The sequence below is a fragment of the Oncorhynchus keta genome, chromosome 12 (assembly GCF_023373465.1).
Source record: "Oncorhynchus keta strain PuntledgeMale-10-30-2019 chromosome 12, Oket_V2, whole genome shotgun sequence".
Classification (NCBI taxonomy): Eukaryota; Metazoa; Chordata; class Actinopteri; order Salmoniformes; family Salmonidae; genus Oncorhynchus; species Oncorhynchus keta.
Window position 1 is genome coordinate 26,668,986 of NC_068432.1, and position 144,179 is coordinate 26,813,164.

Below are 144,179 nucleotides of genomic sequence, written 5' to 3' on the forward strand. Positions count from 1 at the left end.
AAAAAAGGTGTCCAGAGCAGTCCTCTGCAGATCATACTCGCGATGTCTGTGATGTCTCAACACCTACTGCTGTATGAAACACTCCACCTGCATTTGGGCATCGTGACATCATGTCTGAGGAAAATGCTTCAGGTCAATGTGAAAAGATGTTTGAATTTGCTCTCAAAATGAAAGATTCCATGCCATCTGTTGTGAGTCGGGACAAGCAGTCTGTCTCACAAAACTGGTCTTGATTGTGGTTTTGAGCCTCAACAACTGAAAGAGGTACATTGTGTCACTTAAACAAAAAAGTAATCCTCTCACTTTGCTAGCTACTTGTTTTAGCAACTTACATGTAGAAATCCCAATGTTCACGACATCAACCTGTCACAGAGCATTTTGAGAGTTTTGGGGGCTGTGTCAATGTGTCTCACCTCTTTCTTCAAGACTCTACTCATGACATTGGTCAATAAGTCTGCCCAGTCTCCTGTCAGGAATGTGATTATGGGACTCTCAGTTTGGTAGCTTTGAAGGTACCAAACTGGTTGCTGGGAGAAGTTGGTCTGCTATTGCTTCTTTTACAGCTGTGAATGTAATGCATGTCGGTGTTCTGTAGGATTTATCGCTTTCGACCATTTGTACAATTGTTACTGGGTTTGGAAAATCCTCTAAGGCTCTAGTTGCAACTTCTGTTTTCTACCCAGCAATGTCAACAAAACTTTAGGGAAAACTGAGGAACCTGAGATTGTCATAATATCATCCCGTCTTGATGGAACGTCATGCATCATCAGTCTATAGAAAGTATTTAAAGTGCCCTTTACACCCCAGTTTATGAAGTCAAATGCATTTCGAAATGCTTTATGGACACTGCAAGGAACATGTTCCAGTGTCAATTAGCTCTAAATCTGTGGCTTCTGCAAGGACAGATGTGAATTCTCGTAAAACTTGTGATTAACATTTGGTCCATCAATCAAATTTGTAGAGTATGGGACATGTTAAGTTTCTCTCTCAACTCTGTGAAGTGAGAAAGACAGTCCTTAGCTTTGCCATTGTCCCATGAAGGGTGAGTCCAGATAGTACATGGTAACCGTGTTGGTTGTGGGGTCAAAAAATCTTATGTGGACATCCATTTGTTTGAGCTGATGTGGTTTGTTGAGCGATTCGTCAAAAAGTAGCATATAACTTTCATTCTTCTGCAACTTGTCCAGGAGGTGGTGCCGAAAGTAATGTACAATACCATGACTGATCATGTAGGCTGTCTTCTCCCACAGGCATATGACTTGGATATAGCACTGTCCGGAAACATCCAGGTGAAAATTGTGGCGTTGTCCTCCGCACTTTTGCAGGAATAGTGGGAGAAGACACTTCATTGCCCATAGGATCTCTGCACGCTATGAATCATTGTTTCGGACCCATGAAGAGAAGTTTGAAGAGGACTCAGGTTGAGGATTCTGCAAGCAAGAAAACAAATAACAATTATTAACTTGTCAGTATTACCGTACTTACATATTGCAAGTATTTTAATATTCCCTTCAAACCCATGCCTGTAGCTTTATAATCACTGAACAGACATAATAAACATACATACCATATTATAGACATTAAACAAACAAATAGAACAATGGCAATTAAAACTATGGTTTCACAAGAAATGTATTAGATGCCTAACGTTATTGCTTGCCATAAAGAGCAGATGTAGAAACTACTTTCAACAATGGTGCTGAATGATGCCTAGTTCCTAACTTAGAAGATCTTCACTGGCTTTAATGAAAAAATGTAACATCAGTGTTCTGTATACAGAAATTAACAGTGCTAGCTAACTAGCCAAATGTTAGCTAACTAACATTGTAGTGGCTTGCTATCTATTTTAGCCAAGTTGGCTAACGTTTGCTGGCTAGCATAATTTCGCCCAACTCACTCACTGTCCCATATAAACTTCCTTGAAGGAGGCATAGATAAAGTGCTATAGTTATCTATAAATAGTTAAATACTTCAGCTTCAGTTCCTTGGCTAAGAAAACTAGCTCGCTAATTGGCTAGCTTAAGCTAGCTGGTAAACTCTGGCTTGCTAACAGGCTAGCTAGCTCTATTCATCATTCAAAATGTAGCTTGTTTGAAATGTTTATTTGCCTGTTGGTCTGGTTGTGCTGCTGGTTGTTTTGTTGCTGCTGAAGCTCTGGAGGTTACTGCAGAGAAAAAGTCATGCAATGTAGAACCTGCACTAGCCCCTGCTGCAACTTTGTCTCTCCCCCTTCGTGCGGCTCTTCAGGGCTGATTCACCCAAGCTCACAATGTCAGTATTTTACGCATTTTTTGCACTTTGGGGGTTGGTTGGGTCTGGTAAAACCCATTCATAAACATTAATATCCTGCCAGGCAGGCTTAAATCTACATTTGCAGGGCATTTTTGCTATCGATGTGATATTAGGCAGTGACTCAGTCAGTTCTGTACAAGCCTGGCTGAATTCAAGTGTGGGTGGAATGAGCGTGCTCGCCTTACAACCAGAGCTCCAAACACTTGAGGGGGAAAAAAAACACTTTCGGTAGTCAGCCTGGAAATTCTTTCGCAAGACCAATATATTTACATATTAACATTACATATGAAATATTAACATTTTATCATTCTGTTCTCCTCTCATTTAAATTCCGATACTTTCAAAGTAGGCTACCTATTTAAGAAAATATAGGATTTAAGATCAAGATATTTAAGATATTCCAGTAATTTCAGTTTGCCACATTCAACTACTTCAAGCAACATGTGCAAACCCTGTTATGAAAACCAGACTAAATTTAAAGAAAGCCCCCAGAAGGGATTACAAATCAATTATTCACCGAATGAAGAGAATGATGCTTCTGTTGACCTAATCAAATCAAATCAAATCAAATCAAATTTTATTTGTCACATACACATGGTTAGCAGATGTAAAAATGCGAGTGTAGCGAAATGCTTGTGCTTCTAGTTCCGACAATGCAGTGATAACCAACAAGTAATCTAACTAACAATTCCAAAACTACTGTCTTATACACAGTGTAAGGGGATAAGGAACATGTACATAAGGATATATGAATGAGTGATGGTACAGAGCAGCATACAGTAGATGGTATCGAGTACAGTATATACATATGAGATGAGTGTGTAGACAAAGTAAACAAAGTGGCATAGTTAAAGTGGCTAGTGATACATGTGTTACATAAGGATGCAGTCGATGATGTAGAGTACAGTATATACATATGCATATGAGATGAATAATGTAGGGTAAGTAACATTATATAAGGTAGCATTGTTTAAAGTGGCTAGTGATATATTTACATAATTCCCATCAATTCCCATTATTAAAATGGCTGGAGTTGGGTCAGTGTCAATGACAGTGTGTTGGCAGCAGCCACTCACTGTTAGTGGTGGCTGTTTAACAGTCTGATGGCCTTGAGATAGAAGCTGTTTTTCAGTCTCTCGGTCCCAGCTTTGATGCACCTGTACTGACCTCGCCTTCTGGATGATAGCGGGGTGAACAGGCAGTGGTTCGGGTGGTTGATGTCCTTGATGATCTTTATGGCCTTCCTGTAACAACGGGTGGTGTAGGTGTCCTGGAGGGCAGGTAGTTTGCCCCCGGTGATGCGTTGTGCAGTCCTCACTACCCTCTGGAGAGCCTTACGGTTGAGGGCGGAGCAGTTGCCGTACCAGGCGGTGATACAGCCCGCCAGGATGCTCTCGATTGTGCATCTGTAGAAGTTTGTGAGTGCTTTTGGTGACAAGCCGAATTTCTTCAGCCTCCTGAGGTTGAATAGGCGCTGCTGCGCCTTCTTCACGACGCTGTCAGTGTGAGTGGACCAATTCAGTTTGTCTGTGATGTGTATGCCGAGGAACTTAAAACTAGCTACCCTCTCCACTACTGTTCCATCGATGTGGATAGGGGGTGTTCCCTCTGCTGTTTCCTGAAGTCCACAATCATCTCCTTAGTTTTGTTGACGTTGAGTGTGAGGTTATTTTCCTGACACCACACTCCGAGGGCCCTCACCTCCTCCCTGTAGGCCGTCTCGTCGTTGTTGGTAATCAAGCCTACCACTGTTGTGTCGTCCGCAAACTTGATGATTGAGTTGGAGCGTGCGTGGCCACGCAGTCGTGGGTGAACAGGGAGTACAGGAGAGGGCTCAGAACGCATCCTTGTGGGGCCCCCGTGTTGAGGATCAGCGGGGGAGGAGATGTTGTTGCCTACCCTCACCACCTGGGGGCGGCCCGTCAGGAAGTCCAGTACCCAGTTGCACAGGGCGGGGTCGAGACCCAGGGTCTCGAGCTTGATGACGAGCTTGGAGGGTACTATGGTGTTGAATGCCGAGCTGTAGTCGATGAACAGCATTCTCACATAGGTATTCCTCTTGTCCAGGTGGGTTAGGGCAGTGTGCAGTGTGGTTGAGATTGCATCGTCTGTGGACCTATTTGGGCGGTAAGCAAATTGGAGTGGGTCTAGGGTGTCAGGTAGGGTGGAGGTGATATGGTCCTTGACTAGTCTCTCAAAGCACTTCATGATGACGGAAGTGAGTGCTACGGGGCGGTAGTCGTTTAGCTCAGTTACCTTAGCTTTCTTGGGAACAGGAACAATGGTGGCCCTCTTGAAGCATGTGGGAACAGCAGACTGGTATAGGGATTGATTGAATATGTCCGTAAACACACCGGCCAGCTGGTCTGCGCATGCTCTGAGGGCGCGGCTGGGGATGCCGTCTGGGCCTGCAGCCTTGCGAGGGTTAACACGTTTAAATGTCTTACTCACCTCGGCTGCAGTGAAGGAGAGACCGCATGTTTCCGTTGCAGGCCGTGTCAGTGGCACTGTATTGTCCTCAAAGCGGGCAAAAAAGTTATTTAGTCTGCCTGGGAGCAAGACATCCTGGTCCGTGACTGGGCTGGATTTCATCTTGTAGTCCGTGATTGACTGTAGACCCTGCCACATGCCTCTTGTGTCTGAGCCGTTGAATTGAGATTCCACTTTGTCTCTGTATTGACGCTTAGCTTGTTTAATAGCCTTGCGGAGGGAATAGCTGCACTGTTTGTATTCGGTCATGTTACCAGACACCTTGCCCTGATTAAAAGCAGTGGTTCGCGCTTTCAGTTTCACGCGAATGCTGCCATCAATCCACGGTTTCTGGTTAGGGAATGTTTTTATCGTTGCTATGGGAACGACATCTTCGACGCACGTTCTAATGAACTCGCACACCGAATCAGCGTATTCGTCAATATTCCCATCTGACGCAATACGAAACATGTCCCAGTCCACGTGATGGAAGCAGTCTTGGAGTGTAGAGTCAGCTTGGTCTGACCAGCGTTGGACAGACCTCAGCGTGGGAGCCTCTTGTTTTAATTTCTGCCTGTAGGCAGGGATCAGCAAAATGGAGTCGTGGTCAGCTTTTCCGAAAGGGGCGGGGCAGGGCCTTATATGCGTCGCGGAAGTTAGAGTAACAATGATCCAAGGTTTTACCACCCCTGGTTGCGCAATCGATATGCTGATAAAATTTAGGGAGTCTTGTTTTCAGATTGGCTTTGTTAAAATCCCCAGCTACAATGAATGCAGCCTCCGGATAAATGTTTTCCAGTTTGCAAAGAGTTAAATAAAGTTCGTTCAGAGCCATCGATGTGTCTGCTTGGGGGGGATATATACGGCTGTGATTATAATCGAAGAGAATTCTCTTGGAAGATAATGCGGTCTACATTTGATTGTGAGGAATTCTAAATCAGGTGAACAGAAGGATTTGAGTTCCTGTATGTTTCCTTCATCACACCATGTCCCGTTAGTCATGAGGCATACGCCCCCGCCACTCTTCTTACCAGAGAGATGTTTGTTTCTGTCCGCGCGATGCGTGGAGAAACCCGTTGGCTGCACCGCCCTGGATAACGTCTTCCCAGTAAGCCATGTTTCCGTAAAGCAAAGAACGTTACAGTCTCTGATGTCCCTCTGGAATGCCACCCTTGCTCGGATTTCATCAACCTTGTTGTCGAGAGACTGGACATTGGCAAGAAGAATACTGGGAAGTGGTGCGCGATGTGCCCTTTTTCGGAGTCTGACCAGAACACCGCCGCGTTTCCCTCTTTTTCGTAGTCGTTTCCTTGGGTCGCTGCAAGCGATCCATTCCGTTGTCCTGTTTGTAAGGCAGAACACAGGATCCGCGTCGCGGAAAACATATTCTTGGTCGTACTGATGGTGAGTTGACGCTGATCTTATATTCAGTAGTTCTTCTCGACTGTATGTAATGAAACCTAAGATGACCTGTGGTACTAATGTAAGAAATAACACGTAAAAAAACAAAAAACTGCATAGTTTCCTAGGAACGCGAAGCGAGGCGGCCATCTCAGTCGGCGCCGGAAGATGAAAGATAGAGATTTGGCAAGGTTAGCCTTTCAGGATTATTTATGCCTATAGTTTAACTAACTATAGCCATCTGAGTAGATGTTTAGGAGTCTTATGGCTTGGGGGTAGCAGCCGTTTAGAAGCCTCTTGGACCTAGACTTTGTGCTCCGGTACCGCTTGCCGTGCAGTAGCAGAAAGTACAGTATATGACTAGAGTGGCTTTAGTCTTTGACAATTTTTAGGGCCTTCCTCTGACACCGCCTGGTATAGACGTCCTGGATGGCAGGAAGCTTGGCCCCAGTGATGTTCTGGGCAGTACGCACTACCCTCTGTATTGCCTTGCGGTCGGGGGCCCGAGCAGTTGCCATACCAGTCACTGATGGAACACGTCAGCTATAGAACCTTTTGAGGATCTGAGGACCCATGATAAATCTTTTCAGTCTCCTGAGGGGTAATAGGTTTTGTCGTTCCCTCTTCACGACTGTCTTGGTGTGCTTGGACCATGTTAGTTTGTTGGTGATGTGGACACCAAGGAACTTGAAGCTCTCAACCTGCTCCACTACAGCCCCGTCGGTGAGAATGGGGGCGTGCTCCGCCCATCAGGAAGTCCAGGATCCAGTTGCAGAGGGAAGTGTTTAGTCCCAGGGTCTAGCTTAGTGATGAGCTGTGAAAGGGCAGAGTGGAGTGCAATAGAGATTGCATCATCTGTGGATATGTTGGGGCGGTATGCAAATTGGAGTGGGTCTAGGGTTTCTGGGACAATGGCGTTGATGTGAGCCGTGAACAGCCTTTCAAAGCACTTTGTGGCTACAGACATGAGTGCTACGGGTCAGTAGTCATTAAGGCAGGTTACCTTAGTGTTCTTGGGCACAGGGACTATGGTGGTCTGCTTGAAACATGTTGGTATTACAGACTCAGACAGGGAGAGGTTGAAAATGTCAGTGAAGACACTTGCCAGCTGGTCCGCGCATGCTCAGAGTACACGTCCTGGTAAACCGTCTGGCCCTGCGGCCTTGTGAATGTTGACCTGTTTAAAGGTCTTGCTCACATTGGCTGCCGAGAGCGTGATCACACAGCCATCCGGAACAGCTGATGCTCTCATGCATGTTTCTGTGTTACTTGCCTCGAAGCGAGCATAAAGGTAATTTAGCTCATCTGGTAGGCTCGTGTCACAGGGCAGCTCTCAGCTGTGCTTCCCTTTGTTTATTTTTTAATTTTTTATTTCACCTTTATTTAACCAGGTAGGCTAGTTGAGAACAAGTTCTCATTTGCAACTGCGACCTGGCCAAGATAAAGCATAGCAGTGTGAACAGACAACACAGAGTTACACATGGAGTAAACAATTAACAAGTCAATAACACAGTAGAAAAAATGGGCAGTCTATATACAATGTGTGCAAAAGGCATGAGGAGGTAGGCGAATAATACAATTTTGCAGATTAACACTGGAGTGATAAATGATCAGATGGTCATGTACAGGTAGGGATATTGGTGTGCAAAAGAGCAGAAAAGTAAATAAATAAAAACAGTATAAAAACAGTATGGGAATGAGGTAGGTGAAAATGGGTGGGCTATTTACCTATAGACTATGTACAGCTGCAGCGATCGGTTAGCTGCTCGGATAGCTGATGTTTGAAGTTGGTGAGGGAGATAAAAGTCTCCAACTTCAGCGATTTTTGCAGTTCGTTCCAGTCACAGGCAGCAGAGTACTGGAACGAAAGGCGGCCAAATGAGGTGTTGGCTTTAGGGATGATCAGTGAGATACACCTGCGGGAGCGTGTGCTACGGATGGGAGTTGCCATCGTGACCAGTGAACTGAGATAAGGCGGAGCTTTACCTAGCATGGACTTGTAGATGACCTGGAGCCAGTGGGTCTGGCGACGAATATGTAGTGAGGGCCAGCCGACTAGAGCATACAAGTCGTAGTGGTGGGTGGTATAAGGTGCTTTAGTGACAAAACGGATGGCACTGTGATAGACTGCATCCAGTTTGCTGAGTAGAGTGTTGGAAGCCATTTTGTAGATGACATCGCCGAAGTCGAGGATCGGTAGGATAGTCAGTTTTACTAGGGTAAGCTTGGCAGCGTGAGTGAAGGAGGCTTTGTTGCGGAATAGAAAGCCGACTCTTGATTTTATTTTCGATTGGAGATGTTTGATGTGAGTCTGGAAGGAGAGTTTGCAGTCTAGCCAGACACCTAGGTACTTATAGATGTCCACATATTCAAGGTCGGAACCATCCAGGGTGGTGATGCTAGTCGGGCATGCGGGTGCAGGCAGCGATCGGTTGAAAAGCATGCATTTGGTTTTACTCACGTTTAAGAGCAGTTGGAGGCCACGGAAGGAGTGCTGTATGGCATTGAAGCTCGTTTGGAGGTTAGATAGCACAGTGTCCAATGACGGGCCGAAAGTATATAGAATGGTGTCGTCTGCGTAGAGGTGGATCAGGGAATCGCCCGCAGCAAGAGCAACATCATTGATATATACAGAGAAAAGAGTCGGCCCGAGAATTGAACCCTGTGGCACCCCCATAGAGACTGCCAGAGGACCGGACAGCATGCCCTCCGATTTGACACACTGAACTCTGTCTGCAAAGTAATTGGTGAACCAGGCAAGGCAGTCATCCGAAAAACCGAGGCTGTTGAGTCTGCCGATAAGAATATGGTGATTGACAGAGTCGAAAGCCTTGGCGAGGTCGATGAAGACGGCTGCACAGTACTGTCTTTTATCGATGGCGGTTATGATATCGTTTAGTACCTTGAGTGTGGCTGAGGTGGACCCGTGACCGGCTCGGAAACCAGATTGCACAGCGGAGAAGGTACGGTGGGATTCGAGATGGTCAGTGACCTGTTTGTTGACTTGGCTTTCGAAGACCTTAGATAGGCAGGGCAGGATGGATATAGGTCTATAACAGTTTGGGTCCAGGGTGTCTCCCCCTTTGAAGAGTGGGATGACTGCGGCAGCTTTCCAATCCTTGGGGATCTCAGACGATATGAAAGAGAGGTTGAACAGGCTGGTAATAGGGGTTGCGACAATGGCGGCAGATAGTTTCAGAAATAGCGGGTCCAGATTGTCAAGCCCAGCTGATTTGTATGGGTCCAGGTTTGGCAGCTCCTTCAGAACATCTGCTATCTGGATTTGGGTAAAGGAGAACCTGGAGAGGCTTGGGTGAGGAGCTACGGGGGGCGGAGCTGTTGGCCGAGGTTGGAGTAGCCAGGCGGAAGGCATGGCCAGCCGTTGAGAAGTGCTTATTGAAGTTTTCGATAATCATGGATTTATCGGTGGAGACCGTGTTTCCTAGCCTCAGTGCAGCCTCTGCCTGAAGAAGCTGGCCTTAGCTTTCCTGACTGACTGCGTGTATTGGTTCCTGACTTCCCTGAACAGTTGCATATCACGGGGGCTATTCGATGCTATTGCAGTCCGCCACAGGATGTTTTTGTGCTGGTCGAGGGCAGTCAGGTCTGGAGTGAAACAAGGGCTGTATCTGTTCTTGGTTCTGCATTTTTTGAAAAGGAGCATGCTTATCTAAAATGGTGAGGAAGTTACTTTTAAAGAATGACCATGCATCCTCAACTGACGGGATGAGGTCGATGTCCTTCCAGGATACCCGGGCCAGGTTGATTAGAAAGGCCTGCTCACAGAAGTGTTTTAGGGAGCGTTTGACAGTGATGAGGGGTGGTCGTTTGACTGCGGCTCCGTGGCGGATACAGGCAATGAGGCAGTGATCGCTGAGATCCTGGTTGAAGACAGCGGAGGTATATTTGGAGGGCCAGTTGGTCAGGATGACGTCTATGAGGGTGCCCTTGTTTACAGAGTTAGGGTTGTACCTGGTGGGTTCCTTGATGATTTGAGTGAGATTGAGGGCATCTAGCTTAGATTGTAGGACTGCCGGGGTGTTAAGCATATCCCAGTTTAGGTCACCTAACAGAACAAACTCTGAAGCTAGATGGGGGGCGATCAATTCACAAATGGTGTCCAGGGCACAGCTGGGAGCTGAGGGTGGTCGGTAGCAGGCGGCAACAGTGAGAGACTTGTTTCTGGAGAGAGTAATTTTCAAAATTAGTAGTTCAAACTGTTTGGGTATGGACCTGGAAAGTATGACATTACTTTGCAGGCTATCTCTGCAGTAGACTGCGACTCCGCCTCCTTTGGCAGTTCTATCTTGACGGAAGATGTTATAGTTGGGTATGGAAATCTATGAATTTTTGGTGGCCTTCCTGAGCCAGGATTCAGACACGGCAAGGACATCAGGGTTAGCAGAGTGTGCTAAAGCAGTGAGTAAAACAAACTTAGGGAGGAGGCTTCTGATGTTGACATGCATAAAACCAAGGCTTTTTCGATCACAGAAGTCAACAAATGAGGGTACCTGGGGAGATGCAGGGCCTGGGTTTACCTCCACATCACCCGCGGAACAGAGAAGGAGTAGTATGAGGGTGCGGCTAAAGGCTATCAAAACTGGTCGCCTAGAGCGTTGGGGGCAGAGGATAAGAGGAGCAGGTTTCTGGGCATGGTAGAATATATTCAGGGCATAATGCGCAGACAGGGGTATGGTGGGGTGCGGGTACAGCGGAGGTAAGCCCAGGCACTGGGTGATGATGAGAGAGGTTGTATCTCTGGACATGCTGGTTGTAATGGGTGAGGTCACCGCATGTGTGGGAGGTGGGACAAAGGAGGTAACAGGGGTATGCAGAGTGGATCTAGGGGCTCCATTGTGAACTAAAACAATGATAACTAACCTGAACAACAGTATACAAGGCATATTGACATTTGAGAGAGACATACAGCGAGGCATACAGTAATCACAGGTGTTGAATTGGGAAAGCTAGCTAAAAACAGTAGGCGAGGCTAATCAGCTAGCACAACAAACAGCAGGTAAAATGGCGTTGACTAGGCAACTGGGCCGACAGATAAACAAACAAGCAGAATGGAGTACCGTGATTAATGGACAGTCCAGCGTGCGTCAGCTATGTAGCCAAGAGATCAGTGTCCAGGGGGCAGCGGTGGATGGGCAGGGAAGCTGGGCTGGCGAGTGTTATCCAGGTTTTAAAAAAACGAACAATGACTAAATAGCTTGTAGCTTGTTAGCTGGTTAGCGTCTGGAGGTTCTTGAGTGTGTCATAAAAATAAAATAAAAATTAAAAGTAACAGCGATTCCGTATCACAGTGGGTGAGGCAGGTTTCCGGAAGGTATAAACAAAATAAAAATAAAAAAGAGATAGAAAGTAAATGGGTTCAGAGTCTTTGGGATGCGGTGATTCAGATGGTTAGCAGGCCTGTGCTAACAAGCTAACAGTTCGTAGGCCCGGGCTAGACAAGCTAGCCGTTAGCAGGCCGAATTAGCAAGCAGGGAGATAGCGAGGGCTAGAGAGTTAACCTTTGGGGGACGTCGCGATGGGGTGAGTCTGTTTATTCCTCTTCATGCGGTGACATCGACAGACCGGTCGTGGGCCCGGGTAATTGTAGCCCAGGAGTATGCTACAGGTGCTCTAGTACGCTAGGTGAGCTGGAGACACAGAGACACACAAGAGAGAGAGAGAAAAAGCACATATAGAGATAAAATGAATCACTAACCTTTGATAATCTTCATCAGATGACACTCATGGGACTTCATGTTACACAATGCATGCATGTTTTGTTTGATAAAGTTCATATTTATATCAGAAAATCTGAATTTACATTGGCATATTAGATTCACTAGATCCAAAAACATCCAGTGATTTTGCATAGCCACATCATTCAACAGAAATACTCATCATAAATGTAGATGATAGTACAAGTTATTTACATGGAATTATATTATACCTCTCCTTAATGCAACCGCTGTGTCAGATGTAAAAAAGAAAAAACGGAAAAAGAAACGGATGCAATAATCTGAGATGGCGCTCAAAACTAAAAACACCACAGCCGCAAAGATGGCGTCAACATAAACAAGAAATTACATGATAAATATTCCCTTACCTTTGATGATCTACATCAGAAAGCACTCCAGGAATCCCATGTCCACAATAAATGTTTGTTTTGTTCGAAAATGTCCGTTATTCATGTCCAAATACCTTCTTTTGTTAGCTCGTTTGGTATACATATCCAAACGCTAATTCTGGTCAGCGTTATATCGGACGAAAACTTCAAAAAGTGATATTATCGGTCGAAGAAACATTTCAAACTAAGTACAGAATCAATCATTAGGATGTTTTTAACATATAGCTTCAATAAAGTTCCAACCGGAGTACTCCTTCTTGTCTTCGTGAGCAATGGAACGCAAGTGACTACCACGAGGAATAAATATGATCAGAAAATGGCTGACTGCCAGACACCTGACTGATTCTGCTATCATTCACTCCCACAACATCATAGAAGTCTCATTATAATTTCTATTGATGGTTGACATCTAGTGGAACCCCTAGGCAGTGTAACATAATTCATATCTCAAGGGGATTTCATTGGTGAATACATACAAAGCTCAGATTTCTGACTTCCTGTTTTGATTTCAACTCAGGATTTTGCCTGCCAATATGAGTTCTGTTATACTCTCATTCAAACAGTTTTAGAAACTTTGGAGTGTTTTCTATCCAATACGAATAATAAAGTGCATATATTAGAAACAGAGACTGAGGAGCAGGCCGTTTACTTTAGGCACCTTATTTATCCAAGCTACTCAATACTACCCAGTCATTTATCCAAGCTACCCAGTCATAAAAAAGTTAAGGTCCCGTTGGTAGGATATACGTGCTTTTAGTTTTTTCCAATTTATTATCCAGAGACTGTATGTTGGCCTATTGGACCGATGGCAAAGGCAGATTAGCCACTCGGATTCTCACAAGGTACCGCTGTCTCCTTCTGCGATACCTCTTCCGTCCTTTTCTCCGGCAAATGACGGGGATGAGGGCCTGTTCGGGTGTCTGGAGTAAATCCCTCTCGTCCGACTCATTAAAGGTGAGTAATCGTTGTCCTGATGTCCGGAAGATCTTTTCGGTCATACGAGATGGTAGCAGCAACATTATGTACAAAGTAAGTTGTTACAAACAATGCAAAAAAATAAAAGAAATAGCACGGTTGGTTAAGAGCCAATAATATGGCACACCTGTATTTGGGGAGTTTTTCCCATTCTTCTCTGCAGATTCTCTCAAGCTCTGTCAGGTTGGATGGGGAATGTCATTGCACAGCTATTTTCAGGTCTCTCCAGAGATGTTAGATCGGATTCAAGTCACTCAGAGACTTGTCCCGAAGCCACTCCTATGCAGATGTCACAACACAATGCCACAAATGTCTCAAGTTGAGGGAGCTTGCAATTGGCATTCTGACTGCAGGAATATCCACCATAGCTGTTGCTAGAGAATTTAATGTTAATTCCTCTACCATAAGCCTCAGCTGTTGAAACTGTTGGTTTGCACAACCAAAGAATTTATCCACAAACTGTTTGAAACCGTCTCAGGGAAGCTCCGCTGAGTGCTCATCGTCTTCACCAGGGTCTTAACCTGACAGCAGTTCGGTGTCGTAACCGACTTCAGTGGGCAAAGGCTCACCTTTGATAGCCACTGGAAAGCTGGAGAAGTGTGCTCTTCACGGATGAATACTGGTTTCAACTGTACTGGGTTGATGTACGTGTAGGTGAGCGGTTTGCTGGTGTCAACGTTGTGAACAGAGTGCCCCATGGTGGCGGGGGGTTATGGTATGGGCAAGCATAAGCTATGGACCATGAACACAATTGCATTTTATTGATGCAAATTTGAATGCACAGAGATATCGTTACGAGATCCTGAGGCCCATTGTCGTGCCATTCATCCGCTGCATCACCTCATGTTTCATCATGATAATACATGGCCCCATGTCGCAAGGATCTGAACACAATTCCTGGAAGCGTGTACCACTTCCCGCCAATATCCAGCAACTTCACACAGCCATTGAAGAGTGGGACAACATTCCACAAGCCACAGTCAACAGCCTGATTAGGTCTATGAGAAGGAGATGTGTTGCACTACATGAGGCAAATGGTGGTCACACCAAACACTGATTGGTTTTCTGATCCACTCCCCTACTAGATGCATAGCTGTACTCCCAGTCATGTGAAATCCATATAGTTGGGCCTAATTTATTGATTTAAATTGACTGATTTCCTTATATGTGCTGTAACTCAGTACAATCTTTTAAATCGTGTTTATATTTGTGTTCAGGGTAGTTGCCTACCCGTGACAAAGAGTATCCAAAAAGCAAATCAGAGATACAGGTAGCTGCCTAAATAATGGACACATTTGAGTAAATGAGGGACACAAAGTATATTGTAAGCAGGTGCTTCCACACAGGTGTGGCTCCTGAATTAATTAAGCAATTAACATCCCATCATGCTTAGGGTCATGTATAAAAACGCCAAGTTACACATTATTTTGGATACGATGGCTGGAAGAAGAAATCTCAGTGACTTTGAAAGTTTCAAGATGTAATAGTGGTACTTATGGGATAGCCATCCAACGAAATGCTTACTTGGAGGATCCTTCTCAACAATGCAATAACAGTAAGAAATAATAAAAGATAATAATACGAACATAAAGTAACTGGCTCAGTAGAATAGAATAAATATTTTAGCATAAATATAATACAGGAAGGCACAATTGGGTAGCCTAGTGGTTAGAGCGTTGAACTAATAACCAAATGGTTGCAAGTTCATATCCCTGAGCTGACAAGGTACACTGTTCCTAGGCTGTTCCTAGGCCGTCATTGAAAATAAGAATTTGTTCTTAACTGACTTGCCTAGTTAAATAAAGGTAAAATAAATAATCCAATATTTACATGTGTTTTGTGGGAGTGTTTAAATTGTGCAGTATTTAGCATCATAATAAGAGTCTGGTAGTAGCAGTTGTGATGCGTGTGTGAAGCCATAGCCGCGGGAAGTAGGGGTGCAGCACCCCCTAAAGAAAATCCTCCAAAAGTAGTGCACTGGTCCTTTACTAGTCCTGTAAACCAATATAGCCTTCTATAGTGAGGACAAAACATATTTTCTTGTCTCTGAGCCTGATGGTATCGGACCTCATGCTCCGATACTGTCTGCCCGACAGTAAGGGAGTGAACAGCTCGTAGCTTGGGTGTGTAGTAGAGGTCGACCAATTATGATTTTTCAACGTCGATACCTATTATTGGAGGACCAAAAAAAAAGACCATACAGATTAATCGGACTATTTTTATATATATTTGTAATAATAACAATTACAACAATACTGAATGAACTTATTTTAACTTAAAATAATAAATTTAGTCTCAAATAATTAAATATGTTCAATTTGGTTTAAATAATGCAAAAACAGTGTTGGAGAAGAAAGTAAAAGTGCAATATGTGCCATGTAAAAAAGCTAACGTTTAAGTTCCTTGCTCAGAACATGAGAACATGAGAACATTTGAAAGCTGGTGGTTCAATAGTCCCAGTTATTCAATATTCCCAGTTAAGAAGTTTTAGGTTGCAGGTATTATAGGACTATTTCTCTCTATACAATTTGTATTTCATATACCTTTGACTATTGGATGTTCTTATAGGCACTATAGTATTGCCAGCCTAGTCTCGGGAGTGGATAGGCTTGAAGTCATAAACAGTGCTGTGCTTCAAGCACAGAGCTGCTGGCAAACGCAGGAAAGTGCTGTTTGAATGAATGCTTATGAGCCTGCTGCTGCCTACCACCGCTCAGTCAGACTGCTCTATCAAATCATAGACTTAATTATAATATAATAAACACACAAACTATTATTTCGAAAACAAAATGTTTATTCTTTCAGGGAAATACGGAACTGTTCCGTATTTAATCGAACGGGTGGCATCCCTAAGGCTAAATATTGTTGTTACATTGCACAACCTTCAATTTTATGTAATAATTATGTAAAATTCTGGCAAATGAATTACGGTCTTTGTTAGGAAGAAATGGTCTTCACACAGTTCGCAACGAGCCAAGCGGCCCAAACTGTTGCATATACCCTGACTCTGCTTGCACAGAATGCAAGAGAAGTGACACAATTTCCCTTGTTAATATTGCCTGCTAATGTGAATTTATTTTAACTAAATATGCAGGTTTAAAAGAAAACAACTTATGTATTGATTTTAAGAAAGGCATTGATGTTTATGGTTAGGTACATTGGTGTAAAGACAGTGCTTTTTTCACGAATGTGCTTGTTAAATCCCCCATTTGATGAAGTAGGCTGTGATTTGATGATAAATTAACAGGCACTGCATATATTATTTGCAATGCAGGACAAGCTAGTTAAACTAGTAATATCATCAACCATAGTGATTATGTTAAGATTGATTGTTTTTTATAAGATACGTTTAATGCTAGCTAGCAACTTACCTTGGCCCATTGCTGCACTCGCGTAACAGGTGGTAACAGGTGTTCAGCCTGCCACGCAGTCTAGTCTCCTCGTGGAGATCAATGTAATCTGTGTCCAAAAATGCCGAGTACCGATTGTTATGAAAACTTGAATAATCGGGCGACCTCTAGTGTGTGGGGTCCTTGATGCGGCTGGCCTTCCTCAGGCACCGTTTTGAGTAGATGTCCTGGATGGGTGGGAGAGCGGTGTCCCAAAGGCTGCGTTTAGACAGGCAGACTAATTGTGATCTTGAAAAAATATCAGAATTGGGCTGCTTGTCTAATTCTTGCCAAAGCAGCATACTGGTTAAAAGGGTGTGTGTGTCTGTCACCAAATCGCTACCTAATTGAACACTTATAGGAGATTCCGTAGCAGCATGGTGTTTTCCACCACCATCAACAAAACACAAAAAGTTGAGGAGACTAAATTACTTGGCATCCCCTTAATTGTAAACTGTCATGGTCAAAACATATAGATTCAATGGTTATAAAGATGGGGAGAGGTCTGTCCGTAATAAAGAGATGCTCTGCTTTTTTGACACCACACTCCAAAAAGCAAGTTCTGCAGGCTCTAGTTTTGTGTGATCTCGATTAATGACCAGTCGTGGTCAAGTGCTGCAAGGAAAGACCTAGTTAAGCTGGCCCAGAACAGAGTGGCACGTCTTGCTCTTCATTGTAATCAGAGGGCTGATATACAGTGTATTCAGAAAGTATTCAGACCCCTTGACCTTTTCCAAATTTTGATACAGGTTTGTTCTAAAATGAATTAAAACATGTTTTCCCCCTCAATCTAAACACAGTACCCCATGACAAAGCAAAAACAGGTTTATAGACAACAACCACAAATGAAATCACATTTACATAAGTATTCAGACCCTTTACTCAGTACTTTATTGAAGCACCTTTGGCAGCATTTGTTTGTGAGGGGGCTTGCCTGTTTTGCTTGTTATTTTGACATTAATACGTGTCACATATTAGTTTGCAAACAATGTAATTGAGTTAATAACGCCGCATACAAACATGGTCTCTTTTCTGCTTTCTTGAGAAAGGCAGCTCCAAAATGCAGGTGTTTCAGCCTATCTCAGTGATTTGTGGTGGGGCTAGCGAGCAGAAAATACAGCTTGACAATTTAGCGAGCAGAAAATACAGCTTGACAATTTTAGCCCCTTGGGTTCTGCCATAGAGTTATATTAGAAGTGCCCATTCCAAGAAGGTCATTGGCCACAGATAACGTGATTTGATGTCATTCTATCTACAGTAGCTTTGATTGGAATGATCATGTCACCATCATACTTTCAAAATCTTAGCTAGCAGTCGTCACCATGAATCAAGTCGACAATCAAATCCTTTTCTATCCTTGCCATATGAAGAGAAATTAGAGATAAAACGTATCGGTGCTCATCGGACATAAACATTATACAAGTTGGAAATCGCAAATTCAACAATGAGCGGTTTGGGAAGGAATTAGTGGCTAACTGAGTTCAAGACAACTGAGAACTCGGGAAAAACGAGCTACGGCTGGGAAAATAAGTTTTGAACAGTCATTCAACTCGGAATTGTAAAACCGGCATCTTTCTCTTTGATGACGACATTTCCCGACGAAGGACCGCTGCACCACTTTCCTGTTCAAGCACATCACAAAAATGTCTTAGGTTGCTTCATAAATTATATAGGATGCCAGAGAGATATGTATACTGTAGCTAAAGTAATACTAAATTGTATGTTGTGTAGTAAGCTGTTAGTAGCCCATGTAATAATAATTTGGTCTATTTTCACCAACACGGTATTGTAAACATTCTTCATGGCCGGTGTGTGCTTGTTTGCAACTTTTTTTTGTACAGCTTTGACAGTGCTACTGATAGTAGTGGAGGCGCTTGACTTGCATGTGCAAATTCAGCACACACAACATTCTATAATAGAATTACGTTATTTTATGTCAAATTAAAAGCTAATTTAACACGTCAAATAGTGTTATGACGTGTATCTTTTTTGACATGCAAAGACCCAAACGGCGTTCAATGTTTAGAGAAATTGAATCATTGAATATTGTAAGAGCTTTCTACTGTTACCTATTGTTCACCTAATACATTTTTTGCACTATTGGTTAGCGTCTGTAAGTAAGCATTTCACTGTAAGGTCTAAACCTGTTGCATTCGGCGCACTTTACAAATAAACTTTGATTTGATTTGTCTGTTTATATGTAAGAACAGTCCATGTTCTTAATTTTGTCACTGTACATTTCAACAGTTATAGTGGTTACATCCGTCGTCTCTTGCTCATAGTCGTAATCGAAATGACGGATTGCCTCTTATCCGCTTGTCGTCCCCTTATGCCATAGCTTGTACATCTCAATTGTCAGTAGAAACCACATTTGTTTTAACAAGTCAGCCATATCAACTGTTTTTTTTAAAGGCAGTAAATGAGGCTGAATGAACTGTAGCAGTGGTAAGGTGTTGGGACAGCTTTATATAGGCCCTGTGTCTGACCTTACCAGTTTGTGGGCACCATTTGTCACTGTTATAGTGCAATTAATTAATTATTGTGTGTAGATTGATGAGGAAAACATTTATTTGAAATCTATTTTAGAATAAGGCTGTAACTTAACAAAATGTGGCAAAAGGGAAGGGGTCTGAATACCTTCCGAATGCACCGTTAATACGACGCATGCCAGTCTCTCTTGGCTAAGAGTTGAAGAGACGATCTGCATCCCTTATTATTATAAGAAACATTGTGTTGAAAATCCCAAATAGTTTGCATAGTTAATTTACACACACGCCAGCAGATGTCTTTTCACAGTCCCCAAATTCAAGTACAGTATTATATAGAGCCATTAATGCATGGAACTCCATCTCATATTGCTCAAATAAACACCAAACCTGATTTTTAAAAACAAACAGATAAAGCAACACCTCACAGTACAACTACTCTCCCTTATTTGACCTAGATAGCTTGTGTGTTTGTATTGATATGATACGTGTGCCTTTAAAAAAAACATGTATGTAGTCTTGTCCTTGAGCTATTCTTGTCTATTAATATTCTGTGATATTCCATGTCTCATGTTTTGTGTGGACCCCAGGAAGAGTAGCTGCTGCTTTTGCAACAGCTAATGGAGATCCTAATAAAATACCAAAATGACACTTGTAGAATCAACGCCAAGGCGCATTGAAGCTGTTCAGCCGGCCCAACACCCTATTAAAAGGTCCAGTGCAGTCAAAAACTTCACTTTGCTGTGTCTTATATTTAAAATATAATTGTATTTGTCACATGCACCGAATACAACAGGTATTACCATGATATGCTTACTTATAAGCCCTTAACCAACAATGCAGTTAAGAAAATAGAGTTAAGAAAATATTTTCTTAATACCCCCCCCCCAAAATTACAATAATGAGGCTATATAGAGGGGGTACCTGTACCGAGTCAATGTGCAAAGGCACAGGTTAGACAAGGTAATTTGTACATGTAGGTAGGGTTAATAAAGTGACTATGCATAGATAATAAATAGCGAGTAACAGCAGGGTGGGGGGGTGTGACAATGCAAATAGTCCAGGTGGCCATTTGATGAATTGTTTAGCAGTCTTATGACTTGGGGGTAGAAGCTGTTAAGGAGCCTTTTGGACATAGAATTGGTGCTCCGGTACCGCTTGCCGTGCGGTAGCAGAGAGAACAGTCAGATGCCGAGCAGTTGCTATACCAGGCGGTGATGGAACCGTTCAGGATGCTCTCGTGCTTCTACACCTGCATTGCTTGCTGTTTGGGGTTTTAGGCTGGGTTTCTGTACAGCACTTTGAGATATCAGCTGATGTACGAAGGGCTATATAAATACATTTGATTTGATTTGATGGTGCAGCTGTAGAACTTGAGGATCTGGGGTCCCATGCCAAATCTTTTCAGTCTCCTGAGGGGAAAAAGGCATTGTCGTGATCTCCTCACAACTTTGACAGTTTGTTGGTGATGTGGACACAAAGGAACTTGAAGCTCTCTACCTGCTCCACTACAGCCCTGTCGATGTAAATGGGGGGCGTGTTCGAACCTTCTTTTCCTTTAGTCCACAATCATCTTCGTCTTGGTCACGTTGAGGGAGAGGTTGTTGTCCTGGCACCACACTGCTAGGTCTCTGACCTCCTCCCTATAGGCTGTTTCATCGTTGATCAGGCCTTACAAAGTTGTCGCCAGCAAACTTAAATGGTGTTGTGCTTGGGTGGACAGGAAGTACAGGAGGGGACTAAGCACACACCCCCGAGGGGCCCGTGTTGAGGATCAGCGTGGCAAGTGTTTTTGCCTACCCTTACCACCTGGGAGCAGCCCATCAGGAAGTCCAGGATCTAGATGCAGAGGGAGGTGTTTAGTCTCGTAGTCCTTAGGTTAATGATGAGCTTTGTGTGCCCTATGGTGTAGAACGTTGAGCTGTAGTCAATGAACATCATTCTCACATAGGTGTTCCTTTTGTCCAGGTGGGAAAGGGCAGTGTGGAGTGCGATTGAGATAGCGTCATCTGTGGATCTGTTGGGGCGGTATGCGTATTGGGGTGGGTCTAGGGTTTCCGGGATGAAGGTGTTGATGTGAGCGATGACCAGCCTTTCAAAGCACTCATGGCTACCGACCTGAGTGCTACGAGTCATTTAGGCAGGTTACCTTCGCTTCCTTGGGCACAGGGACTATGGTGGTCTGCTTGAAACATGCAGATATTAGACTCGTCCGAGTACACATCCTTGTAATCCGTCTGGCCCCACGGCCTTGTGAATGTTGACCTGTTTAAAAAAGGTCTTGCTCACATCGGCTATGGAGAGCGTGATCACACAAGTTTTGGCATGCCTGGTGATACCAGGCGGTAAATTAGGTAACAGACCCATAGGAAAGAAAGATCCAAACATCTCTGCCAATAACAGGTACAGCTGAAGTCGGAAGTTTACATAAACTGAGTTTAAAGTATTTAGCTACGGTGTTTCACAATTCCTGACATTTAATCCTAGTTCTGCCCACAAATTTTCTATAGGATTGAGGTCAGGGCTTTGTGATGGCCACTCCAATACCTTGACTTTGTTGTCCTTAAGCTATTTTGCCACAACTTTGGAAGTATGCTTTGGGTCACTGTCCACGTGGAAGACCCATTTGCGACCAAGCTTTAACTTCCTGACTGATGTCTTGAGATGTTGCGTCAATATATCCACATAATTTCTCCGCCTCATGATGCCATCTATTTTGTGAAGTCCACCAGTCCCTCCTGCAGCAAAGCACCCCCACAACATGATGCTGCCACCCCTGTGCTTCACGGTTGGGACAGTGTTCTTCGGCTTGCAAGCCTCCCCCTTTTACCTCCAAACACAACGATCGTCATTAGGGCCAAACAGTTCTATTTTTGTTTCATCAGATTAGAGGACATTTCTCCAAAAAGTACAATCTTTGTCCCCACGTGCAGTTGCAAACCTTTGTCTGGCTTTTTTATGGCAGTTTTGGAGCAGTGGCTTCTTCCTTGCTGAGCAGCGTTTCAGGTTATGTCGATATAGGACTCGTTTTACTGTGGATATAGATACTTTTGTACCCTTTTTCTCCAGCATCTTCACAAGGTCTTTTGCTGTTGTTCTGGGATTGATTTGCACTTTTCACATCAAAGTATGTTAATCTCTAGAAAACAGAATGCTTCCTTCCTGAGCGGTGTGATGGATGCGTGGTCCCATGGTGTTTATACGTGCCTGCTATGGTTTGTACAGATGAACGTGGTACCTTCAGGCATTTGGAAATTGCCCCCAAGGATGAACAAGACTTGTGGAGATCTACAATTTTTTGTTGTTGAGGTCTTGGCTGATTTATCCTGACCCCTCCTGTCTCAGCCTCCAGTATTTATGCTGCAGTAGTTTGTGTCGGGGGGCTAGGGTCAGTTTGTTATATCTGGAGTACTTCTCCTGTCCTATTCGGTGTCCTGTGTGAATCTAAGTGTGCGTTCTCTAATTCTCTCGTTCTTTCTTTCTCTCTCTCGGAGGACCTGAGCCCAAGGACCATCTGACATGATGACTCCTTGCTGTCCCCAGTCCACCTGGCCATGCTGCTGCTCCAGTTTCAACTGACCTGAGCCCTAGGACCATGCCCCAGGACTACCTGACATGATGACTCCTTGCTGTCCCCAGTCCACCTGGCCATGCTGCTGCTCCAGTTTAAACTGTTCTGCCTTACTATTATTTGACCATGCTGGTCATTTATGAACATTTGAACATCTTAGCCATGTTCTGTTATAATCTCCACCCGGCACAGCCAGAAGAGGACTGGCCACCCCACATATGCTCTCTCTAATTCTCTCTTTCTTTCTCTCTCTCGGGAGGACCTGAGCCCAAGGACCGTGCCCCAGGACGACCTGACATGATGACTCCTTGCTGTCCCCAGTCCACCTGACTGTGCTGCTGCTCCAGTTTCAACTGTTCTGCCTTATTATTATTCGACCATGCTGGTCATTTATGAACATTTGAACATCTTGGCCATGTTCTGTTATAATCTCCACCCGACACAGCCAGAAGAGGACTGGCCACCCCACATATGCTCTCTCTAATTCTCTCCTTCTTTCTCTCTCTCGGGAGGACCTGAGCCCAAGGACCGTGCCCCAGGACGACCTGACATGATGACTCCTTGCTGTCCCCAGTCCACCTGACTGTGCTGCTGCTCCAGTTTCAACTGTTCTGCCTTATTATTATTCGACCATGCTGGTCATTTATGAACATTTGAACATCTTGGCCATGTTCTGTTATAATCTCCACCCGGCACAGCCAGAAGAGGACTGGCCACCCCACATAGCCTGGTTCCTCTCTAGGTTTCTTCCTAGGTTTTGGCCTTTCTAGGGAGTTTTTCCTAGCCACTGTGCTTCTACACCTGCATTGCTTGCTGTTTGGGGTTTTAGGCTGGGTTTCTGTACAGCACTTTGAGATATCAGCTGATGTACGAAGGGCTATATAAATAACTTTGATTTGATTTATTTCAATTTTCCCACGATGTCACAATAAGAGGCAATGAGTTTGAAGGTAGGCCTGGAAATACACACAGGAACAGCTCCAATTGACTCAGATTACGTCAATTAGCCTATCAGAAACTTCTAAAGCCATGACATCATTTTCTGGAATTTTCCAAGTCAACTTAGGGTACAGTCATGGCTAAAAGTTTTGAGAATGACAAAATAATTTCCACAAAGTTTGCTGCTTCAGTGTCTTTAGATATTTTTGTCAGCTGTTACTATGGAATACTGAATTATAATTACAAGCATTTCATAAGTGTCAAAGGCTTTTATTGACAATTACATGAAGTTGATGCAAAGAGTCAATATTTGCAGTGTTGACCCTTCTTTTTCAAGACCTCTGCAATCCACCCTGGCATGCTGTCAATTAACTTCTGGGCCACATCCTGACTGATGGCAGCCCATTTTTGCATAATCATTGGTGGCAGAGCACCCCCTCTTCTTCTGCAGAGAAGGCTTGCTTCAAGAAAGAGGCGGGTGGGGGTGGGAGGGGACATAAACTGAACAACAACAAAAAATTTTGCAGTTGGTCAGAATGTGTGTGTTTTTGTTTGTCCACCCAACTCTTAGATTGACCACAAGTTCTCAATGGGATTAAAGTCTGAGGAGTTTCCTGGCCATGGATCCAAAATATCAATGTTTTGTTCCCCGAGCCACTTAGTTATCACGTTTGCCTTATGGCAAGGTGCTCCATCATGCTGGAAAAGGCATTGTTCGTCACCAAACTGTTCTTGGATGGCTGTGTTGTAAGGGAAAAAGATGAGTGAGCCCACTCCCTTGGCTGAGAAGCAACCCCACACATGAATAGTCTCAGGATGCTTTATTGTTGGCATGACACAGGACTGATGGTAGCACTTACCTTGTCTTCTCCGGACAAGCTTCTTTCTGGATACCCCAAACAATCGGAAAGGGGATTCATCAGTGAAAATGACTTTAGCCCTGTCCTCAGCAGTCCAATCCCTGTACTTTTTGCAGAATATCAGTCTGTCCCTGATGTTTTTCCTGGAGAGAATTCTTTGCTGCCCTTCTTGACACCAAGCCACCCTCCAAAAGTCTTCACCTCACTGTGCGTGCAGATGCACTCACACCTGCCTGCTGCCATTCCTGAACAAGCTCTGTACTGGTGGTGCCCCGATCCCGCAGCTGAATCAACATTAGGAGACAGTCCTGGCGCTTGCTGAACTTTCTTGGGCGCCCTGAAGCCTTCTTTACAACAATTGAACCGATCTCCTTGAAGTTCTTGATGATCCGATAAATGGTTGATTTAGGTGCAATCTCAATGGCAGCAATGCTTGCCTGTGAAGTGCTTTTTTTGCAAAGCAATGATGACGGCACGTGTTTCCTTGCAGGTAACCATGGATGACAGAGGAAGAACAATGACTCCAAGCACCACCCTCCTCTTGAAGCTACCAGTCTGTTATTAGATCTCAATCATCATGACAGGGTGATCTCCAGCCTGGTCCTCGTCAACACACACACACCTGTGTTAACGAGAGAATCACTGACATGTCAGCCGAAACACAACCCTTTTGTGGCAGGGCTGAAATGCAGTGGAAATGTTTTTTTGGCAAGATTCAGTTCATTTGCACGGCAAAGGGGGACTTTGCAATTGATCTGATCACTCTTCATAACACTCTAGAGTATAGGCAAATTGCCATCATACAAACTGAGGCAGCAGACTTTGTAAAAATTAATATTTGTCATGCTCAACTTTTGGCCACGACTGTATGTAAACTTCTGACCCACTGGAATTGTAAGTGAAATAATATGTCTGTAAACAATTTCTGGAAAAATGACTTACGTTATGTACAAAGTAGACGGCCTAACCGACTTGCCAAAACTATAGATTGTTAACAAGAAATTTGTGGTGGTTGAAAAACAAGTTTTAATGACTCCAACCTAAGTGTATGTAAACTGACTTCAACTGTCGTTCAGTTTTCCCCTCCACACTCAGTCCACTCCCAGACAGTCCTAGCTAAATTCTTGCTTGAGAAATTGCTCTTTTCTGAAAAGCTATGGTTTATTTTGACCATTTTATTAGAAAAAAATAATCACAGCAACTTACTTGTTACCCAGAAATGATTTGATATTGAGATAGAAATGGCTGAATTGGACCTGTAAGACACTTTATTTAGGTGTTTCCTTTATTTTGGCAGTTACCTCTACATTCACACAGTTAACAGGCGTGTAATACATGATTGTATTATATCAGTGTTAGTGCAGAAATAAAGACATGGGACATCAGACAAAGGAACGATGTATTTGGCCTAAAAGGGCCATAAATAAAATTTTATTATCTTGATTTATTAACAAGCCACAGAGTGTCCATGGCTGTCTACCACAGCACTTAAAACTTCTCATTCTGGTGCAGTCCAGAGTTCACAGACCCACTTGAGATACTTAAAGCCGCTGATAAAATCTCAAGGTTCTCATTTTGTCGCTTCCTTGAGAAAAATAAAACAAAAACGTGATAATACTGTACCAAACTGGTGGCAGAGCACCCATTCTTCTGCAGAGAAGGGGTGCTTTAAGAAAGAGGCGAGTGGGAGGGGACATAAACTGAACAAAAAAAACACCCCACCTCATTTAAAGCTTGGAGCAGCATGCACTGGCTTTCAATCACTGCAAGAGCGCCATTTCCACTACCCCTGCTCTTCCTTTTCCAACTGTCTGTTCATTAATTTCGGTTGCGTTTTACTTAAATTGGATTGAAATAATAATTATTATAATGACAAAACCTATAGCAGCAAAAGAGATAGAGGAGTAACAGCTATAGCGAGCGACCCCTGGTTTATAAGGAAGGCATGGGTTAAAAGAGTTCCATTGGTGAGTGGCCTGGGTGCTGAAGGGGGCCGTGGGACTGTGATGGGGGCTGCTGCCCCCTCAGCTCATCTCCCGTCCGCAGGCACCCAGCTCAAGGAGGCCATGACACGGCCGTAGCGCTCAACCAGCTCCAGAGTGGAGTAGGTGGGCAGCTTTGGAGGGTCGTGGAAGCTTTTTATCTCTGTCGAGCAGTCAAGTAACTTGGGTAGGAAGTCAGTCAGCTTCTCCTGCAGGTTGGCTGCAGCAGGAGAACAATAACGGAGAGGGCAGAGAGAAAAAGAAAGAGTTGGAGAGAGTGATTATTTCAAAGTCCTTGCTTGCGTCACTCTTCAGAGTCACATCCAGTTACCAAACAGATAAATCATAAGCTAAATATTTTCAGTGTGATAGCACAAGCTCTTTGTAAGCATGCTCCTCTAGGAAAACACAGATTGAGAAAACAAGATGAGGCGCCCAGGGTTGGCTGTAGTTCTAAGAAGATGCTGCTGGGTCACTTTTCTGAAAACCAATCAAACTTTTTCTTGGAGTAGAGGCTAGAACTCAACTGAACCACGTTCTCTGAACTAACAATTTGGGTCACATTCTGCCAACACAAAGTGGGTATATCCCTGGTTGTTCTGGCTGCTAATATCAACTAATTTGACCGTGTCCCTGACCATGTTCCATGTAACTCCCAAATTAAAATACAGCAGAAAAATAACCAATCATCCAACAGATCTCTAGTACCAAAAATCAAACCCCTCTAGGCTCTTGTACTCTTTTCAGATTATTGCACTCGCCCAAACCGTACTGTGTTGCCTCAGATATGTTATCGTTGGTTCCAGCAACTACCGAGGGTGCCTAATAGGGTAAAACGATATTACAATAGCATAGTCTATCGACGATGATTGACAGCCATTGTCGATGGTGATAACATCGTGATGTGACAGATTATGGTTTAGCCTATTTGAACTTGACTGGAGCCTGGCAATAAAAATAAAAAACAGTCCCGCAGCACACAGCAGGGCATTACACAGTAAGTAAGTGACATTGAGTCATTTTCCTATTTCTATAGGCTATTTCAATAAATATGTTATATAGCCTACAGAACACAAGAGAGGAGTAATTTGGGGAGTTTTTCCTAGCCACCGTGCTTCTACACCTGCATTGCTTGCTGTTTGGGGTTTTAGGCTGGGTTTCTGTATAGCACTTTGCGATATCAGCTGATGTAAGAAGGGCTTTATGAATTTGATTTGAAATTTGATTTGAATGTAGGCCAGACCGAGCAGAGAATTCCACCAAAGCGGCGCAAAATGCCCAGTCAGAAATGATCGTTTCTCTCTCTCTGTCAGATGCATGGGCTATAGCCTAAACCTATACTTTTTAAAATAATGGACACTCGAAGTGAAACTGACAGCATTTTAGCTACTTTGCAGATATGAAACAGACAATCATAATATATCAGTCAAAAACATACAATTCCCAGTTTATGCTGCAAAACCAACTTTATAAGAAGTTTTCAAAATAGGTTATATTTGACTCAACATTCCATGACATCCACTAAGGCATTGTTGGCAGAATAGAGCAATGTAGTTCAATTCATGATTAATATAATTCACCAATACATTTCTTGGTAGTCCAAAAACTACTGCTATAAGGTTTCAAATCACAGCTGACCTGGTACATTGTTTGCTGCCTCCATTCAGTTCCACTGTCAGTTCCAATGACTAAATAGTTTTGACAGAAACAGAAATGTAACTAAGGCTGGGAAAGTCAATACAATGATCACAAGTCAATCATAACGTGGTTAATATGCTAGCGTATCCATTTATCTAGCTAGGAGGTCATGTCATTGGAGAATTATATTAATCGTGCTTCTACACCTGCATTGCTTGCTGTTTGGGGTTTTAGGGCTGGGTTTCTGTACAGCACTTTGAGATATCAGCTGATGTACGAAGGGCTATATAAATAAATTGAATTTGATTTGAGAGGGTGAGTGACTGACTTATCTCCTCGTATAATTTTTCAGTGTCTACACAGCTAAAGATGCACGTGTCATTTGGTTAGCTAGCAAGAAATGTGAATCACTTTACTAGCAGCTATTCTGAACGACTGTTATGCAGATAGCATGAATTCTTTTAAAAGTATGACCCACTGAATATGATCCGTGTCAGTAAACGTAGGCAAAAAAACCACTAGTTCGTCAGGAACGCTCTATATAACACGTAAACAGCTCTGTTAAGGCGAGTAAAATGCTCAGTGACGTGCTCTCTCATTTGTGTCTGGAAGTAGCTAGCTACCTTAGCCAGTTAGCTTGGGTGCTTGGTTGGGACAATGCATGTATTGGCAGGCAAGTTGCAGAAGGACGAGCAGGCTATTTATTCCCCATCGTTTATCCGTGCAATTTTGACAGCCAACCAGCTGAAAAAGTTTGAGGGTTTATCTAATGATCCTTCTTCAGATTTTAGCTCATCTTGCTCTGGCTAGCATTAGTTGATGTGCATATAGTAAAATATAACCTACCTTTTTAATGATTGTTTGATCAATAGGACTGTAAAGTTCACAAATGTAAGAGGACTTCCATGGCATTTCGCTACATATTTGCAGAAATCCATTCAAGTGTATTTTGTGGCTTTTGCAGAACGCGTTCTAATGATCCAAATTTACACTGTTACCTATAAACACACAGCCCAGTTCAAAGTGAATTATGGCAGGCCCTTGTAGCAAATGGTTTGTTTGCATGAACACCTACTGTAGCTCTCTGATTGGCAACGGTGCACTCGGTCTGCATAGACTCCTACCGTGTCTATTAATCTATTAACGCACGGTCGCTTTCCCACTCTATATTGCTATAGAATATTCACAAATGCCTTAGTAATTACCAAACATTCTAATAATTTTTGAAAACGTGACAATTACCATATCGAAGTGCTCGCTTATTATTATTTTAACTATCTTGTGTTTAAAAAAAAACCACAGCCTATATTGCCTTCTCTCTTCATGACGGAAGGCTATGCTTCATTGTTCTGTGCATGGCTTTCTCCTGATCAAACTATGAATGTAACGGAGTTCCATCTCAAAACGTTATTTGAATACCTTAAAAGTGTAAGGTAGCTAGGGGACTAATAATGAGAAGGAACAAACAATATCAATAGCCAATAGAAAAATCGAATGACAAGTTGAAATTAGTTTAAGCTTTTTAAGAAAAAAATCCCGGGTGGCACAGTGGTCTAGGGCACTGCATCACAGCTGGCTGGCTTCCGGGTTGGATGGCACAGTGGTCTAGGGCACTGCATCGCAGCTGGCTGGCTTCCGGGTTGGATGGCACAGTGGTCTAGGGCACTGCATCGCAGCTGGCTGGCTTCCGGGTTGGATGGCACAGTGGTCTAGGGCACTGCATCGCAGCTGGCTGGCTTCCGGGTTGGATGGCACAGTGGTCTAGGGCACTGCATCGCAGCTGGCTGGCTTCCGGGTTGGATGCGCGCTGTGTTAAGAAACAGTGCGGCTTGGTTGGGTTGTGTTTCGGAGGACGCATGGCTTTCGACCTTCGTCTCTCCCGAGCCCGTACGGGAGTTGTAGCGATGAGACAAGATAGTAACTACTAACTATTGGATATCACGGAATTGGGGAGAAAAGGGGGTAAAATATTAAACAAAAACAAAAAATGGCCAATAACCTATCCTCCTACTAGGCCGATCATAAAAGCTTTAACACAATAGGGCGATAGCATCGTATATTACAATGTTTTATGGGTACATACAGCACAGTACAGTACAGCTGGGTCAGTAGTGTGAAAATGCTCTGTGGTCCCTCTGCCCTATGACTTTTTAGACTCTTGGTAGATTAGTCCCCTAATCTTCAAATTTGGGTTAAAAATAATCCAAAACAAACAAAAACTCACGCTCCATCTCCTGCCCCAGGTAGGAGCACCAGCGGTTCCTCATGTCCTCCACAGCCAGCAGGTCCTTCTCTGTGTCGTGGACAAGCAGTAGGGGGATACACGGCACCACCAGCTCATTCATGATGCTCAGCCCATTGCAAACCTCTGGCTCCTCACCAGACTCAAACATCCCCGCTGCATTCTCGTTCAGTTTCTATGGGCAAAGCACATGCATATAGATCGATGAATTCTGGATTTGCTTCATATGCTAGGGATTAGCTTGAAGTGGTATGCTAACAAATTTACCAGTATTAGCTACTCTGTCAAAACAGATTTACAGGACAGCCAGGTATTACATGTTCCTATGTTATTAATGTATATGTATTTTACATTAGAGACCACCTCTGTGTGAGGGGCTGCAGCCCAGGTAAGACACAGACCATTTGCATTGCTGGGGGCGGCAGATAACCTTGTAGTTAGAGCATTGGTCCAGTAACCAAAAGGTTACTAGATCGAATCCCCGAGCTAACAAAGTAAAAATCTGTCGTTCTGTCCCTGAACAAGGCAGTTAACCCACTGTTCCTAGGCCGTCATTGTAAATAGGAATTTGTTCTGCAGAGGCAGTATTGAGTAGCTTGGATGAAAAGGTGCCCATTGTAATATGCATATTATTAGTATTGGATAGAAAACACTCTAAAGTTTCCAAAACTGTCAAAATATTGTCTGTGAGTATAACAGAACTGATATTGCAGAAGAAACCCTGAGGAAAAACAAAACAGGAAGTGGCTTCTATTTTGAAAACTCCATGTTCCATAGCCTCCCTTTGCTGGATTTAAAGGGATATGAACTTTTCCTATCGCTTCCTCAAGGTGTCAGTCTTCAGACAGTTTCAGGCTTTTATTTTGAAAAATGAGCCAGAACGATAACATTGAGTCAAGTGGTCACATGAGTTTGGCTTGCGCAACAGAATTTGGACAGCCATTTCCTTTCCGTCTCCTACTGTGAAAGACATTTGCGGTTGATATACAATGCTCCAAAAAATAAAGGGAACACTAAAATAACACATCCTAGATCTGAATGAATGAAATATTCTTATTAAATACATTTTTCTTTACATAGTTGAATGTGCTGACAACAAAATCACACAAAAATGATCAATCAAATTTATCAACCCATGGAGGTCTGGATTTGGAGTCACACTCAAAATTAAAGTGGAAAACCACACTACACTGATCCAACTTTGATGTAATGTCCTTAAAACAAGTCAAAATGAGGCTCAGTAGTGTGTGTGGCCTCCACATGCCTGTATGACCTCCCTACAATGCCTGGGCATGCTCCTGATGAGGTGGCGGATGGTCTCCTGAGGTATCTCCTCCCAGACCTGGACTAAAGCATCCGCCAACTCCTGGACAGTCTGTGGTGGATGGAGCGAGACATGATGTCCCAGATGTGCTCAATTGGATTCAGGTCTGGGGAACGGGCGGGCCAGTCCATAGCATCAATGCCTTCCTCTTGCAGGAACTGCTGACACACTCCAGCCACATGAGGTCTAGCATTGTCTTGCATTAGGAGGAACCCAGGGCCAATCGCACCAGCATATGGTCTCACAAGGGGTCTGAGGATCTCATCTCGGTACCTAATGGCAGTCAGGCTACCTCTGGCGAGCACATGGAGGGCTGTGCGGCCCCCCAAAGAAATGCCACCCCACACCATGACTCACCCACCGCCAAACCGGTCATGCTGGAGGATGTTGCAGGCAGCAGAACGTTCTCCACGGCGTCTCCAGACTCTGTCACATCTGTCACGTGCTCAGTGTGAACCTGATTTAATCCGTGAAGAGCACAGGGCGCCAGTGGCGAATTTGCCAATCTTGGTGTTCTCTGGCAAATGCCAAATGTCCTGCACGGTGTTGGGCTGTAAGCACAACCCCCACCTGCGGACGTCGGGCCCTCATACCACACTCATGGAGTCTGTTTCTGACCGTTTGAGCAGACACATGCACATTTGTGGTCTGCTGGAGGTCATTTGGCAGTGCTCCTCCTCCTGTGGTACTGACGTGGGCAGTGACATACTACATGATGCACACAGACACTTTGCTATGTTCGCCTTAGCTAAGCCTTGCAATGCTGTTGACACAGAAACTCCCTGACCTCAGCTCTGGGGTACCTTACACAGATGCAGACGGCCATTCCTGAACCAGAGAGACTTGGTGGGGGTTCACAATGTGTCAATGTCAGCAGTGTTTTCAATTAAAACAGAGAAGGAGGTAAACAGCGGGGCTGGAGGGAGCAGGGCTGGAGGGGGCTGGAGTGGGAGCCAGGGGTTCATTCTGGCCGGAGATCTGAGATGGTGGCTAACTCTAGCAGAGCCCTGAAGGAGCAGAGCCAAGGTTAGCTCAGGACACAGCCATGTCTCCTGGTAATGTGTTTACACTTGCTGGGCCTACTGCTTCCTATTCCCACTCGGATGATTACATTAGGAGCACAATGCCGGTGTAGGGTTACTGAGTGCAGGAGCAGCAACAGGGCCAACCGAGGAGAATCAGGGTTACCCCTCTTTCTCTCCCGGTTCAGACCAGACCAGTCACAGCTTGATCTGACCAACCAGGGAATCATTCCATCTAAGCCCTAACAAATACTTTGGAGATAGGATATGAAAAACAAAAGTGAAGCTGTAGTCTGATCAGAATATTGAAAAGATTAGGATCTTTCCCCCACACTAAGAGCATTTGCTGAGAAAAGTTCTGTGGGAATCTTTATGGGCAATAAAAAAGACGATGTAATATCTCAGCGAGAACAGGAACAAGCCTTGCATCAATCCTAGAGATTATTGGGTGGAGGGATCATCTTGGTCGACATCACAGTTTGGCTGAGTCAACGTGACTCAAGGGAAGGCAAGGATGAGTTAGGAGGTCAGAGACAGACAGCCTTGCTGATAAGACGATAGCGGTATTCATTTTCAAAGAGAATAACTTAACTACTTCCACGGTGACCTATTGTTTTGACTGGAAACTTGTGATGATCTTTAAAACACTATGGATAAACTCCGACCACTTCCTCTCATTTAGGCTGCAACTTTGTCTCTTTAAAAAGTTTCTGTACCAAATGCTAAACCTGCTAGCATCAGAAAATCCTACATGAACTTACTAACTAAATAAAATCAACTACTGACAGAGATTTGTAATAGTGAAGTGGTTCAGTTGTATGATTGTGAGTGATAGAGGTTTGTCTCACCAGCAGGCACTCTCTGCGGTAGTGACCTATGAGCTCATCGTTGTGACCTCTGTACAGCCCTTTGACCAACAGCTCTCTGTTGTACTGGTACGAGTAGATCAGGTACATCAAGGCCTCCACAAAGCTGCAGAAAAGCAGACACACAGCAGAGTAAGATACATTATAGAAGCATCAGGGTGGTACAAACTTAACCACAAGGAGAGGCAGCAGAGAACATATCAGGTTTAGCTGTGTCTACAAAAGGAAACTAGAGAAGGAACTATCAGGCTTTTTTCATAGAGGATTTAAAAACGGATGTACTGGAGGGAGAATTAACAGAAGAAATAACCAAATACATGAACAACCATCTTGATCAATGCCAGACTGAGCTCTATGCTCCAGAAGGATCTGCTGGGATCTGCTGCCCTCTGCAGGTGACTTTAGGAAGTTCAGGTCCTACCATTAATAATGCAATCATCTACAGAGAGTATTTCAATCTCTATTTTCAAAACACTATATTCAATACAGAAATGGTTCAAGAATATCAGTTCACGCTTAAAGTAAGAAAAGGACACGAGTTAGAAGCTCTGCATCGTGGAGAGCAGAATGTAATAACAGTCCTGCCAATTAGCAGAGTCTCACCATTTCTTCTGGAACAGCTCTAAGCCAATCATCAGAAAGATTGTTGTCTCGCGGAAATTCCTGTAGTCCTGATGCCACATCTGGGAAAAATGTAGGGGCCAAAGGTTCATAAATGAGCTCTAAAGGATTTTAAGGACGGATCTGGAGCATTTGGATCTAACATTGAAGATTAACATCACATCCGTGTTTTTTTCCCATTGGATAGAAGGGTTAGTGGTATCAGTTCAAATGTAGAGATTATAATCATTTAAACCTTTTACTTTAATGCTAAATATTGTGCACACGCTCATCTCATGTCATTTGGGCTCCAGAGTTGCGCAGTGGTCTAAAGCACTGCATCTCAGTGCGTGAGGTGTCACTACAGACCCTGGTTCGATTCCAGGCTATATCACAACTGGACGTGATTAGGAGTCCCATAGGGCGGCGCACAATTGGCCCAGCATCGTCCCGGTTAGGGTTTGGCCAGGGTAGGCCGTCATTGTAAGTAAGAATTTGTTCTTAACTGACTTAACTGGACACACCTACTCATTGAAAGGTCTTTATTTTTACTATGTTCTACATTGTAGAATAATAGTGAAGACATCAAATTATGAAATAACACATATGGAATCATGTAGTAACCCAATTTCTTTTAAACAAATCTAAATATATTTTAGATTCTTCAAAGTAGATACCCTTTGCCTTGATGACAGCTTTGTACACTCTTGGCATTCTCAACCAGCTTAACCTGGAATGCTTTCCAAACAAGGAGTTCCCACATATGCTGAGCACTTGTTGGCTGCTTTTCCTTTACTCTGCAGTCCAACGCATCCCAAATCATCTCAATTGGGTTGAGGTCAGGTGATTGTGGAGGCCAGGTAATCTAATGCAGCACTCTCATTCTTGGTCAAATAGCCCTCACACAGCCTGGGGGAATGTTGGGTCATTGCCCTGTTGAAAAACAAATGATAGTGGGACTAAGCGCAAAACAGGTGGGACAGTGTATCGCTGCAGAATGTTCTGGTAGCGATGCTGGTTAAGGGTGCCTTAACTTAACTTAATTGGTTAAGGGTGCCTTTCTAAATAAATCACCGACAGCGTCACCAGCAAAGCACCCCCCACACCACCTCCTCCATGCTTCACGGTGGGAACCACACATGCAGTGACTGACTGTCTCCTCATATCATTTTTCAGTGGCTACACAGCTAGAGATGCATGTGTCATTTGGTTAGCTAGCAAGAAATGTGAATCACTATACGAGCTAGCTATTTTGAACGACTGTTATGCAGTAAGACCCGCTGAATATGACCGGTGTCAGTAAACGTAGGCAAAAAAAGCACTAGTTCCTCACGAACGTCTATATAACATGTAAACAGCTCTGTTAAGGCGAGTAAAATGCTCAGTGACGTGCTCTCTCATTTGTGTCTGGAAGTAGCTAGCTACCTTAGCCAGTTAGCTTAGGTGCTTGGTTGGGATGACGCATGTATCGGCAGGCAAGTTGCAGAAGGAAGAGCAGGCTATTCCCCATCGTTTATCAGTGCAATTTTGACAGCCAACTAGCTGAACAAGTTTGAGGTTTTATCTAATGATCCTTCTTTAGATTTTAGCTCATCTTGCTCTGCCTAGCATTAGTGGTTGATCTTGTTGATGTGCATATAGTAAAAGATAACCATAAAAAAGGTAGGTTGTTTGGTCAATAGGACCGTAAAGTTCACAAATGTAAGAGGCCTTACAATTCAAGTGTATTTTGTGGCTTTTGCAGAATGTGTTCTAATGATTCAAATTTGCGCTGTTGCAACTGCCTGTAAACACACAGTCCAGATCAAAGTGAATGATGGCAGGCCCTTGTAGCAAATGGTTTGTTTGCATGTAGACCTAATGTAGCTCTCTGATTGGCAATGGTGCACTCGGTCTACATAGACTCTACTCCCGGACAAGACAGATGTTTTTATTTTGGTTTTATTTACGGCAGCACGGCCGCTTTCCCACTCTATAATTGCTATAGAATATTCACAAATCCCTTAGACACGGCGGTTGGAACCAACATTCTCAAATTTTCCTCCAGACCAAAGGACAGATTGCTCCATTGCACATTTCTTGGCCCAAGCAAGTCTCTTATTATTAGTGTCCTTTATTAGTGGTTTCTTTGCAGAAATTCAACCATGAAGGCCTGATGAAGGTCTCCTCTGAACAGTTGAGATGTGTCTGTTACTTGAACTCCGAAGCAAACTAATGAACTTATCCTCTGCAGCAGAGGTAATTCTGGATCTTCCTTTTCCCATGGCGGTCCTCATGAGAGCCAGTTCCATCATAGCATTTGATGGTTTTTGCGATTGCACTTGAAGAAACTTTCAAAGTTCTTGAAATTTTCCATGATTGACTGACCTTCATGTCTTAAAGTCATGGACTATTTCTCTTTGCTTATTTGAGCTGTTCTTGCCATAATATGGACTTGGTCTTTTACCAAATAGGGCTATCTTCTGTATACCCCCCTACCTTGTCACAACTGATTGGTTCAAACGAATAAAGGAAAGAAATTCCACAAATTAACTTTTACCAAGGCACACCTGTTAATTGAAATGCATTCCAGGTGACAATCTCATGAAGCAGGTTGAGAGAATGCCAAGAATGTGCAAACCTGTCATCAAGGCAAAGGGTGGCTACTTTGAGGAATTTGTTTGACACTTTTTTGGTTACTACATGATTCCATGTGTTTTTTCATAGTTTTGATGTCTTCACTATTATTCTATAATGTAGAAAATAGTAAAAATAAAGAAAAACCCTGGGATGAGTAGGTGTGTCCAAACTTTTGACTGGTACTGTATGTACCAGACCAAACATTTGAAACCAGTCAAAACCAGAGTGTTGCAGAACGCTGACCTCATACTCCTCCATGTTGACCTCTTCTGGCTTAACAAGGTCTAGTTTGGCACGGGCCACCTTCATAATGCTCTTACACCTGAGAGAGAGAAGGGGGGGAATGGAGAGAAAGGGAAAGAGGAAAGCGGAGAGAAAGGGAGAGTGATGTTACAGCAGCTTGGCAGTGGTACGATGAGTACTGGTGAAGTACTAGCTACTCCAGGAGACTAAATATTACACGTGGTCTCGCGGCCGTGAAACACAGGCCCAAAGAATCACCCCTTACTACTTAACCAGACGTTCCTCCTTTCCAGAGGTTCTTATTGAGACCACATAATTATACCGCTCAGAAGAGGAGAGTTGAATCAATGAATTCAAGAATATGGATTACCACAAACATCTCAGTGCGTGTGCGAGAACTTTGAGACATTAGAAGAGATGTGATTTATCCAGAGAAATGTGATTTTCTTCTTTAGTCCTCAAAAAGGGCAAAGTTATAAAGTAGCTGGATATATGGTAGGGTAGGATGTTTTACACTGGTGCAAAATATAAAAGATTTTCAACTCTATAAAAGTTCTGTAAGGCTGTCCTACTGGAATAAATCTAATAGATATTATCAAGTTATTGTTGACTTCATAAACCACTTCCGGTCATTTCAGATCATAAAATATTCAAAGGCTTTGCTTTTTGCTACCCTCTGCAGGTGAATTTGGGAAGTTCAGCAGTAATAATCTGGTGTCGTCTTTGTTTTATCTTATTTAATGTTTTTTTATTTAACTAGGCAAGTCAGTTAATAACAAATTCTTATTGACAATGACGGCCTAGGAACAGTGGGTTAATTGTCTTGTTCAGGGGCAGAACGACAGATTTTTATCTTGTCAGCTCGGGGATTCGATCTAGCAACCTTTCAACTCTAACCACTATTTTAATAAAGATAAGACGGTCATGGTGGTGTAACCCATACAGACCGTTCATCAAAGCTTAGGTTGCGGTCTGCGAACTGCATGAGGAGGGTTCTCTCCAGGATCTTCTTGGGGGCCTGGTTATGGATGAAGTAGACGATGACGTGCTGCAGACGGTAGTCATTCTCCGGGTCAGTGTCCTCCTGGGCAAACCTCAGCAGACGGGTGTACTCCACCTTAATGGCCTGAAAAACAAAAAGCATTGGGTGAATGGACATGGTAGGCCCAGAACTTCAGAGTGTAGGCCTATATTACAACACTGACAAACATCTACAGCAGCAGGAGACAAAACTAGTGTCTTCCGCGTAAGAGTTGTCAAGATCATCATCATCATTATCCTTCTCATCCAAAACTCAAAGATTGGTTTCAAGTTTGCTTTCTTCAAATTAATCTCAAATCCCACTTCTGGAAGATGCTTTTGAATAGAACAACTAACTCAAAAAGATCAGATGGAGAAATGCCAGGTAAAAAGGGATGAGAGTATGGTTGTGGAGAGGCATGCAGTGAAATAGTGAGTGAATAAATAAAGGAGTGAAAGAGAAAAGAGAAATGGGATCTGGATGTATGTACCTTGAAGAAGGCGGCTTCAGGCCCAAGCTTTTCAAACACACTCCTGGCCTTGCCAATGGACATTATAATACCCTGCATGTTTGGAGTCATCATGGCCTGCAGTAGCCAAGGAGGGGAAGCATGTTACAACAGTAGAAAATAGATCCCTTGGACCCCTCGGAGAGAGCCCCCAAAATAATACACCTTTTTGGCACAGCACTATTTGAGCTGCCCTGGGCCATGCAACTCTGTCACGACAAGCATACCGTACATCACTCAGCAGTCCATGCATATGTTAATAGTTATTCTACTACTGTGAGGTACACACACAGCCCCTGTCATGTGAGGGACGAAGTACATGCTTAAATTGTCTTATGAAGGAGAGTCTCTGTCTATGAAGTAGGGCCTCTGAAAGGCAGCCCTGTGAAGATCAAGGTCCCTATGGTACAGACAGTCCCTACAGACAGTCCCTACAGACAGTCATACTGTGGTACAGACAGCAGACAGCCTATGGTCCATCTGAGGGGGTTTGAAACTAAACAACATTGATTCTACTGCAGCACTTTGACAACATTATTCGCCACACACTACTATAAAATGCCAAACCAAGCAAAACCAAATAATTTATTGTTAGGAACAGTGAGACGATGCACTTACATTATTCAATTTGTACTTTTTTTCCCCCCTCAAGAGTTTAGTATGTATCAAAAATTATGTTGGCAATAGTAATAAACTGTGCAAATCACATTTACTTTTCACATTTGCTGCAGAGATGCAGTTAAAAATAAAACTCTCCAGAGAATTGAGTCGATGTTTAGGTGAAATTTATGTCCATATATCTCTGATGAGAACAGAAGGCTTCTGTTTTGTATAGAAGAGAGTGCTTCTGTTGCTAGATGCAGGTAGGCTTGACAGGGATAGGCTTTTCACAGAATATCGTTTTAAAGCTAGCCCAAGGCTAGTTTCATCTTCTAGGATAGTACACTGGCTGTAGTCTAATATAGCAGTGCTATCTTGATCTGCCAAGAAGTTTGGTGAAAATGCCAACTGTGAGAAACTTGCCCTGAGCTAAGTGTGAAAACCCTATAAAAAGAGCCAAGAGGAGAACATGTCCTCATTCTAATCACCAAACAGGCAGAGAGACTTTTCAGCACAACAAAGAAGAGTCAGCTGGGTGAGCTGAGTGTCGAGCGCTACCTCATCATCGTACCCCCCCTCCTCTGACTCGATGACAAAGGTTCCCACCTGGGGAATGGCAACCTCTACCGTACGCTGGAAAAGGGGCTCATCCTCCATGGGGGGGTCAGAGGGAGGGGTGAGGGAAGGATCCACAGGCTGAGGGTCAGAGGGAGGGGCGAGGGGGGTTTCAGTGTTCACCTGGACATCGGACTGGGGTTTGGGGGGAAGGGGTGGGGAGAGACTCCCTCCACTGGACTGTGGAGAGAGTGAGAGAACAAACAAGAAAGAGCGAGAGGCATGGTGGGCAACGTTAAACAGAAAGAGAAAGTAAGAAAAAGGGGGAAATGAAGAACTTTAACTGGGGTTGTGGGGTAGGCCTACGTGGTTCAGTAACAGAAGCGTAGAAGGAGTAGTGGTTAATGTGGTTAAGAGGTGTATGTGTCCGAGCGCGTGTGTGTGTGTGAGACGTAGAAGTCAGTCACTGGCCGCGGGCAGCATTTGGTTCTTTAACGCACGCATACATTCATCACTCCTCCCTGTTTTGTTGTAAGATAACAATGTGGGTCGACACACAAATTAACTTCGGTCTTAGTACATACATTTCACACTTGTGATCCCCAAGCAGTAATGAGGCCAGCCCCAGCACCAGAAGACTAGTCCAGCAATGTTCATTTGTAATATAAGTAATATGTATTATACTTATCTATGTTGTGGATGAGCGCGTTGTTTGTTTTTGTTCCTCTCTCTAGCTTCCGGGTATGCTGGATAAGGACCCGAGCTAAGGGAATTGGGCTGACTTTGTTAGGCCTGTCCCAAATGGCTCATTAATGTAAATGGCCATATCAAAAGACACTGTCAGTAGCAATGTAATTTTGTAAATGTTATGTGGTGATATTGTTTAAAAAACGTGTTGCAATGTATATCCTTTAGTATGTTTAGTTAATGGAAAATGAAGGTTTGACTAGGTAATTGCTTAATTAATTAGGGTTAATTGTTCTGAGGGGAGGGGCTAGCCCTACAAAACGGAGCCTCTCTTTCAGTTCATGGGGAGGCATTTTGGATTGAGCTGTGGATGGGGTAGCATTGTTTTTAGCTGGCATATAAGGTATATGTTTGATGGCAGTACAGTTGTTTTTGTTCCGGAATCACTTTGTAAATAAATACCCTTGCAGAGAAGAACTTTTGCAGCTCCAGCATCTTTTTTTATTTTGATAGAGGTTAGGTTTTCCAGTATAGCCTTCTGGCCTACTCTACGTGACATATGGTGGGATGGCACACTGCAAATCAGTGAGTTCCAAGAAGAGAGGTAAAGGAATGCGTACAGGATTGCGTTCTCAGCAGCAGCATCAACTGTCAGAAACGGTACCTAAAGTTGAACCGGGGTGGAATACCATGGAATCGTCTGGTGAAGAAGAGGTCAAGTATGAGAAACTAGGAGCCCAACCAAGGGGCAAAACACAACCAGAACCGTTTGAGCTACCGGTTGAACCAGCAGATACAGCCATAAAAGACCAGCTGACTGAAGGAACAGTTGGAGGACCAGAACCACACCCAACAATGGTAACCCTTTTCCAGCAACTGTTCACCTGCCTTGAGAGGAGGGACGAAGACCTCAAGCAGGAGTTCCAGGGTCTATGCCAATCTATCCTCACAGGTCCTCACCAAGCAGAACTCGTCAGTGAGAGCCAAAGATTGGGTCTGCCAACCCCATGACGACAAAGGCTCAACGCAGCAGGGACTTCAACTCCACAGCAGGATCCCCAAGCAGTAATGAGGCCAGCCCCAGCACCAGAAGACTAGTCCAGCAGTGTTTAACATCCATCTTCCAGCATTCCTGAGGAAGGAGCCAAAGATGCCCTCATACCAGCAGGGGGAGGACATTGAAAACTACCGGCTGAGGTTTGAGCGCATGGCCAAGACGTGGCATTGGCCAGAGGTAGAGTGGGCCTGCAGGCTTGTCCCATTGCTCATTGGTAAGGCCTTAGATGCTTACACAGCATTGGATGAGGGGCTGTCCAATGTCTACAAGGGCTTGAAGGAAGCGCTGCTGGTGAAGTTCGACATCTACCCAGAGACCTACCGCCAACGCTTCAGAGCTGCATCGACGCCATCCGGTGAGTCGTCGACAGAGACGTACCACCGCCTTAAGGGTCTCTACCGACAATGGGTTCGACAAAGGAGAAAACACAGGACAAAATCGGTGAGGTCATAATCCTCGAGCAACTTCTACAAGTTCTACCACACGACATTCGAACCTGGGTCCGAGAGCACGAGCCCAAAGACTGGCTTATGGCGGCCAAGCTTGCACTGCAGTACCTTGATGCACATAAAGGGGGCCCACCACGACCTGCAGCACCCGCTCCAAGGAGACATAGAAGTCCGTCACTGGTCGCGGGCGGCATTTGGTTCTTTAACGCACGTACACATTCATCACTCCTCCGTTATAAGATAAGTTAACAATGTGGGTCGACACACATTAACTTCTGTCATAGTACATACATTTCACACTTGTCAGTGTTCATTTGTAATATAAGTAATATGTATTATACTTATCTATGTTGTGGATGAGCGCTTTGTTTGTTTTTGTACCTCTCTCTAGCTTCCGGGTATGCTGGATAAGGACCCGAGCTAAGGGAATTGGGCTGACTTTCTAGTGCCTGTCCCAAATGGCTCATTAATGTAAATGGGCATATTAAAAAAGACACCGTCAGTAGTGATGTAATTTTGTAAATGTTATGTGGTGATATTGTTTACAAAACATGTTGCAATGTATATCCTTTAGTATGTTTAGTTAATGGAAAATGTAGGTTTGACTAGGTAATTGCTTAATTAATTAGGGTTGATTGTTCTGAGGGGAGGTGCTAGCCCTATAAAAGGAGCTTCTCTTTCAGTTCATGGGGAGGCATTTTGGATTGAGCTGTGGGTGGGGTAGCATTGTTTTTAGCTGGCCCATAAGGTATATGTTTGATGGCAGTACTGTTGTTTATGTTCCGGAATCACTATGTAAATAAACACCCTTACACAGAATAACTTTTGCGGCTCCGCCATCTTTTTATTTTGATAGAGGTTAGATTTTCCAGTATAGCCTTCTGGCCTACTCTACGTGACAGTGTGTGTGAGAGATGTTTGGTCTTACTGCAGTAAGCAGTCCCTCAGGGCTCCTCTCCTCCTGCTTCTCGGCTGCAGCCTTGGAGATGGCCCTCTCTGTGTCCTCCTGCAGGTGCTTGGAGTCATCTGTGGGGGACGGCTGCTCCATGTACTCTGGGTCCTGCTGAGGGCCTGGAGGAACCACACACGGACACAAACACATAACCCAACACTGCAATGGAAGTACAAGTCTCAGACTCATGACATTTTTCAATCTGCCTAATATAATTTACACACTATTGTGCTGGCCTGGAAATGTTATTTTCACACGTCCAGAAACTTTGGTCAAGGCGTAACCAGACCAGCTCAGTAGTGTTTAATTGTTGTAGAGAAGACTCCTCACCCCAGCTGTCTGGTGGACTGGGCTCTGTGCTCATAGGTTGAGGGGATGTTGTTGTTTCTGCTGCTGCAGTAGCTGCGGCCAGGGCCAGCTTCTCCTGCTGGGCCTTGCGTGCCTGCAGGGTGTCCCACTCCTCGATCTCCTTGTCAAACAGGCCATTGTCCTCCTTCACGTAGGTCTTCAGGTCCGAAGGGAGCTTATCAAGACCACTCAGCATCTGACCCGTCTCCTTATCAAACTCCTCTGCAGAGACACAAACACAACCAGGCAGTCAGCTACAGTCACCAGGTGTATATGTTAAGGGATTTTTATGAATAATGACTAAATTATAAATGTATACATATCGGAACTATGACTAAACAGAATACTACTATTTTACTGTATGGATGTATGAATCATAATACTGAATGTAATGTGTGTAGTTTTCATCCAGAATTAGAAGGACTGTCTGTTCCTTGTTAGAAACTAATGGAGCTGTGTTCCTTACAGGACATCCTGTCTCTACCCAGGGAGGGGAGAGACCTTGGGCTTGTAGTAGATTGTTTAACAGGTGGCAGACAATGTGGGAAGGCTTGTGAACTATATTGCCATTGTATCAGAGAGAAGGAGGAGCAGCATTCAAAATGCTATGACGAAATGAGATATAAACCAATGTACGTTGTATTATGATCAGTACTCTCGAGAATAAATGCTATTGATAGATTTTGAGACTTAGCTCTGTCCATTTTATGCAAATAAGTTTCTTAGAAATGGGCAGAGTGTTTTAATTGGTTGATGAACATATAGGAATTAAATTCCTTTAACAGTATATTATAAACATGCTCAGAAATGGAAAGGCATGTGCACGTACAGCATAAACAGCCCTAAGAATAACCAACAAGCTTGCCCATGTCCTAATTACATACTCAAAGGATAGTGATTAGAGCTGCAATTACTGCTTTTTAACACAAGAACAAAGAAAATACAGTATACCATAACAAGAAAGGCAAAAGCCAAATAAACATATTTATCTACAGTGAGCGGTAGCTACCTTCTATGAGGAAAGGCTTCTTGTCGTTGATGTACATGAGGCAGTAGGCGCTGGCGTTACGGTAGCCTCCGAACGAGTCCCTGACCAGCTCCTCCCAGGAGGATTTGGTGACCGAGATGTCATTGTACTTCATCCAGCGCTGCTGGTGGGGGTCGTAGATGTAGGCCCAGTAATGGCCAGCGTTAGCCTGGCCCTCGTGCACCAGCACCGCATGCAGCCGGAACGGAACCTGGTAGCCAGCAGGGGGGGGGGGGTGACCAGAAACCCAATGCAATCACCTGACTTGTGTTAACTCAATGTGTGTTAAATGTGAGTGCTCTCAAATAAAGACAATAACACCTCCATTTGGTGTTTAAGTATTATAGCCAGTGAAAAATGTTTTTCTTTTTTTGAAGGTGGTTCCTCAGGTTTGGGCAGGGCATCTCTTACCTGCATCATGGACTTGTCAGAATACATCAGCTCGATGGTTCTGTGGATTCTGGATATGCTGCCCTGAAGATCTGGAGAAGCAAAATCAACCCATCATTAGAATGAATATATTTGTGTGCTTGAGAGCATATGAGACAGATAGAGGTAAACAAGACCTCGTACCATGGGTGTCGTTCTCCACCTCACTCCTCCAGCGGTGCAGGCAGCCCTCCAGCACCCGGAGCTCCTCCTCAGTGATGTGGCGTGGGGCTGGGTGCATGGGCAGGTCAGGGGGCAGTCGGGACTGGGTGAAGGGCTTGTGGATGGGCACCCTCTGCTGGGTGGAGGGAGCTTGGGTGGGGGCGGGGGACAAACCCTCTGGAAGAGTGCAGGAGGGACCCTGTTCGGCTGTGCTGTAATGTCAGGTGCAGACGAGTGTGAAGTTAAAACCACAACTCTGTACTTCTGAATCCCACTTATTTAACAGTTCAATCAGACAGAATTACTGGGGGAAAAAAGGTATCAGAAACATGTACACTTTATTCCTAACACAAGGAGCGGTTGTAGCTGCATGGTGTTGCATGACTTGCCTTAGAGCAGGCAGCAGCTGCCCCGTTGTGCCACCGGGTGGTGCTGACGTGTCGATGTCCTCCAAGGGAGAGGTGCAGACTGGCTTACTGGAGGCAAACTCCATGGCGTACTGCAGGACATCTGCCAGAGGAAACCTCTTGGGACCAGAGCCATAGCTCAGATACCTGGGAGAGAGAGAGAGTGAGGGAAGAGAGAGGATGAAAGACTAAAGTGAAAGAGCCTCTACAAACACCATAACAGCATTATAAAATGTTAAATGCATTACAAAAGTATGAAATTCTGAACAGAATGTGACTGCTGGGGACATGTTGTACATACCAACAATGCCAGAAATAGAAATCAGCTGTTAATGATTACACTGTTCTGTTTTGTCTCCAGGAGTGGGTATTGTATTGTTGCTATGACTGTTGCTAGGGAATGACCAGTCATTTTGATAGTTTATCAACGTAAGAAAGTAAAGAGGTGTGTGTGTAGGTGTATACGTGTTAGGGCTGGGCGATAGGATCAAAATATCTAATATTTTTGATGGTATATAATGTCTCTGAATAACATTTCTAAATATGCTGTATGGGTAGTGGTTTTAATAGGCTTTCTCCATACTGCTCAACCAAACTTTCACAAAAAATAATAGGAGGACAAAACTGACCGTCTTATTCATAGAACATTACATAGGAATCAAAATCTGGTACTCAACCAATGGTTACCATTTACAGTTATTTGTTCCATTCAATAATTTTTATAAAACTTCTTAATGTCCTTCATCATGCACACTAATAGTTTGATATTAAAACGGATTATGACAGTAGGAGGACACTGGGCCAATTGTACGCCACCCTATAGGACTCCCGATCACAGCCGGTTGTGAAACAGCCCGGAATTGAACCCGGGTCTGTAGTGACATCTTAGACCACTGTGGCACTCGGGAGGCCCAAAATCATATTAACATTTTAAACAAACTATATTAAATCTGACTATCCACAATAATTGCATTAGTGTGTGCATGTAACCGTACACAGTGTCACGTTTTATTTCGTCTTAGTATGCCTCCATTTCATTTTTAAAAAACATTACATTTATGGAGAATAATTATTCTGCTCTATATTTTTGGCTTCAATTGCAGTTCTTACTTTTGTCGCTAGAGGTAGTTGGACGATTTCTAGGGATCTATTTGACAAGCTTGCCCTCCTGAACTTGTTGACTTGTTGTGCTAGAAAGTTAGCTAGCAGTTTTCTTACTATAAAAATGGTTGAGCGCCATTGTTGTCAGTAAGGAATTATTTTAATGTAAGAAATCAAACATTAAAATACCCTTGTAGAAGGTAAAGTGAAAACCCAAACCGGTCTGTCAATAAATAGTTATATAATTATTAATGGTTTACACCCCCCCCCCTATGTGTGTGTGTGTGACAGCATAGCTCAGTTTACTGTACCTCTCCAGACGCTGTTGAAGTAAAGTCAGTTGCTCTTTCAGTCTCCTGATCTCCTCTCGTTTAATCCTGGTGATCTCTCGGTTCCTGTCCATATACCTGACGAAATACAACAGAAATCATACAAGTTTATAAATTCCTCTCCTGAACTGAAATACCTTCTCAATAGAGAATCTCCATTGAATGTGTTTTTTAGGCCAGGAATATACTTAATCTGGGTCAGAGAAAAAGGCCCTAAACACACAAAAACATTTTTTGATATGCAAGTTGAATGACATTTTCCTTACCTGTCCATGTACAGCATGGAGGGGAACTCCAGCTTGTTGTGGATCTTCTCAGGTCGACCCAGGGCTTGGTTGAACTCAAATCTCGACAGTTCAAAGGTCAAGACAGGAGGAAGTTCGGTAAACCAGTGCTGATGGGGAAATACCAAATATGTCATTATAATTTAGTTCCCGTTTTCTAAAATAGGTCATATGAGTCATTGGTTTTCCATAAACACCACATTTTAGAATGTTTTAATTGGACCCTTCTTAATGATTAGTCTTGAGTAGCGTGTTTAGAAATCATTCCTACATGACTCGCCTGTCCCACTAATATTGTTGTGTCTCCAGTCTATTATTTATGTCCAAGCAGACATAAATAATGGTATATACACTGTGTACAAAACATTAGGAACACTTGCTCTTTCCATGACAGACTGACCAGGTGAAAGCTATGATCCCTTACACCTGTTAAGTCCACTTCAATCATTGTAGATGAAGGGGAGGAGACGGCTTAAAAGATTTTTAAGCCTCGAGACAATTGAGAAAACGGGCTGCGGTCCAAACACATTTTTACCCCCTCAGCCCTTACGCTATCCACTTTCCCTCGGGGGAATCCCCATCGAAACCAGATACAGTTTGACTGCCATCTTAAGAGGTCCAATTCACTAACTTTGCCCCCTCGGCCATCAATTTAGCTCGAGGAAGCAAGTGAACAACTTTTCACTTGCAGGGTTGATATGACTCACAATTCAATGCAAACTGTAGTCACATGTCAAACTCAGGTGGCCGTGAAGTTTCGGCATGTCATAAAAAAGTATGAAGCTAGCTTGCTAAAACATATACACTAGTGATGCACTGAAATTTCATTTTTGGCCGAGAGCGATATCTGATATTTTCCTTGCCAAAAAAATGATACCCGATATTTAAACTTTTAGGGGCCTTTTAAGCATTAACACACACACACAGCGGTCTACGGCACTGCATCTCAGTGCAAGAGGAGTCACTACAGTCCCTGGTTCGAATCCAGGCTGTATCACATCCAGCCATGATTGGGAGTCTCATAGGGCAGCGTAAAATTGGCCCAGCGTCGTCCGGGTCGTCATTGTAAATAAGAATTTGTTCTTAACCGACTTGCCTAGTTAAATAAAGGTTACACACACACACACAAAAGTTATTTTGCTGACATTTACATATGTCCCCATTACCAGTAAAACATAATCAAAACCCATTTCCTTCACTTATTTACTGTGCTGTTTCGTTGTTCATTTGTTCAGTCGGATTTCTATGGAACGCTATTTGGGTCTTTGCATGTCAAAAAAAGATGCACGTCAAACAACACTATTTGTTTGACGTGTCAAATAAGCTTGTTGACCACTCAGGACCTAAATATAACTGTACTTCAAATAATAATTTAATGCGTTGATACATTTTTTACGTAGTTATTACACAATCACTCGTATTTCATATGTCACAACGATTCATCGATACGTATGCTATGATGCTGGTAAAGTTGTTTAGCGCACCTACAGTGCTGGTCATATAAAAAGCTAGGTAGCTCATGGATGCAAACTAGTTCTTCACCAAAAACATAGCAAAACGACAAAGTTTCAGTAGTTATAGTTAGCTAGCTAACTATATTGCTAGGTGTCACCTAAAATAACCCTAATTTATAAGACAGTTCTTATTTGATTAATGGTGGTCAGACCCATCTATGTGAAGCTAGCCACAATAAGGATTAGCCATAGTAGTTGGCTTTGCGCTTAGCCTTCAAAATTAAAGTACTACTATTTGTATTCATTTGCATCACTGTCAATTACCTACTTTTATTTTGAAGGCAAACTGCAAATTCCACTATTGTGCCTAATCCTTATAATCCGGGCTGGTCGAGCTTCACTAGCCAGATGAAGCTAGTTGGCTGCTTATAACGTTAAGTTTGGGCAACAGGGTTAAGTAGCTGGCTAGCTATTTATTTTCATGAACTGAAATTCAATAGGTGCACAACAAGTGGCTACCTAGCTAATACTTACAAGGATTCCTAAATCATTGCTAAGAATAATGAAAATGACTGCAGTTTTTACTGGTCATTGTTTTCAGGCTGGTTGTATTGGTGCTAGCTAGGTAGCAAGTTAAAGCTAGCTACCCCTGAAGTTGGGGATTGAACAAATTATGCTTTTTACCAACGCGCTATTGTAAACACATTGTTCGTGGCTGGTGTTTGCAGACTTTTTTGTACAGCTTTGACAGTGCTACTGTATCTTTTCTGACACACAAAAAAAGAACCAAACGGAGTTCCATAGTATGTATGTCATGAAGCTAATGGCAGTGACGCTATTACTGTGTAACTCCGGTAGGGCAACATCATCGGAAAAATACACTTGGTAGTGTGTACCAGTGCTCGATCAGTCGGCGAAAGCCAACATCACCCAGGACAGAGAACGATTGATTGTCAAGGGCAATGAATTCCATTATCTTGGCTTTAATGGATTTCGACTTTGAGTTGTCAAAGGACTGCTCAACTTGTTGACTGCTCAATCCACACAGCAGACATTGTGGGCTAGGTTAGAATGCTGTGTTGCACATGTAGCGCAACATTTTACGTGGCGTCTTTACATCCTGTACCTACATCATATAGGTATGCACGGTGGCTTTGACATCGGCGTTAAACTAGACATCGGGCCGATAGCGATGTTGGCATTTTTACCTAATATCGTCCGATTCCGATATGTTCACCGATATATCGTGCATCCCTAACACACACAATTACTTGTTGGTACACTTACAGCTCATTGAAACAATTCCTTCTGAAAAGCGATGGAATTAAAAGCTATTTTGTCATGTATACTTGCATGCCTTTGGTATGTCAAAAAATAAAGCAAAGAAGCTGTGAAAAGAGATTAATTATTGCTTATTGCTTATTTTACAAAGATATTCGAAAATGGCCTGGACACATTTGTTGGTACCCCTTAGAAAAGATAATAAATAATTGGAATAGTGATATTTCAAACTAATACATTTTCTTTAATTAGTATCACACGTCTCCAATCTTGTAATCAGTCATTCAGCCTATTTAAATGGAGTAAAGTAGTCACTGTGCTGTTTGGTATCATTGTGTGCACCACACTGAACATGGACAAGAGTAAAGTAGTCACTGTGCTGTTTGGTATCATTGTGTGCACCACACTGAACATGGACCAGAGTAAAGTAGTCACTGTGCTGTTTGGTATCATTGTGTGCACCACACTGAACATGGACCAGAGAAAGCTAAGGAGAGATTTGTCTGAGGAGATCAGAAAGACAATAATAGACAAGCATGGTAAAGATAAAGGCTACAAGACCATCTCCAAGCAGCTTGATGTTCCTGTGACAACAGTTGCAAATATTATTAAGAAGTTTAAGGTCCATGGAACTGTAGCCAACCTCCCTGGGTGTAGCAACAAGAGGCAAATCGACCCCAGATTGAACAGAAGGATAGTGCAAATGGTAGAAAAAGAACTAAGCATAACTGCCAATGAGATACAAACTGAACTCCAAGGTGAAGGTTTGTCAGTCTCTGATCGCATAATCTGTCACTTTGAGCAAAAGTGGGCTCCATGGAAGAAGACCCAGGAGGAAAAACATAAAAAAAGCCAGACTGGAATTTACTAAAATCCATATTGACAAGCCACAATCCTTCTGGGAGAATGTCCTTTGGACAGATGAGTTAAAACTGGATCTTTTTGGCAAGTCACATTCAGCTCTATGTTCACAGACGAAAAAAATTAAGATTCCCAAAAAAGAACACCATACCCACAGTGAAACATGGAGGAGGCTCAGTTATGTTTTGGGGCCGCTTTGCTGCACCTGGCACAGGGTGCCATGAATCTTTGCAGGGCACAATGAAATCTCAAAACTACCAAGGCATTCTGGAGCGAAATGTACTGCCCAGTGTCAGAAAGCTCTGGCTCAGTAGCAGGTCATGGGTCCTCCAACAGGATAATGACGCAAAACGCACCCAAGAATGGATGAGAACAAAATATTGGACTATTCTGAAGTGGCCTTCTATGAGTCCCGGTCTGCATCCTATCGAACATCTATGGAAAGAGCTGAAACTTGCAGTCTGGAGAAGGCACCCATCAAACTTGAGACAGCCGGGGCAGTTTTCTCAGGAAGAGTGGGCCAAACTATCTGTTAACAGGTGCAGAACAGAAAATGTTTGAGGTGATTGCCTCGAAATGTGGTGCAACAAAATATTAGGTTAAGGGTCCCATTATTTTTGTCCATGCCATTTTAATTTGTTTCTTTATTTACAACATTATGTTGACTAAAAAAAAATCTTAGTCTGATTTCTATTACAATCTGTAATAAACAATTTAAATTGTACATTCTTTGTTTTTTGTGGAGGGGTACCAACAAATTTGAGCGTCCGTCCATATATAAACTCAGCAAAAAAAAGAAACGTCCTTTTCAGGACCCTGTCTTTCAAAGATGGATTTTTACTTCACAGATCTGTATGGTAAAGGGTTTAAAGACTGTTTCCCATATTTGTTCAATGAACCATAAAACAATTAATGAGCATGCACCTGTGGAACAGTCGTTAAGAGACTAACAGCTTACAGACGGTAGGCAGTTAAGGTTACAGTTATGAAAACTATGGACACTAGAGGCCTTTCTACAGACTCTGAAAAACACCAAAAGAAAGATGCCCAGGGTCCCTGGTCATCTGCGTGAATGTGCCTTAGGCATGCTGCAAGGAGGCATGAGGACTGCACATGTGGCCAGAGCAATAACTTGCAATGTCCGTACTGTGAGACAGCTAAGACAGTGCTACAGGGAGACAGGACGGACAGCTGACCGTCCTCGCAGTGGCAGACCACGTGTAACAACACCTGCACAGGATCGGTACATCCGAACATCACACCTGCGGGACAAATACAGTATGGCAACAACAACTGCTCGAGTTACACCAGGAACACACAATCCCTCCATCAGTGCTCAGACTGTCTTCGATAGGCTGAGAGAGGCTGGACTGAGGGCTTGTAGGCCTGTTGTAAGGCAGGTCCTCACCAGACATCACCGGCAACAACGTCACCTATGGGCACAAACCCGTCGCTGGACCAGACAGGAGTGGCAAATAGTGCTCTTCACTTCTGTGCGTGATTTCCTGCATGACAGGAATGTCAGTGTTCTTTCAGGGCCAGCAAAGAGCCCGGATCTCAGTCCCATTGAGCACATCTGGGACCTGTTGGATCAGAGGGCTTGGGCCATTCCCCCCAGAAATGTCTTGGAAATTGCAGGTGCCTTGGTGGAACATCTCACAGCAAGAACTGACAAACCTGGTGAGCAGTCCATGAGGAGGAAATGCACTGCAGTACTTAATGCAGCTGGTGGCCACACCAGATACTGACTGTTTCTTTTTATTTTGACCCCCCCCTTCATTCAGGGACACATTATTACATTTCTGTTAGTCACGTCTGTGGAACTTGTTCAGTTTATGTCTCAGTTGTTGAATCTTATGTTCATACAAATATTTTACACTTTAAGTTTGCTGAAAACAAACGCAGTTGACAGTGAGATGTGTCACGCCTTGGTCATTGTATTTTGTGTTTTCGTTATATATTTGTTCAGGCCAGGGTGTGACATGGGTTTATTGTGTTGTCGTATTGGGGTTTTTGTAGGCATTGGGATTGTGGTTGATTAGGGGTGTGTCTAGTTTAGGCTTGGCTGCCTGAGGCGGTTCTCAATCAGAGTCAGGTGATTCTTGTTGTCTCTGATGGGGAACCGTATTTAGGTAGCCTGGGTTTCACTGTGTATTTCGTGGGTGATTGTTCCTGTCTCTGTGTAGTGTTCACCAGATCGGCTGTAATAGGTTTTCACGTTCCGTTTGTTGTTTTTGTATTTATTAAGTTATTTCATGTATCGTCATTTGTTTCATTAAAGACATGAGTAACCACCACACTGCATTTCGGTCCGACTCTCTTTCGACAAACAAACGCCGTTACAAGATGTTTCTTTTTTTGCTGAGTTTATATATTATTTATTTGGCAAATTGGCTTAGTCTCATAGTGAAGAGTCTATAAAACATTGCTAGATTCATAAGCATTTTTTGCAATTCTGAAATGTATTGGAATAAATATTACTAAACTATAAAGCTAGCTGGCCAGCTATGGTTAACTGTAGCTAGCTACCTGACAGGGGGGCTACCTAGCTATGTTAGCTTGCTAGGTATATTAATAGCTTTAGGTTGGTTGTTTTTAAGCTCAACTACAATATTTCCACCAAGGACCTTGCCTCTCTGATCATCACTCTCTCTCGTTTGGGCAAGGGACATTTAAAGGTACACTCGGACGTGACGATGTAAAACAACATTCAAGGGCTGAGGGTTTACGGCAGAGGGCTGTCTACTTTGAATTTGAAAGACAGCCATGGATTGTGTGTGTGTGCCATTCAGAGTGTGAATGGACAAGATTTAAGTGCCTTTGAACTTGGTATGGTAGTATATGCCAGGCGCACCGATTTGAGTGTGTCAAGAACTGCAACACTGCTGGGTTTTTCACACTCGTGTATCAACAATGGTCCACCATCCAAAAGAAAGCCAGTCAATATTGAAGTCGGAAGTTTACATACATCTTAGCCAAATACATTTAAACTCAACTCAATTATTGACATTTAATCCGAGTAAAAATTCCCAGTCTTAGGATCACCACGTTATTTAAAGAATGTGGATCACCACGTTATTTAAAGAATGTGAAATGTCAGAATAATAGTAGAGAGAATAATTTAATTCAGATTTTATTTATTTTATCACATTCCCAGTGGGACAGAAGTTTACATGCGCTCAATTAGTATTTGGTAGCATTGCCTTTAAATTGTTTAACTTGGGTCAAACATTTAAGGGTAGCTTTCCACAAGCTTCCCACAATAAATTGAGTGAATTTTGGCACATTCCTCCTGACAGAGCTGGTGTAACTGAGCCAGGTTTGTCGGCCTCCTTGCTCGCACATGCATTTTCAGTTCTGCCCACACATTTTCTATGGGATTGAGCTCAGGGCTTTGTGCTGGCCACTCCAATACCTTGACTTTGTTGTCCTTAAGCCATTTTGCCACAACTTTGGAAGTATGCTTGGGGTCATTGTCCATTTGGAAGACCCATTTGCGACAAGGTTTAACTTCCTGACTGATGTCTTGAGATGTTGCTTCAATATATCAACATAATATATCAACATAATTTTCTTACCTCGTGATGCCATGTATTTTGTGAAGTGCACCAGTCCTTCCTGCAGCAAAGCACCACCACAACATGATGCTGCCACCTCCATGCTTCACGGTTGGGATGGTGTTCTTCGGCTTGCCAGCCTCCCCCTTTTTCCTCCGAACATAACGATGGTCATTATGGCCAAACAGTTCTGTTTTTGTTTCATCAGACCAGAGGACATTTCTCCAAAAAGTACGATTTTTGTCCCCATGTGCAATTGCAAACTGTAGTCTGGCTTTTTTATGGCGATTTTTGAGCAGTGGCTTCTTCCTTGCTGAGTGGTCTTTCAGGTTATATCAATATAGGACTCAAATCAAATCAATCAAATCAAATGTTATTTGTCACATACACATGGTTAGCAGATGTTAATGCGAGTGTAGCGAAATGCTTGTGCTTCTAGTTCCGACAATGCAGTAATAACCAACAAGTAATCTAACTAACAATTCCTAAACTACTGTCTTATACACAGTGTAAGGGGATAAAGAATATGTACATAAGGATATATGAATGAGTGATGGTACAGAGCAGCATAGGCAAGATACAGTAGATGGTATCGAGTACAGTATATACATATAAGATGAGTATGTAAACAAAGTGGCATAGTTAAAGTGGCTAGCGATACATGTATTACATAAGGATGCAGTCGATGATAGAGTACAGTATATAATAATATATGCCATTTAGCAGACGCTTTTATCCAAAGCGACTTACAGTCATGTGTGCATACATTCTACGTATGGGTGGTCCAGGGTATCGAACCCACTACCCTGGCGTTACAAGCGCCATGCTCTACCAACTGAGCTACAGAAGGACCACTTCTGCATATGAGAAGGACCACGTATGCATATGAGATTAATAATGTAGGGTAAGTAACATTATATAAGGTAGCATTGTTTAAAGTGGCTAGTGATATATTTACATCATTCCCATCAATTCCCATTATTAAAGTGGCTGGAGTTGAGTCAGTGTCAGTGTGTTGGCAGCGGCCACTCAATGTTAGTGGTGGCTGTTTAACAGTCTGATGGCCTTGAGATAGAAGCTGTTTTTCAGTCTCTCGGTCCCAGCTTTGATGCACTTGTACTGACCTCGCCTTCTGGATGATAGCGGGGTGAACAGGCAGTGGCTCGGGTGGTTGATGTTCTTGATGATCTTTATGGCCTTCCTGTAACATCGGGTGGTGTAGGTGTCCTGGAGGGCAGGTAGTTTGCCCCCGGTGATGCGTTGTGCAGACCTCACTACCCTCTGGAGAGCCTTACGGTTGAGGGCGGAGCAGTTGCCGTACCAGGCGGTGATACAGCCCGCCAGGATGCTCTCGTTTGTGCATCTGTAGAAGTTTGAGTGCTTTTGGTGACAAGCCGAATTTCTTCAGCCTCCTGAGGTTGAAGAGGCGCTGCTGCGCCTTCTTCACAATGCTGTCTGTGTGAGTGGACCAATTCAGTTTGTCCGTGATGTGTATGCCGAGGAACTTAAAACTTGCTACCCTCTCCACTACTGTTCCATCGATGTGGATAGGGGGGTGTTCCCTCTGCTGTTTCCTGAAGTCCACAATCATCTCCTTAGTTTTGTTGACGTTGAGTGTGAGGTTATTTTCCTGACACCACACTCCGAGGGCCCTCACCTCCCTGTAGGCCCCTCCCTGTAGGCCGTCTCGTCGTTGTTGGTAATCAAGCCTACCACTGTTGTGTCGTCCGCAAACTTGATGATTGAGTTGGAGGCGTGCGTGGCCACGCAGTCGTGGGTGAACAGGGAGTACAGGAGAGGGCTCAGAACGCACCCTTGTGGGGCCCCAGTGTTGAGGATCAGAGGGGAGGAGATGTTGTTACCTACCCTCACCACCTGGGGGCGGCCCGTCAGGAAGCTAAATGGCATATAAGTCCAGTACCCAGTTGCACAGGGCGGGGTCGAGACCCAGGGTCTCGAGCTTGATGACGAGCTTGGAGGGTACTATGGTGTTGAATGACGAGCTGTAGTCGATGAACAGCATTCTCACATAGGTATTCCTCTTGTCCAAATGGGTTAGGGCAGCGTGCAGTGTGGTTGAGATTGCATCGTCTGTGGATCTATTTGGGCGGTAAGCAAATTGGAGTGGGTCTAGGGTGTCAGGTAGGGTGGAGGTGATATGGTCCTTGACTAGTCTCTCAAAGCACTTCATGATGACGGAAGTGAGTGCTACGGGGCGGTAGTCGTTTAGCTCAGTTACCTTAGCTTTCTTGGGAACAGGAACAATGGTGGCCCTCTTGAAGCATGTGGGAACAGCAGACTGGTATAGGGATTGATTGAATATGTCCGTAAACACACCGGCCAGCTGGTCTGCACATGTACTGAGGGCGCGGCTGGGGATGCCGTCTGGGCCTGCAGCCTTGCGAGGGTTAACACGTTTAAATGTCTTACTTACCTCGGCTGCAGTGAAGGAGAGACCGCATGTTTTCGTTGCAGGCCGTGTCAGTGGCACTGTATTGTCCTCAAAGCGGGCAAAAAAGTTATTTAGTCTGCCTGGGAGCAAGACATCCTGGTCCGTGACTGGGCTGGATTTCTTCCTGTAGTCCGTGATTGACTGTAGACCCTGCCACATGCCTCGTGTCTGAGCCGTTGAATTGAGATTCTACTTTGTCTCTGTACTGACGCTTAGCTTGTTTGATAGCCTTACGGAGGGAATAGCTGCACTGTTTGTATTCGGTCATGTTACCAGACACCTTGCCCTGATTAAAAGCAGTGGTTCGCGCTTTCAGTTTCACGCGAATGCTGCCATCAATCCACGGTTTCTGGTTAGGGAATGTTTTAATCGTTGCTATGGGAACGACATCTTCAACGCACGTTCTAATGAACTCGCACACCGAATCAGCGTATTCGTCAATGTTGTTATCTGACGCAATACGAAACATATCCCAGTCCACGTGATGGAAGCAGTCTTGGAGTGTGGAGTCAGCTTGGTCGGACCAGCGTTGGACAGACCTCAGCGTGGGAGCCTCTAGTTTTAGTTTCTGTCTGTAGGCAGGGATCAGCAAAATGGAGTCGTGGTCAGCTTTTCCGAAAGGGGGGCGGGGCAGGGCCTTATATGCGTCGCGGAAGTTAGAGTAACAATGATCCAAGGTTTTTCCACCCCTGGTTGCGCAATCGATATGCTGATAAAATTTAGGGAGTCTTGTTTTCAGATTAGCCTTGTTAAAATCCCCAGCTACAATGAATGCAGCCTCCGGATAAATTGTTTCCAGTTTGCAAAGAGTTAAATAAAGTTAGTTCAGAGCCATCGATGTGTCTGCTTGGGGGGGGATATATACGGCTGTGATTATAATCGAAGAGAATTCTCTTGGTAGATAATGCGGTCTACATTTGATTGTGAGGAATTCTAAGTCAGGTGAAAAGAAGGATTTGAGTTCCTGTATGTTTCTTTCATCACACCATGTCTCGTTAGCCATAAGGCATACGCCCCCGCCCCTCTTCTTACCAGAAAGGTGTTTGTTTCTGTCGGCGCGATGCGTGGAGAAACCCGTTGGCTGCACCGCTTCGGATAGCGTCTCTCCAGTGAGCCATGTTTCCGTGAAGCACAGAACGTTACAGTCTCTGATGTCCCTCTGGAATGCTACCCTTGCTCGGATTTCATCAACCTTGTTGTCTAGAGACTGGACATTGGCAAGAAGAATGCTAGGGAGTGGTTCACGGGGTGCCCATCTCCGGAGTCTGACCAGAAGACCGCCGCGTTTCCCTCTTTTTCGGAGTCGTTTTTTTGGGTCGCTGCATGCGATCCATTCCGTTGTCCTGTTTGTAAGGCAGAACACAGGATCCGCGTCGCGAAAAACATATTCTTGGTCGTACGGTGAGTTGGTGATGGTGAGTTGACGCTGATCTTATATTCAGTAGTTCTTCTCGACTGTATGTAATGAAACCTAAGATGACCTGGGGTACTAATGTAAGAAATAACACGTAAAAAAAACTAAAAACTGCATAGTTTCCTAGGAACGCGAAGCGAGGCGGCCATCTCTGTCGGCGCCGGAAGTATGGTCATGGTCCCAAGGTGTTTATACTTGCATACTATTGTTTGTACAGATGAACGTGGTACCTTCAGGCGTTTGGAAATTGCTACCAAGGATGAACCAGACTTGTGGAGGTCTACAATTGTTTTTCTGAGGTCTTGGCGGATTTATTTAGATTTTCCCATGATGTCAAGCAGAGGCACTGAGTTTGAAGGTAGGCCTTGAAATACATCCACGGGTACACCTCCAACTGACTCAAATGATGTTAAGCTTCTAAAGCCATTACATACATTTCTGGAATTTTTGAAGCTGGTTAAAGGCACAGTCAACATAGTGTAATGTAAACTTCTGACCCACTAGAATTGTGATACTGTGAATTATAAGTAAAATAATGTAAACAATTGTGGGAAAAATTACTTGTGTAATACACAAAGTAGATGTCCTAACAGACTTGCCAAAACTATAGATTGTTAACAAGAAATTTGTGGAGTGGTTGAAAAACGAGTTTTAATGACTCCAACCTAAGTCTATGTAAACTTCTGATTCCAACTGTAAATAAAACTTTATTTGTCACATGCGCTGAATACAACAAGTGTGTCTTTACTGTGAAATGCTTACTTACAAGCCCTTAACCAACAGTGCAGTTCAAGAAGAGTTAAGAAAATATTTACCAAGTAGACTAAAATAAAAAGTAATAATATAAAAGTAACACAATAACAACAACGAGGCTATATACAGGGGGCATGTAGGTGGGGATGAATTGACTATGCATAGATAATAAACAGCGAGTAGCAGCAGTGTACAAAACAAAGGGGGGGTCAATATAAATAGTCTGGTGGCCATTTGATTAAATTGTTCAGCAGGCTTATGGCTTGGGAGTACAAGCTGTTAAGGAGCCTTTTGGTCCTAGACTTGGCGCTCCGGTACCGCTTGCTGTGCGGTAGCAGAGAAAACGGTCTATGACTTGGGTGACTGGAGTCTGACAATTTTTTAGGCTTTCCTCTGACACCGCCTATTATATTGGTCCTGGATGGCAGGAAGCTTGGCCCCAGTGATGTACTGGCCGTACACACTACCCTCTGTAACGCCTTACGGTCAGATGCTGAGCAGTTACCATACCAGGCGGTGTTGCAACCAGTCAGGATGCTCTCAATGGCGCAGCTGTAGAACTTTGAGGCTCTGGGGACCCATGCCAAATCTTTTCAGTCTCCTGGGGGGGAAAAGGTGTTGTCGAGCCCTCTTCACAACTGAACATGATAGTTCGTTGGTCATTTGGACACCAATGAACTTGAAACTCTCGACCCACTCCACTAAAGCCCTGTCGATGTTAATTGGGGCTTGTTCGGCTGTCTCATCATTGTCGATGATCAGGCCTACCACTGTTGTGTCATCCACTGGGATTCTCTGCCTCTAACCCTATTACAGGGGCTGAGTCACTGGCTTACTGGGGCTCTCTCATGCCGTCCCTGGAAGGGGTGCGTCACCTGAGTGGGTTGATTCACTGATGTGGTCATCCTGTCTGGGTTGGCGCCCCCCCTTGGGTTGTGCCATGGCGGAGATCTTTGTGGGCTATATTAAGCCTTGTCTCAGGATGGTAAGTTGGTGGTTGAAGATATCCCTCTAGTGGTGTGGGGGCTGTGCTTTGGCAAAGTGGGTGGGGTTATATCCTTCCTGTTTGGCCCTGTCCGGGGGTGTCCTCAGATGGGGCCACAGTGTCTCCTAACCCCTCCTGTCTCAGCCTCCAGTATTTATGCTGCTGTAGTTTATGCGTCGGGGGGCTAGGGTCAGTTTGTTATATCTGGAGTACTTCTCCTGTCCTATTCGGTGTCCTGTGTGAATCTAAGTGTGCGTTCTCTAATTCTCTCCTCCTCTCTTTCTTTCTCTCCCTCGGAGGACCTGAGCCCTAGGACCATGCCCCAGGACTACCTGACATGATGACTCCTTGCTGTCCCCAGTCCACTTGGCCGTGCTGCTGCTCCAGTTTCAACTGTTCTGCCTTATTATTATTATTCGACCATGCTGGTCATTTATGAACATTTGAACATCTTGGCCATGTTCTGTTATAATCTCCACCCGGCACAGCCAGAAGAGGACTGGCCACCCCACATAGCCTGGTTCCTCTAGGTTTCTTCCTAGGTTTTGGCCTTTCTAGGGAGTTTTTCCTAGCCGCCGTGCTTCTACACCTGCATTGCTTGCTGTTTGGGGTTTTAGGCTGGGTTTCTGTACAGCACTTTGAGATATCAGCTGATGTATGAAGGGCGATATAAATACATTTGATTTGATTTGATCAGCAAACTTAATAATGGTGTTTAAGTCATGTTTGGCCACACTGTCGTGGGTGAACAGGGAGTACAGGAGAGGACTAAGTACACAGCCCTGAGGGGCCCCAGTGTTCAGGATCAGCAATCACAGTTTAGTGGGCTACTGATAACATTTGGTAGTTGAACAGTAGCATAATGGTACTTCCTTTTTGCCTGTACATTTTGTGTGAATAACCATAGATTTGGAAGATGTTTTTGAGTTTCATTTTCCCTTTTACAAATCTATTACAGTTAAAATGCCAAACTTCACTGTCAGTTGTTGTTGGTGTGTCTCAGAGAGCAGCAGCACTGACCTCCTGTCCAGACTTGGCAGAGTTCTCTGCAGATGAGTGTAGGGACTCGATCTCCCCCTCGATCATGGCTGCCTCTAAACACTCGTGCAGGTCCTTAAAGCCATTCACCTGCAGAGGGTACTGCCCGAACATCTCTGTGTTCTCAAACTTCTTTCCTGTGAGGAAGGGAACAGGAGCACAGAAATGTGCCAACTCAGTGAGGGGAAAAAGGTATTTGATCCCCTGCTGATTTTGTACGTTTGCCCACTGACAAAGAAATTATCAGTCTATAATTTTAATGGTAGGTTTATTTGAACAGTGAGAGACAGAAAAATCGAGAAAAACGCATGTCAAAATTTGTTACATTTATTTGCATTTTAATGAGGGAAATAAGTATTTGACCCCCTCTCAATCAGAAAGATTTCTGGCTCCCAGGTGTCTTTTGTACAGGTAACGAGCTGATATTAGGGGCACACTCTTAAAGGGAGTGCTCCTAATCTCAGTTTGTTACCTGTATAAAAGACACCTGTCCACAGAAGCAATCAATCAGATTCCAAACTCTCCACCATGGCCAAGACCAAAGAGCTGGATGTCAGGGACAAGATTGTAGACCTACACAAAGCTGGAATGGGCTACAAGACCATCGCCAAGCAGCTTGGTGAGAAGGTGACAACAAAAGAACACAGAAGAAACACAAAAGAACTGTCAATCACCCTCGGCCTGGGGCTCCATGCAAGATCTCACCTCGTGGAGTTGCAATGATCATGAGAATGGTGAGGAATCAGCCCAGAACTACACAGTAGGATCTTGTCAATGATCTCAAGGCAGCTGGGACCATAGTCACCAAGAAAACAATTGGTAACACACTATGCCGTGAAGGACTGAAATCCTGCAGGACCCGCAAGGTCCCCCTGCTCAAGAGAGCACATATACATGCCCGTCTGAAGTTTGCCAATGAACATCTGAATGATTCAGAGGACAACTGGGTGAAAGTGTTGTGGTCAGATGAGACCAAAATGGAGCTCTTTGGCATCAACTCAACTCGCCGTGATTGGAGGAGGAATGCTGCCTATGACCCCAAGAACAAAATCCCAACCGTCAAACATGGAGGTGGAAACATTATGCTTTGGGGGTGTTTTTCTGCTAAGGGGACAGGACAACTTCACCGCATCAAAGGGATGATGGACAGGGCCATGTACCGTAAAATCTTGGGTGAGAACCTCCTTCCCTTAGCCAGGGCATTGAAAATGGGTCGTGGATGGGTATTCCAGCATGACAATGACCCAAAACACACGGCCAAGGCAACAAAGGAGTGGCTCAAGAAGAAGCACATTAAGGTCCTGGAGTGGCCTAGCCAGTCTCCAGACCTTAATCCCATAGAACATCTGTGGTGGGAGCTGAAGGTTCGAGTTGCCAAACGTCAGCCTCAAAATCTTAATGATTTCGAGAAGATCTGCAAAGAGGAGTGGGACAAAATCCCTCCTGAGATGTGTGAAAACCTGGTGGCCAACTACAAGAAACGTCTGACCTCTGATTGCCAACAAGGGTTTTGCCTCAAAGTACTAAGTCATGTTTTGCAGAGGGGTCAAATACTTATTTCCCTCATTAAAATGAAAATCAATTTATAACATTTCTGACATGCGTTTTTTCTGGAATTTTTTGTTGTTGTTATTCTGTCTCTCACTGTTCAAATAAACCTACCATTAAAATTATAGACTGATCATTTCTTTGTCAGTGGGCAAACGTACAAAATCAGCAGGGGATCAAATACTTTCCCCCCTCACTGTATGTACCTCACAATAACAGTTGTGGCCATAACCAACAACTAATTAAAGAAGCACTGGGATTTGGTAGAGGCAGTTGAACCCGATTATGCAGTACTATTCCTCCATGGCCTAGCCCTAGCTTGCGAGCACGTGCCATATGGGGAGGCTAGGGAGAAAGTGGCCCAGGCGTGTGTGAGAGAGGAGAGACCCATTTCACACTAATTTATCAGCCAGGCCTGGTTTCAAATAGGATTTGTTTAGTTTCAAATACTTAAAAGCATTTGATTGAGCCTGCCTGGGATGCCAGATGGACCAATGGAAAAGGTATAAACCCTGCCCATTGCGCCAGGCAAGCTCAACCAAACAAATAAGACAAATAACATTTGAACCCAGATGTTGCCATCACATCCACTAACTGACTACATACAGCACAGACCCTCAGCTGACCCACTGCGCTGACCACAGCACCTGAGTGCTGACTGACCAGAAGAAAAAAAACAGAACCCAGGGAGTGGAGAGGGAAAGCTAGCGGACATGCTAATGAAACATTAAGGTCATAAGAAGAGCAGAAGCTGCCTTGCTGGTCCAGCTTTGTGTCTGGCGGTTCTGAGCCAGTATTGTCATGCATAATTAGCACAATGTCAATCAGACATCAAGGTCCTCCAGGATCAATGCACTGCAGCCCCGGTACTTTTACATGTGCCACATCTCATTAAAGATGACCTCCGGGTTCTTAAGCACAACAAATTCGTAACATATTTCTTTACAGTCGAAGAGGTTGGGGGGGCTAAGCTGACATATGGCATTGTGTTAAGATGGATCATTTAGCTATTTGATTTAGAATTTTAGGAGCCCTTTACGTATACAAAAATATATATAACATTCCTAAATGGCAAAAAGGACAGTCAAAAAAATCAATTATAAGAATCAAGGTTTTGAAGTGTCTGTCCTATATCAAGGAGATATTTAACCCCTTTTTGGGGGTAGGCACAAAACTACCTTCATACTTCCATACATTTTTTTAAACCTGTACCGGTCACCTTCAGACGATTCTTGTGACACTTGTGTGAGAACAGCATCGTGTTCATGAGAGTGGTCATAATAGTTTGTAGGTCAAACTGTTTGGACGCTACAGACATTTGTGAGAAGACCGATTTCTGGGACAAACATATCATACGAAATGGATGACCTAGTACACAATTTGATGACGTAGTACACAAAAACAGGGACAACCTTTGGCTCGTGAGCACCACTTTCAAAACTACTGTCTGAAATTATACAAACGTTTGAGAGTGCATCTTTAAAACAAGGTCACCTTTCATTACCGGGGGCAAGGGCTCTCTCTCCCTCTCTCATTGCTGCTACAGACGGCTGAGCCTCATCTCTCAATCACTCTCCAGTCATCTATTCTCCTACACCAGGGGCGTTCTAACATGTTTGCTTCCCTCTCTTACCTTCCAGAACCCCCACAGCCTGGAAGCGGCCATAGAACAGCTCAACCATCGGGTTCTTTGGTTTCTCACCCTCTCTGGGAACGGAAAGAGGTCAGAGTCAAAACACACACTCATTGGGGTGTCACAGTGCGCGCAGGATGTTTAGGCCTCTTAAGCTATATGAATAATGATCCTAGCCCCTTTTGCACAGGTACCTTCATAAAATGGTTACTAAAGTCACTACGGTACATACTGTATGAAAACACAGAGAGGGCATGTGTCCCTTTGTCCCCTAGGAGAATTAATCACAGCGTGTGTGTGTGTGTTTCATGTGCTTTTTTGACAAATCATGTGTGTGACATTAGCGAGATGTTTTTCCATACCTGTCCTCCTCTGCCTTCATCTGGAAGGCATCCTCCAACCAGTCCAACAGCTTATGTGTAAACTCACTGACATCCTGCTGTTCCGGGAACACAGAGAGAAACAGACCAATTACAACACTACTTACAAGCAGCACACAAAGACAAACCAATTAGAAAGCTGCTTTCAGGGCACAACATAGAGACCGGACAATTAGAACAATGCTTTAAGGGCAACTGTGAGGAGTGAAGAGTTTACACAGGCTCCAACTATGCCCAGCAGCACAGGTCCAATCACTTAAAATCACTGTAGAATATAATAGGCCTAGAACTCCTAAACCTGGAGAATTTAGCCAAGGTTTAAAACATGGAAAGGAGGTAAGTGGGATTATACTGAGAGACGTAAATTGCTAAAGTCCCCCCAGTTGGGTCAAATCTAATCGTTAGGCTTCAAAAGCAACCAACAACCCAGAGGATCCTTTACAGACGTCCATTGCGCCCTCTGATTGGGGTCAACGCTTCTCTAACCCCAGACACACGAAGGGGCAAGAGCAGAGCGTACTGCAGACGTTACTGATGAGTACAGTGGTCAGATGGCCGACCTCACAGGACCTTAACAGAAACATTAGCTCATCATTACCAGGTTTTGGGGGGCAGACACTGAACAGTTTTAGGACGGTGTCATATTACCATTACATTACAGCATATTAGCATGAAGGAGCTAATCGTGGTCTAGGGGTTAACATTATAGACAAGCGTGGTTGATGGTGTCAGGGGGACAGGGGAGGGCCTGGTCTTCCAACTTCCACTGGGCCTTGTTACCCTTGCTGACTCAGCCAAATAGTTAAGGGAGGGCAGTCCTCTGCCAAAGAGAGAATTCTAATCATGCATTTACAAACTGACAAAACAATGATATCTTGGTTGCTTAAAAAAAATACATACTTTGTGTATATAGTGTATATCAGATATGTAAGTGGACACCCCTTCAAATGAGTAGATTTGGCTATTTCAGCTGACAGGTGTATAAAATCAAGCACACAGCCATGCAATCTCCAAAGACAAGCATTGGCAGTTGATAGAAGCCACAATCGGCAATACTCAAGCTGACCTAGCACCCACCCACCAAATGGCAGTAGAATGGCCTTTCTGAAGAGCTCAGTGACATTCAACATGCCACCTTCACAACAATTTAGTTTGTCAGATGTCTGCCCTGCTAGAGCTGCCCCGGTCAACTGTAAGTGCTGTTATTGTGAAGTGGAAACGTCTAGGAGCAACAACATCTCAGTCGCGAAGTGGTAGACCACACAAGCTCACAGAACAGGACCGCTGAAGCGTGTTGCAACCACACTCACTACCGAGTTCCAAACTGCCTCTGGAAGCAACTTCAGCACAAGAACTGTTCGTCAGTAGCTTCATGAAATGGGTTTCCATGACCGAGCAGCTGCCTAAGATAACTATGTGCAATGCCAAGCGTTGGCTAAAGTGGTGTAAAGCTTGCCACTATTGGACTCTGGAGCAGTGGAAGCACGTTCTCTGGAGTGATCAATCACGCTTCACCACAGGACAGTGTGATGGACGAATCTGGGTTTGGTGGATGTCAGGAGAACCTGCACCAATGCATAGTGCCAACTGTACATTTTGATGGAGGAATAATGATCTGTTTTTTAAATTTTCATGGTTACAGGATAGTTAGTTCCCTTTGTTCCAGTGAAGGGAAATCTTAATGCTACAGTATACAATGGAATTGTAGACAATAATGTGTTTCTAAATTTGTGGCAGCAGTTTGGGGAAGGCTCCTTCCTGTTTCAGCATGACAATGCCCCCGTGCACAAAGTGAAGTCCAATGGTTTGTCGAGATCGGTGTGGAAGAACTTTGCTGGCCTGCACAGAGCCCTGACCTCAACCCCATGGAACACCTTTTGGATGAATTGGAACTCCAACTGCTTGTGGTTGAATGGAAGCAAGTCCCCACAGCAATATTTCAACAACTAGTGGAAAGTTATATCATTAACTCCATGTTAATGCCCATGATTTTGGAATGAGATGTTCGAAGAGCAGGTGTCCACATACTTTTGGTAATGTAGTGTACATTAGACATTGTTCTACTGGAGTAGAATAATCACATTAAATTGATTGCTCAATAAGAGCATTTGCTCCAGTCAGACATTTATTTTACAGCGAGCCCCTGTAGCCCTGTCCATGCACCCCATAGTTACACTTGCTGGATCAAATAATACACAGAATTTGATCACACCAGATGTCTGGATGACTATGCATGGCATAGCTGGCTTCATAAATAATTTTGTCTTGCCTTGCCACTGTGCTGTTGCTTGCTTTTTGAGGGGTCTAGGCTGGGTTACTGTAAAGCACTTTGTGACAACTGTTTATGTAAAAAAGGCATTATAAATCCATTTGAAGGGTAGAGTGATAGCTAGGAGGTTTACCTGCTGAGACTCGCTGGACTTGAAGGCGTCCTTGAGGATCTCCACAGCACGCGATGGGTCCACGTACTTCCTCTTAGAACCCACCATGAGTGAGAAAAGGTTTCTCAGCTCCTGCATGAAGGGCAGGTTCCTGTGCTCCTAAGGAACGACAACAGGAACACACACAGGGACGTTAGTTACCATGACAACTCGCCTTCTAGAGTAAGGGAATAATGGTTTCCAAATCACAGTCATATTCCAGTTTTAATGTTAACCATCTTTCAGACCGTAGGGATTGCATTGAGAAGTAATACTATTATAATATTTTCACATTCAGTGCTTTATGATGGTGGTAGTGTGCCTATCGAAATATGAAGAACGGGTATATTCCCAGTTTATGCGAGAGAATGTGTTTTTCTGTTGGATCCTAGCGATGCTTAGCTGACCCAGTAAATCTGAGCTGGTGCGAGATGTGACAACCAGAGGGTGTCCTCCACTGCTCTATATACAGTAGGACACTGACTGGATGGCTGCACCACAACTACTGGCAATGAATCAATGAGTTATAAATTACACACTAAGCCTATGGTAGATGTTAAAAGCAAAGAGCAAAGCCTTGCTTCGAAGTCGAGCCTTGTTGACAGAAAAGAGCAGATTAAAAGAAAACTAGAGCAAGGTTCTCTCGGTGCTCAAGGCTATTGATGACAGGTTAGGGTCCAAGCCCTAAAAGGAATGAGTATGGGAGCCCTTCTGTTGAAAAACAAGTTTAAAAAAGGGTCAATATTAGCATTTGCCCCTCGAGACGCCGTAGCTACAACATAGCCAGAAACTCTTCCTCAAAATAGTCTGAATTTCAAAAAAAAAATGTCAAAAAATGTGCAGGAAAACTAGTCTTCTCTCCTTGAATGAAAACAAACACTTAATGTTCCACTCCTACTAGGAGTAGTACTGTTGACCGATCACCGAAGAAGGAGGGTAGACTTTGGGCTACTTCGACTTGCCCCCGCAATTTTTTTTTTGCACGAACAGCATGAAAAAAAAACCTGCCCCGAAGACCATGACGAACAAAAACATCAAGATTTCGGGCATAATGCGCAAATTGTTTAGACTGTCGCTATATGGCAACAGCAGCAGAGGCTTATCCCAGATTAGTGGATGTGTGCTAACCACTAACCCTATGGCGTGCTCCATGGGAAGCGGGTGGGAGCAACGTGCTGTGCAGATAAGATCGCAGTTGTGGAAACCAATGAGGAAAAGACTGCAACTGCTACAAAGAGAGGGGGGGTGCTAAATAGACAGGGCAGTCAGGGGGAGCGTGAACCACTGGAACCTGAGGGGAAATCAGATCATGCTGTAACCAAATAGAGATGTTGCACAGTGAGGGTATTTACAACCCAGAGAGTCGAGCCTCTCTTCAGAGGGCCAATGCCCAGCTCAGAGGCTAACAGGAATGATAGCTGTCCAGCTGAGGGCCATGGATCTCAAAGTCAGGAGAGAGCTAACCAGACCTTTCCCCAGCTATCGCCTATAGGGTTTAACATATGTTCCTAACAGAAGGGGAGTTTTTCAGTGCCACTATATCTGTAGCGTATTGATCCAGGGGATTTGACCTAAGCTTCACTGCTGAGAGTTGATATGAGTTGTCTGGGTGAGTGAAGGACGATAGGTGGTTCACCTTCTGGTTGCGAGGCAGGTCCTGGACTCTGGCAGGAGGGGAGTAATACAGCACCAGCCTCTGGAACTCCAGTAGGTTGAACAGAGACTAGAAACAAACAGATAGAAACCAGTCAGCTTTCTTGAATAACATTCATGTCGCTTTGAACCAGCACTAAACATTTGTGCACTATCAAAAGAGAGCATGCATGTTGCTGTACAGTCAACAGCTGTTTTACACTATGGATGTTATCACACTGTTGCTGCTAGCTGGAATGCTGTATGGGTATGATGGATTACAGAAGAATGTTAGCGTTCCAAGTTACGAACCAAACTTCCATATCTTTTGAAAAAAATATTAAATAATTAGTAAAGGAGAATGATTAGTGGAGTTGTCACTTCATTTTATCACTTGCTTTCATCGAATCTCTAATTGTGTTTAGAGACCAAACACAGGCAGACAGGGACCATGTGACGGTGTATCCAGTGTTCATTCAGAATATTTCAGCTCACTTTACCCTCTACTAGGGGGTCTATACATTAACAACATAATCCATACCTTATGACGGGGAGGGCTAGTCTTTCCAAGTCTCTCTAGAAAGAGCTCTACATATATGTCAAGGCCTATATTGAATACATTACATTGATTTAGGATGTTTAGCAGAGTCAAAATGGAGGGTGTGTGTTTATCCCCACCTGGATGACGGCGCTGAACCAGCAGGTGTTGCCCACGTTCTTGAGCCCGACGGGGCAGTTCTCCATCCTTTTCCGGTCGTGAGGGTTGGGCGAGTCACTCCACACCTCCGTGTGTGTCCGCTTCAGGCTCGCCTTGTTCTCCGCTATGCTGGCCTCCAGAACTCTGCAAAGAGTACAACAAGTTAAAGAAAGCACTTTCATCAAAAGGATATTTTATTATTTTAAAGCCCTAACATGAATAAAGCACATTAGCAAAACTGCACAGCGACTTGCTCAGTCTGATCCCCTCAAATGCGCAGATCATTGACATTTTTCCACTCAAACACTCCAATTCCCTGAATGCTCCTCCTCTCCCCTTAGCCCAGCTGATGGCATGACAGTGGTGTACCTGCTGATGGCTTGCTCCTCGTCGGTGATGCCAGTCTCCCTGAAGGCCCGACTGGACTCCTCCAGGCTGAGAGCGATAGCCCTCTGGAGGTCATCCTTATCATCACCAGTCAGGTCAATCACATCTAAAGCAACACATACGTACAACTCCTTACTTACATACACACATATACATACTTACATTACTTAGACCTTCTTCATAACATAACTCAAGTTTTTCACACCAATCTTCCATTGACATCAATGCACGATTTACGCTTAAAGTTAAGTACTCCAAGTTCAAATCCCACCCTTACTGATTTTATAATCCCAGTCATGCTGCAGTGTTTCACAGACAGGAAAGGGCAGACAGACAATATCCTTTTTTTAATCCCAGCTTAAAAGACCACAAAGAGAAGAGAGCTTCAAATTTGGTGCAGTAGCCTATAATATTAAACAAACCTAAATAAAAAGACTAAGGTGAGTCATCATCACAGTAGTAAATAGAGCAAAAAGGTTCTCCCCTCCTCTCAGACAACTCTCAATTCTATTGACTGGGTTAAATTATAGTTCACGTGTCAAACTCATTCCAAAGAGGGCCGAGTGTCTGCTGGTTTTCGCTCCACCCTCATACTCGATTGATGAATTAAGGTCACTAATTAGTAAGGAACTCCCCTCACCTGGTTGTCTAGCTATTAACTGAAAGAAAAAACAAAAACCTGCAGACACTCTGCCCTCCGTGGAAGGAGTTTGACACCCCTGTTATAGGTTGTTTTCCTTATTTGAAACATATCCAAAGGAGTGAGTAAGTTCATTAATCAGGCCATTCCTGCATGAAAGTCAAAAGGGGCGTATGAGGATATGGTGTTCCTGAACAGAGAAGGATATGGTGTTCCTGAACAGAGAAGGATATGGTGTTCCTGAACAGAGAAGGATATGGTGTTCCTGAACAGAGAAGGATATGCCTCTGCAGTAAAGGCAGGACTTCTCGTGCCCATCTCAGAAAATTCCACAGAGATGACATCACTTAATTTCAACAAAGTAACCCCTTGTCTCACATGAGAACCAGGAGGCATCCCACTAAAAGCCATCCCACAGACCTTTATACAATGCTAAGTGCTTACTTCGAGCTTCAATACGAAACTAAATGGGAAAGATTTGCAAAATATGATCAAATATAAATTAGGGGAGACAGTAATGTTAATCATTCACCCTCGACTTTTTCCACATAGTTATGTTACAGCCGTATTATAAAATGTATTAAATAAAAATGTTTCCTCATCAAACATCACAATACCCCATAAAAACACAGTGAACTCAGGTTTTTATAAATGTTTGCACACACACACAAACAAATTACCTTACATAAGTATTCAGACCCTTTGCAAGGAGACTCGAAATTGAGCTCAGGTGCATCCTGTTTCCATTGATCATGCTTGAGTGGTTTCTACAATTCAATTGATTGATTTGGAAAGGCACACACCGGTCTAGAAGTCCCAGAGACAGTGCATGTCAGAGCCAAAACCAAGCCATGAAGTCGAAGGAATTGTCCGCAGAGCACCGAGACAGGTATTGTGTCGAGGCACAGATCTGGTGAAGGGTACCAAAAAATGTCTGAAGCATTGACGGTCCCCAAGAACACACTGGCCTCCATCACTCTTAAAATGGAAGAAGTTTGGAACCACCAAGATTCTCCCTAGAACTAGCTGCCCGGCCAAACTGAGCAGTCGGGGGAGAAGGGCCTTGGTCAGGGAGGTGACAAAGAACCTGATGGTCACTCTGGAGTTCGCTAAAAAGGCACCTAAAGGACTCAGACCATAAGAAACTAGATTCTCTGGTCTGATGAAACCAATATTGAACTCTTTGGGCTAAATGCCAAGTGTCATGTCTGGAGGAAACCTGGCACCATCCTCACGGTGAAGTATGGTGGTAGCAGCATCATCCTGTGGGGATGTTTTTCAGTGGCAGGGACTGGGAGACTAGTCAGAATGGAGGGTAAGATGAACAGAGAAAAGTAGAGAGATCCTTGATGAAAACCTGCTCCAGTGCGCTCAGGAACTCAGACTGTTGGAAGGTTCACCTTCCAACTGGACAATGACCCTTAGCACACAGACAAGACAACGAAGGAGTGGCTTCGGGACAATTCTCAATGTCCTTGAGTGGCTCAGCCGGGACTTGAACCCGATCAAATATCTCTGGAGAGACCTGAAAATAGCTGTGCAGCAACGCTCCCCATCTAACCTGACAGAACTTGAGAGGATCTGCAGAGAAGAATGGGAGAACCCCCCCTCCAAAAAAATAAAGGTGTGCCAAGCTTGTAGCGTCACACCCAAGAAGACTAAAGGCTGTAATTGCTGCCAAAGTCGCTTCAACAAAGTACTGAGTAAAGGGTCTGAATACTTACGTAAATGTGTTTTTTTATTTTGTATTAATTTGCAAAAAATTCAAATAAACTGTTTTTGCTTTGTTGTTAACAGGTATCGTATGTAGATTGATAAGGGATTTAAAAAAACATCTATTTAAGAATAAGGCTGTAACATAACAATAAGGGTCTGAATACTTTCCAAATGCATTTTATATAATGGGTTTGAGGCCTACAGATTTTTTCTTATGCACACACCGGAGATGAGGTAGGTAGTGGTACTCACTGGCATCTCCCTGGCTAGGGACTGCCCCGGGCAGTGCTGGGTGAGGTAAGTACTCACTAGTGTCTGCCTGGCTGCCCACGCTGATGTATCTGTCGTTGCCCACCTGGGTGGTCTGGTAGTAGGTAGCCTCATCCTGCTGGGGCACCTTGGCATTCTTCTCTGTCAGAAAGGCCACCGCCTCCGCCAGGTCTCCATTACTGACCTGCAGGGATAGCAGGGTTAGAGCTCTTACTGTCAGAGACTGGTTTAGATGTAGACTGTCAACACTTACTCTGGGAGATCAATAAAGCTGATGAATTGGGTGAAAATAAGCAATTTCCAGAACTCCCACTAGAGATTTCGGAACATAAAATTGGGAACATATCAAATTGTGTCAAACCATTTTGAAATGCATCCCTGAAAATCAATATCCGCTATATGGTCTGGCTGTATCAGTCAGTCAACCAGACCATATAATGGTATCTATGTGCTCCCCATATTGTACGGTCATCCTTTTAGCTATATGCCTAAGTATGCTGCAGAGCTGTCTGATTAAATCATTTTACTAGTTCTTCAAAGTAGATAAGGCATACTTTCACAACCTGTCTTGATCCCTCTCGTTGCGGTTTATGCGGTCTGTATGCATCTAGCCCGATGACTGTACTATCTAGCCTAAGGTAGCAGGTGTAAAAGTGTATCCGTCCAGAGATCTGTATTGAATGTCTCCGCCCTACCAATGGGGGGAGTCGTCCAAAAGGAAGGAGACAAACTTAGGTCCAAATTAAGCAAATATAAACTCATTGGGCTTATTTTGGACAGAGAAACCACTCGCTTTGCCTCTTCCCCTCTAATCTGTCACTCTGTCCGAGCCTGAAAAAAGTTAAGTAGTTAATTACCACGTTTCTGTGCTGAACTAGGTTGGATATTTGCTAAATGAAAACTACAACTCCTTTCAGCCTAGCTTCCCATAGTTCTTGACTTCTATCGTGAATGATTAGATTTATCTCTAAGAAATAGCATGTTCGGCTCACAAAAAAACTAAAAACTAAATGGAATTCGAGTCATTTGTTTTTTCCAGTTACTAAACAACCAACACATTTTAGTTCAATCGTTGAGCACTACAGACTAAATACAACAGCTTGATCAACACTCAGACATTGTAAATTGAGAAATTTAACAAGATCTCGCAATTTGACATCACTGCATCCGTACCGCAGGGCCTTGTGTGCGTGTTACCTGCAGGGCCTGCTGGAGCAGCTGGACGTCTGTGGTGCCTGTGACCTCCCTCAGCTGGTTCAGTAGAGTCTGCTGGTGCTGTCAGGAGCGAGAGACGCACACATCATCAGAGAAACAGGCAGTCAGAGATGTTGGGGGGGGAAGAGGCAGAGAGATTCATACAAAGCGAGAAGAGGACATAACAGGACAGGACACACATCACTCTCCATCACTTCACTACACATCAGCAGGAACACAATGTCTGACTGAATCATAAGTGAACCAAGCTCACTAGGCTGCAGAGGGTGTTGCATTGCAAGTAGACTACAATGTTTTACCGAATCCATGCAGGCCTTATCTGGACCCCTGACCGTTTCTCTAAACACCCGACAGTTAGGCTTTAGCTAGTGGAGAGGATGAGACTGCACTGTGCACTCATGTCTGCCCTGCTGTAACTGTTGCATGTCAACCCCAGCTGGGATGCAAGGGCTTACCACCACACAATGGCTGTGTCCACTAAACAATGAGCCAGTGCATTACACACACTGCCCAAGTGCACTCCAACGCTCCAAACAATGATGGAGATCACTTACTGTCAGGGCCTGAGGCCACTATTCTAGGTCCTAGGATCGTAGCCATAGAGGGTTGTACAGTAAGTAGGCCCTACACTGTTAAAAGTGGCTGTTGTGCTGCAAAGATGTCATCATGGACAGCCCATGTTTGAGTAAAAATATATATGGGTGTGTAGTGTGTACTAGTTCTCCACTTGTGTCCACTGTGCAGCAGCTCCTTAGCAACTAGCTCCAGATATTTCACAGGGGGTTAAAAGTTTCACTCTGGTCCTGCCTGGGGCACCTGTGTTTCACAGGGCCACAAGAGAGAGGGAAAACACAGTTTACACCTCTGTTAAGAGTAACTGAACATAAACAACACACCAACCAAGTCCTCCATCTCAGTCTCAGTCTCTCTCTCTGGCCCAGCTCCCATGCAGGCTAGGCAGTAAACACTACTAGGCAGTGCTCTTAGGACAGTGAGTCAAACCCAGAGACAGCTGCTCGGCCAAGTTCTCTCTCCAAACAAACACACTCCACCCCATACTGGAATTCAAAAGAACCTCACTATTATTGGGTGTCTCTTAATTCTAATCATAAACTAGGTAGTTTGGATGCTGATTGGCTAAAACAGCATTTAGCCGTGTGTATGTGACACCATATACCATGAGGTTTGTCTTTTCAGCTTGATATCAAAAATGGAGGAAAACTCGCCTCCCTGCGGACCTGGCATCCTTTCACTCCCTCCTCTCTACATTTTCCTCCTCTGTCTCTGCTGCTAAAGCCACTTTCTACCATTCTAAATTCCAAGCATCTGCCTCTAACCCTAGGAAGCTCTTTGCCACCTTCTCCTCCCTCCTGAATCCTCCCCCCTCCCTCCTCCCTCTCTGCAGATGACTTCGTCAACCATTTTGAAAAGAAGGTCGATGACATCCGATCCTCGTTTGCTAAGTCAAACGACACTGCTGGTTCTGCCCACACTGCCCTACCCTATGCTCTGACCTCTTTCTCCCCTCTCTCTCCAGATGAAATCTCGCGTCTTGTGACGGCCGGCCGCCCAACAACCTGCCCGCTTGACCCTATCCCTCCTCTCTTCTCCAGACCATTTCCGGAGACCTTCTCCCTTACCTCACCTCGCTCATCAACTCATCTCTGACCGCTGGCTACGTCCCTCCCGTCTTCAAGAGAGCGAGAGTTGCACCCCTCCTGAAAAAACCTACACTCGATCCCTCCGATGTCAACAACTACAGACCAGTATCCCTTCTCTCTTTTCTCTCCAAAACTCTTGAGCGTGCCGTCCTTGGCCAGCTCTACCGCTATCTCTCTCAGAATGACCTTCTTGATCCAAATCAGTCAGGTTTCAAGACTAGTCATTCAACTGAGACTGCTCTTCTCTGTATCACGGAGGCGCTCCGCACTGCTAAAGCTAACTCTCTCTCCTCTGCTCTCATCCTTCTAGACCTATCGGCTGCCTTCGATACTGTGAACCATCAGATCCTCCTCTCCACCCTCTCCGAGTTGGGCATCTCCGGCGCGGCCCACGCTGATTGCGTCCTACCTGACAGGTCGCTCCTACCAGGTGGCGTGGCGAGAATCTGTCTCCTCACCACGCGCTCTCACCACTGGTGTCCCCCAGGGCTCTGTTCTAGGCCCTCTCTTATTCTCGCTATACACCAAGTCACTTGGCTCTGTCATAACCTCACATGGTCTCTCCTATCATTGCTATGCAGACGACACACAATTAATCTTCTCCTTTCCCCCTTCTGATGACCAGGTGGCGAATCGCATCTCTGCATGTCTGGCAGACATATCAGTGTGGATGACGGATCACCACCTCAAGCTGAACCTCAGCAAGACGGAGCTCCTCTTCCTCCCGGGGAAGGACTGCCCGTTCCATGATCTCGCCATCACGGTTGACAACTCCATTGTGTCCTCCTCCCAGAGCGCTAAGAACCTTGGCGTGATCCTGGACAACACCCTGACGTTCTCAACTAACATCAAGGCGGTGTCCCGTTCCTGTAGGTTCATGCTCTACAACATCCGCAGAGTACGACCCTGCCTCACACAGGAAGCGGCGCAGGTCCTAATCCAGGCACTTGTCATCTCCCGTCTTGATTACTGCAACTCGCTGTTGGCTGGGCTCCCTGCCTGTGCCATTAAACCCCTACAACTCATCCAGAACGCCGCAGCCCGTCTGGTGTTCAACCTTCCCAAGTTCTCTCACGTCACCCCGCTCCTCCGCTCTCTCCACTGGCTTCCAGTTGAAGCTCGCATCCGCTACAAGACCATGGTGCTCGCCTACGGAGCTGTGAGGGGAACGGCACCTCAGTACCTCCAGGCTCTGATCAGGCCCTACACCCAAACAAGGGCACTGCGTTCATCCACCTCTGGCCTGCTCGCCTCCCTACCACTGAGGAAGTACAGTTCCCGCTCAGCCCAGTCAAAACTGTTCGCTGCTCTGGCCCCCAATGGTGGAACAAACTCCCTCACGACGCCAGGACAGCGGAGTCAATCACCACCTTCCGGAGACACCTGAAACCCCACCTCTTCAAGGAATACCTAGGATATGGTAAGTAAGGGTAAGTAATCCTTCTCACCCCCCTTCTCCCCCAACAAGATTTAGATGCAAGTGGCTGTTCCACTGGTTGTCATAAGGTGTATGCACCAATTTGTAAGTCGCTCTGGATAAGAGCGTCTGCTAAATGACTTAAATGTAAATGTAAATGTAATATCATTGCGCCTTTTCACCTTGATAAAATGGCTACATCAACAATACCTTGACATGCCGGTGTAGAAAATGTGAGTTTAATTGAACTTGACAGAATCCAAAACGAACATTGTGAAATAAACAAAGTGGGCACTTACCTGCATCACTGACTGTTATGAAGAAAAATGGATACATTGTGAGTTTGGGAATACATCAAAAACGGAGCGGAACCTCATTCTACAGGATTTTTATGGTTCACTGTTAGCTATCTAGCTAAATCATTCTAATGTATCCTGGCAATATAACCAGTCTCTATGTAGATCTAACTATTAGCTAAAGTTATGTTGTCTTATGCTTCAGGTACACAAAAGAGCCGATGGGTGTGAACATCCTCGCAACAATGTTGCCAAATATCTTCAAAACAGCTGGCAGGTCGCAGATTTACCAACCACTGTCTCCGATCCACCATGATCCAGAGACTGTTGGATACCGGACTAGAGGCACGAGAAATAATGTATGTCAGTGGACACAGATTCTAAACCTTGCTTCAAAGTTACTGGATGCCAAATCTGGAAGCGGTGGAGCACTACACAGCAGCATCTTCCCCAGCTAAAAGAACGGCATCAATTTCCAGCGGGGCCAACAAACAATAACATGGGACAATTTATTTAATTCGTGCACAATAAATGGAAACATTCAGATCAACATTAATAAATAATTGGCGAGTGTTAGTCACTCTAGAAGTGGCGCGAATGCTTGGTATTTGCATACATTTAATGTAAGCTTGCTAGCTAGCATGTGGTTAAGAATTTTGTCCGTACTACTTTTTCAGGCAAAGTGTATTTATGAATTGACTTATTAAAGCAACATTTTCAATTTAGATTTGTAGTTCCCTGTGTTGCAACCGGTTTATTAAAGCAATAAGGCACCTCGAGGGTTAGTGGTATATGGCCTATATACCACGGCTACGGGCTGTATCCCGGCACTCCGTCTTGCGTTGTGAATAACAAACCACTGTCTTGTAGAAAGTGCATTTGTTTGGTCACGTTTATGAACACATTATATAGGCTAGCTACAAGCAGGCAGAATGTGACCAAGGGTGAGAGGGGTCAGGCCTTCTTATATTTAATTTAAATTAGGCAAGTCGGTTAAGAACAAATTCTTATTATTTTCAATGACGGCCGAGGAACAGTGGGGGTTAACTGCCTTGTTCAGGGGCAGAACGGCAGATTTTCACCGTGGCAGCTTGGGGATTTGATCTTGCAACATTTCGGTTACATTTCGGTTACTGGCCCAACGCTCTAACCACTAGGCTACCAGCTTCCAGTTGCCTGGAGCACACCTCGACTCATCCTCATGTGGCAAGTCTAGAGTGTCTGTCTGTCTGTAGCACAAAGTCTCTCCTTACCATGAGGTCAGTGATTGACACTAGCACAGCGAGCCTTACAGGAATGAGCATTCCTAAGTGTTACAAGACCAATGAGTTTATAGGAGTAGCCTTTAGTCATGCCACCTCAAAAAGCACAAGAAAGAGGATTGACATCCACCATCTCCTCGATTGTTCTGAAATAATTTCTGTAGTTAGAAACAGATAAGATCAGCATTACTGAAACATTATTTTGTCAAAATATAATTTTCTCTCTGAGAAATTAAGCGAATTGATTAGGTACTATTGTTACTGAAGATTATATGAATGCAGTCCATTTGTTTGCAATACATTTGCTTAATTTCTCAGATAACATTTTATTTCAACCAAATAATGTTTCAAGAACGCTAATCCAATGTGAGTGAATTTAAGCCTACATGCAACCAGGCATGAAGGCAATATACTGTTTTGAATGCTAACTGTGTGTCACTACCTAAGTGTATTGCAACTTTACAGGGCAGCAATATAAATAGCCGTATATAGTCCAATAACACGATGATGATAAACCTCCTGCTGTTCTGAACTAAGTCAATAGAGAGTAGAATCTAAACATGTTGCCAAATCATGTCACCATCAACACTGATCAAAGGATGTGGTGCTGGATGGTAATCTGAGGGATGGTAACACCCTCAGACAAATCCCATGACAGTGTAATACTGCTGGTAGGTAGCTAGCTACCTTACCTAAAAAGAGTTGAGTTACATAACCAACTGCTATGGTGTGAGGGCTATGCTGTCAGCAGCCAGCTCACTGGTACTAGGCTAGATCATTTGCTTCATGTAGTTAATATTGGTTAACAACCTATTGCTCATTCTGCCCTCTAATAATTAACTAAAATTAAGAAGTAATGTTGTTGCACCTCCTCTTCCAAATCCAATGAACAAATAAGAGAAGGCGTAATGTGACCAATGGTTTTCCATCTTACAATCAAAACACAATCAATTATGCATATCTGCATAGTTGTACTAGATACGTATTTATCAAATATGTTCTTTAACGTAACCTGTCAAACTAACCAACCAACCCACCCACACCCAGCAAACTTGCAGTAATGCAGTTGCATTCACTCATCGTTGTCACTCCTGGCTGCCTGGCAGTCACTGCACGTAAACAAACATATCCCAACAGTAATTTCAGTAACGTTAGCAAACCAGACCAAGCACACAGCCTGGGTCAAGTGTCTTGTTTGCATGTTGAAAGCAATAGTAACTTGCTATTATAACCCCTCAACAGTCAAAAACTGTAAATTACTTCTAACGCTTCTGACTCCTTAGCTGACTAGCTAGCTAACAATATAGCTACATTTGACGGTAGCTGCTAGCATCTGACGACAGATGATCACAGGGCAAAGACTGTCTGAACTTGAGGTAGCTAACATTTGGCCACCCAGTAACGACCAGCTTGTAATGCTGAATTGACGACATTAGCTAGTTACCCAGCTAGCTAGCCGTTGCCCTCATAGGCGTGTCAATGTTGGTAAACTTATGTTAGCGGGGCTAGCTGTAACGTTAGCAAGATAACGCGCTAGCTAACTTGCTGACAATGTAGATAGGTCTAGATACCTAATTAGCTACTGTAGTTGGATACCGATCTGCCTTCGTGATTTCTTTGACAATGCAATGGGATTATTTAACGATGCATGTTGTTTGTAAATACTTTCAGGGACTGTACAATCGATTGAGAAAATATCCAAGGATCTGACGCCACACTTGGGAACAAACATCAAGCTAACTTTCTCTGGCAGTTTTGCTAGCTAGCAACCAGGCGGAGAAGGAAAACATTGCCACTACGATGCACCTACCTTCTGAGAATGCTGTTGGAGGACATTCTGCTCCACGGTCATGGCCGGTTGAGAATTAAACGAAAATAGTTTCAACAAAGGTAAAAAATATTTTTAAAAATACCTAGTTATCTCCAAGTTAAATGGAATAACAGTTAATATGTCCCCCAGTTAACCAACACGATAGCGGGCGCCATGGGAAATGCAGGCATGGAAGAAAAATAAATGCAGCTGGCAAGCGGTCGCTTTTCTGTTCTCGATTAGTATTGCCTTGTTGGACTGCATTTACGTCACTGATCTCGTTTTAGAATTACGTAATGAACAACTTTCAGTTCTGTATTCTTGCATACTTTCCCTTTTCATTTCTTCCTATACGAAACCAATCATTTAAAACCAACGGTTTGGATTTAGTTTAATAACATGCCAGCTTCACTATTAAAGGTTTGAACATATTTGTGTCTTGTGTGATTACCAATGACTATGAATAAGGGTAATACTGTGGGTTATATAATATAATAACTATTTTTCCCAAAGAGAGAAAGACAGCCTTGATACAATGTGTGTATTTTCTAGATGACACTTTAATGCCTTAAATGTGTGGTGTAAGGTTAGGGACCAACTCAGTCCATTTCTAATAGCAATGTATTAACAATTAAACAGAGCCCACATTAAATATATTTGCAAATCACACAAAAATGTAGTTAACAAAATCATGTAACATGTTTATTATATTCATTTTCCTGAAGAAAATAGTATCTCCCTTCAGTTGGTAGTGTCATACTTTTCCACTGGTTCTTCAGTGTTCCCAATCTTGGTGGAGGGCTTTGAATGAAGTTTGAGGTTATCAGCAAGTAGGAATGGGTTATTAAGGTGGCAACTCTGAAAAGCACATCACAAAGGAGAGAGAAGGAGAATTGGCTACTGGTGCTTGCAGACTACTGCATATAGCTATCTATTCGAACAGTAGGGCTTTTGAGACACTGAGTGGGCTGAGCTGTGTGGTAAGCCTCCTCCTCCTGTTCAGAGTGATGCTGTGACCTGAGTGGGATGAAGGTGCTGAAAGTGCTGTACTTCTACATAACAGAGAACATGTAGCCCTGCCAGATACATGACCATAGGATCAACTTATGAGGATTTATTAATTACAATGATAAGAATTGCTGACTAGAATTTCTCTTTCTTTCTCTTCGTGTAATGTAGCACATATTGTTATGGTCTATATGTATGGTGGAAAAATATACAAATGCATGATGGTTTCTGGATAGCCCAGAGGAAATATACTAGAGGGTTTACCTGAGGGGCACATTTAGGGCTTGGTGCAGGTTTGTCTGAGCTTTGGATGGAGAAGTCAGAGGAGAATCGGGAATGCTGAAGCACGGCTGCCATTTCTGCATCCACGGTTACCTTTATGTCTGTCTGTAGGGATCAAGCAGAAACACAAAACACAGCTCTTCAGAGGCAAAACGCAGGTCCAGAAAGGGAGAAGAGGAATACTTGCCAGCTTTTTAATAGGGGAATAGGTTTGGTGACAAATTACTTGGACACACCTCAAAACAATGATACATGTCAAACTTGAGTAAGTCGGGATGGTCAGGGACCGTTCCTTTGTAAGCCACAACTGCGTCGCTCTGCTTTCTATTTTTGGGCAACTTGAAGAGGCGGTAAGTTGCAGAGGTGTGTGTGATGCCACCTGTGGGGAACAAGAAAACTGATAGTTGGTAATGGAGGTGGTTGAAATTAAACAATATATTCATTTCTTCTCACCCAATCATGTTTCAGAATAATGCTCAAGAGAGATGGTAACAGAGAACGGAACTGTTGAACCTTGCTAGACATTGAAGTCTACCTTCATCTCATTGTCCTATTCATGAGATCATTGAGAGGCAGACATTAATGTGCCATCTTACTTGCTTTCTTCTGTAGCTCACTATTGTGGACTATGATGTGGCTTGCAGTGAGAAGGTACGGAGTACTAAAGCCCACCTCGTGCACTAGAGAGATCAGGTCTCGCCAGTATAGGGCACCACTCAAGCCTTCACCTGTCACGACACAGAAAACATGACATTAGCTTAACAATTCCCAACCAACTCACCCCCCTCCACTGCTATGTTGTTGATATTTTAATGTATCTAGAACAGTGTGTTATTGGGTCTCGCATTGGCTCAACATCATTATTCCTGTCAGATAGCATACATTCAACTTTTAACTCTGTCAGCTGTCACAAAGCAAGCATTCTTACCCCACAGAACTGGGTCTTGTTTCAAATGTTCCGGAACAGCCTTGCTGGAATATATGTCACTAAAGTAAAGTTCCCCACCCTCCTGTAAATACATAGGATTTGACATGAATTAAACATTTTACAATCTATAAAACCTATCAGAGTTCTGACAAGAAGGCTCAAGAGACAATCAAAATACTATATTGTTGTATGAAGATCATGTGATATACTATGAGGGAATAGTTTTATTATTTTATTTTGGTCATTTATTTTGGTGCTAATCTTTACAAAAATTAATGTTTTACAATGTTGTAGGTGAAGGTAAATCAAACCACATCCTCCTCATAAGTAAAAGTTCATTGTTTCTCCAGCAGACGGCAATAGAGTATCAGCAGATGGCAATAGAGTATCTGATTTCACACTGCGTGTTGCATAACGATAGGTTCACATACCGACAAAGATAAATGAGGAAAAGCAAATGATTCATGAAAATGATGCCACTTTGTAAATCAAGTAGCTTTTAAAATCACATATTCTTGTTTCCAATTTTCAGCATTGCTACTTAATCAATATTTTATATATTTATGTGAGGCATGCAGCATGCTGCTGAGGTATTGGCTGACCACCAGAGAGTGTGAAGGTTACCTTGAGCACTCTGAAAGCCTCCCTGAGAACCGGCTTCTTGTCAGGACACAGACACATGGCACAGTTTGACCTACAGACAGACAGACAGACAGACAGACAGACAGACAGACAGACAGACAGACAGACAGACAGACAGACAGACAGACAGACAGGAAGACGGCAGAGACATCAGTTAGTCAGGGTATTTGGGAACCGATCAGGTCACCAATCAGGGAACAAATTGATAAATCAATCTGTGAACCAATCAGTGAATAATGGTAAATAGATAAGGCATTTCCCTTAACAGACTATTAGCTCAAAGGAGATGGAGAGGAGGGATTGTCATTGGAAATGTGTTGTGTGGGATTTTCTTCAGTAAGACACTCACTCGAAAAGATCCCCAGCAGAAAGCAAGCCTAAGGGTGTTGAAGGAAGGAACAGCTTTACTCACACCAGAACATCCAGCGAACCACTCTGTATTCCCGTCTCATTCAGTTTCTCTATGTAACCCTGCACAAATATGGTGTTGGGCTTCTCGTAGCCATACTTCTGCTGGTGGTACTGGACATATTTGCGTGATGCCAGGATCTGGGTTTAGGATACATAGTATGAAAATCACTTGTGATCCACAGTTTTATTTGTGATAAGATATTAGGTAGGGAATTCCCACAAAATATATTGTGCGGCACGGTAAGCCTACCAGTTCTGCTGTCATGTCAATGCCGATGACATGACCGCTCTGGCCCACTAGTTTACTGAGAATGAAGCAGTCTCTGCCAGAGCCACTGCCCAGATCCAGCACCTTACAGCCCTGTAGCTTCTCAGGAACAACCATCCCACAACCAGAGTATCTGCAGAACAGCACAGTAGCACCCATGACAGTAGATACTAATGCATTGAGAGTGACCAATGCTGGTGCAATGCAAATATAGTATTGATGCTTTTCACATAGACAAACAGTGAATTAGATGTTATTGATTTAGCCTGTTATCAGTTACAACATGTTTATTATTAGGAACACAACAATATAACAATATGGGGTTATAAACCAGAGAGACTTGGCATACTTTTTGCAGACCGAGGGGTGGACTAGTCGAAGTGCATCAAAAGTGCTCTGGGGTATTGGGGTGGATGGTGATATGCATGATGCACTGGTCTTTAGATTACCATGTATCTCCAGGCGAGAGCCATAGTATCTCTACAGTGAGGAGGATTATAGTAGTTCAAATAAATATGATTCAGACATTTAACATCAGATACAGTGACAAAAATATGTTAAATAACAGCACTGTATGCTAGTGAGGGAAAATATATACCTGAACAAGTTCATGGTATTCCAAGGTTTCCATGTTTTAGGCTGATTATAGCTGGTTTCACTTCAATTGTTGCCAAGAAAACAAACACTTTTTTGTTCAAAACACAAAACTGATAGGCTGAGAACACTGAAACATTCACATACCAGAAGAAAGTTGGGCGGATTTGCTATTACTGTGTAACAGAGATACTACTAGTGTAAGGTGTAAGCACACCTTGAATTTATTGTAATCCCTGCTGATTTTAATTTACATAATTATTTTTTCATACAATGTTTTAGCTAGTAGTAGGACTGACCGAAATGACAGAGCTTACCTGGCTAGAAAGATCGCTTCACAGTTGATGTTCCCTTTCCCCTCTCTGCATTTATTGAGATCTAAGAGCAAGGTGAGTATTGATTTTATGACAACTGATTGGTCTAGTTAAAGCCAGCTGAGTTTGGAAAAAGGGCATCCAGCAGAGGCCTATGTCCTGTAAAATCCATCCAAACTTGATAGTACCAGATTTTGACGATTTGTTGAGGCCAAGTTCACTTACCCCCACTTCATGCAACAAACTACAATTGTTTTTCAGTTGTATTCATGTTTTTCATGAATGTATTCCTTAATGTGTTCTTTATGATTTTACCTGTCAATTGTCCAGGCACTTTCTTTGTACTGTACTGAACATTGTTTTTTGAGTCACGTATAGCAAATGTTTTCCTCTATCTCCTCATGTCCCACACAGAGTTTGTGTCATCTCTGACTGCACATCTTTCACAGTTCAAAGCATAATAACATAAATATGCAAGCTATGTGAGTTGGAGATGTCTCAAAATCCCCTCTGAAATCAGATGCAGTAAGTAATGTTGAGCCTCTGTCCCTCCCCTCAACCCATGGAACTGCAGGTCAGAAACCAGTCAACAACAGAGTTAAATGTTGCATGTTTCCCCTAAATGGCCCTTGGACTCCACTGGCACAAAGTTTACATCTCAATCTGGTCTCAGCAAGACCAGCTGACACTGAACTGCCCTTTCTCATTCGACTGGGGTTTTTGAGAAATGTTTACTTGGAAAGTTCATGGCCACAGTGTCATCATATGTGGTGGATCTGCACAGACAATCACAATTAAACTGTTTCTTTAAAAAAATGTTAGAGAATTGAAAATGGGATTAAATTGGTCAAATCAATTTTAATCATTGTTGTTGTTGTTTTTTAATTGTTTGATTTGGCTAATGGGGACATAGTCACAATTGAGAACTGTGCAGTTTCAGTTCTAGCCAATGTTGAACTTTACTGCTCAGCGTGAAATTTGGCCTAGGTAATTGCAAATAACCAAAACAATCTTTAGGCATTTTGTAGGAATACTGTATACTCACCTCGAAGGGCATAAATATTAGTAAAAGGTTTTGTTTAAGGATAGTGGGGGAAAGGATTATATGTGAGTACTTTCCTGGGAGGAAGACATTAACAGACAGGAGATTGACACCACTAGCTCTCCCCAGCCAGTTTGTAAAACATTTACCCTTGTGCTTGTCTGACATTGCAGACGTCAGCCATGCTCTTTCATTGTCAGCCAAGATCCCTCAAATGGACAGGCAGGCAGGCTGCTGCACTGAAGCTCTGACTGCAGAGAGACGCTCTTAGGGATCATTAATATTTCACTCACTCTGTTTACATGTATTCACTTGACCATCAATATGCAGGCTATACAAAATGTGTTATTTTTTTAACCTTGTCAATAATTTAGAGCACACACACACATCTAAACCAAACATATATTTCTTTGTGATTACTGATCAATTACATTTGTGTACTTATGTATTGTATATCGTTTTTTTTGTGGTTTGGTTTTCATATAAGACCTTGGGCAAACCGTTTTATTTGTTTATTTTTTATCTGTATTTTTGTCTTTCACTTGTTTTTTTACTGCAAAAAAAATATTTAAAAATATTGAATAAATGTGAACCCTGTGCGTCTTTGAGACAGGTTTCCTTGACACAGTAAACAGTGTCTTAGTGAACAGAACAGTTATCCATTAGCTCTAATAGACCATCATATTTTCAGTCCATTCTATATTAAGCTATTGAATTGTAACTATCACTAGAACCATGGAAATCATCTTAAAGCGCCATTCCACACATCAAGATAATTACTCATTTATGACATGTAATAATTACCAAAACATTTATGTTCACCCACAGAGAGGTCTGGGGAGCAGAGAAAGTCAAAGGTCAAAAGGCTATCAGGTGTGATTAAAAGAAAGAACTGAAATCATGCTGCCAGTTGTTATATTTACGGAGGCCCTTTGAAGAATGGAATTGTGAAGCGGAGGGGGGCCCGGCTCACAGCTGCGGGGCAACACTTGATCCTGGGCTGCCAAGAGACAGAGGGCGGTCAGGCTGAGAGGAGGTTCAGAGGTTATGACCTTTGGGGGTTAAGGCTCCAGACTTCACAAGAGGTTCATCTTCAAAAGCTAAGGCCCCATTGGGGAAACAGGTTAGGGCAGGAAAATTAACAAATGTGACCTCTTTCTCTAAGAACAGGATTTTCCTCCCCCGGTGAGTTTATTCTATTTTTTATTTGATTTTATGTTGGTTCTCTTCAAGTTTTACTTTTACTTTAAAATTGCATCCATTCATTGAAGTATTAAAACCATCTCATTTCAAAGAGCTAATCTATTATATCAAATAAAAAATGCTTTAAGTTCTCATCAGGACAAGGAGCGCCTGACACACCTCTTTGAAAGGAGGTCACATTACCCATAAAATGTTAATTGCACTCCTCCTTAGGGAGGTGTTGTGTGTGTTTACAGTACATAACACGGCAGGTCAAACCATGTGATCAAAGATCAAATACTAGTATAAGCAGGGATGACTGAACATCTGTTGAGGGATGCATTAGAACAATCACCATGACAACTAAAGACAGTGCATGGCCCCCATGTGAGTAAACAAAAGGATTTGATAAAAATAGGACAGAAAATAAAAACAACAGTTTCAATGACCATCATCCCAATAAAAGTTGTTTTAAAAAAATACTTTTGTACATTTGAATTAACCTCATTAGTGGAAAGATCTGCAGATTCTTGACAAACTTTAGAATTTCAAGTGAACAATGCTACCAGTGTCGGATGACATGTGACAAATCGTATTATTGTGATTATTTTCACGCTTCTGATTGACTCTGATTGTGACGTCAAAGCGTGAAAAAGCTCACAGCTTTAGAATTTTCACAGGTCAGTTATTTGCTTGCACTTCTGCTTCAATTCTGTTTCTAGGTTATCTGTGTTTCTTAGGTGGATAACGTCAGTGCCTGATTGAAATTGACCCTTCAAACGTGGATAAAAAAGTAATGATCCATTTTAAAATATATTATTGATTGTTTTGCGCTTCTATGGGGGCACAAAACAACTGGGTGGAATGGCAAGAGTTGCTGTAGCTGTTTATGCGTCAGCATAGTGATTTAGCAGCAAGCCTGTTAGCAAGGTGTGAACACTGACTCTGTAGATGGCTGAGCATGTGGCTGCGGATCTCTTTCCTCTCACTTCCCTCAGCCACATCTCCACTATCAGTTACTTTGATTTTACATTGTTCAAATATGTTATATTGATCAGGGGTGTCATGCATCCCAAAAATCAGAGGGGGCACAAAAGTATTTAGTCAGCCACCAATTGTGCAAGTTCTCCCACTTAAACAGATGAGAGAGGCCTGTAATTTTCATCATAGGTACACTTCAACTATGACAGACAAAATGAGAAAAAAAATCCAGAAAATCACATTGTAGGATTTTTAATGAGTTTATTTGCAAATTATGGTGGAAAATAAGTATTTGGTCACCTACAAACAAGCAAGATTTCGGGCTCTCACAGACCTGTAACTTCTTCTTTAAGAGGCTCCTCTGTCCTCCACTCGTTACCTGTATTAATGGCACCTGTTTGAACCTGTTATCAGTATAAAAGACACCTGTTCTCCCTCCTTTTTAAGTGGGAGAACTTGCACAATTGGTGGCTGACTAAATACTTTTTTGCCCCACTGTATGTAAAGATGGTTCGGAGGGGCCCCGTCGGGTAGTTGGAGAATAAAGCATTTTTCAAACATCTGAAACTGTTTATTTCCTGCTATCTAGAGCCATAATCATTATGCTTCATTCTATGACAACAACATTCTATGTTCCTTATGCAGTTTAATTTAGATTATTAGGATCCCCATTAGCTACTGAAAATGCAGCAGCTACTCTTCCTGGGGTCCACATAGAACATAATAATATATGAAAAAGTATTATTGTTATATGCAGTACAGTTCAATTTGATCTTTAGAAAAAGGAGGGATGCTTTTTTTCTATTTTTTAAAGCTAAATTTGATTTTTTTACCCAAGTAAACCCTAGTGGTTGATGACATGGCTCTGTACATAACTGAGTGACGCATTAAATGTTTTTCTGGTTTGGGTACAGTGAAGAAACCCATAATGGCATGTCTGGTGGGGTACGTACAGTTGAAGTCGGAAGTTTACATACACCTTAGCCAAATACATTTCAACTCAGTTTTTCACAATTCCTGACATTTAATCCGAGTAAACATTCCCTGTCTTAGGTCAGTTAGGATCACCACTTTATTTTAATTATGTGAAATGTCAGAATAATAGTAGAGAAAATGATTTATTTCAGCTTTTATTTCTTTCATCACATTCCTAGTGGCTCAGAAGTGTACATACACTCAATTAGTATTTGGTAGCATTGCCTTTAAATTGTTTAACCTGGGTCAAACGTTTCGGGTAGCCCTCCACAAGCTTCCCACAATAAGTGGTGGATGAATTTTGGGTGAATTTTGGCCCATTCATCCTGACAGAGCTGGTGTCAGGTTTGTAGGCCTCCTTTCTCGCACACACTTTTTCATTCTGCCCACAAATTTTCTATAGGATTGAGGTCAGGGCTTTGTAATGGCCACTCAAATACCTTGACTTTGTTGTCCTGATGCCATTTTGCCACAACTTTGAAAGTGTGCTTGGGGTCATTGTCCATTTGGAAGACCCATTTGCAACCAAGCTTTAACTTCCTGACTGCTGTCTTGTAATGTTGCTTCAATACATCCATGTAATTTTCCATCCTCATGATGACATCTATTTTGTGAAGTGCACCAGTCCCTCCTGCAGCAAAGCACCTCCACAACATGATAATGCCACCTCCGTGCTCCACAGTTGGGGTGGTGTTCTTCGGCTTGCAAGCCTCCCCATTTTCCCTCCAAACATAATGGTGGTCATTATGCCCAAACAGTTCTATTTTTGTTTCATCAGACCAGAGGACCTTTCTCCAAAAAGTACAATCTTTGTCCCCATGTGCAGTTGCAAACTGTAGTCTGGCTTTTTTATGGTGGTTTTGGAGCAGTGGCTTCTTCCTTGCTGAGCGGCATTTCAGGTTATGTCGATATAGGACTAGTTTTACTGTAGATATAGATACTTTTGTACCCTTTTTCTCCAGCATCTTCACAAGGTCCTTTGCTGTTGTTCTGGGAGACAGAATGCCTCTCCTTCCTGAGCGGTATGATGACTGCGAGGTCCCAACTACCTTTTACACACAAGTGCAAAGGAATGAATAAGAATATGTACATATAAATAAATGGATGAGCGATGACCGAACGACATAGGCAAGATGCAGTAGATGGTATAGAGTACAGTATATACATATGAGATGAGTAATGTAGGGTATGTAAACGTTATATAAAGTGGCATTGTTTAAAGTGACTAGTAGTACATTTATTACATCAAATATTTTATTATTAAAGTGGCTAGAGATTTGAGCCAGTATGTACTGACCTCGCCTTCTGGATGAACAGGCAGTGGCTTGGGTGGTTGTTGTTCTTGATGATCTTTTTGGCCTTCCTGTGACATCAGGTGGTGTAGGTGTCCTGGAGGGCAGGTAGTTTGCCTCCAGTGATGCATTGTGCAGACCTCACTACCCTCTGGAGAGCCTTACGGTTGTGGGTGGAGCAGTTGCCGTAACAGGCGGTGATAGAGCCCGACAGGATGCTCTCGATTGTGCATCTGTAAAAGTTTGTGAGTGTTTTTGGTGACAAGCCAAATTTATTCAGCCTACTGAGGTTGATGAGGTGCTTTTCCCCCTACCACTGTAGTGTCGTCTGTAAACTTGATGATTGAGTTGGATGCGTGCATGGCCACACAGTCATGGGTGAACAGGGAGTACAGGAGAGGGCTGAGAACACACCCTTGTGGGGCCCTAGTGTTGAGGATCAGCGGGGTGGAGATACTGTTCCTCTTGTCCAGATGGGTTAGGGCAGTGTGCAGTGTGATTGTGATTGCGTCGTCTGTGGACCTATTGGGGCGGTAAGCAAATTGGAGTGGGTCTAGGGTGTCAGGTAGGGTGGAGGTTATATGATCCTTGACTAGTCTCTCAAAGCATTTCATGATGACGGAAGTGAGTGCTACGGGGTGATAGTCATTTAGCTCAGTTACCTTGGCTTTCTTGGGAACAGGAACAATGCTGGCCCTCTTGAAGCATGTGGGAACAGCAGGCCAGTATAGGGATTGATTGAATATGTCCAGAAACACACCAGCCAGCTGTTCTGCGCATGCTCTGAGGATGTGGCTAGGGATGCCGTCTGGGACGGCAGCCCTGCGAGGGTTAACACGTTTAAATGTTTTACTCACATCGGCTGTGGCGAAGGAGAGCCTTTAGGTTTTAGTAGCGGACTGTGTCAGTGGCACTGTATTGTCCTCAAAGCGAGCAAAGAAGTTTGTCTGGTTTTCTTTTTGTAGTCCGTAATTGACTGTAGACCCTGCCACATACCTCTTGTATCTGAGCCGTTTAATTGCGACTCTACCTTGTCTCCATACTAACGCTTAACTCGTTTGATTGCCTTGCTGAGGAAATAGCTACACTCTTTGTATTCGGTCATGTTTCCGGTCGCCTTGCCCTGAATAAAAGCAGTGGTTCGCGCTTTCAGTTTTGCACGAATGCTGCCATCAATCCACGCTTTCTTATTGGGGAAGGTTTAAATTGTCGCCGTGGGTACAACATTACCGATGCACTTGCAAACAAACTCGCTCACCGAATCAGCGTATAAATCAATGTTGTTGTTCGACGCTATCCGGAACATATCCCAGTCCACGTGATCGAAGCAATCTTGAAGCATGGAATCAGATTGGTCGGACCAGCGTTGAACAGACCTGAGCACGGGCGTTTCCTGTTTTAGTTTCTGTCTATAGGCTGGGAGAAATAGGCTGGGAGTCGTGGTCAGATTTGCCGAAAGGAAGGCGAGGGAGGGCTTTGTATGCGTTTCAGAATTTAGAGTAACAATGATCCAGAATTTTGCCAGCCCGGGTCACGCATTCAATATGCTGATAGTTTAGGGAGCCTTATTTTCAGATTAGCCTTGTTAAAATCCCCAGCTACAATGAATGCAGCCTCAGGATATGTGGTTTCCAGTTTACATAGAGTCTAATGAAGTTCTATACATAAAAATAAAAAATACATAAAAAATAGTTTCCTCAGAACGCGAAGTGAGGTGGCCATCTCTGTCGGCGCTGGAAGTAGAGCAAAGAGGCACTGATTTTGAAGGTAGGCCTTGAAATACATCCACAGGTACACCTCCAACTGACTCAAATTATGTCAATTAACCTTACAGAAGCTTCTAAAGCCATGACATAATTTTTGGGAATTTTCCAAGATGGTTAAAATCACAGTCAACTTAGTGTATGTAAACTTCTGACCCACTGGAATTGTGATGCAGTGAATTATAAGTGAAATAATCTCTCTGTAAACAATTGTTGGAAAAATGACTTGTGTCATGCACAAAATAGATGTCCTAACCGACTTGCCAAAACTGTAGTTTGCTTGGTTGAAAACATAGTTTTAATGACTCTAAACTTGCGACTTCAACTGTATGTCTGTTTGAAGTCTATGCAAATAGACTTACAAGTGGTTAGGAATTTTCAACACACAAATGTTTGGGACCCCAAAAGCTTGGTTCCAGTGATGTACTGGGCCATACACACTACCCTCTGTTGCTCTTCATGGTCAAATGCTGATCAATTGCCATACCAGGAGGTGATGCAACCGGTCAGGATGCTCTCGATGGTGCAGCTGTAGAACCTTTTGAGGATCTGGGGACCCATGCCAAATCTTTTCAGTCTCCTGAGGGGGAAAAGGTGTTGTCGTGCCCTCTTCACAACTGTCTTGGTGTGTTTGGACCATGATAGTTTATTGGTGATGTGGACACCAAGGAACTTAAAACTCGACCCACTTCACTACAGCCCCATTGATGTTAATGGGGGCCTGTTCAGCCCGCCTTTTCCTGTAGTCCATGATCAGCTCCTTTGTCTTGCTCATATTGAAGATGTTGTTGTCCTGGCACCACACTGCCAGGTCTTTGACCTCCTCCCTATAGGCTGTCTCATCGTTGTCGGTAATCAGGCCTACCACCGCTGTGTCATCAACAAACTTCATGATTGTGTTGGAGTCGTTTTTGGCCACACAGTCGTGGGTGAACAGGGAGTACAGGAAGGGACTAAGCACGCACCCTTGAGGGGCCCCAATGTTGAGGATCAGTGTGGCAGACTGTTCTTACCACCTTGGGGCCTGTCAGGAAGTCCAGGATCCAGTTGCAGAGGGAGGTGTTTAGTACCAGGGTCCCAGGGTCCTTAGCTCAGTGATGAGCTTTGTGGGCACTATGTTGTTGAACTCTGAGCTGTAGTCAATGAATAGCATTCTCACATAGGTGTTCCTTTTGTCCAAGTGGGAAAGGGCAGTGTGGAGTGCGATTGAAATTGCGTCATCTGTGGATCTGTTGGGGCGGTATGCAAATTGGAGTGGTTCCAGGGTATCTGGGATGATGCTGTTGATGTGAGCCATTTCAAAGAACTTCATGGCTACCGACGTGAGTGTTATGTGGGCGGTAATCATTTTGGCAGGTTACCTTCACTCCCTTGAGCACAGGTACTATGGTGGTCTGCTTGAAACATTTAAGTAATACAGAATCGGTCATGGAGAGGTTGAAAATGTCAGTGAAAACACTTGCCAGTTGGTCCGTGCATGCTTTGTGTACACGTTCTGGTAATCCGTCTGGCCCCGCAGGTTTGTGAATGTTGGCCTGTTTAATGGTCTTGCTCACATCGGCTACGGAGATCTTGATCACACAGTTGTCTGGAACAGCTGGTGCTCTCATGCATGCTTCAGTGTTGCTTGCCTTGAAGCGAGCATAAAAGCATTTAGCTCATCTGGTAGGCTCGCGTCACTGGGCAGCTCACAGCTGGGTGTCTCTTTGTAGTCTGTAATAGTTTTCAAGCCCTGCCACATCCAACGAGCATCAGAGCTGGTGTAGTAGGATTCAATATCAATCCTGTTGTAACGCTCCGGGTGTCGTGGGTGTGGAGTCAGACGCACGAAACAGAGAGTGCGAGGCTGTGCTATTTAATGTCCAAAAACGCAACACAGGGTGCTCACAACCAAAATATATGACCAGGAACAAACACTCTCCTCTACATACAAAACAGAAGGTCACAATAATCAATCCCGCACAAAGAACCAGGCGGTCCGGCTGACTAATAACGCCTCACTAATTATACCCAACTCAAAACAGGTGTACTCAATAAACACATAAGGAGGGGGAGGAAAGAATCAGTGGCAGCTAGTAGGCCGGCGACGACGACCGCCACCCGAACGGGAAGGGGAGCCACCATCGGTCGGAGTCGTGACACCTGTATTGATGCTTTGTCTGTTCGTCTGACGGTGTAGCAGGATTTCTTATTAGTGGCCGGATTAGTGCAGCATCGGTTTGTGGTGGTAAATAGACGACTATAAATAATATTGATGAGAACTTTCTTGGTAGATAGTGTGGTCTACAGCTCATCATAAGGTACTCTATCTCAGGCGAGCAATACCTCGAGACTTCTTTAATATTAGACATTATGCACCAGCTGTTATTGACAAATAGACACACACCCCACCCATCGTCTTACCAGACGGAGCTTCTCTGTCCTGCCGATGCATGGAGACTCTCACCAGCTCTATATTATCCGTGTCGTCATTCAGCCACGACTGGGTGAAACATAAGATCTTACAGTATTTAATGTTCCATTGGTGGGATTGTCTTGATCATATATCATCCATTTATTTTCCAATGATTGCACATTGGCCAATAGAACAGATGGTAGTGGAGGTTTACTCACTTGCCTACGAATTCTCAGAAGGCCGACATCCGCCCCCTTTTCTCTGTCTTTTCTTCACGCAAATGACAGGGATTTGCGGCCATTCCCGAGAAGGCAGTATATCCTTCGCGTCGGACTCATTAACAAAACAATCTTTGTACAGTTCGAGGTGAGTAATCGCTGTTCTGATGTTACAGAAGATATTTTCGGTCATAAGAGACGGTAGCAGCAACATTATGTACAAAATAAGTAAAAAAATAAGTTACAGACAATGCGAAAAAACTAACGAAATAGCACAGTTGTTTAGGAGCCTGTAATATGGCAACCATCCCCTCCTGCCATCCCCTCCGGCACCATTCTTGCCTAGGTTATGTTTAGGGTTACGTTCAGAATAAGGGTTATGGTAAGTGTTAAGGTTTGTGTTATGGCTAGGTTGAGGGTTAAGTTTAGGGTTAGAATAAGGGTTAAGGTTAGTGTTAGAGCTAGGGTTAGTAGATAGTTGAAATGTTACTGATCTACAGATGGTCTTTCCAAATAAAGTGTTATCCAAGTAATCTCAACCAGCTGACAATTTATTATGCTAGCTAGCTAGCTAGCTACATTGCCTTCAGAAAGTACAGTATTCACACCCCTTGACACCATTCCACATTTTGTTGTTTTACAGCCTAAATTTAACATTGATTAAATTTAGATTTTTTTTGTCACTGGCCTACACACAATACCCCATAATGTCAAAGTGGAATTATGTTATTCCAAATTAATAAAAATGTAAAAGCTGAAATGTCTTGAATCAATAAGTATTCAACCCCTTTGTTATGGCAAGACTAAATAAGTTCAGGAGTAAAACATGTGCTTAACAAGTCATATAATAAATTGCATGGGAGGTTTTAAATGTCTCTCAAAGAAGGGTACCTATTGGTAGATGGGTAAAAATAAAAGAGCAGACATTGAATATCCCTTTGAGCATGGTGAAGTTATTATGATCCAAGATGGCGTAGCAGTAAGTCGTCCTGTCGTATCGTCTCTCTGTATATATCGTCTCTTTTTCGTTTTACTTTTTTTTTTCTTTGCATATCTTTAAAAACATTTTGCTAAACCTAAGCTTCCAAATACTCTCCTGCAATCCGCCTCACCCAATGTAGCTACTTCTTCCTAAATAATTTATATTTACTTCGGAACCGGAACCCCTCAACTGAAGCTAGCCAGCTAACCACCAGCTATGTTAGCGGTCTTCAGCTAACCGGTCATCAGCTAACCTTTAGCTCGGAAAGCTCTCGCCAGTTCGAACAACGCGACGCTAACCAGAGCATAACGGACCTATTTATTTTTTTATCCCTGGATTCCCACCGCAAACGGAACATTTTTTTCAGCTGGATCTTCACAACTAGCTATCGAGCTAAACCGCAACCCTGGTTGATTACTCCTGGCTAGCGTTTCCACCCACGTAGCTTGAAGTTAGCCCGGCCAGAGCCCCTGTGCTGCCACCGTAGCATACTCCTGGGCTACAATACCCGGACCCACGACCGGTCTATCGATGTCACCGCATGAAGAGGAATAAACAGACTCACCCCACCGCGACGTCCCCCAAAGGCTAACTCTCTAGCCCTCGCTATCTCCTTGCCTGCTAATCCGGCCTGCTAACTGCTAGCTTGTTTAGCCCAGGTCCGCTAACTACTACCTTATTTACCCCGGCCTGCTAACTCTTAGCTTGTTAGCACAGGCCTGCTAACAGTCTGCATCGCCACGTCCCAAACAGTCAGTGGCCCATATGTACTTTCTATCTCTTCCCGATTTTCTTTAACATTTGTTTATAACTTCCGGAAACCTGCCTCACCCAATGTGATACGGAATCGCTATTATTTTTAAAACACACTCAAGAACCTCCAGAAGCTAACCAGCTAACTAGCTACAAGCTATTTAGTCATTGTTAGTTTTTAACCTGGATAACACTCGGCAGTCCAGCTCCCCTGCCCCATCCCCCGCTGCCCCCTGGACACTGATCACTTGGCTACATAGCTGATGCACGCTGGACTGTCCATTAATCACGGTACTCCATTCTGCTTGTTTGTTTTATCTGTCAGCCCCGTTGCCTAGTCAATGCCAGTTTACCTGCTGTTGTTCTGCTAGCTGATTAGCTGTTGTCTCACCTACTGTTTTAGCTAGTTTTCCCAATTCAACGCCTGTGATTACTGTATGCCTCGCTGTATGTCTCACTCAAATGTCAATATGCCTTGTATACTGTTGCTCAGGTTAGTTATCATTGTTTTAGTTCACAATGGAGCCCCTAGTCCCACTCCTCATACCCCTGATACCTCCTTTGTCCCACCTCCCACATATGCGGTGACCTCACCCATTACAACCAGCATGTCCAGAGATACAACCTCTCTCATCATCACCCAGTGCCTGGGCTTACCTCCGCTGTACCCGCACCCCACCATACCCCTGTCTGCGCATTATGCCCTGAATATATTCTACCATGCCCAGAAACCTGCTCCTCTTATTCTCTGTCCCCAACGCTCTAGGCGACCAGTTTTGATAGCCTTTAGCCGCACCCTCATACTACTCCTTCTCTGTTCCGCGGGTGATGTGGAGGTAAACTCAGGCCCTGCATGTCCCCAGGCACCCTCATTTGTTGACTTCTGTGATCGAAAAAGCCTTGGTTTCATGCATGTCAACATCAGAAGCCTCCTCCCTAAGTTTGTTTTAGCTTTAGCACACTATGCTAACCCTGATGTCCTTGCCGTGTCTGAATCCTGGCTCAGGAAGGCCACCAAAAATTCAGAGATTTCCATACCCAACTATAACATCTTCCGTCAAGATAGAACTGCCAAAGGGGGAGGAGTTGCAGTCTACTGCAGAGATAGCCTGCAAAGTAATGTCATACTTTCCAGGTCCATACCCAAACAGTTCGAACTACTAATTCTGAAAATTACTCTCTCCAGAAATAAGTCTCTCACTGTTGCCGCCTGCTACCGACCCCCCTCAGCTCCCAGCTGTGCCCTGGACACCATTTGTGAATTGATTGCCCCCCATCTAGCTTCAGAGTTTGTTATGTTAGGTGACCTAAACTGGGATATGCTTAACACCCCGGCAGTCCTACAATCTATGCTAGATGCCCTCAATCTCACACAAATCATCAAGGAACCCACCAGGTACAACCCTCACTCTGTAAGCAAGGGCACCCTCATAGACGTCATCCTGACCAACTGGCCCTCCAAATACACCTCCGCTGTCTTCAACCAGGATCTCAGCGATCACTGCCTCATTGCCTGTATCCGCTACGGTGCCGCAGTCAAACGACCACCCCTCATCACTGTCAAACGCTCCCTAAAACACTTCTGTGAGCAGGCCTTTCTAATCGACCTGGCCCGGGTATCCGGGAAGGACATTGACCTCATCCCGTCAGTTGAGGATGCCTGGTCATTCTTTAAGAGTAACTTCCTCACCATTTTAGATAAGCATGCTCCGTTCAAAAAATGCAGAACTAAGAACAGATACAGCCCTTTGTTCACTCCAGACCTGACTGCCCTCGACCAGCACAAAAACATCCTGTGGTGGACTGCAATAGCATCGAATAGTCCCCGCGATATGCAACTGCAAAAAGTTCTGGGACACTGTGAAGTCCATGGAGAACAAGAGCACCTCCTCCCAGCTGCCCACTGCACTGAGGCTAGGGAACACGGTCACTACCGATAAATCCATGATTATCGAAAACTTCAACAAGCATTTCTCAACGGCTGGCCATGCCTTCCGCCTGGCTACTCCTACCTCGGCCAACAGCTCCGCCCCGCAGCTCCTCGCCCAAGCCTCTCCAGGTTCTCCTTACCCAAATCCAGATAGCAGATGTTCTGAAAGAGCTGCAAAACCTGGACCCGTATAAATCAGCTGGGCTTGACAATCTGGACCCTCTATTTCTGAAACTATCCGCCGCCATTGTCGCAACCCCTATTACCAGCCTGTTCAACCTCTCTTTCATATCGTCTGAGATCCCCAAGGATTAGAAAGCTGTCATCCCCCTCTTCAAAGGGGGAGACACCCTGGACCCAAACTGTTACAGACCTATATCCATTCTACCCTGCCTATCTAAGGTCTTCGAAAGCCAAGTCAACAAACAGGTCACTGACCATCTCAAATCTCACCGTACCTTCTCCGCTATGCAATCTGGTTTCCGAGCCGGTCACGGGTGCACCTCAGCCACACTCAAGGTACTAAACGATATCATAACCGCCATCGATAAAAGACAGTACTGTGCAGCCGTCTTCATCGACCTTGCCAAGGCTTTCGACTCTGTCAATCACCATATTCTTATCGGCAGACTCAGTAGCCTTGGTTTTTCGGATGACTGCCTTGCCTGGTTCACCAATTACTTTGCAGACAGAGTTCAGTGTGTCAAATCGGAGGGCATGCTGTCCGGTCCTCTGGCAGTCTCTATGGGGGTGCCACAGGGTTCAATTCTCGGGCCGACTCTTTTCTCTGTATATATCAATGATGTTGCTCTTGCTGCGGGCGATTCCCTGATCCACCTCTACGCAGACGACACCATTCTATATACTTTCGGCCCGTCATTGGACACTGTGCTATCTAACCTCCAAACGAGCTTCAATGCCATACAACACTCCTTCCGTGGCCTCCAACTGCTCTTAAACGCTAGTAAAACCAAATGCATGCTTTTCAACCGATCGCTGCCTGCACACGCATGCCCGACTAGCATCACCACCCTGGATGGTTCCGAGCTTGAATATGTGGACACCTATAAGTACCTAGGTGTCTGGCTAGACTGCAAACTCTCCTTCCAGACTCATATCAAACATCTCCAATCGAAAATCAAATCAAGAGTCGGCTTTCTATTCCCCAACAAAGCCTCCTTCACTCACGCTGCCAAGCTTACCCTAGTAAAACTGACTATCCTACCGATCCTCGACTTCGGCGATGTCATCTACAAAATTGCTTCCAACACTCTACTCAGCAAACTGGATGCAGTTTATCACAGTGCCATCCGTTTTGTCACTAAAGCACCTTATACTACCCACCACTGCGACTTGTATGCTCTAGTCGGCTGGCCCTCGCTACATATTCGTCGCCAGACCCACTGGCTCCAGGTCATCTACAAGTCCATGCTAGGTAAAGCTCCGCCTTATCTCAGTTCACTGGTCACGATGGCAACACCCATCCGTAGCACGCGCTCCAGCAGGTGTATCTCACTGATCATCCCTAAAGCCAACACCTTATTCGGCCGCCTTTCGTTCCAGTACTCTGCTGCCTGTGACTGGAACGAATTGCAAAAATCGCTGAAGTTGGAGACTTTTATCTCCCTCACCAACTTCAAACATCAGCTATCTGAGCAGCTAACCGATCACTGCAGCTGTACATAGTCTATTGGTAAATAGCCCACCATTTTCACCTACCTCATCCCCACAGTTTTTATTTATTTACTTTTCTGCTCTTTTGCACACCAATATCTCTACCTGTACATGATCATCTGATCATTTATCACTCCAGTGGTAATCTGCAATATTGTAATTATTCGCCTACCTCCTCATGCCTTTTGCACACATTGTATATAGACTCCCCTTTTTTTCTACTGTGTTATTGACTTGTTAATTGTTTACTCCATGTGTAACTCTGTGTTGTCTGTTCACACTGCTATGCTTTATCTTGGCCAGGTCGCAGTTGCAAATGAGAACTTGTTCTCAACTAGCCTACCTGGTTAAATAAAGGTGAAATAAAAAAATAAAGAAATTAATTACACTTTGGATGGTGTATGAATACACACCCTCACTACTTCTATTTATCCCTTATTTTACCAGGTAAGTTGACTGAGAACACATTCTCATTTACAGCAACGACCTGGGGAATAGTTACAGGGGGATGAAGGAACCAATTGGAAGCGGGCCATGATGGTATGAGGGCCAGACTGGGAATTTTGACAGGACACCAGGGTTAGCACCCCTACTCTTACAATAAGTGCCATGGGATCTTTAGTGACCACAGAGAGTCAGGAATCCTGTTTAATGTCTCATCTGAAAGACAGCACCCAACACAGTGCAATGTCCCCCATCACAGCCCTGGGATATTATTTTTTAGACCAGAGGAAAGAGTGCCTCCTACTGGCCTCCTACACCACTTCCAGCAGCATCTGGTCTCCCATCCAGGGACCAACCAGTACCAACCCTGCTTACAGTAGCTTCCAAGGCAAGCCAGCAGTGGGATGCTGGGTGGTATGCTGCTACAGGCATCCTTTCTAACTCAGTTGCTGGAGAGGAAGGAAACCACTCAGGGATTTCACCATAAGGCCAATGGTGACTTTAAAACAGTCACAGAGTTTCATGGGTGTGATGGGAGAAAACTGAGGATGGCTCAACAACACTGTAGTTACTCCACAATATTACCCAAATTGACAGAGCAAACAAAAGGAAGCCTGTAAAGAATACAAATATTCCAAAACATGCTCCTGTTTGCAACAAGGCACAACATTTTTTGGCAAAACAGTTCACTTTTTGCCATGAATACCGTGTTACGTTTTTGGGGCAAATGCTACAATTGCTACAAATCCCTACATTACATTACTGAGTTCAAGCATAGTGGTGGCTACATTATGTTATGGGTATGCTTGTAATTGTTAAGGACTGGGGAGTTTTTCAGAATAAAAAATAAACATTTTCCTCTAGGATTTAAGGACAGGTAAAATCCTATAGGAAATCCTGGTTCAGTCTGCTTTCCACCAGACACTGGGAGATGAGTTGAATGTTTCTCAGTGGCTGAGTTACAGTTTTGACTTAAATCTGCTTGAAAATCTTTGTCGAGACCTGAAAATGGTTGTCTAGTAATGATCAACAACCAATGTGACAGAGCTTGAAGAATTTTGAAAACAATAATATGCAACTGTTGCACAATCCAGGTGTGGAAAGCTCTTAGAGACTTACCCAGAAAAACTCATAGCTGTAATCACTGCCAAAGGGTTCTACAAATTATTTATTCAGGGGTGTGTAAATTACATATTTCTGTATTTAATTTACAATACATTTGCAAAATTGTCTAAATACATGTTTTCACTTTGTCATTATGGGGTAGAACTTAAAAAAAAATACATTCTGAATTCAGGCTGAACACAACAAAGTGTGGAAGGCACTGTATTTCAAGGGTGAGAGATATGCACAAACGCAGCCATCTACACAACTAGCTAACAAACTGGCGGCTAATGCAGCAATCACTATGCTAATGCATAAACAGCCAACTCTCGCCTTTCACCACAGTTTCTAAAGTTACCCGACACTAGCTAGCTAGCCAGCCATGACAGAAGCGCAAAAGAGTCGATAATATATTTGAAAGTGATAATACTAATTTATTCATGTTTACAGTGTCAATTTCAATCAGGCACTGACGTTATCCACCTAAGAAACACAGATAACCTGGAGGCAGAATTGAAGCAAAGCGCGAGCAATTGACCATTGATAATTTTCATGCTGTGAGGATAATTACGGCATGTGTTATAAGCTTGAAGAAGTTCACCGTCAATCACAATCATCGATTGTGAGCTATTTCACGCTGTGAGCTTTTTTAAATGACACCGGGAACTTGTTTTTGAGGCCTCTGACAAGCCTATGAGAAAAGACAAGTTCTCTTGACATCAAAAGGCCCTGTTTGACTCAGTTTTATCATTGGTGACCTGCTGTGCTGCGTTCACATCCTGCTGGCCCCATGCTGAGGTCAGGAAATCAAAGGGGGAAGCACAGACAAACAGCCGATTGTCAAGTTTTACACCTTGACCTCGGTTTAAACTTGTGATTTGCCTCCTTTATGCTCACCGCTGTTATGGCAGTGGAAGGAAATGGAGGGGTTATTGGCAGTTCAGGCCTTGATAAGGATCTTGGGAGGGAGAAGTTCACCCAGGGGAAAGGTTACTGAGAGTTTAGAGAGTGCAGCCAGTCATGGGGAGGATTAAATAAAGGGGAAGCTAGTCAGGCTAGGGCTGCTTAGAAAACCAAGCAGGATTTCAAAAGTGCACTGTCTGCAGACGGACAAAAACCTGACTGTTCACCGAGTGGACTTCAACATTCAGGACCCAGGGACAAAGAAAGTTTGGGGTGAACTTCCTTGCACCTTTAAAAAATATTTTTCCTCTTTCTCTTCCTTCTCTTTCACTAAGGGCTGTTTTGTGTCCCTGAGCAGAGCTGCTGCTTCATGAAATGTCTGAAAACAGGATTTCAGGTTTTATGGCGATAACATGTGATCTATTTTAGTCTGAGGAAGAAATGTGATGTGGATTCAGCTTCAAAGGGTATACCATGATGCATGCATCTAGGGCACATCTGCTGACCTCCACTCCTGTCCTCACTCTTTTCAATGCCTTTCCTGCCTTTGTGAAGATCTGGCAAAGAACTCAGAATCAAAGTTCTCTGAACTCAGAAAATAGATCACGTCCACATTACTCAGAATAGACTATGAATGAGGAAACTGAACAGCAACTGACTCGCACTGACACTGACCTTATGTGCGTGGGAATATAGAGAAATTTAAAATAAATAAACAAGAACCATTCAATGTGTGAGGAATAAACCATTAAATAAATAATATGAAATACAGTAGTAATATAATGACATATTATAGTTAGGGAAGGTGAAACAGGAGCATAACTCAGTCAAGCATTTTAGTACTTTATTTTGGAGATATCAGTGCAAATGAACACCAAAAAAATTCAAACCTAAAAAATGAAATAATGTTTCAGGTTGTCACATGGAAAAACGAAACACATCTTTTTGCTACAAATGCATGTTTCAGATGCACGATGCACAATGATGATTGTACTTCATTCATCCGCTAAAACCCTCAAGCGCCATCCATCCGAGCTCTGTCGTCAACCAGTAACAGAAAATAAAAATCTAAAATATTCAATGCACGTTTTATTTTCACACATTTTCTCCACTTGCTCAGCAGTCTGTGGTTATTTAGGGACTGTTCATGTTCTAAATGACCCTCTCTCTGTGATAAAAATACCTATTTTAAGACTTGACATTTTGCCCCATCACCAGTAGGGATACACAGGTAGTTCCCATGCGTCTGCATGCAACAGGCAGCAGTGAGGAGAGTCAGACAGTATTACACAACACGGCGCAAGATAGATTATCATTTACCACATAGACACATGCAAAGAACAAACCAACCAAAAAACGGGCATAGTATCCTCTGCCATTTGTATGTATGTACATTAATAGGCATTGAATTCATATTTACATTTTTCAGGGCATTAAAAACTAGGGTCATATATTTTTCTTCAACAATACAAAATAGTTATCTTTCATAATGAAAGTACTATTTACACAAATATGTTTAACCATTGTGAAAATGTTTTAATAATAGAAGAAACATCTACTTCATATGTACTTCATATGTATATGTATAAAAAATAGCACATGTAAGACTAAATGCATGACAGCAGTGTGTGAAACTGAAACCAGAAACAGTACAATCAAAATAAGGAGCTAGACATCAGATAAGCCCTCAAAAGACACCAAAAATATCTCAATGATTCTTGGGTGGCAGGTTCACGTCATGTCCTGCTGCTTTCAAATGTACCTGCGGTTTTCTCTTTATTTCCATGCAAATATTTAGACATTTTAATATGAGCTAAGAAACCGCAAAAAAAGTAAATGGTGTCCATAAAGCACGAGAATCAAGAAACACAAAATAAGCTTCACAAACTGTCAAATTCTCAACGGATAACAACACTGACAGTTTTTCATTACATGCCATAAACATATTATTTTTAAGGTCACCAAGAGCTAAACTTTGACAGTGCAAACTCAGGGGTACAATATCAAATGAGACTGTATTATTTATTTCAGAATATTCATTTATATTTCAAAATCAAGATGAAGTATGTCTGAGAGAGCGGTGTTAATTTAGAATTCATTTGGAATGTAACAGTCATACAGACAATGCAGTCTTTTAACTGTTGTGCCGAACCTGTATACCCCCCCAAAGGTAGGCTCGGCAAGGTTTTAAAACACCCTCTACTACTACTATTTAGTAATAGCTGTATTACCCGTTGTATTACCATCTATTAAGACAATGTTACCTTGCATTTGCACTGTCAAAACGAAGCCCCAACAAGTTCATTCCAAATCAAAGCAAAATGCAATGCGTTGTGACCACATGAGCCCAGTCTATCAGTTGACAGCTGACTCACTGATGATCAAAAAAATTATATCACACTTGAGGAGAAGTTACAGTAGCAACCAATACAGAGCATTCAAACAGAATGGAACTCTAGGTACCTTTAGTGGATCTGATTAACATTGTTCACAAGGTTTTCCTTTAAAAATGTCTCTAACGTGTACATTTTAATGTACTGCTGTGCTTGCCCCGGTATGACTTTATTTAGAGTCTGATCTAAAAGTGATGTTCTCTGTTAATCTAAAATATAAATAAATATACAGTGAACTGAGCGCTAACATTTTTGGAGTCATCAATAATAAATGTAGCTGGAAATGTTCTTCATCAATGTTTTACGAGTAGCAACAAAGAGGACACAGAATAGTGATATGTGTGCAATACAGGCACAAATCATTGGAGTAAAATGAATGGTGCCTTCTTTCAATCATTTGAGAATGTGAAATACATACTGTATGGAAATCACCAGTGGGCAACGTTAAAATTTGACGATTATTTTGGTGCACATAATTTGACATTCTGTTGAAGTAGAGCTATATCGTACCACCCATCCTGTAACCTGAGCCATCTAGAATTATGATACAATAATGAAACGAATGCCTTGAACTCATTTCCTCTGTTCTTCTCTTTCAAAATTCTCACTCCTGCATTACATGCTGTTACTTCTCATTAAACTACAAATGAATTTGGCAAGTCAGTAAAAAAAAGGAAGAAAAAAAGAAACATTGCGATCTTTTCCCCCTTGTGTCTTTTTTATGTTTTAGTTCATAAAAGTAATTTGTTCATAAAACTACCATTTATCAGATGAGTCACTCAGCCTATAGTTCTTGTGACTGTGCTTGTCGTTGTTGTAGGGAGGGGACAGGGAGGAGTGCTGGGTGGAGGTGGTGGTGGAGCTCAGTCTGTGGTTGTAGGCATCATTGCTGTTAGTACCCGGCTCCTCCTTCACCCTCACCCCCCCTGGCACTGACCCCTGGGTCCCCTCTGCCTGGTCCCTCCCCTCCCTCCTCAGCTGAGCGCTGCCTTTCTGCAGCATGTAGTATAGGATGGGGTTGGAGCGGGTCAGCCGGGGGGAGTCTGGGCTCGAATCAGAGCCCTCCTCCTCCCGGTCCCGACCTGCCCACCGCCCCGGACTCTCCGGCTCCCGTTTCACTGGAGTGGGGTCCCGTTTGGGCGAGTCCTGGTGGGGTGGGAGGGCAGTGTGGCGCCCCCAGGGGGAGCGTTGGCTGCTGTCCCCTGTTTGGGGGGTTGTTGGCTGCGGTCTGAGGTGGGTGGGAGGCCCTGAACTGAGGGAGTTATGGGGGTTGGGGTGGTGCCAGGGCAGGGTAGGGAGGTTGAGGAGGTTGTGGTGATTGTAGCCCGGCTGATTGAGGTTAAGGACGCTCCCATTGGCTTTACCGTTGGCCTGCAGGACAGAGGGGCTGGGTCCCCCCCGGGGATGCTGGGACAGCTCCTTCAGACAGTTGTCAGACAAGAGCAGCTGTTTGAGCACATTGAAGCCCCGGCTCTCCCTAGGGAGGAGAGCTTCACTGCTGGGGCTCCTGGCTGGGGTCTCTTCCACTTTAGGGCCCCTCAGGGCCTTGTGGTAGTCAGGCTCCTCCTGTATCTGCTTATGGACCAGGCTGCTGTAGCTGTAGCTGCCTCCACTGTCCACCAATGTCCGCTGAGGGCTGCCATTGTTCAGGCTCTCAGCCAGCTCCGTGCAGAGACGTATCTTTTTAGGGCTGGGCCCCTGGTGGTGGTAGTCTCTCTGCTCCTCCTTTACATGGACAGGGCTGGGCCGGCGTTCTGTTTGCAGTTGTGCAGCGCTGGTGTAGTAGGTAGCGCTCTGCTGTTTTAAGAGCTGGCTCAGGAGGCCATATTTAGCAATGACTTCTGTGGGCCGGGGCTCTGTTTTTAGGTCCTGCTGGGGTTCAGAGAATGGGTTATGCCTGTAGTTATACCCTGCTCCTCCTCCCCGTCTCTTTTGGCTCGTCACATCCTCACACACAGCAGAGGACAACAGGTCCAGGCCCTCCTCCCCCGGTTCAGTTTTGACCTTGACGTCTGCTGCCGTAGGCCCGTTGGAGTTGTCACAGATGACAGAAGTGCCGGGCTTCTCATAGCAGCCCCCTGCCACCGTCTCCACACTGCCCCTCCCACCAGACCAGTCTCTGTGGGTGGCTGAGGCCACGGAGGAGGTAGAGGAGGAACCTGCTCCCAGCAGGAGCTGCAGCACCGTGCGACGCTCTAGAAGATTCTCGATCTGGGATGCTGGGGGCGACACTTCCCCCCAACGGCTGAACGACGGTGTGCCACTGCCTGAGGGCCCGTCTGAGAGGGGGGTACATGTTGTGTTCCTCTGGATGGGGGCGTTGAGCCTCTCCAGCAGGGCCAGAGGCCTGCCACCACCCATCTCCAGATCCTGGCTGGGTACTTTGCTGGGAACCATGGGCGGGGAGGGTGAGGCGGTGCCGCATTGGGCCAGGTTCTGTAACAGTTTGCTGGCGCTGAACGCCGGCTCAGTTGCAGCTTTCTCAACAGGGAAGGGTTTGGACTTACATAGATCCAGAGGGCTAGACTGGACATAGGGAGAGGGGTAAGAGAACGGGGACGGGGTGCTGCTGGGGTCTCGGCTGAGAGAGTACATGGGAAGGGCTGGGCCTGGTCTGTCCAGAGGGCTCTGTATCCTGACTTCTTCCCAGGGGGCCAGTGATTTAAGTGGGACCCGTGACAGACTGGACAGAGTTGTGTCATGCTGCAAATCTGGATTAACCACAATTTTGTTTACCTTGTCGTTATTCCTGCGCTCCAGAAGGAGCTGCATGAGAGTGACCTTGGGCTGGGATTTAAGGTCTGGGCTCATTTCAAGCTCCTTCTTAACCTGGGTGACCTTCGGCCCGGAGGGATCCGGCTTCCACTTGTTTAGAAGGGACTCAGTAAGTTTGTCTAAGGACGATGACGAGGAGGAACAGAAAGTGGTGGAGGAAGAGGAGTGAACAGTAGAGGAGGAAGAGAAAGTGGTAGTGGAAGAGGAAAAGACAGTGGGGGCAGAGGAGAACGCAGTAGAAGAGGAGTAAGAAGCAGACGTGGAGGAGGAGGTGGCTTTAGGCCTGGTCTCTGGAGCTCTGGTGCTAGCCCTGCTCCTCATAGAGAGGTCAATAGGAGAGCAGCTGGAGAAGGAGATCTCTGCATCGCTGCAGCTCTCCTCTCTCTTGGCCAGGCTTTTCTCCTGGACAGAGCACTCACTGTCAGAAGTAACTGAGGAGCCGCGGCTGGCAGGCAGGACCCCACAGTCGTCCTCAAGGTGCCCGTTCTTAGTCAGCTGCTTCTGGTTGTTGTGGTTGTTGAGGAGCAGCAGGAGCAGGCTGCTGCAGGTCTGGGGGGGCCTGGTGGCGCGCAAATCAAATCCCCGTTTTTCCCTAGTGGGGGTTTGGGGTTGGGTCTGGGTGTTGGGGGTGAGGGACAGAGGAGGGGGGGTTGGGTGTGGTGAGCTGTGGACTGGCAGCAGAGAGGAGGAGCTCTGCTGGCTGGAGCTGGAGTTTAGTGCCAGTTGGGGGAGTGTTGCTGTCGTTGTCCCATTTTGGGAGGTTAAGGAGCTTAGCACGTCTAGGGTGGTGGTGGTGGCGCTGGTGGGCGGAGCATCTTCTGTGCTGGGCGGTCTCTTGTCCTGGGTCTGTTGCGTTGCCATGGCGGCCAGCCTCTCGCTGGCTGAGCGTCCAGAGAGCTGGGCCTTGAGGGCGTGCTCCCGGGAATACTGCTGCAGGTGGGCCTCACTGGACAGCAGAAGAGCCAGCTGACTGCAGGCCACACTGGGCTTGGGAGAGGGGGCAGGGCTGGAGCGGATCTTCACCAGGTTGGCCACAGCTTTGAGCCGTTCAGCACAGGACAAAGCATCAGTGGCAGCAGCAGCAACAGTGGGGGCGGAGGGAGGCGTGCTGCTCTGCACCGAGCGGGGGGACTCACAGGACCTTTCCTGGCTGTGGCCGTGGCCTCGCCGGCTGTAAGGCGTGCTGCTGTGGTTCTGCAGCTTGGTCTTCCTCATCAGGCCCTTGAGGCGGCTGGAGGCCATTCCGTAGCAGGGGAGCTGCTCCTTGTCTGCAGGAGGAGGGGGATCGGTGGGCGGGGAGTGCTCGCTGGGGGGTTTGGTGGACTGCTGCGACATGGCCACACTCTGCAGTCTGGAGCTGAATGACTGGAGCAGGGAGGCAAGCAGTGTGCTCTCCCCAGCGTGAGGAGAGCCCTCCAGGGCCCCGTTTTGCAAGCCGCCTCCTCCTCCTCCCTGGCCATTCAGCTCCACAGGGGGGGAGCTTAGCCTCTGGGCCCCAGGCTCGTTCCAGGGCCCTGAGCGGAGCAGCCGGGCCTTCTTCAGGTTCTGGGAGGCCCCGTGGTGCAGTGTAGGACTGTTCCCATTGCCAGCCTTCTGAACAGCGGCAATAGCAGGGCTGTGGCTGGGCAGCTGGAAGGGCCGGGCCGCCTTGTTGACCTGTTCCATCTGGTTGCCGTGCCCGTGGGGAGCCTCCGATCTCCGGGTTGCCGTGGCCCCAGGCCCAGCCGCCACGGGATGCATCAGTAAACCTTCCAGATAAGTTAGAACAGCTGAATCCGTGTGTGTCTCAGGGCCAGGCTCCTCCCCATGAGTCATGTTCAATACTAGGATCCCCTCGTATGGTTCAGCACTGCTACTGGGAATAACAAGGTCCACTAGGTCATCAGGTACAGAACTTCCAGATATTGATAAGAGGTGAGGATGCACATGGGCAGGTTCTAGAGTATTTTGCAGGTTCTGGATTCCACTGTATTCCACTGTATTCCACTGTATTCCCTTCTCCAAAGTGGAAAATGACACTAACACAAAGAAACTGTGGCCATGACCGGAGCCATTTAGGGGCTCTCACCCAGCCGTCACTGGCATTCCTGTGTGCCTGTGACACCGGATGCTCCCAGAATGCCCGAGTCCAAGCTTATGCAGCGAACGGCGAGGAACGAGGAGTCAGCAGGTTTCACCACCACAGTGATTTTGATGCATTCCGTGGTTGCGGATGTTTCGGATGTCTGTCTGTCAGGAAGCCTGGGGGCGGTTCACTCCGTGGTGCCTTTCCGCTCACTTGACCTCAGAGGGGGGACCTATGTGAGCAGAGAGAAGAGAGAGAGAGACATAGAGAGAAGAGAGAGAGAGAGAGAGAGAGAGAGAGAGAGAGAGAGAAGAGAAAGAGAGAGAGGAAAGAGAGAGCGAGAAAGAGGGAGAAAGCGAGATTGGGAGAGAGAGAGTAACAGCGTGAGAAGCAGGGACTTGCAGCACTATATCACATTCATTTCAACACCTTGTCCACCATGCATGGTACTTGGCAACATTTCAGTTTGACTGCACATGGTAACCCCTAATCCCTGCGTCTTTTTTTATTTCTACTGAATCGATGATGACAAATGTAGATTAGGGTCAGATTTTATTCACATTTTTAAATTCAAGCCCACTACCCCACTACCACTACCTAAACATTGGTCTTCAAGCTGTAAGGCCCTCGTTGCAATTCGTCTGTGCTTTCTTACAAAAGTGAAGGGCCTGTGAGAGCTCTGAATCATTTCTTATACAGCTTGTCATTTGAGTGGATTATCCCTCCTCCCTCCCTACTACCACTCCTCCTGCACTTGAGCACCTCACACTACCCTGTCTCCGTTTTCTCACTCTCTCGCACATGCACACACACACACACACACACCAGTGCCGCAGAGGGTATAGTGGCTCAGTGCTCTCCCACCTGGGTAAAGTCCTGGCTGCCCTGGTGCCTATGGAGAGCACTGGCCTTATCACCACCTGCCACAGTTGATCCCTGTCTGGACAAGATATAGACCCGCACATCAGCTCTCATTGTCAATGACATGAGAGCTGAAGGTATTCCACAAAACCAGAACTGCATTGACTTGACATGAGCCCGGTTATTATGTACAAAGCCAGCACAGGTTTCCTCAGTACTGACACTGGCCTCCACAGAGAAGAGACAGGATATGGCTTGGTCGAGCTGCCAGGTGTGTGCGTTTTTGTGTTTGTTTATTTGTGTGTGTGTGGATCCGGTGCACCTGTCACACTGTGGCTGTGCCACTGTCAGGAGGGCAAGACACTGACACTCAGGCGACGGACCACTGTTGTCAGTTGACATGGCAATGTCCTAAGAAACCCGCAGTGTGAACCCTGTCAGGCTGGTCTCCATGGTTACGGGCCACGTCACACAGTCAGAGCCGTGGCCCATCAGGGTTAATTAATACAGAGTTTCTACCGCCACCTCAGCTGCCTTCCTGCTTCCCTGCCTGATTCCCAACGTCTCTCCCTGACTCCCAACGTCTCTCCCCACCTTCGGTGTGACTTGCCGGATGGACGACATACAGGGTCACAACGACAGGAGTCAGTATAGTGAACCTCTTGATTACAATGAGGCCCTTGATTTTGATGAAGGTCATAGATGATGCTGTCTAACCTAAATAATATGGGTTGCAATGAAAGGACAGATAGGATTTAGCCTTATCCCTTAATTAGGGAGGTCAGTGATGATGCAGACTAACCGTGGTACAGGACAGTATAGCCCATCATAATGACTGGAGGTCAGTGATGATGCAATCAGTCTAACCTATATATTAATATGCGTAATGAAGCAGCTAGGATCAACAACAGCACAGTAGGCTGTCTATAATCTGAGTGAAATCCATCTCATGGGATGGCCCAGGTCCACAGGTTGGCACAACTATAAAGTCCACCAAAGTGCAACCTTGAAAATAATTGGGAATTAGTTGTGGGATAACAGTTGATCAGCTAGCCCAACCGACAGCCTGCAATTAAATACTAGGGTGGAACAAGAAAAGCAAAGGAACCCCAGCCTGTAACTCAAGGATTTAATGAACACGTCTGGGAACACGTCTGGCCAGGGAACACGTCTGGTCAAGGAACACGAATGGCCAAGATCAGAAATGACTTAATTGAGATTGGCCAATCAGCGTCGATTACAGTTCAAGGTCAGCTTTATGCTGTTGACCCAAATCTGACCACAACAAAAGCCAACCTGCTCACCCCCTGGACTGGAGCGACAGACCATCTGACGTCTGCTGTCCTGCTAATCTTAGATGGCAGGATTAGGTCTATTTTCCCGCCATGCTGGCCGACCCGAGGGCTTAACTCAATTAAAAAAGGAACACAATGAATGCTTTTGGAAGGAGCAGTCACTTAGTTAGAGACCTGTGTGTATGTGTGTATATGTGGCAGTGTTTAACTATACTGGAATAGTAAACAAATAAACATTTGACCAACTGGGGACATTTTAATATTCCCCGCAAGGTCAAATGCAATTTCTTGGGGTTTTAGGGTTAAGATTAGAATTAGCATTAGGGTTAGAATTAGGTTTAGGAGCTAGGGTTAGTTTTAGAGGTAGGATTAGGAGCTAGGGATAGGTTTAGGTTAAGGTTAGGTTTTCCGGTTCAGGTTAGAGTTCGGTTTAGGGGTTATGGAAAATGGTATTTTGAATGGGACTGAATTGTGTGTCCGCACAAGATTAGTTGTCGAGACAGTGTGTGTGTGTGTGTGCTTGAGACTCAGACCATGGAAAAAACTCCACAAATGTGAAAGACCCTGAAAATGAACTGGCATTCTGGCCTACATACTTTCAGCATGTTCAAAACCGGATATATTCTCAGCTGGTGGCAAGGTATTTTAGGCTTGACATTGAGCCTGTCTATAACCCATCAAAATATAATAATCAACTGGAAATAAAATGTAATAAAGGGTTACAAGGACCCTAAAGTGGACTGTGTTCATAACGTAAATCTAAGTGTAGGTAGGTGCCCTGTTCTGTCTGTGGATAGGTGGGATTGGTGGGAACTGTGAAGGACAGGGTCCGTGACAGCAGCCATGACAGAGGTAAAAAATAAAAAAGGCCTGGAATTGCAGGGGCAGCACTGTGCACTGTGAACAAATAAATGACCTTAATATATGGAGCCTGTCATCTAAGCCTAGCCCCTAAAGCCCCAGACCCCCCTCTGCTTTCAGCAGCACAGGCGATACGGGCGTGTGTATTACTATTACATTATCTCGCCTGGTGTATATATTGAAAATGACCTTACGCATCTGTTAACATGTCATATCATTCCTGGCCCCCAAAACACGACCCCTCTCCCCATCTCCATGGTGAGACACCAGAGGGCCAATGAGCCACCCTCCACCGACTCCAGTTACCGTGGTGATTATCCATTATCTTTGACAATGTCACGCAATGACACCTAAACGCATTCTAAAGTGATTTTTACTACAGTGGCCATGGGCGAAAGGGAAGACAGCTATGGAGACGAGAGCTTTATCATCCCCCCGACTGACTGGTCGCTCTCCTCTCCTCTCCTGTACTGCTCTCTCCTCTCCTGTACTGCTCTCTCCTCTCCTGTACTGCTCTCTCCTCTCCTCTCCTCTCCTCTCCTCTCCTCTCCTCTCCTCTCCTCTCCTCTCCTCTCCGTTTCTCCAGAAGCACTAGGAACAGGAAGGTCAGTGCACATCAGCCATTTCATCTGTGGAATAACCAGAAAACTGGAATGAATACGACCCGATGCAGATGTCAGGGATTAGATATCCAAGTCTGACCTTCAATCCCCCTCACTCATCCCCCTCACTCATCCCCCTCCCCACCCTCCTCAAAATGAGAGTTTCCTAAATGACCTTCATTGTCAGGAATGGTAATCCATTTAAGCCATTTAAAATGTATGAGTCAAAACAAAAGAATTAAAAAGGGGAAGAGCCACAGGAGCAGGCAGTTAAAGTCAAGGTCATTCACACCGCCCAGGCTTTCCACTTGACGCAACAGCTGGTGTCCATGCAAAGCTCTGGGCGTTAATAAAAAGTGACAATGCAGCCCGAGCGGTGTGTATCACTAACGTCTGACACTAGCCTGGCAGATGTGTTCTCCCTGCATTAAAGGGGAGTCAAGGTTAAAGGAATTTAAAAGGAAAGGCGATGCCTAAACACTATTATATCATGTAATCTGCAGGCCAGCCTGCTGCACATACTCAACAGGGTACCTCACTTACACATGCAGCGTGACGGCCATTTGTAAATTCAATATGGCCCGGGCCTGACATGATTAAATAAGACAAAAAGCCAACCTGACCAAATGCAATTGTTCAAACTGGGAACACAAGTGAACTTACACACAGTGGGAAAGTCAAATTAAAAGCTCTGTCTAACCTTGGCAGAGGAAAACAAGAGAATAACATGCTACTGAACAGCGTGAGACCACAACCAAAGACTATGTTAGAGATAAGTAAATCAGGACCAAGTAACAAGGAAAACACGCACGCACGCACACACGCACACACACACACACACACACACACACACACACACACACACACACACACACACACACACACACACACACACACGAACTAGGGCACTCTGACCCAATTCTAAGGCCGCATTGACCAAATAACTCATGCATAGTGCACACACTCCCACATGCTCTCTCACTCTCACACACACACACACACACACACGCACGCACACGCACACGCACACACTAAAGAAAAAAGGAACTCCATTTGTCCCAGGCCTCCCACAGTGAAAACATTGAAATTCACTTTTATTAATCTGCTTGCATCACATGGAAGAGTTTTACCATTTTCTTTTAAGGACAACCAGAAGACAAAACTATTTGACACAAAACAGTTGCAGTCATGAGATTTATTGACAAATGTCAATAAACAAATAAGGTCCACATAGCAAAAACATGATAAAAAATGTATTTGAAAAGAATGCTGTAACTATATCATTTGTTTGCCCAGTGTGTAATTAATATATAATATAGTTAGTGACAACTGTGTGCAGTTTATAGTTTGTGACAGCAACTATGTGAGCTTATTAGAGTATTATAGACACAATGATTTCCTATGATCTTCTATGTAGAAGAATCTCTTCCCATCTAACGACTCGTGTGGCTTGTGAGCGTCATAGTCATAGAAGCAAAACATGTGTTCCTGAGAGTCTCAAGTTTTTCACAGTGAGGTCATAATAGTTTGAATCTCAATTAGCTCAGACTTTACAGACATTTATGTGAGAAGAACTGTTTCTGTTTCCGCCCTAGCTCACAAACACCGCTCTAGCAAATGGTTTGTATCAGCAGATGCAGAAGACATTAGCGGTCGACCGATTAATCGGAATGGCCGATTAATTAGGGCCGATTTCAAGTTTTCATAACAATCGGAAATCAGTATTTTTGCCAATTATTATTATTTTTTTTACACCTTTATTTAATATTTATTTAACTAGGCAAGTCAGTTAAGAACACATTCTTATTTTCAGGAACGGTGGGTTAACTGCCTCGTTCAGGGGCAGAACGACAGATTTTCACCTTGTCAGTTCGGGGGATCCAATCTTGCAACCTTACAGTTAACTAGTCCAACGCAATAACGACTGTTGCACTCCACAAGGAGACTGCCTGTTACGCGAATGCAGTAAGCCAAGGTAAGTTGCTAGCTAGCATTAAACTTATCTTATAAAAAACAATCAATCATAATCTCTAGTTAACTACACATGGTTGATGATATTACTAGATATTATCTAGCGTGTCCTGCGTTGCATATAATCTGACTGAGCAATACAAGCATCTAAGTATCTGACTGAGCGGTGGTAGGCAGAAGCAGGCGCGTAAACATTCATTCAAACAGCACTTTCGTGTGTTTTGCCAGCAGCTCTTCGTTGTGTGTCAAGCATTGCGCTGTTTATGACTTCAAGCCTATCAACTCCCAAGATGAGGCTGGTGTAACCGAAGTGAAAAGGCTAGCTAGTTAGCGCGCGCAAATAGCATTTCAAACACCACTTGCTCTGCATGGGTAACGCTGCTTCGAGGGTGGCTGTTGTCGTTGTGTTCTTGGTTCGAGCCCAGGGAGGAGAGGGACGGAAGCTATACTGTTACACTGGCAATACTAAAGTGCCTATAAGAACATCCAATAGTCAAAGTTTAATGAAATACAAATGGTATAGAGGGAAATAGTTATATAATTCCTACAATAACAACAACCTAAAACTTCATTCCTGGGAATATTGAAGACTCATGTTAAAAGGAAACACCAGCTTTCATATGTTCTCATGTTCTGAGCAAGGAACTTAAACGTTAGCTTCCTTTCATGGCACATATTGCACTTTTACTTCTCCAACACTTTGTTTTTGCATTATTTAAATGAAATTGAACATGTTTCATTATTTATTTGAGGCTAAATTGATTTTATTGATGTATTATATTAAATTAAAATAAGTGTTCATTCAGTATTGTTGTAATTGTCATTATTACAAATAAATAAATAAAATCGGCCTATTAATCGGGATCAGCTTTTTTGGTCCTCCAATAATCGGTATCGGCGTTAAAAAAAAAATCATAATCGGTCGACCTCTAGAAGACATAGACAAATCCAATGCAACAACCCAGCAATCTGTAGCTCAAACAATGTTTAAAAGGGGTTAGAATTCCAAAACGCACCGACATTACCGTGGGACTCAAAACCACAAAGATGTACTTCGTCCACACTCTAAACACACACCATCCTTTTGAAACAGCCATACTCCCCAGTCTAACATGTGAATATGAACATTGCGTGATGACCTAACACTAACATCACTGTCTGACTAAACATGAAGCGAACAGAGTTCCCCAGTTACAGTTCCTGGCCTATGTCAGTGTCAGGCCTTGACGAGAGGAGAGGGAGGTTTAACTTCTGTACACATCAGTACAAAGAGTTCTCAGTGGGACAACAGAAAATAATTCATGCACATTGATGAGTCATCTTAGCGATTCAGAGCCTAGCAGACTGGCAGGATGATCAGAGGGGAGGACACAGCCAAATCCAGATGACCCTGGATGATATCACTCTTTCCCCACTGTACCCTGGCCTGCATGGATGGCCTGCATGGCCCTGGGTCCACAATAGAACAGCAAGGCTATCAAAATGTTTGTGTCCATAGTAAATATTTGTGTGGCGGTGGAAGACCCACCCAAGGGCAATTTCCTGAGAGAGAGAGAGGGCTGGGGAATTAGTGTGTTGATTAAAACACACACGCACACATTCCCATATCTTAATGAGCTGTGGCCGCTACCAATCTATACCAATTCATTCCTATTGGGCTTCCATGCTAATCTTACGCTAACATTGTCTATTCAAAATACGCACAAAAAAATCCCCACCCCAAAGCAACAAGCCATTTTCCATGAGAAGCGGCCTCAGCTGAGGGTGATTGAGGTTGGAGGAACTGGAAGCCAGAACAGCTGATTAGCCCAGGGCCTTGAAGCCAAAGGACCCATCTTGTCATCTAGAAGCCCTTTGAAGGTATTGAACCAGACTACTGGGCTGGCGATCATGATGATAATGGCTGAGGTAAATAGGCCACTTTCCCATTGAAATCATCTGTCCCTCCCTGTGTCAGGCTGCTGCTGCTGCCCTGAACATTGGCTACTAAACCATGCTAAAAAACCCTGGCCTTTAATGAACAAATTCCATAATATCCTTGGCTTCTATCCTAAACAGCTCCCTCTCTCTCTCTGTGGGAGTCAGCAGGATAGTTCTTTATTAGTTTAAAGGAGTAGTCTGCTGATTATAGGATGAGTAATTATGAGATGCTTTGTGAATAGGAAAGCCATCCTGTGACAGAGGACTAAAGTGACAAAAAAAGAGTGAACATCTTTGCATTCTCGCCCATCGTTTCACAATTCATAATGCCTCCAGTGACCTACTTCGCCAGGAGTTTCAATCATTCTAATGTTTCTGCCCACAGTGAGCTCTGGGAATGGCAGGGTGGGGCATGATTTGGGTACAATGGGCCATATCATTTCTCTTTCCACCACTCTACTTTTTCTGTTTCTTGATACAACTAAGAACATCATCTCATCATCTCATTCAGAGTCACACAATTAAACACAATTAAAGTGCACTTAACCCACTAAAGGAAACCACAATTATGCATGACCTTTTGGAAGACATTTTGGAGCAGGCAGGCAGCACAGCAGCAGCACCAATCTAGTTGTCAGGCCAGAAGCCAACATATGCCAATAAACATCCCAGGACACCTCAACACGATTAGGACTACACATACCCCTGGAGCTCTAAGCTAGATCCAGTACTCCTTGTGCTCAGACCTGGTGCCAGAACGAATCAGTTGGATGGGCCTTTGAATTCCATAGGGGGGCATGTTTTTTCACAGGACCTCCTTTGTGTGCACGCAATATTTGAAATGGCTGTAATAGTAGACCATAGGCAGCTTGTGAGTTTCAAGTTTGGAGAAGCTTACTATTTATCCTACCATTTCTACCGATCTGCTTGGCAGTTATGATTATTTCTATATGCGCATTCTCTTGGAACAGTTTCCTTTCAATAATAACTTTTTCGTTTCTCAAAATCATTGTCATGAAAATCTGAAGTAAAATGATAAAAATCTCAAAGTTAAAATGAAACTATGCCGAGAGAACTAGCCTCTGCCATATGGGCAAACTGATACACTGTGATCCATTAGAGGCGAAAAAAATGAGAGCATAGAAGTCAGAGACGCAGCAGTAAGCCTATAACGTTCATCGTCAACTAAGTAAAATACATAGGCCTAAAGCTGATGAATAAAAACAGTAGAAAATATCCTGATGAAAATTCTGGTTCTTTCAATCACATTCATCTCTCTATTCCACCTGTCTGCCTCTCTTTTATCTGTCTTGATTTGAGCTACTGAAGTGCAACATTGTATCAAATCATCACTTGGTCTGGCTTGATGCTGTCTCTTGCGAACTTATAACATTGTATCAACTAGCCTATTCTGGGCCCTGAAAATGTCCTGGCCCCTGAGCTCAGGACAGAAAGCTGTTTTTTATGGCATTTCCACTGGATATATGGGACCATCAGATCATGATATTTTGCTCTTTCACACGGCTTGGTGATCATCGAGGCTAGAAGTGTTGGAAAGATTCAAATGCTGTGGAACTATCATTCGCAGTGGATGCTAACTGACTTCGTTGACTTGTATGAGGCGAAGAAAAAATGTGTGGTGTACGTGGTGAGTTAAGACAATCAGAATCGGACATTGCCAAATGGGCACTTTCCTACATACACATGCATTCTGGAGAGAGACACCATATCTTCACCACACCCCCTTCTTCTAGATGCAACATTTTAAATTACACTCAAAACACATTATCTTCACACATATTTTATATGCTTTTCACTGACAGCCGCACCTCAATCAGCTAGACCTATTACCACATGCACTACCCAAATTGCGGGCTTCGCAAACACACTTGTGATTTGAAACAATCCACAGCAAAACATTTTTAAAGAAGCTAATGATCCTCTGTGGCTAAGTCATGCTCCTTGGTGAAGTATTTTGAATTATTTTATTTAGACAGGAGTAATTATATAATTTTGGCCAAATATCAATTTACTTTAGGACAATCTAGCATCCCGACAGTGCACTGTGCACGAGCAAACTTTCCTTTCCAATTCGCAAGAGATCTGTATATAATGAGGAGATGCTCATGTCTCCGCCCTAACAATAAGAGTATTTGTCCCAAAGGGGCGAAGGCAGGCAACAAACTTAGGTTTGCATATTATTCCCATAGAGGGGAGCTGTTTCGCTCAATCGGATGCTTTAACTGAGATTGAGGAATCCTTCTGTTGGAGAGCGTCTCAGTCAAATAAATGAGAAATATTTAAATATTTTATTTGGACGGGCAAGGAGATACGGTACGGCGGGCCAGGCCCCGTAAGGCCCGCCAAACAACACCGGCCCTGCTTGTGCTACAGCTTGAGCTAAACCACATACACTTCAATGCTATTATACTACAGTACTTCTGCTAACTAGCTAGTAGCTACACATCCTTCCATACGGCCCTGATCAGGGTTAGGGCTCATTTCCGTTTTAATTCAGGAAGTGAATAGAAAATTAATAATTCAGTAGCAGTCTGTAGTGAATGCTACCCTAAGCAATGCATTGTAGGCTAGCTAACACAAGTCTTCTCTGATTGTGAGGTGAACACAGACACACATAATTCTCCCCTACCATGTCATCCTTAGCTGTGAAGGCTGATACAGGTAAAGTGTAGTAATCAATGTGCTCTACTGGCAGGAGCGCTCTGCAGAATATTAATCAGGCCCTATACTGCCCTACCCTCCCTCATTCTCATCCCTCTACTCCTTCTTCTCTCTCTCATTCCCTCCCTCTGTTCGTCCTCTCTCTTTCTCCTTCCTCGCTCACCTTTCTCATGAGTTGACATCCCCCTGTGCCCCAGACCTGACCAAACGCGAAAGGAGAGCGTGCTGTCTTCTGCACAGATAGCTGCTGCCACTAATCAGGCCTACGTGCACCGGGCCGTGGGATTAAAGAGCTCGCACAGCTTGACTCAGGCACTGAATAGCACAGCCACACATACACACACAAACACAAATACACACACACACACACTCACACACACACACTCATCCACTCACACAACGAGGTCAAAATAAAACCTGTAACAACCCAGAAGTGTCTCGCCCTACTAAAACGAGGTCAGCATAAAAAAGCTGCAGCAGGAGAACAGTTATAAAATAACTCGCAGCACAACACGATTAGAGCTAAATTTACACCTACAGTCAAAATGGAACCTTTGGCAAACCATGCCGCTTTATCTCTCTTTCTCGCTCTCTCTCTGAACACACTTCATGAACACTGCTTCATGGGGTTGTGTCCATTTCAAATGAAGGGCACAAACTCGACAACCATGAATTGTCAGAGATGGTTTATGGGTGGGGGGGGGTCTGTCTCCACAGTATCAAACAGTTCCTCTAGTGTGTCTGTCTGTCTCTCTACGTGGAGGTAGGAGCAGTGCGTCCTCGGTCCCAGTGTGTGTGCACACAGAGACATGCCAGCCGTGGAGCACAGATAGGAGAGAAGAACGCCACCCTACGCATCAGCAGAGATATTTCATTATGTACATAACGAGTGCCATTAATCGCTCTTAACAAGAGGACGCAACCTGCTCACCTTGGTAGTCTAACACGCATAGCAGGGGGGTGGGGCAGAGGGGAAGGGGATGGAAGGGAGTAGGGGTAGAAATTTAAATTCTTCACACTCAGGGATCTGCCATCGTCTGTGCTGCTGCTGCTGCTGCCCAACTGACCAATACCCCAGCCAGAGTGTGAATAAATAAATAAAAGAAGGGGAAAATGCCGCAGTGTTCGTGCCACAAGGCTTGTGCCCTTGACATACTGACATGGGGCCCCTGTCATGTGACACTCTGTCATCAGCCGCGCAGCCACCTGGCAGTCCCCACCTTCCCCTGTCCTCATCCTCCGGTGACCCGATGCAGTTCGCTCCTCCCCCCCACCCCACGCCCCTTCTCCTTTCCTAAACCTCCTCCCTCCCGCGCAACAGTGCGGCAAGGTCGGGGGGGGTCACCGTGTCCTCATCTGTAATCCGCTGCCATTCGTCAGCAGCCCCGGCCCAGGCTGGAGGAGAGAAGAGAGGCAGCCGCTCCAACAAGGGGAGAATGCCCAATTAGGCAGCTGTCACCCTCAAACATACGCACTCAGACACACACATACAGCCGAGCACAGCAGAGCCGGAGAGAGCAGGGGAGAGAGAGGGATCGAGGGAGGGAGGCAATGGAGGACATACAGTGTTTTCAGAAAGTATTCACACCCCTTGACTTTTTCCAAATTATGCTGTGTTACAGCCTGAATTTCAAATGGATTAAATATAAATGTTTCTGTCACTGGCCTATACACAATACCCCATAATGTCAATGTGGAATTATGTTTTTGAAATTTGTACAAATTAATTAAAAATTAAAAGCTGAAATTTATAGTCAATAAGTACTCAACCCCTTTGTTACGGCAAGCCTAAATAAATTCAGTCGTAGAAATATGCTTAACAAGTCACATAATAAGTTGCATGGACTTAATCTGTGTACAATAATAGTGTTTAAAATAGTTTTTTTTAATGACTACCTTATTTCTGTACCCCACACATACAATTATATGTGTTTCCTTTATCAGTATTTATTTATCTGTATATGTTATGTTACGTATGTATGTATGTATGTATGTATGTATGTATGTATGTATGTATGTATGTATGTATGTATGTACACAACCATTCAAAAGTTGGGGGGCACTTAGAAATGCTTTGTTTTTGAAAGAAAAGCATTTTTTTGTCCATTAAAATAACATCAAATTGATCAGAAATACAGTGTAAACATTGCCTAGGAGGCAAGCATCCTGGAGTCGCCTCTTCATTGTTGACGTTGAGACTGGTGTTTTACATGGGTACTATTTAATGAAGCTGCCAGTTGAGGACTTATGAGACGTCTGTTTCTCAAACTAGACATTCTAATGTACTTGTCCTCTTGCTCAGTTGTGCACCGGGGCCTCCCTCTCCTCTTTCTATTCTAGTTAGAGACAGTTTGCGCTGTTCTGGGAAGGGAGTAGTACATAGCGTTGTATGGGATCTTCAGTTTCTTGGCAATTTCTCACATGAAATAGCCTTCATTTCTCAAAACAAGAATAGACTGACGGGTTTCAGAAGAAAGTTCTTTGTTTCTGGCCATTTTGAGTCTGTAATCGAACCCACAAATGCTGATGCTCCAGATACTCAACTAGTCTAAAGAAGGCCAGTTTTATTGCTTCTTTAATCAGGACAACAGTTTTTAGCTGTGCTAACATAATTGCAAAAGGGTTTTCTAATGATCAATTAGCCTTTTAAAATGATCAACTTGGATTAGCTAACACAACGTGCCATTGGAACACAGGAGTGATGGTTGCTGATAATGGGCCTCCGTACGCCTATGTAGATATTCCATTAAAAATAATAATTTCCCAGCTACAATAGTCATTTACAACATTAACAATATCTACACTGTATTTCTGATACATTTTATGTTATTTTAATGGACAAAAAGTGTGTTTTCCTTAAAAAAACAAGGACATTTCTAAGAGACCCCAAACTTGTGAACGGTAGTGTATGTATGTATGCATATGTATGTATATTATTTTACTGCTCTAGGGATATAATTATTGTTTGGATAACCTTATCTACTATTATGTACTGATTTGTATCTTGCATTTCTTCACTCTTTATGCTATGCACAATGCAGAGAACACCGGAAGAAGAATTATCATTAAATTACCACAGTGAACTATTGTAATGTTTGTTTAAAAACGTGGTCTAGAAAAGTAAGATGTATTATGCAGGTTTATTGTTTTAGTTAGAACAATTATGATGAAAATGGGGTGGATTACAGCCTCTTTTTGTACTTTTTCTCGTCACTCCGGTTGGCCACCCGTCGTGGAGGTTTGTGCTCTTTGATTGGCTCAAAGTCAAGTTGTTGGCCACTGACGTGCAGGCCAATTTTACAAGTAGAAATGGAAGGTTCATCGGTATCAGGGCGGTACGCAGCAGGTACGTCTTTTGTTCTAGCAATTGAAAGAAGGCTTCCTACTGTGCTAAGTACCTATCGGCCGTCAGTTTTCTCGGTGTGTGTCTGACCTCTAACGTGAGAAGGAGGAGGAATGGGTCAGGAAGGGTTTTGATGTCACTATTTGCGTTACATTACGTTTAATATCAAACCACCACCTATGCCATTCTCTCTTACTAACACTGGACATTATCAGAGCTCACTGACAGCCTTTCCACTGGGGCTGAGTTTGACATTTCAAAGAGTCCCCCCCTCTCTTTCTCTCTCTCCCTGGGAGATTTGTCAATGACAATGTCTCCTCTCTATCAATAGCCTGCAGATGTAATGAAATGATAAAGGAGAGGTAGAAGGAGACTTGTCTAGAAAGAAAGAAAAGCAAGTTTCCCAAAGCTTTCTCCCTTGGTTGAGGATAATCATAGGGTGTTCTAAATTTAATGGTAGCTGTCCCACAATTTATCCACACTAAACCATCTGTCTAATCAGCCATGCTGGTGGAGAAGTTCTGAGGAAGCCCCACCAGACAGACAGAGAGACAGACAGCGAGATAGAGGACTTTCCATTGTGTCTCGAAGTACACCAGATATCAAATGGCTGACAAACAGCCCCTAATTGGATATCTCATCATCTCCCAATACATCTGTTTTGAGTAATGGAAGAAGTAATCAGCAGAAATTATACAATGACTACTGCCTGCCAAACAGGAAGCAGCAAGATGTATGTCCTGGCCAACCACCATTGCTCCTTATTGATTGTTTTCTCTAAATTGTTTTCTGTTTAATCAACAACAAAAAATATCTAAATCGAACAAGTGAGACTGACTGAGATGGGGGAGGTTGTTTGTGGTTCGGTTTCAGCATGTTTAGCTAGTTTTAAAAGTAGCAGCATTTGTTAAGTTAACTAGTTAAAAATCTATTGGGGACTACAGTGCCTTGCGAAAGTATTCGGCCCCCTTAAACTTTGCGACCTTTTGCCACATTTCAGGCTTCAAACATAAAGATATAAAACTGTATATGTTTGTGAAAAATCAACAACAAGTGAGACACAATCATGAAGTGGAACGACATTTATTGGATATTTCAAACTTTTTAACAAATCAAAAACTGAAAAATTGGGCGTGCAAAATTATTCAGCCCCTTTACTTTCAGTGCAGCAAACTCTCTCCAGAAGTTCAGTGAGGATCTCTGAATGATCCAATGTTGACCTAAATGACTAATGATGATAAATACAATCCACCTGTGTGTAATCAAGTCTCCGTATAAATGCAACTGCACTGTGATGGTCTCAGAGGTCCGTCAAAAGTGCAGAGAGAATCATGAAGAACAAGGAACACACCAGGCAGGTCCGAGATACTGTTGTGAAGAAGTTTAAAGCTGGATTTGGATACAAAAAGATTTCCCAAGCTTTAAACATCCCAAGGAGCACTGTGCAAGCGATAATATTGAAATGGAAGGAGTATCAGACCACTGCAAATCTACCAAGAACTGGCCGTCCTTCTAAACTTTCAGCTCATACAAGGAGAAGACTGATCAGAGATGCAGCCAAGAGGCCCATGATCACTCTGGATGAACTGCAGAGATCTACAGCTGAGGTAGGAGACTCTGTCCATAGGACAACAATCAGTCGTATATTGCACAAATCTGGCCTTTATGGAAGAGTGGCAAGAAGAAAGCCATAAAAAGTGTTGTTTAAAGTTTGCCACAAGCCACCTGGGAGACACCAAACATGTGGAAGAAGGTGCTCTGGTCAGATGAAACCAAAATTGAACTTTTTGGCAACAATGCAAAACGTTATGTTTGGCGTAAAAGCAACACCCTGAACACACCATCCCCACTGTCAAACATGGTGGTGGCAGCATCATGGTTTGGGCCTGCTTTTCTTCAGCAGGGACAGGGAAGATGGTTAAAATTGATGGGAAGATGGATGGAGCCAAATACAGGACCATTCTGGAAGAAAACCTGATGGAGTCTGCAAAAGACCTGAGACTGGGACGGAGATTTGTCTTCCAACAAGACAATGATCCAAAACATAAAGCAAAATCTCCAATGGAATGGTTCAAAAATAAACATATCCAGGTGTTAGAATGGCCAAGTCAAAGTCCAGACCTGAATCCAATCGAGAATCTGTGGAAAGAACTGAAAACTGCTGTTCACAAAATGCTCTCCATCCAACCTCACTGAACTCGAGCTGTTTTGCAAGGAGGAATGGGAAAAAAATTCAGTCTCTCGATGTGCAAAACTGATAGAGACATACCCCAAGCGACTTACAGCTGTAATCGCAGCAAAAGGTGGCGCTACAAAGTATTAACTTAAGGGGGCTGAATAATTTTGCACGCCCAATTTTTCAGTTTTGATTTGTTAAAAAAGTTTGAAATATCCAATAAATGTCGTTCCACTTCATGATTGTGTCCCACTTGTTGTTGATTCTTCACAAACAAATACAGTTTTATATCTTTATGTTTGAAGCCTGAAATGTGGCAAAAGGTCGCAAAGTTCAAGCGGGCCGAATACTTTCGCAAGGCACTGTATATACACCAAGTGTTACCAAAGATTTGTTTCAGTCTTCTTGTCTAAATAGCCTTGTCCGAACCAGAATGGCCCATAGGGCAGGAGCCTATCTACTGTTTCTGTAGAGTGAGGCAGCTTGATGTAAGTAGGGCCTCGGATCCCATTTTTCAAGTCTTTGGTATGACTCAACTTGTGATTAGGTCCGTGCACAGACCTTTCAGGGGACAGGTGCCAAAAAACTAAAACAATCTACTTCATAATTCATATATTGAAACTCGTGACTGTAGCGAAAAGCCCAGCATCCTGGAGTTGCCTCTTTACTGTTGATGTTGAGACTGGTGTTTTGCGAGTACTATTTAATGAAGGTGCCAGTTGAGGACTTGTGAGGCGTCTGTTTATCAAACTAGACATTCTTATGTACTTGTCCTCTTGCTAAGTTGTGCACCGGGGCCTCCCACTCCTCTTTCTATTCTGGTTAGAGCCAGTTTGCGCTCTTCTGTGAAGTGAGTAGTACACAGCGCTGTACGAGATCTTCAGTTTCTTGGCAATTTCTCACATGGAATAGCCTTCATGTCTCAAAACAAGAATAGACTAATGAGTTTCAGGCCGTTTTGATCATGTAATCAAACCCACAAATGCTGATGCTCCAGATACTCAGCTAGTCTAAAGAAGGACAGTTTTATTGCTTCTTTAATGAGCACAACAGTTTTCAGCTGTGCTAACACAATTGCAAAAGGGTTTTCTATGGTTGCTGATAATGGGCCTCTGTACACCTATGTAGATATTCCATAAAAAATCTGCTGTTTCCAGCTACAATAGTAATTTACGACATTAACAATGTCTACACTGTATTTTTGATCAATTTGATGTTATTTTAATGGACAAAAATGTGATTTTCTTTCAATAACAACATTTCTAAGTGGCCCCAAACTTTTGAATGGTAGTGTACGTAGTACGGTCACTGTGGGGACGAAGTCGTAGATGCACTTATTGATGAAGCCAGTGATTTATGTGGTATACTCCTCAATGCCATGGGATGAATCCCGGAACGTATTCCAGTCTGTGCTAGCAAAACAGTCCTGTAGCTTAGCATCCGTGTCATCAGACCACTTCCGTATTGAGCGTGTCACTGGTAGTTCATACTTGAGTTTTTTCTTGTAATCAGGAATCAGGAGGATGGAATTACGGTCAGATTAGCCAAATGGAAGGCAAGGGAGAGCCTGTACGCGTCTCTATGTGTGGAGTATAGGTGGTCTAGAGTTATTTTCCTGTCTGGTTGCACATGTGACACGCTGGTAGAAATGATATAAAACGGATTTAAGTTTTCCTGCATTAAAGTCCACAGCCACTAGGAGTGTCGCTTCTGGGTGAGCATTCTCTTGTTTGCTTATGGCCTTATACAGCTCGTTGAGTGTGGTCTTAGTGCCTGCATCGGTTTGTGGAGGTAAATAGACAAATACAACAAATTCAGATGAAAACTCTCTTGGTACATAGTGTGGTCTACAGCTTATCAAGAGGTACTCTACCTCAGGCGAGCAAAACCTTCAGACTTCTTTAATATTAGAAATCGCGCACCGGCTTTAGTTGACAAATAGACACAGACCGCCACACCAGTCTTACCAGAGGTTACAGTTCTGTTTTGCCGATGCTCGTAAAACACAGCCAACTGTATATTATCTATGTCCTCGTTCAGCCACGACTCGGTGAAACATAAGATATTACAGTTTTTAATCACCTCTGATTCGCCTCGGATTCTGAATAAATTTTTTAAATTCAGTCCGAGGTGAGTAATCGCTGTTCTGATGTCCAGAAGCTCTGTTCGGTCATATAAAAAAAGTTACAAACAACACGAAAAAACACACAGAATAGCATAATTGTTTAGGAGCCCGTAAAACAGCAGCCATCCCCTCAAGCACCATTCTGTAGTTAGTCTGTGTAGACAAGGTTCATTTACTCAGTTTTGGTATAATGCTTCTTAATAATGGAGCTGCTAAAAAGAGAAACAGCCTAGTCTTCAGTAAAACATCAGAAGGTTTCTTGAAGCAAGAATAGGCTCCCTGTTGACTTTCTTTTGTTAGCAGCTCCAGAGCAGAATGAATGGGTTATCCCTTCAGTATTCTAACTCCTACCAGCCAAAACAAGTCAACAGATGAGGATTTGGAGACCACAACCATTGGATCTTTAAAGAACTTTAAATGCACAGCGCAGCCTAAAACTAGATTTTCCTGTGTTATATATATATTTCCACACTACAAGGTTGGAATAATACTCTGAAATTGTGAAAATTATTATAATGCACTTTTAGTGTAAGAGCTTAGTTTTGGACTACCAGGTGGTAAATTATACTAAACAAAAATATAAAAGCAAAATGTAACAATTTAAAAAATGTTGCTGAGTTACAGTTTATATAATCAGTTAATTTAAATAAATAAATTAGGCCCTAATCTATGGATTTCACATGACTGGGCCGGGGCACAGCCATGGATGGGCCTGGGAGGGCATAGACCAAACCACTTGGGAGCCAGGCCAACCAACTGCAGAGGCAGCCCCAGCCTATCAGAATGAGTTTCCCCCCACAAAAGGGATTTATTACAGACAGAAATACTCCTCAGCTCCTTATCTTGACAAAGGATGAAATGCTAATGAACAGGGATGTAAACAAATTTGTGCACAAAATTCTAGATAAATATATTTTTTGTGTGTATGGAACATTTATGGGGTCTTTTATTTCAGCTCATGAAACATGGGACCAACACTTTACATTCATTTAAAACATTCATGTTTTGTTCAGTGTAGTTAATAGAACAATAAGAAAGAGAGTTCCCAACCTCTCTGCCGATGACAACTAGTTTTCAGTTTTCCCCTCCCCATTCAGACCATTCCCAGACAGACCATTCCCAGTCAGACCATTCCCAGACAGACCATTCCCATTCAGACCATTCCCAGACAGACCATTCCCAGACAGACCATTCCCAGACAGACCATTCCCAGACAGACCATTCCCAGACAGACCATTCCCAGACACTCTTTGCTAAGAAGCTATTTTTGTTTCTTTGTGACCATTTTCATTTAAAACAATCACAGTAAGGTGCTTACAGTAATTGTTACCTTAGAGAATGTTAGAGGCCTCTAGTGGTCAAAAGGCAGTTTTAGCATGGGCAGCGCCAATGAGGGCTTCCACCATTTTAATGTAGTCAACTGGGTGGGACTTCCAACTTCATTGGCTGATCCCTCCTGGTGACCCTGTTAGATTCATGTCCAACTGGGTCATCAGGAGCGATCAGGCAATCGTGAAGATTAAAATGGACTACTTCAAAATGAAGATAGCTTCAATGCTGTCACAGACACCATAATGGCAAGGATACAATGAAGAGGCCTCTTTTAGTGTTGCACAGTATACAAAAACGTTGGTGCTTTGCTGATACTAGTACTGGAATTTGTGTTACTTTCAGTTCTACTGTCAAATGTGTCTCATGTCATATACAAATTGAGAGGATCGAGTCTGTCTAGTAATTTATCTGAATCTTTTCAAGTGGGCAGTAGCTAGCCAGGCTACGCTTGCACATGCAACTGACACAGCGTGAGCCACCTTTGAGAAGCATGCGAGAGAGAGAAATGCAGACATAATGGCTTCTTCAAACAAAAACATACTTCCACACCAGCAGCTGCAGAAGCGAACTGTGGGACTACTTTAATTACAGAAGAGATGACATGGGACAGTCCACCGAAACAACTAGGCAAAAGGTTACAAAGCAGCGCAATGCAAGGGAAATTATTTGATATTGAGATAAAAATGTCTACATCGAACCTTTAAGACCTTTTCTGTACTATCCCTCCATCACCTGATTTATCACACTCAAATAGCTCTGTCTGTGTGTGTGTGTTTCTGGCAACAACAACAGTTGGATAAGTAGTTATCCAATCATCTCTGGGCTCTGAGGCGAGAGAGAATAAGACACTCATTACAGCCCTTAAAATGCCCTGTGCCCCTGTGATCAACAAGGTTCAAACCTGAGACTCCTGCAGTGTATGCCAGAAGAGCGTAATAGGCCACCATGCCAAAGCCTTGGCAGTGACTCATGGTGCCAATGCAACTGTTCAGGTCTCAGGCAAGGTTACTCATGATCACCAAACCAGCTCAGTCACACTCCCACTCCAACAAAACCCACGTTAAAACCAAATGTTGGGAAATTGAATGGTGGAGTCAGTTAAAGGTTGTTTCTCCTTGCTACTCAGTAGAAAGGGAAGGGAGTTGTTGATTGGGTGCTGTTTTTCTATGCCCCCCTCATTCTCCCTTGCTGTCACCCTTCCCCCTTCCTGTTTAATATCACAGGGCTGGTTTATATGACCTTGAGTGGCATCGTTGGCACGACAAGAGAGAGAGCTGCCGCTGCCTCGCCTGCGGGTGTCCTTGAACTGGATCTGCAAGACAAAACAAACTTAAAAGACATCTCAGACCTCCTCTGTACCCCTCTCTCTCTTGTTCCCTCCATCTCTCCCTAGCTATTTTTTTATTCAATCTGCGCTGCTCTTATCTGTCCCCACGGTGGGAAGAGATTTATCAAGACCTCCCGATCGGACCAAGATAGAGACAGAATATCAAAATGTCTGAACGGTCTGGTTGTGTGGATATATTTTTAAACCTCCCTCCTCCTCATTCTACTGGCTGGAGCACCAATGCCATTTCAGGAGAAGTGTTTTTGGAATACTCTCTCTCTCTCTCTCTCTCTCTGTGTGTGTCTGTGTCTGTGTCTGTGTCTGTGTGTGTGTGTGTGTGTGTGTGTGTGTGTGTGTGTGTGTGTGTGTGTGTGATAACTAGCTGGCTGGTTGACCCAGGACAGCGCAGGGGTCCACTTCAGGTGTTATTTACCCAGCTAACAATTCTAGGGAGAGAGAACATTTTTGTAATGTTACCCGTAACATTCCCCTAATGTTTGAGTGTCTAGTTTTGTGTTAGTTAAGGGAACATTCTATCCACTGAAGGTAACTAGTATATGTCATAAACATCACATGAAACATACAGAAAACATGGTTGTCATGTTCTCAGAATATAAGAAATTAAGGTTCTAGACGTTTCATGAGAACATTCCTATGTCCAGTTGTCTGAGGGTTCTGCTTGCCTGAGCTAGAATACCTCATGATAAACTGTAGACCACACTATTAACCAAGAGTTGTCATCTGTATTTTTCGTAGCTGTCTATTTACCAACACAAACCGAAGCTGGCACTAAGACCGCACCAAACGAGCTGTATAGGGCCATAAGCAAACAAAAAAATGCTCACCCAGAGGCGGCGCTCCTAGTGGCCGGTGATTTTAATGCAGGAAAACTGAACTCTGCTTTACCTAATTGCTACCAGCATATCATCTGTGCAACAAGAGGTGAAATAGCTCTATATCACCCTTACTCCACACACAGAGATGCTTTCAAAGTGGCCAATGAAGCGGATGCTAAGCTACAGGAGTGTTTCGCTAGCACAGACTGGTAATATGTTCTGGGATTCATCCGTTGGCATTGAGGAGTTTATCACATCAGTCATCGGCTTCGTTAATAAATGCATCGGCAACATCATCCCCACAGTGACCGTACGTGCATATCCCAATCAGAAGCCCTGGATTACAGCAAACATCCACACTGAGCTAAAGCTGCTGCTGTCAAGGAGTGGGACACTAATCCGGATGCTTATAACAAATCCCGCTACACCCTCCATCAAACAGGCAAAGTGTCAATACAGGACTAAGATCGGGTCCTACTACACTGGCTCTGACGCTCATCGGATGTGGCAGGGCTTGCAAACTATCACGGTTTACAAAGGGAAACACAGCAGCTATCGGTCTAGTGAAGGGAGCCTACCAGATGAGCTGACCCATGCATGAGAACACCAGCTGTTCCGGACGACTGCGTGATCACGCTCTCAGTAGCCGATGTGAGTCAGACCTTTAAACAGATTAACATTCACAGGGCTGCAGGTCCAGAGGGATTACTAGGATCCATACTCAGAGCATGCTCTGACCAGCTGGCAAGTGTCTTCACTGCCATTTTCAACCTCTCCCTGACCCAGTCTGTAATACCTACATGTTTCAAGCAGACCATCATAGTCCCTGTGCCCAAGAACGCCAAGGTAACCTGTCTAAATGACTATCGCCCCGTAGCACTAGCCACAAAATGTTCCGAAAGGCTGGTCATGGCGCACATCCACACCATCATCCCAGATACCCTGGCGCCACTCCAAGTCGCATACCGCCACAACAGATCCACAGATGATGTAATCTCTAATGCCCTCTACACTTCCCTTTACCACCTGGACAAAATGAACACCTACATGATAATACTGTTCATTGACTACACCTCAGCATTCTACACCATAGTGCCCTCCAAGCTTATCACTAAACTAAGGACCTTGGGATTAAACACCTCTCTTTGTATATGGATCCTGGACTTCCTAACGGGCCACCCCCAGGTGGTGATGGTAGCAACAACACATTTGCCACGCTGACCCTCAACACGGGGGCCCCTCAGGGGTGTGTGCCTAGTCCCCTCCTGTACTCCTTGTTCACCCACAACTGCGTGGCAGCACATGACTCCAACTCCATCATTAAGTTTACAGACGACACAACGGTGGTAGGCCTGACACGGACGACGATGAGATGACCTAAAGGGAGGAGGTCAGAGACCTGGCAGTGTGGTGCCAGGACAACAACCTCTCCTTCAACGTCAGCAAGACAAAGGAGCTGATTGTGGACTACAGGAAAAGGAGGGCCGAGCACGTCTCCATCCACATTGATGAGGCTGTAGTTGAGCAGGTAATGAATTCACTAATGAATTATCATGGTCCAAAACACACCAAAACAGTTGTGAAGAGGGCTCAACAACACCTCTCCCCTCTTAGAATGCTGAAAAAAATTCTACATGGTTCACAGATCCTCAAAACGTTCTACAGCAGCACCATTGAGAGCATCTTGACTGGCTGCATCACCGTATAGCAACTGCTTGCCATCCGACAACAAGGTGCTACAGAGGGTAGTGCAAATGACCCAGTACATCAAAGGGATCAACTTCTCTGCCATCCAGGACCTCTATACCAGGCGGTGTCAGAGGAAGGCCTTAAAAATGGGCAAATACTCCAGCCACCCAAGTCATAGATTGTTCTCTCACCTACTGCATGGCAAGTGGTGTCCGTGTTTGAATCCTGGCTTAGGAAGACCACCAAAAACCCTGAAATTTCCATCCCCAACTATAACATTTTCCGACAAGATAGAACTTCCAAAGGGGGTGGAGTTGAAATCTACTGCAGAGATAGCCTGCAGAGTTCTGTCTTACTATCCAGGTCGGTGCCCAAACAATTTGAGCTTCTACTTTTAAAAATCCACCTTTCCTAAAACAAGTCTCTCACTGTTGCTGCTTGCTATAGACCAACTTCTGCCCCCAGCTGTGCCCTGGACACCATTTGTGAATTGATTGCACCGCATATATCTTCAGAGCCCAAGGCTTTTAGGTGACCTAAACTGGGACACCCCGGCCATCCTACAATCTAAGCATGATGCCCTGAATCTCACACAAATGATCAATGAACCTACCAGGTGCAACCCCAAATCCGTAAACACAGACACCCTCATAGATATCATCCTAACCAACCTGCCCTCCAAATACACCTCTGTTGTCTTCAACCAGGATCTCAGCGATCACTGCTTCATTGCCTGTATCCGCAATGGGTCTGTGGTCAAACGACCACCACCCCTCTCTGTCAAACGCTCCCTAGAACACTTCTGCAAGCAGGCATTTCTAATACAGTGCCGTGCGAAAGTATTCGGCCCCCTTGAACTTTGCGACCTTTTGCCACATTTCAGGCTTCAAACATAAAGATATAAAACTGTATTTTTTTGTGAAGAATCAACAACAAGTGGGACACAATCATGAAGTGGAACGACATTGATTGGATATTTCAAACTTTAACAAATCAAAAACTGAAAAATTGGGCGTGCAAAATTATTCTATGGCTATGTTTGAGAAGCATATTTTGAAAATCTGAGATGACAGTGTTGTTAACAAAAGGCTAAGCTTGAGAGCTAGCATATTGATTTAATTTAATTTGCGATTTTCATGAATAGTTAACGTTGCGTTATGGTAATGAGCTTCAGGCTGTAGTCACGATCCCGGATCCGGGATGGCTCGACGCAAGAAGTTAAAAGGAACCACCAGCTGTCATATGTTCTCATGTTCTGAGCAAGGAACTTAAACGTTAGCTTTATTACATGGCACATATTGCACTTTTACTTTCTTCTCCAACACTTTGTTTTTGCATTATTTAACCAATAACCATTATTTATTTGAGGCTAAATTGATTTTATTGATGCATTATATTAAGTTAAAATAAAAGTGTTCATTCAGTAGTGTTGTAATTGTCATTATTACAAATAAATAAATAAATAGATTTTTAAAAATCATCCAATTAATCAGTATCGGCTTCTATTGGTCCTCCAATAATCAGTATTGGTATTGGCGTTGAAAAACCATAATCAGTTGACCTCTACTCTGTACGGTTCTGACTTAGAATTGTGGACAACTACACATTCCTAGGTGTCTAGTTAGACTGTAAACTCTCCTTCCAGACTCCAAATAAATCTAGAATAAAACTGACTATACTACTGATCCTTGACTTCGGCGATGTCATTTACAAAATAGCTTCCAACACTCTACTCAGCAAATTGGATGCAGTCTATCACAGTGCCATCCGTTTTGTCACCAAAGCCCTATACACTACCCACCACTGCGACCTGTATGCTCTTGTTTCATATTTGTCGCCAAACCCACTGGCTCCAGGTCACCTATAAGTCTTTGCTAGGTAAAGCCCCGCCTTATCTCAGCTCACTGGTCACCATAGCAGCACCCACCCGTAGCACACGCTCAAGCAGGTATATCTCACTGGTCACCCCCAAAGCCAATTCCTCATTTGGCCGCCTTTCCTTCCAGTTCTCTGCTGCCAATGACTGGAATGAACTGCAAAAATCACTGAAGCTGGAGACTCATATCTCCCTCACTAGCTTTAAGTACCAGCTGTCAGAGCAGCTCACAGATTAGACCTGTACGTAGCCCATCCAACGACCTCATCCCCATACTGTTATTTATTTAATTTATTTTGCTCCTTTGCACCCCAGTATCTCTACCAGCACACTCATCTTCTGCACATCTATCACTCCCGTGTTAAATTCCTATATTGTAATTATTTTGCCACTATGGCCTATTTATTGCCTTACCTCCCTTATCCTACCTCATTTGCACACACTGTATATAGATTTTTTCTATTGTTATTATTGACTGTATGTTTGTTTATTCCACATGTAACTCTGTGTTGTTTGTGTCACACTGTTTTGCCTTATCTTGGCCAGGTCGCAGTTGTAAATGAGAACTTATTCTCAACTAGCCTACCTGGTTAAATAAAGGTGAAAAAAGTGGTACTGATGCAACAAATCTGGAACCAACAGGACCCTGAGCAACTTCTGCCCACAAGCCATAAGACTGCTAAATAGTTAGCCAGGGTTAACTATTTAAAGTGGAACTGGCAGCGTTTTAGCCACATGAAATCTTATTAACATATGTTCATATACACCCCCAGAAAGAATAGGTGTAACGGCTCTCGTTGGTGGTAGAAAGAGTAGACCAAGACGCAACGTGGAAAGTGTTCATGATTTTACTTCACAAAACACTCAAACAAAATAACAAAATAGAAAAAGAGAATGCACAGTTCTCTCAGGCAACAGTAACTAAACAGAAAACAAGATCCCACAACTAAAGGTGGGAAAAAGCTGCCCAAGTATGATTCCCAATCAGAGACAACGATAGTCAGCTGCCTCTGATTGGGAACCATACCCGGCCAACAAAGAAATAGAAAACTAGAATGCCCACCCAAATCACACCCTGACCTAACCAAATAGAGAAATGAACAGGCTCTCTAAGGTCAGGGCATGACAAAAGGACACATTTTTTAAAAACATTTTCTGAAGGAAGGCCTTAGATATGGTCCTTTTTCATTAATTCATAGAATGTTTGGGAATGACGTACAGACAGACATTTGTGACAATTCTATATCAATACAGAGTGGGAAATTGGCCGTGTGTTTGAACAATTAATAGACACTGCAGTAAATAAAACCTAATAAAAACATCAGTCTCATCCAGGACTGGAGTCTACGCAGAACGCTGCACCATAGCAAATCAGAGCAATTTGCCTTTATGCAAATAAGTCATTTGCCACACGGGTCTGCCATCATTCACTTTGAACTGGAGTGTGTTTACAGAAAGTAGCAACAGCGCAAATTTCGATCATTCGCAAGCTATCGTCAAAAGCCACAACATACATCTGAATGCATTCCGTATGGGTAGAGGAAGCAAACAATGTTCCAGGCCAGCTGTGATTTACAACCTGATGGCAATATTTTTGGGACTATTAGTGATGCAATATTAATCATGGATTGAACTGCATCCATCTATTCTGCCAACAGTGCTTTGCTGTACGTTATTACATTTTGAGTCAAATAGAACCTATTTTGAAAAAACCTCTTATAAAGTTGGGTTGGTAGAATAAAATGGGAATTTTGATTTATGATTGTCTGCTTGTTTCATATATTACAAAGTAATTAAACCGCTGTCAGTTCCACTTTAACTATTTGCGTTGACCCTTTTTACACTAACTCTTTTGACTTGTCACATATGCTGCTGTTACTGTTTATTATCTATCCTGTTGCCTAGTCAATTTATCCCTACCTATATGTACAATTACATCGTACCCCTGCACATCGACTCGGTACTGGTACCCCTTTTCTACAGCAAAGTTATCATTAATCATTGTGTATTTATTACTTGTTACGATTTTTCTATAATTTCTCTTTTTTCCCGCATTGTTGGGAAGTAAGCATTTCACTGTTAGTCTACACCTGTTCTTTACGTAGCATGTGACATATTCATTTCATTCGATTTTGATTTGATATTCCAACAACACGTCACTAAACATACACAGAACATGGTTGCCATGTTCCCAGAATATAAGATATTAATGTTCTTGACACGTTTCATGGGAACTTTGCAAGAACATTTATGTGTATCAGTTGTCAGGGCGTCACCTGACGGTGCCAAGGAAACATTCCCCCCCAAAAATGTGTTACATTACACATCATGCCCTGTTACTGTTGCCAAGCCCATCAACACCCTGATTGGTGAACCACTGATCCACTGATTCCCAGCTCTTTTTGTCTGTTGCCAAAGTTAGGGATACTCTCACACACACACACACACACAGTGCTTTTAACATACAGGCTTTTGAACTTATTTGACACCCTTAGACATACTGTACACTGAGTGTACAAAACATTAGGAACACCAGGACCTTTTCCGGAGATTTTCCATGGGAATTTTGGGAATTTTGCTTAAATTCATCAAAAATGTTAGCTTAAAACAGTGAAACTTTTTTTTGTGGGATACACACAAGGCACACAAGGCAATTCTAGGTCTTGTGGCATATTTTGGTTAAACTATCCCCAATTCAATGGAATTGCAACCCTCTGCATGCACAGTGAACTCTTCCATCACATGTACAGCTGATTCTCAAGATCTTGTACACTAATGAGATGCTATTGAGCCTACACTACTATATGTGTCTGAGCTAAGGACTTACATGCTTTCTGGTAAGGTTTTATTACAATACTGGGTGGGGTGAATATATTTTATATGACATACATTCTTTTTTGTTAACTAGTAAATAGTAGCCTACAGCAAAGTGTTTAAATCATTTTTAACTTGTTAACAATTTCTGCTAGTTTTTACTACCATGTGGGTTTTAGCTTGCTTGAGCCTGCTAACCGAGGAGTGTCAATTCACCAGTTTCCATATATGTTTCATTTTAAAACATTTATTACAAAGGAGTTGTTTAATCTAACTGCTTAACTGTTTTACAGATTTTTTTCTTCTAATTTTTACAGAAAAATGCCACAGGCACGTAGAACGAAAACGCTGTGTACATTTGCAAATACTGTGCCAAATCATATGTGAAGAATGTAACAAAGATGCAGAATCATCTGGCCAAGTGCATAAAGTTCCCTCAGGGCTCACAACAAGAAACCTCTGGCAAAAGTCCCTCTGCTTATATTTGAGGTGAAAATAATGAATCAGACACCTTATCGATAGCAACAGCTCATGGTCCTCCTGGAATCAGAAGTTTTTTTGACTCAATGGAGGAACGTAGTCAGATAAATGCTGATGAATGTCTTGGTCGAGCTGTGTATGCAACTGGTTCACCTCTGATGCTCACAGGCAATGTGTATTGGAAGAGATTTCTGAATGTTCTTTGCCCAGCATACACCCCTCCAACCAGACATGCTTTATCTACTCATTTGCTGGATGCAGAGTTCAACAGAGTACAAGTGAAGGTCAAGCAAATCATAGAGAAAGCAGACTGTATTGTAATCATCTCTGATGGGTGGTTGAATGTTCGTGGGCAAGGAATAATTAACTACATCATATCCACCGCCCAACCAGTATTCTACAAGAGCACAGACACAAGGGACAACAGACACACTGATCTCTACATTGCAGATGAGCTGAAGGCAGTCATCAATGATCTTGCACCACAGAAGATATTTGCACTGGTGATAGACAATGCTGCGAACATGAAGCCTGCTTGGTCTAAAGTGAAGGAGTCCTACCCTCACATCACACCCATTGGCTGTGCTGCTCATGCATTAAATCTGCTCCTCAAGGACATCATGGCACTGGAAACAATGGATGCACTCTACAAGAGAGCCAAGGAAATGGTTAGGTATGTGAAGGGTCATTAAGTTATCACATCAATCTACCTCACCAAGCAAAGTGAGAATAAGAGCACCACATTGATGCTGCCCAGGGGGGAAGGAGTCTCTCCAAGAAATTGATATATCACAGTCTGCCGAACAGCCCCATCAAGACGATCCTCCTGGATAATGTATTTTGGGAGAGTGTGGTAAGCAGCCTGAAACTCCTGAAATCTATAGCAGTAGCCATTGCACGGATTGAGGGAGACAATTCTATCCTGTCCGATGTTCAGACTCTGCCTGCAGATGTAAGAGAAGAAATCTATACTGCCCTGCCCACTTCACTGTTGCTCATAAGCAGAGGAAACTGCAGTTCTGAAATACATCAAAAAGCGTGAAGACTTCTCCCTGACGACCAGACACGCCACAGCGTACATGTTGGACCCCAGGTATGCTGGCAAGAGCATCCTGTCTGGTGCAAAGATCAACAAGGCCTATGGTGTCATCAATACCGTGTCTCACCACCTTGGCCTTGATGAGGGCAAGGTTCTTGGCAATCTGGCGAAGTACACTTCCAAGCAAGGGCTTTAGGATGTAGATGCAATATGGCAGTCATGCCAACATATCTCATCAGCTACCTGGTGGAAGGAACTTTGTGGACCTGAGGCTCTTTTCCCTGTTGCCTCCATCATTGTCCAAATCCCACCAAAATCAGCCACCTTAGAGCGCAACTGGTCCTTGTTTGGGAACACACACCAAAGCACGCACCAGGCTGACCAATACAAGAGTTGAAAAATTGGTGGCCATCCGGGCAAATTTGAGGCTTTTTGAGCCTGACAACGAGCCCTCCTCAACAAGGTTGGAAAGTGACTGAAGATGAGGCCTCAGAGTCTGATGTTCAAGAGGTGGACATTGAGGAGGTCCAGGGAGAAGACATGGAAGCCTGAGAGGAAGACAACCAAAGCTTTAGTTTCGAGACTATCATTTTACAGATGTATGCTGAAAATGTTTTTGGGAGATGCGATGGATCATTGGGGATCATTCCATATTCCGTTTTGTTGTTCAGTGAAATTATCCCATGTGAAGAGTCAATTCATTTAATTCAAGTTCAATTCTGAAATTTTTATTTTTATTTTTTTCTATTGGAAGGATTTAATCATTTGCAATTATGTCTACTTATGATAAGGTAAAGGTTTATGTTTCTGTCTCCATATGATATGGTAAATATATCCAATGCAAAAACATTTACATTTAAATGGTATTAATATTAATTTGCTTATATTTCCATGAATTTTCATATATTCCAGTTAAATCCCATATATTCCCGTTAATTCCCACGAGAAGTTTCCACCTCTGAATATTCCCCAAAATATGCAACCCTATCCCTTACTGATGTCACTTGTGTGTATGCATAGAATTTTTCAATGCACGCACGCACTCCTATTAAATAATATATCCGGCGCCGACAGAGATGGCCGCCTCGCTTCGCGTTCCTAGGAAACTATGCAGTATTTTTTTTTAAATGTATGTGTCAATTCTTACATTGGTACCCCAGGTAATCTTAGATTTTATTACATACAGTCGGGAGGAACTATTGGATATAAGAGCAACGTCAACTCACCAACATTACGACCAGGAATACGACTTTCCCGAAGCGGATCCTCTGTTTTGCCCACCACCCAGGACAATGGATCGATTCCCAGCCGGCGAACCAAAAACAACAACGGCGTAAAAAGGGGCAGGCGAAGCGGTCTTCTGGTCAGGCTCCGGAGACGGGCACATCACGCACCACTACCGAGCATACTACTCGCCAATGTCCAGTCTCAAGGTAGATGAAATCCGAGCAAGGGTAGCATTCCAGAGAGACATAATAGACTGTAACGTTCTTTGCTTCATGGAAACATGGCTCACTCGAGACGTGCTATCGGAGTCGGTACAGCCACCTGGTTTCTTCACGCATCACGCCCGACAGAAACAAGCATCTCTCTGGTAAGAAGAAGGGCGGGGGTGTATGCCTTATGATTAACAAGACGTGGTGTGATCATAACAACATACAAGAACTCAAGTCCTTCTGTTCACCTGACTTAGAATTCCTCACAATCAAATGTCAACCGCATTATCTACCAAGATAATTTTCTTCGATTATAATCACAGCTGCGTATATTCCCCCCCAAGCAGACACATCGATAGTCCTGAACGAACTTCACTTGACTCTATGTAAAATGGAAACCACATATCCCGAGGCTGCATTCATTGTAGCTGGGGATTTTAACAAGGCTAATCTGAAAACAAGACTCCCTAAATTCTATCAGCATATCGATTGTGCCACCAGGGCTGGTAAAACCCTGGATCATTGTTATTCTAACTTCTGCGACACATATAAGGCCCTCTCCCGCCCTCCTTTCGGAAAAGCTGACCACGACTCCATTTTGTTGCTTCCAGCCTATAGACAGAAACTAAAACAGGAAGCTCCCGCTCTCAGGTCTGTTCAACGCTGATTCCACGCTTCAAGATTGCTTCGATCACGTGGTGTAGGATATGTTCCGCATTGCGTCAAAAAAAACATTGACGAATACGTTGATTCGGTGAGCGAGTTAATTAGCAAGTGCATTGACGATGTCGTACCCACAGCAACTATTAAAACATTCCCAAACCAGAAAACGTGGATTCATGGCAGCATTCGCGCGAAACTGAAAGCGCAATCCACTGCTTTTAAATCAGGGCAAGGTGACTGGAAACATGACCGAATACAAGGCAATCAAACAAGCTAAGCATCAGTATAGAGACAAAGTGGAGTCACAATTCAACGGCTCAGACATGAGAGGTATGTGGCAGGGTCTATAGTCAATCACGGATTACAAAAAGAAAACCAGCCCCGTCGTGGACCAGGATGTCTTGCTCCCAGACAGACTAAACAACTACTTTGCTCGCTTTGAGGACAACAGTGCCACTGACACCAAAACCTGCGGACTCTCCTTCACTGCAGCTGACGTGAGAAGAACATTTAAACGTGTTAACCATCGCAAGGCTGCAGCCCCAGACGGCATCCCCAGCCGCATCCTCAGAGCATGCGCAGATCAGCTGGCTGGTGTGTTTATGGACATATTCAATCTTTATCCCAGTCTGCTGTTACCACATGCTTCAAGAGGGCCACCATTTTTCCTGTTCCCAAGAAAGCTAAGGTAACTAAGCACCGTCATCATGAAGTGCTTTGAGAGACTAGTCAAGGACCATATCACCTCCATCCTACCTGACACCATAGACCCACTCCAATTTGCTTACCTCCCCAATAGGTCCACAGACAATGCAATCGCAACCACACTGCACACTGCCCTAACCCATCTGGACAAGAAGAATGTGAGAATGCTGTTCATCGACTACAGCTCAGCATTTAACACCATAGTACCCTCCAAACTAGTCATCAAAGCTCGAGACCCTGGGTCTCGACCCCACCCTGTGCAACTGGGTACTGGACTTCCTGACGGGCCACCCCAGGTAGTGAGGGTAGGTAACAACATCTCCACCCCGCTGATCCTCAACACTGGGGCCCCACAAGGGTGTGTTCTGAGCCCTCTCCTGTACTCCCTGTTCACCTGACGACTGCGTGGCCATGCACGCCTCCAACTCAGTCATCAAGTTTGCAGACGACACTACAGTGGTAGGCTTGATTACCAACAACGACGAGACGGCCTACAGGGAGGAGGTGAGGGCCCTCGGAGTGTGGTGTCAGGAAAACAACCTCACACTCAGCGTCAACAAAACAAAGGAGATGATCGTGGACTTCAGGAAACAGCAGAGGGAGCACCCCCCTATCCACATCGCCGGGACAGTAGTGGAGAGGGTAGTACGTTTTAAGTTCCTCGGCGTACACATCACGGACAAACTGAATTGGTCCACCAACACAGACAGTGTGGTGAAGAAGGCGCAGCAGCGCCTCTTCAACCTCTGAAGACTGAAGAAATTTGGCTTGTCACCAAAAGCACTCAAACTTTTACAGATGCGCAATCAAGAGCATCCTGTCGGGCTGTATCACCGCCTGGTACGGCAACTGCTCCACCCACAACCGTAAGGCTCTCCAGAGGGTAGTGAGGTCTGCACAACGCGTCACCAGGGGCAAACTACCTGCCCGCCAGGACACCTACACCACCCGATGTCACAGGAAGGCCATAAAGATCATCAAGGACAACAACCACCCGAGCCACTGTCTGTTCACCCCGCTATCATGCAGAAGGCGAGGTCAGTACAGGTGCATCAAAGCAGGGACCGAGAGACTGAAAAACAGCTTCTATCTCAAGACCATCAGACTGTTAAACAGCCACCACTAACATTGAGTGGCTGCTGCCAACATACTGACTCAACTCCAGTCACTTTAATAATGTAAAAATGTACGTAAAAAATGTATCACTTTAAACAATGCCACTTCATATAATGTTTACATACCCTACATTACTCATCTCATATGTGTATACTGTACTCTATACCATCTACTGCATCTTGCCATCTTTATGTAATACATGTAACACGAGCCACTTTAAACAATGCCACTTTTATATGTTTACATACCCTACATTACTCATCTCATATGTATATACTGTACTCGATACCATCTACTGTATCTTGCCTATGCCGTTCTGTACCATCACTCTCATATATTTTTATGTACATATTCTTCATTCCTTTACACTTGTGTGTATAAGGTAGTTGTGAAATTGTTAGGTTAGATATCTCGTTGGTTATTACTGCATTGTCGGAACTAGAAGCACAAGCATTTCGCTACACTTGCATTAACATCTGCTAACCATGTGTATGTGACAAATAAAATTTGATTTGATTTAATATTCATTCACCTGTATAATAGGTGCAATAGAGATTTATCATTCATATAAATTATTACCATTATATTGTTCTGTAGTTAGATTGGTAAAAACAAAGTCATGGACTTAAGGTGGATTTAACAAGTGACATCAATAAGGGATTATAGCTTTCACCTGGATTCATCTGGTCAGTCTATGTCATGGAAAGAGCAGGTGTTCCTAATATTTCGTACACTCAGTGTAAAGTATATCTAAGGGTGTCAAATAAGTAAATTGATAAACGCTGTATGTTAAGCTTGTTTTAGCTGATTTCATGGGGCTACAAATGACAAACAATCCCTTCCATTTAGGACTTATTTTATTGAAAACTGTTAGGAGAAAATATTATTTTATTGTACTGATCAACAACATTTGCATAGAAGAAGCAAGCTCTTCTTTTATAAAAGTGTGCACTCTTTCTTTAAGAAAGGGATGACGTCATTCGTGAGGCAGAGCATGGCTGTGGAATCTGACTTTGTGGCTAGTGAATTAGTTATGGGCTTTTTGGTTAGCCAACTCATTTGGATCCATTCACATAACAGACCTAGCTCATTTGGCTCCCAAATGGCTCTTTGAATCAAAATGCAATCGACCTTACAACCATGAATAAATTGCAAATCTCCAATGTAAAGCCCAAAAGGTAGGCTACCGTTATGTCAGATCGTGATAAGCGGGTTCAAATACGTTTTTACCTGGACAAATATTTCCTATGATGGTGCCACATCTACTGTCAATGTTTGTGTATGGAGATTGCAAGGCTGTGTGCTCGATTTTATACACCTGTCAGCAATGGGTGTGGCTGAAACAGCCGAATCCACTAATTTGAAGGAGTGTCCACGTACTTTTGTATATATAGTGTACCTAAGTTTCGGTATAATGTGCAATAGAATTTGAGAATAGGATGACTTCCCTAGCAGGTCTCAAACCCAGTCCACCAACATCAAATGCCCTAACCGCTGTCCCAATAAGGGATATCTCTAGGGCATGTGCTTATTGGGTTAGTATAGTTAGGCCCTGTCCAGATGAAACCCAAACCCTCCTACCTAGGCACTTGTGTAGACCTGAAACAACATGTTAGGTCTAAACAATAGTGTGAATGCACTTTGAAGTAAATCTCAGCTCTGTTAAAAATACACTCAAGAATTTTTTTTATTGATAGTCATTCAGGAGTATCATGAAAACAACTTAATATGCCCCACCAACATTAGACAACTATACAGGAAGCCCTTCAATTGTTTAAATAAGTAAATAAAATCAATGATTAGAGAATAGTCAGATTAGTTTAGACCTGACACGGACATGGTGACGTAGCAGGACGATTGGGGTAACATAACCAGGAGGTTGTGAGTTCACATCCTTTTTGCGGACAATAATAATTACTGTATAAATGAACATGCACAATGCAATCATGTATGTCAAAGTGTGTCAAATATGTAA

The 144,179-nt window shown here is 43.9% G+C and overlaps 3 protein-coding genes across 12 annotated transcripts in view; all 3 read right to left on the reverse strand.

The window, feature by feature from the left end:
- Positions 1-25,899: 25,899 nt before the first annotated feature.
- Positions 25,900-79,980, reverse strand: LOC118391183 (ubiquitin carboxyl-terminal hydrolase 25-like). Of its 9 annotated transcripts, none has more exons than XM_035782293.2 (26): positions 79,738-79,977; positions 73,274-73,351; positions 72,059-72,260; positions 69,433-69,556; positions 69,045-69,207; positions 68,371-68,457; positions 66,717-66,854; positions 64,297-64,370; positions 63,935-64,008; positions 60,736-60,890; positions 46,941-47,068; positions 46,657-46,752; positions 45,227-45,391; positions 44,820-45,049; positions 44,658-44,728; positions 44,229-44,457; positions 43,202-43,441; positions 42,848-42,990; positions 39,730-39,966; positions 38,554-38,649; positions 37,990-38,168; positions 37,043-37,121; positions 34,184-34,263; positions 33,563-33,686; positions 30,351-30,543; positions 25,900-26,708 (listed from the first exon to the last, which is right to left on the reverse strand). In XM_035782293.2, exons 1-26 carry the CDS (start codon positions 79,777-79,779, stop codon positions 26,536-26,538), a joined length of 3,600 nt encoding a protein of 1,199 aa, XP_035638186.1. In that variant the 5' UTR covers positions 79,780-79,977; the 3' UTR covers positions 25,900-26,535. The 9 variants fall into 9 exon arrangements, with proteins under 9 accessions (XP_035638186.1, XP_035638188.1, XP_035638187.1 ...); XM_035782295.2 differs by having other exon boundaries at positions 64,297-64,373; positions 72,116-72,260; positions 79,738-79,976; XM_035782294.2 differs by having other exon boundaries at positions 39,778-39,966; positions 64,297-64,373; positions 79,738-79,976.
- A 332-nt stretch (positions 79,981-80,312) lies between these two features.
- Positions 80,313-83,397, reverse strand: LOC118391788 (arsenite methyltransferase-like). The gene is made up of 8 exons (XM_035783273.2): positions 83,259-83,397; positions 83,010-83,146; positions 82,580-82,649; positions 81,956-82,037; positions 81,624-81,755; positions 81,264-81,406; positions 81,010-81,132; positions 80,313-80,595 (listed from the first exon to the last, which is right to left on the reverse strand). The coding sequence occupies exons 1-8, from the start codon at positions 83,391-83,393 to the stop codon at positions 80,479-80,481; spliced, it is 939 nt and encodes a 312-aa protein (XP_035639166.2). The 5' UTR covers positions 83,394-83,397; the 3' UTR covers positions 80,313-80,478.
- A 19,255-nt stretch (positions 83,398-102,652) lies between these two features.
- LOC118391185 (nuclear receptor-interacting protein 1-like) overlaps positions 102,653-144,179 on the reverse strand; it is a 59,614-nt gene continuing 18,087 nt past the window's right edge. The window contains exons 2-3 of one of the 2 annotated variants that reach the window (XM_035782303.2): positions 129,463-129,535; positions 102,653-109,287 (exon numbers count right to left, since the gene is read on the reverse strand). In XM_035782303.2, the coding sequence (XP_035638196.1) occupies positions 104,972-108,805 (3,834 nt within the window). In that variant the 5' untranslated portion in view covers positions 108,806-109,287; positions 129,463-129,535 and the 3' untranslated portion in view covers positions 102,653-104,971. The remainder of the gene's footprint in view (positions 109,288-129,462; positions 129,536-144,179) is intronic. The other variant, XM_035782302.2, reaches the window with a different exon arrangement.

Bases quoted from the DNA above. Each gene is read 5' to 3' on its own strand.
- LOC118391183 (XM_035782292.2), bottom strand. From the start codon at position 79,779: ATGACCGTGGAGCAGAATGTCCTCCAACAGCATTCTCAGAAG. The intron at 38,650-39,729 runs GTAGCGCTCGAC...TGGCTACTGCAG, and splicing joins AGGGGGGGTACGATGATGAG to GCCATGATGACTCCAAACAT. The intron at 34,264-37,042 runs GTCAGCGTTCTG...CATTTTTCCCAG, and splicing joins TCAACATGGAGGAGTATGAG to ATGTGGCATCAGGACTACAG.
- LOC118391788 (XM_035783273.2), bottom strand. From the start codon at position 83,393: ATGGTTGTTCCTGAGAAGCTACAGGGCTGTAAGGTGCTGGATCTGGGC. The intron at 82,038-82,579 runs GTAACCTTCACA...ATGTATTTACAG, and splicing joins AGGCTTTCAGAGTGCTCAAG to GAGGGTGGGGAACTTTACTT. The intron at 80,596-81,009 runs GTAAACCCTCTA...TGTGCTTTTCAG, and splicing joins GCCCTAAATGTGCCCCTCAG to AGTTGCCACCTTAATAACCC.